General features: G+C 44.5%; 2 protein-coding genes across 4 annotated transcripts; one reads left to right on the top strand and one right to left on the bottom strand.

The window, feature by feature from the left end:
* Positions 1-34,448: 34,448 nt before the first annotated feature.
* Positions 34,449-99,328, top strand: HPCAL1 (hippocalcin like 1). Its single transcript, XM_063424963.1, has 5 exons — positions 34,449-34,741; positions 50,484-50,530; positions 93,567-93,969; positions 95,146-95,251; positions 98,123-99,328. The coding sequence occupies exons 3-5, from the start codon at positions 93,592-93,594 to the stop codon at positions 98,218-98,220; spliced, it is 582 nt and encodes a 193-aa protein (XP_063281033.1). The 5' UTR covers positions 34,449-34,741; positions 50,484-50,530; positions 93,567-93,591; the 3' UTR covers positions 98,221-99,328.
* A 19,968-nt stretch (positions 99,329-119,296) lies between these two features.
* ODC1 (ornithine decarboxylase 1) lies at positions 119,297-129,611 on the bottom strand. 3 transcript variants are annotated; one of them, XM_063424950.1, is made up of 11 exons: positions 129,594-129,611; positions 126,341-126,486; positions 126,004-126,177; positions 125,676-125,848; positions 125,252-125,386; positions 125,014-125,095; positions 124,592-124,675; positions 123,149-123,311; positions 122,956-123,068; positions 122,468-122,682; positions 119,297-119,773 (listed from the first exon to the last, which is right to left on the bottom strand). In XM_063424950.1, exons 2-11 carry the CDS (start codon positions 126,440-126,442, stop codon positions 119,632-119,634), a joined length of 1,383 nt encoding a protein of 460 aa, XP_063281020.1. In that variant the 5' UTR covers positions 126,443-126,486; positions 129,594-129,611; the 3' UTR covers positions 119,297-119,631. The 3 variants fall into 3 exon arrangements, with proteins under 3 accessions (XP_063281020.1, XP_063281002.1, XP_063281011.1); XM_063424932.1 differs by lacking the exon at positions 129,594-129,611 and adding an exon at positions 129,353-129,570 and having other exon boundaries at positions 126,341-126,489; XM_063424941.1 differs by lacking the exon at positions 129,594-129,611 and adding an exon at positions 129,353-129,570.
* Between the last annotated feature and the right edge of the window lie 13,706 nt (positions 129,612-143,317).

The raw sequence follows: 143,317 nt of genomic DNA, 5'->3' as shown, positions 1-143,317 counted from the left end.
CTCTGGCAGTATGGTGCTCTGGATGTTCTCATTTGGCTGGCACAGGAGGAGTTCACAGTACAGTCAAGCTTCAAATCTTTTAGCTTGGCAAGCTGGTAATCTTTTCTCTTAATGTAGAATGGATCCTTCATTTCAAACACACTAAATTACTGACAGGCAGAATATCCAGTGGTCCTGGAGCAGCTTTTGTGCCTCTGTTCAGTTACGCTCTAGTTGTTCCGTCAGCTGAGAACCTGCCACAGGGGAAAACACCACTTACGCCCTGTCCTTATTCCTTTGTAGCATCTCCAGGTGAACAACATAATTTAAAAAAACCCCTCACTATGACCTTCTATCTTCTTTATGACATAGCTCACTCACCTGAAAACAAGGTTTTATGTGTTGGTAAAATCAGAAACCTTTGTGTGAAGTCAAATTCATCTGTACAGCAGTTTGTAATGACATTTATTTCATTTGGGATTAAATTCTGCAATTTCCAAAGCAGTAACTGTGAATACCGCTGAACCTTATACAGCAGAACTTCAATTCTAAGCCCATTACAGACTATGATAAACTTTCAAAATCAGCTAGAGCTAGGTTTATAATATGGGAACATGAGCAACATACAGATTTTCATCCAGATGTTACCAGTTTTAACCATTTGGTCATATAACTATAGCAAAAGAAAGGGTGTGTGTATGGAAGTTTGCTTGTAAATGTTGATACTGATATAGAAAAGAGAATTCAAAAATTTGAATAAAAATCTTGAGGAAAAGCAGGGGTTAAAAACAGAGGGGAAATTCTGTCCAGCAGTATGTGACAATCAGACTGATCTTTCATCCGTCAGGATTTCCAGAATCAAATACTATTTATATTTCTACCTACTGGATGATAAGAAGGAACAAGCAATTTTGTGTGCACAGGTACTGATAAAGCCCAGTTTCCAGTGTACTTGTCTGCTGGTTTCCTGCTGGTCCAGTGGATGTCTTATCCCTAGGGAACAGAGGGACCTCATAAAAAGGCTCATGTAGCTGTCATTGAGTTGTGGGCTTGGACTACAGCTTTTCCATTTGTCAAGGCACTTACAGCATGTTTTCTCTCTCCACTACTTGCTCAGCCCCTGTGCTTCAGATACTTGAATAACTAGAATATCTCTGCATTTTTTCTCTTCTTCTGTCAGCTTCTGGCTGGGATGAGCCAAAGGGTTCAGAAGTCATTAGAAGGAGACAAGAAGAAAGTGTGGAAGCATTAAGCCTTGTTCCCATAGAAACCTGTTTAAAAAGCATTTTTATCATCAGATGGCAGGCAGGGAGAGTCAGCTCGCTGTTACTGAGAGCTCGGCCACGGGCAGGGGAATGAATGTGCAGGTGCTCTCTGATTTGCATCTTCGTGTGCTCAATTCCTTGTGCTGTCAGCAAGGCAAAACTAGGCACCAGAAACAATCCCCCTGGTTGCCTTCTTCTGGCTGCTGACCTTGGGTGAGCTGGGGATGGTATTTTCAAAAAGGAAGGTGTGTTTTCAGCACAGCCTCACAGAGAGCCAGGAGTGGCCAGAGAGACCAGGCAACTACTGAGATAAGCATGCTTCCAACTGGATTCAGAGAAGAGAGACAGACTTTTTCTTAGGGTCCAGAGGGACTGCACGGGATGTGCTGCAAACTAAGAGCCTTGCCAAGGAGACCAAAGTTTATCCCAGAGGCTGGGATAGAATCATAGAAACAAAGAATGGCTTGGATTGGAAGATCACCCATTTACAACTCCCCTACCATGGGCAAGGATATCTTTCACTATACAAGGTTGCTATAAGCCCCATCCAACCTGGTCTTGAACTTGTCCAGGAATGGAACATCCACAACTTTTCTGGGCAACCTGTTCCAGTGCCTCATCACCCTCACAGCAAAGAATTTCTTCCCAACATCCAACCTAAACCTACTCTCTTTAAGCCTGAAGCCATTCCCTCTTGCCCTATCACTGCATGCCCTTGTAAAAAGACTTCTCCAATTCTCTTGTAGGCCCCCTTTGGGCTCTGGAAGGCTCCAAAAAGGTCACATCAGGAACTTCTCTTCAGGCTGAACAATCACAGTTCTTTCAGCCTTTCTTTATAGGAGAGGTACTCCATTCCTGTAATTATCTGCCCTGCAAGGTCATGGATGGCAAGGAAAATACTGGCTAACATCTTACCTGAAATTTGATTTTTGCTACATACAATCTTATTTTGCATGTGAAGCAAAGTCCCATTGACACTCTCACTGGTTTTGAGATCCACCTTATAGTTAGTACTGTTTTGTGGTGAACCAGTGCTTTGCCACTGCAGGGTTCACTCCACAAGCTACTTAGCTGTAGCATAAAGATGCACAGCAGCAGAGCATGGCTGCTTTGAGCTGGGAGAGGGAATGGTTTCACTGTGCCTTGGTGAAAAGGACTCTCTTCCTGGTGTACACCTTCTGCATGGGTGCCCTGTGGTCATTGTGCTCTGTCAATAGGAATCTGGTGACTTTTCTCACTGTTTATTGAGGCACACCAAGTGGAAGTTGGCCAGAATGAAAGAGTTTCAGAGTTTCTAAAAATTCAGGCCAAACTTGCATATTTTGTCATTGTGTCTTTTTTATAAATTATATTCCAGTGTCCAAGTTTTTATGTTGTACCAGGCAGTATGCAGTGACATTATGGAGAAACTTTTTCCCTCTAGGTCCTTCCACGTTATTTCTCCATGCTAAGCACAACATGCCCTAGAGTGTCTCAACTTGTTCTGCACACTAAGGGTGTCCTTTGCACTCCTGACCACTGCATGTGCTGAGTCACTGAGCAGGGCAAAAAGGATTATCTATCAAAGATACAGGTTGTCAGCTCAATGGACAAGATTCTACTTAGGTTTGCATGAAGGGTGTTTTCTGAAAAAACAGTGTAGGGTCTACCCTGAACCATTTAATAATGAAGAAAGAAAGTGAAACAAAGCCCAGACAAAATCTCCCAGAGGAACACCACATTTTGGGCTTTCTCCATTGCTTTTGCTGAATATCCATTTTCATGTATTACTAAAACCTTCTGGGACCACATCCTGCTCAGTATAGCTCCTCATTTTGCCATCTTCAGCAGGATTTCAGCTCTTAAATGTACTGCACTTAATATAAGTTGGCATTCTTGTACAAATCTGAGCTGACATTCCTGTATATGAGTGGTTACTGTGGTCATCTGGGCTCCTTTTGAAAACACTGTTCTTAAAGAAGAGAGCAGCTGCAGTCTTGGAAATATGGAAAAGAGACATGGAAGAATAATTAAAATTAAAACTGGAAATCATAACAAACCCAGTTCATGGCTTGAGATGACTCCTGTTTCAATTTTGACAGTGTGTTTCTGTTATATATGTTCCTTTCTCTTTCCTCACTGGGATGATGTTACAGTCTGGTGCTGATCCAAGCTGGCAGGGTTGAAATGTCAGGCATTTCTGTCCTCCTTACTTGCAATACTGCATCAAAGAAGATGAAAAGTCTTATATATATATATATATATATATATATATATATATATGTAGCTGTGGCTGAGGGGTGAGCAGTTAACATTCTGGTAAAGGCCTGAAAATGCTGAGCCAATTAATGATAATTCAGGATATCTAGGTTTTGATTCAGTTACTGCAGGCTGACAACAAATTTTGCAGAAAAGAAATAAATTTTCTTCCTCAACTATTTGAAGCTGTTGGGGAATTTGAAATTATTTTTAAAACAACTTCTTTAAGCATTGATAATTTTTTCCTCCATGTCAGTTGAATCTGATAGTGCAGATTTATGTCAGACAAACTCTTGCTTCTTTACATTAAAGTTCTTGTAATATGTTCTGTTGGTCTCTTTGAAATCCTGAGGTTTTTTGTAACTTGCCTAAACATGAGAAACTGATGAAGACAACCAATTTAAATTTGCTTAGAGAGGAACTAGGTCAAAAGTTTTCACCTAAAATATGCTGCTGCTTTTTAAAATAATTTTCCCTTCATTAAATTCTCTGAAACATTGAAATGGAAATCTTCAGGCTTCCAGAATGACATTTTAAAGGCACAAAGCTTTCTTAATGTCAACAGTTGTTTGTGGGTGTAGCTTGCAGGTTTTGGATAACTAGTTCACTCTCTTCAGAAGAAAATGTCTTCAGTTTCCTCATGTAATGAAATGTGAGGCAAACACTGGAGAGGAAAGTCTTGCTCAAGGAGATGAAGTGAGTCACTTGTGGTTGTGCTATCGGTCGGTTGCAGAGCTGGCATGGGCGCTTGACTCTGGAGGGTCTCACCAATGCAGCTCATTCAGCTCCCAGCTTGAACTGGTGGATTTTAACGATAACTTCCAGCTGGAAAAAAGTGTTTGGCTGTGTCCTGTTGTGCTTCTGGGGATGGTGGCTGCTTGGTAGGGCTGAGGGCAGTGTTGCTATAATACAAATTTTGGGGGTGTCATCCTTTGGAGGTTTACAATTGTTTTCCTATTAAGGGGTGTGCTGTATGATCCATGACTGAATGTAGCCACAGAGACCCATCTTACCAGCATTTCTACCCACCACATCTTTAGTCTTTGCTCAGAAATGGGAGCTATTTTAAAAGCAGCCTATGAATACAGATTCAATGATCTTGTTGTAATTACTGCACCAGACAAGATGGCTCATTTCAGGAAGGGTAAAGTAGTTACAAATGCAGCATTTCATAAAAGAGACTTTAATTAAGTTGAGAGGCAAAATATAACAGTTTTCTTAATGTAGACATGCTGTATCAAAGATCCTCCAACTCACAGGAAGATTAAACTGGTTAAGGTTTCTACATCAGCATAACTCTTGAATTCAACACTTGCCAAAATAAATAGAATCATAAAACAGGCAGGTTCTTATATAGCAAACTATGGAATGTTTACAGGTTTTATTTTTTTATTTTTACTTTGGATGAAAAAAGTTTTGTTCACAGCAAATGATTTACTAGTGCATGCATTGGTGTAATGAGAGGTAGACAATCCCTGAATGACAATTACCCAGGTTCTGCCCCACTTCTTCTCAATAGAGCTAAATCCTGGCCAAATGTTTTCATATAAAATGTGTTATTCATATGTGCACTGCCCCCACTGAAGCACTGCCAGTCATGGTAGCAACTTCCATGGCTTTTCCCATGTCCCGTGGGAGTTAGTGTCCTTCAGTGGTGGATGAAGGACATCCACTCCTGTGATGTTCCACACTAAAAATCTCACTGAACTTCCCAACTTCCCAGCTGTTGTGCCTCCCTAGAGGTGTCTTTACATCCTACCCCAGCTTGTACATGTTGAGTTCTTTCCTCTGTCTCTCTGTTTTTATTTATTTCCATCCTTGAGAAGTGACAGGGTTTCTCTTTGGGACTTGGGATACAGAAATAATCTCAATGGAAGCAAATACATTTTTTTTCTGAATTCTTATTCTCCACATAAGCAACAGATTCCTGGTGTTATTTAGAAAGCCAGGCTGTGTTGGCTTGATCCCTAGAACTGCCTTTGGAATAAATGGTCAACGTGGGCCAGGTCCTGGGTGTCCCTTCTTCCCTTCTCTTCCTTTTTGACACTGTTAAAGCCCTTGGACTTAGCTGCTCTAGCAGCAGATGGAAACATCAGGGACTAACACTGGAAGTGTTCTATCCCAGGAAGAAAAGGGTGAACTTTTCTGACCAAATAAGCACCAAGTGCTTCTTGTGCTGTGGACTTGTTCTGCCAAGTCCTTAAAACCTTGGACTTAAATCAGAGACATAGTTCCTATCTTTGACACAGACTTTTTTTCTAAGTGAGATAGGTCTGTGTCACTAAAGATAACTTTATAAGCCTGACTCCACTTGCAATGATAATTTCTGGTTAACTTTAGTGTGGCTTAAGCATTTGGATCTAAATTTTCTCTGTTTATGAGATGTGGATCCTTTGCTTCCTATTCGCCAAAGCTGGTGAGTGTATTATTCTGCGCATGTGGAATAATTTGTATAATAGGACACTGTTACATTAATACTATTCATTATTATGAAATTTTGGCACGGAATAGTACATGAGGGTTGTGAATTACTATTTCCTTCAGGAACTTCATTAGCCTTTTCAAGGGGGGAGCAAACCAAGACTGTGGTGCTATAGGCTTCACTGTCATTTAATGATAATTTTAATTATAATGGCTCTTTTGGATGTAAGATATCTTGTGAATCAAAATATCATTTGTAGTCCTTCAATATTTCAGAGCTACCCTGCTACTGCTGGCCATCATTACTGGGAAGAAGCAGGCCTTTTGGAATTGAAATGATACACAGAGAGCATCTTTTATTGGGATGATTCCACTTTTGTTTGCAATATATCAAATACGCTGTCAGTGGGAGTCCAATTCTGCAAGATGAAGAACAGTGAAATCCACTGTCTCCACTGCACCCCACACTGATTTTCAGACAGGTTTGAAGATGGGTTCCCAAACACCCGTTCTCAGCCATGGCTGCTGATGGGGTTGATCATGGCTGCTGATGGGGTTGATCATGGCTGCTTGAAATTCTTTCAAAGGTGGGAATGTTTCACTGGCAACAGGGAAGATGCTGAAGGCTCATGGACAAGGGTCTTGTTGCTACAGAACCACTGTTTTCAAAAATATCCCCAGAAAAGCTTTTTCACTACCTGTAATATTTTAGTTGCTTTTTTGCTCATCAGGTTTGTAGATAATGATCGGGTTTTTAACAATAATGTAAATAGCATCTGCTTTCACTACGGTATGTGCACAGTACTCCTGGCAGATAAGTGAGTGACCTTTGTCTGGTTAAAGGTTTGGTTTGATGGATTCTGCCATCTACATTTAACTGAGAAATTATAGGGGGCATTATCTTGGACTGGAGCCAGGAAGCAGTTTCCCTGGGCTGGGGTTATCTGTCTGCATGTTTGAGTCAGCTCTCCCCGCATGGTCCCACAGATAGGGACTCTAGGGCCGTCTAGTTTCATTCAAAGGCTTCTCTAAATGACTTTTTGCTGGGCTATCCTTCCTCAATCTGGCTGCTTTGCAGCTTTCAGAGGTATCATTCAGCTGTTTGATTTCTATTCTGGGATGGGTATGCCATGAACATCCCTTTCCTGCTCTCCTTGCGGTGCCACACACACCAGCTCGCTCACATCCCAGCTGTGCCAGGGCCCCCTTTCCCAAACTGCCAGGAAAGCAAGGTCATGGCAAAGAAGGGGGAGGAAATGTTTTTCTTCCCATCTGTCAACCCTCACATTATTAACATCTGAACTGTATCCAGTGGTGAACAGTCTAGTTCATCTGAATTGGTTTCAGGCAAGTGCTTCTTGTTTTTCAGACCAAAGTGCAGAGATCAATGCTCAGTTGTGTGTTTCCCTGACAGCAAAACACTAATTTTGTGGGGAGGGAAACGCTTGGGAAGATTTAAATCAGGAACCTTTTGGCTCTTGAAACCTGCTGGATAATCAGTGGTTTTGTTCCTGGCAGATGTTCTTAGCACAAGTCTTTAAGAAAGTACGATGTGAAGTTGGGCTGTCACTGAGAGCCTGGGTGGTGCAGGGTGGTGCAATGCACTGGCAGAGAATGGGCTGCAGGAGAGGTGGCTCTGCCTCTCTACACAAAATGTTTGAGAACTGATGAACCGTGAAGGGCTAAATATGAACCTGGTGATATTGTTAACCCTGTGAGCGAGATGTAGTACCTGGAAAAATTGAGAGACTGGGGCACTCCTTTTTGTCCCTCACCCTCTCTCTTTGCCATCTTTAGCTGGCCTCTGTTCATCATGCCCTCCTGTCACATCCAGCAAACAGCTCAGGCTTTGGCAGGCTTCCCAGCCCTCCTCCACAGTCCAGCCACTGCAGCTGGAGACAGCAAGGGATGCTGCTGGCCACACGGTCCCAAAAGCCTGGATGAAGACACTTTCATCAATCAAGACTAGGTCATAACATTCTTTAAAAATAATGAGACCTAGATATGAAAGATCTTGTGTCTCCAGTTGCACTTATACCTCTACAAATCCTGAAGCAGCAAAGTGTCCCCATGCTTGCTGTGGTAAGGTGTAGAAACAGCTCACTAATTTGAAGGTGTAAACTCATGGTAATATTGCTGGGTTATGTTCCTATGGCTAAAATTTCTTCTTATGCACTGTTGTCCATATGGTTGATATTAATATCTGGGTAGGTGAAAGGCAGTACTGGGTTTCTGTTGTTTTAAATTCCTTGTAAGCTGCTGTCAGTTTGGAAATTGAAATACCATATGTGGGTAGATTTCCAGTCAGGCTGTAGAGGTCCCATTTGGATGCTGAGTATCAGGGCTATTTTCTGATCCATGGAGATACTAAAATGTGCTTTGTGCGAGGGAGGCAGACAGTGGTCAAGGATACTTGAATCTTTTATGACTTATTTGATAACTAAATCTTTTTTTCCTGTTGCAGCAATATTAAGTTTTCTGATTACTTTCTGAAACCATTCAGAAATTGCAAATGCTTAAGCACCTTTACAGACTTTGTCATCTGCAATACCAGAATGAAACATATTAAATAGAAATGAAAAGTAAACATTGCTTGCTTCTGCATTCTCCAGTATTTCCTATTTAACTTCTGAGATGTCACCAGTATCTGCATGATGTTGGTGTCATACTTAAGAGAATAAATTTTCCTGGTAAAACATGATAAATAATAGCACAATCTAGGTTACAGTTTCAGGTAGAAGGAATTGCTCAAGTGCATAAACCTACCTAGGTGATGATCCAGCCCTTCCCAGAAACAGGGTTATTTTTTTTTCAAAGTTATAGAAGAGTGAAGCAAGAGAGTGAGCATGTGGTGACATGTTCACACCTTCTTTCCATCTGCACCTCCCATCTGTTGAGAGACATAAGGTGGTATTTCTCCAGGTTGATACTCTTCAGTGGGGTCCTGTCCTCCTCCAGATTTGTGTAACTCCATTTTTTGCACCCACAAGCTTTTTGTAACCTGTGGCAAGGCACTCTAGAGATGTTGTGTAATCAGGTATTTGCTGCACAAAATTTAGTACAGCTGGAGAGCATGAAATAAAACTTATAAGAGACAGGCTGAGAAATCATCATCCTGCTTGTCTTCTCTGTCCCACCTGAACTCGGAGCTCTCTGTGGTGCCTCTGAGCTATTGTCTCACTGCCCTGAAGATGACTCGTGTCTTGAGCCTTTGTAGCCCTGCCCTGTGTCCCTCCCAGCTCATCAGTGCTGCTGGAGGTGGAGGGCACCTGACCCACACACTGACCTGGAGATGTTCTCTGCATGGCCCCAGCCCCATTAGGATAATTTCTTTTCTTCTCTTTGTTTCTCTCCTTATTTTTATGATCACTACTGCTAACTGCAACTGTGCTGAATTTTTCAAAAGCTATCTCATTTAGTAACCATATGGAAAAAAATAATTTAAAATTTATCTTAGGCAGGTTTAGAATTTTTTCCATGTGTGTCACTATGTATTTTTCCATTTATTCACTACCAGCTTGCTGCCCAAGTACTGCTCTGTGAGGTCCTTCTGAAAGTCTTCAAATTTTTTTTTTCTTTAAAGAGCTCTGTGTCAGCAGCAACATTTTTTGATATCATTATTTAAGCTCTTTACAGCTCATTACGTCTATTATAACTTCAGCATCCTTTTCCTGAGTAGTAATGGATTGTTCAGAAACCACTATCATGGAAGTAAAGCAAGAGCTGTTCTTCTCTTTTCTATTTATCTACAGTGTATTTAACTTGCCATTATAGAAAATTATGTTGCTTTAAAAACAGAAGATATTTATTTAAACCAGATTTTTTAAAGAAACAAATAATGAAACAGAAAATCTGGTTTGAGATATGAAATTATGACAAGTGTATTAGGGCAGAATTTTCTATAATAGCTGAGAATTTAAGTTGATATAAATTAAAGAGACTACTTAAGAATTACATTGCTTATTTTCAAAGCTAGAAAAAGAAAGATTATAAAGCTCAGAAGTCACCACACAAGCATCTAAAACAAGGGCATTTTTTGTCAAAATAAGACAGCTTTACAGCTATTTCATCTCAGCTGGAATTCAGTGGGGTTTTTGTTTCAGCATGTTCATATAGTTGAGCCCAAAGACAAATAAATTGGAAGTTGAAAAACTGTTTTAAAATAGGAAAAAAAAAAACCAGGTGTGATTTTTCTGCATTTTCGTAGAAGTGGGATGTGAGGAGAACAGTTTTAATGGTTTCAGTGTCTTGACAGACCCTGTGGTTATTGGTGGCCAGTTCCATTAATTTACCATAGAAAATGCCTATGTTAATAAATAAGAAACTTTGTCAATAGCAATCATGTCTCACTAAGGATTTAAGGAGTATACAACCAAAATAATAGTTATCTGTTTTTTATTTTTATGTTGCTGTTGTGCTTTGTATCTGTATTTTTAGACAAAAAAAAAATCTAAATTACCTAAGGAAAAAAGTCACATGCAAAGAACAAATCTTCAACTTGTATTTTAAAATAGGAAATTATGAGCTACAATAAAAATTTGGAAGCCAGATGTACAGATCAAGTTTATCCACCAGTCCTTAGATAGTACCTCATGTATCTCAATCTTTTATTAAGTTTTAAAATGTATCCTGGTGAATGCTAGAAAAGAAGAATGATTTTTTAAAAAGTAACTTATACAAGATATGAATAAAATTAATTTGTTTCAATCTGCAGTTGTCATAACCTACTGAAGCTGATGAAAATTGCAAGTGGTCAGAGTCCACCCTTTAGGACAGAGCTGCCACTATAGGTGTCCTAATCTCATAATCTTGCTTCTGTGAGCAAGATACCACCAGAGCCAGAGTCACACAAAATATTGGTTTATGGCAATAGGTTAAAATAAAGGCAAATGGCTGGGTACTTGGGTATATTCTGGCTAAATCTTGATGCAATTTAGCAGCTATTCCAGCCAAATTTTGTCATTGATACCAGAGGTCTCCTGATTCGGAACAAACCAGGTATTCTCTTCTTGGTGATGCCTCTGACACCCTGAACATGGGGAAGTTTTGATTTTTAGGGACCTTGGCGGTGACATGCAAATGGCCATCAAATGCTGCAGCTTCTGCCAGGTGAGGTCTGGCACTAAGAGCTTCCCTAACTTCCATAGGCTCCTCCTGGACTCTTCCAGCACTGACCTGATTCTGAGCCAGCACAAATCCACATAATCCCACTGACTGCAAAGGAGGCCCACTGACCACAGCCATGGACTGAGCCCTGTTCATGCACGTGTGTGTTTTACCTCTGACATAAAAGAAACATGATAATTGTTCATGTTGGTAACTGTTGGCTTTGGTAATGGCTGCCCTTTGTCATCTGCCCTCTCTGAGGTCTGAATTAGCTTTCTTGCTTCTTCTCTGATGAGCTAAACAGGGTGGCCTTCCTGGAGGAGGATTCAATTAACATGCAAATATCAGATTGTACGGAGAATAGACGGCACCTCTGTCTCAACCTTTGAGCGCTTAATTCATAAAGCATTGTAAGCAAAATAATTGCTTCTTTTCTGAGTCTGTAATTGTCAAGTACGCTATATTTGGTGTTCAGGAAGAAATTATCACTGTGCTATCAGATAAAAATCTGGAACTAATAGGAAACACAAAATTTCATGTTGGGGAAATACAAAACAAGGTTGTGTAATTTCTGCACATAATTGTGATAATGTAAAGCCTAATTCTGCAAGACCATGAAATTCATCCACTGAACAGAAGTCCTGATCAGACAGGTAATTCTAGGAGTGGGTTCCTATTAAAATAACAAATGTGAGTAACATTCCTAACTAGATTTAAGTTGGGATAACAAGGCACTGTGGTAAGCATTCAGATAAGACGTTAGATTTGATCATAAGATACATATGTAGATAATAAAAATTTCAGGGAGTCAGCAGACTTGTTTTTGTCACATATAGCTTTTTAAAGCAAAATATAAGAGACTGCTGGATTAGGGCGATAGTATCTCAGCTGCTGATTTGAGGCAGAACTTGAGAGCAGATGTTCTCACCCAAATCAGTGATGTAGTACAATCAGGTAGATTTGTTTTGACTGTGATATTTTTGTGGATGGACCAGATCAGGGAGATGGAGCTTCTCTTAAAAAGCAGATTAAACATCTAAAAACAAACAAAACCCCCCCACCTTTTAATCAAAGAAAATACGACTAGAACTACAGTGTGAAGGAAGGATGTTAAATGCTGAAATCTCATGCACTAAATTTGTCAAAGCAAAATACCTGTAATGGTGTTACCAGCTCCAAAACAAGCCCTGTGTTGGTAGCATTGCTCCCTGAGTTAATGCAGTGCTCCTGCAATAGCTCAGGCAGCAGAACACTGACAAAGCTGGGGTTTTTTTAAATATGAAATGAGGAGGAGAAAAAAATATCTCTTAATCAAAACAGGAACAAGTAATGGCATGGGATAAAATGAGAGGTAAGGACTAGACTTCTGCACAGGTTCTGCCAGTCTCGGTGGCTTGGAGCAGCTCAGAAAGGACCATGCCCTTCCCTGGGGGTAAGCCCCACCAGGCAGCAGGAAGGGATAACTGCAAATCCATGAGGATGTGTGAGTGAATGTGGGACAGGGGAAATCAGCTGTGGTGGGAGCACTGCTGGAAACCTGTCCCGTGCCCAGCTCTCTCAGCCCTGGCAGCTGGTGGCAGGGAGGGGACAGCTGCAAGCAAAGGTTGGGCACACTGCACATGGCTTGGCCCTTGGGGAGGACAGGGTGAAGTGCTTTGCAAGGGTGAATAAAGGCCTCAGGTGTCTGTGTCCACACCAAAGGAGACAATCTGCCACAGCAGCTGGGAGCCAGTCACTAAGGCAACTTGGTGCCCAGCACTGAGCTCACCTGTCTCAGTGCAGAAACATGCTCTGTCTTTCCAGACAGCATGATGCCCTGATGTGGCATAGTTGCATTCCTTTTGACAGGAGGCAGAAGCACCTCTTTAATTCTGCTTTTATTGTGTCTTGATACAGTTCATGGAAGTGAGCATGATCTTGCCTTGGACTAGGTGAGGGACTAAGCAAGCTCTGCCCCAAATGCTGCCAATTGAGAGGTAAGATTATCCCTTGGAGAGACATTTTCATTGCTATTAGATAAATCTAGTTAGGTTTCCTTGTGCTTGCATTTTATGAGTATGTTTGGAAGAAGAAAAGACCTGCTCCTTTTTCAGGATCCTCTTGCTGCCTGGGCACTGTGTGTCTCTGCCTGCCCTTCCCCCACGTGTCGGTACCTGCTGGGAGCAGCCTCAGCCTTTGCCAGCTGAAACTGCAGCTTCCCACACTGCAGGACCCAAGTCAGGGCATCTGGGTGCTGCCAGAGGGTCAACAGCACCATATGGGTGGAGGTGCATGCACAACATAAAATATGAGAAAAAGAGATGTTAATATGGGACTACCATGGGTCTACCATTGCACTCCTGAATTTCAGAAACCAACACCTTCTGTATACACACGCCCCTCTGTGACTGGGATTATTGACAGGACTGACAGTGCTCTCATAGTATTGGAGTGACATTGCAGTAATCCTCATCTCTTTCATTACCAGCTCCAGAAATAAAGGATATCTTTTGTTGGCATCTGCATTATTTGTAAGACCTTCTCACTATTCATCACAATAATTTTGTTTCTTTCCTTCCTCTTCTCTCCTTCTGTGTACAAATGCAGCATATTAGCTGGGTTCCATGATTTTCTTTCTCTTATTGTTTCTCAGAATTGTATTTCTCTTCCACATAAGACTGACTATGCAGTTTGATATTGCTTCCTTTCTGAGAGTATTAGATTTCTCAACAGATGAAATATGGACACTATTAGATGGCATTGACTTTTTTAAAGCTGTAAGTAGTGGCTGATAAAATCAGTAACACAGATCATTTTAAGTGACCTTTCATCCTAATAATTCTTTGGCTTTGTCTGATACGGAAATTAATTTTACATAATGTGAGAAGATATATGTATGGAGTCTTGAAAGAGCATATTTTCTTCTGAGTTACTGAAACTTGCAGCTGTATTTTCTCTTTGAGGTTTGTGTCATTCTTTGTGGTAAATGTCTGAAGATGCTCTCTGGCTCTCTGTGTTAAAATTTTGTGCAGTGGAAGATGTGGCTAATGTGCTGTATGGGTATTGCAGTCACGCTGTGCAGGTTTTATAACTCCGTGAGGGTCTGCAGGAGGCCATCTGTGGCTGACCCTGCTTGGCTCTGTGGAGGTGGGTGCTCACAAGGGTTTTAAGTCACAGACAGGAACACCTCCACTCGCCACAGTGATGTCAGTAAGGATGGAGAAGTGAAGGTGGAGTGACAAAGGGGCTCTGCAGTGCTGGAGTCCTCTCCAAGGCTGTGACAGCAGCTGGAGAAAGGGTGTGTGGCTGAGAATGAGGGTGCTGGGATGAAGCTGCCTGCCCAGGGCCTGTGTTGTGCAAAGAGGGTCAGAGCAAACTCAGGTACATGCATTTGGGGATGGTCCAGCAACCTGTGATCTGCAAAGAGAAAGGTTTGCATAAAGAGCTGAAACAAGGTCCAGTAGATCCCTAACCCAGAGGTATTGGGTTTTCTTCATTTAGCACAGACAGGTGGGTAGAGTGGATTTGCAAATCCAGAAAAGCCTCCTCTGGAAAGGAGCTGCAGGTACTCACTAAGTGGAAGACAGAGCACTCATTCTTGTTCACAGACCATTGTCTCTGTTTGCACATGTGAAAGAGGACTGGGTTGGGAAAAGCATCCTGCGGCATTGGGATTGGGGTGGGAATGGAGCCAGAGAGTGCAGCTGCTGCTGGAGAGACGCTAATGGCACCTGCCTTACACGAACTGTGGAGATGGAAAGAGTGAGCTGGGGGAAAGCTGTGCTGGTGACAGAGCAGTGATATTGTTGATTCATACTGTTGTAACATTTAGAGGGCAACTTTTGGGTGTCTGCTCTGTTGAATGCTGGGTAAATGTGTAATTGCGATTAACAAACGAGAACAAATGTCAGCTTTGCTTTGAGGCGAGAACCCCCTTCTAAATGGGGGTAAACTGAAACCATGAAAGGCCCAAATTACTTGAAAATGTCGTGTTCTGCCGTGTGGTGCAGGGTAATATAGAGAAACATTTTTTGTGGGTAATTGAGCATGGGATCCTGGAGCTCTAACACATGACCGTGGAAGGACTTCCATCGGCTTCCAACTCAATCTTGTATTTATTGTCTTTCAGAACTGTAATTGGGCATTTAGGAGGGGCTAAAGATGGCTGCTGACACCAAAATTTGACTTTTTTATAGTACTTGAGATAAAATTTGTTTTCTAATATTTTATTTTGCCAAATATGAAGATTATTACTAGTAACTTGTATTTCATTACCTTTTCTCTGTGCTTCCAGACTCTTGGAAGAGAAGAACATTGTAATTTTCACAGCTGTGTGAATTTAGAGTTACTAAACAATTTGCATTCTCAACTCCTGTTTTGAGCTGATTCTGCCTTGTCAAATAAAATTGAATCCAGATGAATTACATATTATACTACCTACCCCAGAGGTCGGTGGCTTTGCAAGCTTCAGCAAATTTGATCCATCAAATTTGGAAAGAGTCTGCCACAAACCAGTTTAATTTCCTTAAGTCAGAATTCTTGGAGCTCTTTAGCCGGAACTGCAGTGCCTCATTTTGGAGCAGGAAATGAAGCTCAGTAGGAGGGTTTGATTTGCAACTGGATCAGTTTTCATTTTTCCCTCTTCTCAAATCTGGCCAAGACATAAACCTCTGAAAAAAAATATCACTATTTCACTTGCACTTTAGATATATGGTGCTGTGGGTAAGCTCTCAGATGACTTCATCTCCGGACTTAAGGCTCCGGCCCAGCACAGTCCCAGGAACTCTTCCTCTGTAATTGGGAACTGGAGCCAAGGATGAAGGAATGCCACACTTGCAATTCAAGCATATGGATGCATAAGGCAAAGCTGTGAAGAGCAGGTGGGGACAGACTAGTGAGTGGAGAACAGATGTAGAGATAGACAGGGTAATCTGGATGGTAGGACTAGGAGCAGGGCAAAAAAGCACAGTAGAGAGCTGGGATGTGAAGCAACAGAAGATGGTGGGGAGGCAGGTGGGTTTGTAATCAGTGGAATATATGATCTTCTAAGATCAAATTCAGGATGGGTGAGTTTCTTCAGCATCTTCCCCAACAAATGGACTGAAAATAACATCAAGTAAAATGTGAATGTCCTTCTACATAGAAGGCAAGGATTTGCAGTCAGCTCCATGGGCTGAGTTTGAAGGGATTCACAGATTGAAGCAGTCCAGTAGGGTAAGGACTACTTTGGGGTGGAGCACTGAGATGACTGAGGTGCCTCACTCACACAAGAGAGGATGGCCCAGTGCATCAGAGGGAAGCAGAAAGCGCTGAGGCATTCCAGTACAAGGTCTCCTCAGTCACTGAGTGGGACAAGTCACCACAGAGGAACACTGCTGCCACATTAAGCAGACTCATCTCTAGTGATAGCATTTGAACAATACCATCAAAATGCTGGCAGACATGTTTCAGAACACTCTAATATCTTGTATAATATCAGCTAAGGAATGAATTGTTTTTCCAAGCTTCATCAAGAGAACTGGGACAGATTGGCAGAGCACATCATACTGCAGGATGTGTGACACTTCGAAGGAGAGAAGTACAGGAGACAGGATATACTGAATGTAATACCTTTTGTATTAACCCTGATAGCAGAAAATAGAGCTCTGCATGTTTCTGTGCTAAACCTGAAGTGATCAATTCACTATATATGGTGAACTCTAGCACTTATTTCCATCTGGGTTAAGGGTCTGCTTTTCTCCTCAAGGAAAGGACTGTGAAGGGTTGACAACATTTGAGCAGAGTTGATGCAGAGACATAATTAAAGGACAAGGCAGGCATTAAAATTAGTGGGTAGCCACAGGGCACTGATCACAGGAAAGTGACAGTCTTGCAGCTGGAGCACAGACTGAGTGTGATACCTTGGCCAGGAGAAGAAGTGAAAAGCTGGCAAAGAAGTGAGAGGTGCAGCTGACTCAGGAAGGAAGGAGAATGGGGTGTGTGTATGTGTGGGGTGCTTTGTGCTTCCATTCAGTGCCAGGGAGATGTGAGCAGTGAACGACTGATGCAGGCTTGGTTTGAAGAAGTAGCCTTGAATCTCTGCAAAGTATTTTCTGGAGGTAACATTTGCAAGAGCAATACGTTTCCAATACAAGATCAGTGCTCCTGAATCCAATTGATGAGGCTTTTGTGGAAGATGATTCACCTTGCAGAGGGATCAGGTGCACCCCTGTTGGGGAACGAGGTCCAGGAGACCACTGGGCAGTGTCAGCAGGCCCCAGAGCAGCAGCTGAGGAGCTGTTTGCTCTCAGACCTCTCTTGAGTGCAGTTAGGACATTTGTACAGGCAAGGAACCTCCCCTGTGCTGCCAATTACATCCTGAGTTTGGCCACCTTGATGGGATGCAATGTGAACCATCCCATGGTCACGGAATGGTTGTTTGTAGACTGTTAAAAAAAAAGAATTTGGAAGAGCAAACTCAGTTAATTGAACTTACTCATTTGGAAATTTTTCCTGAAGGCTTGTTTGAGATCTGCATGCATTTAGCATATGCATGTCTTGTGAGTGCCAGAAGAAACTGAATATGCAGGTCATGAAACAGACCTTTGGATGGCCTCTCAGGGAAATGAAGGGATGTTTCAAGCAAGACTGAAAAGTTCCCCTCCAGGGCAGTGCTTTTCTGGCAGAGATGGCCTTAACTGTCCTTTTTGATCACCATATCAATACAAAGAAGTGTGTTGAGGTCTTACTTTTAAAACCGGGAAGGTTTCAAACCCCTCAAATACTGGATTTAGCAGCAGAATATAATTTTAAAATTTAATGTTAACAATGTATTAATGTAAATTTCATATTGAGTACTGCCCCACTGCACTTGGACTGAGATTAAAACAAAGCAGTTCCTTCGCCCTGCCCCCTTCAGTCTCAGTCCTCAGGCTGGGACCAAGCTCAGGATTTCCTTCCTGCAGAGTGAAGGGGGAAGCTGGCACGAACCAGAGTCCTAACATGGACCTGGACAATGTCTTGGTCCCCCTACATCCAACACAGCCTTACAGATATTGTGCATAGCACTATGGGCTTTTTCTTGCCTTGCAAAGAACCCTGGATTTAGAGAAACCAGCCTCGAGACACATTTTCAGTGAAGAAATAATGTGCTTAACATCCCCAGAGGACTTAGGATTCATCCTTAAGTAACACTTTCCTGAAGACAGTTTCCACAGGACAGACTTTTCTTTGAGTACTAATGATCTACCTTGGAAATATGATTCTACAGCTTTACTCATGTTCTTCCTATAAGTAAAAGAACATAAGTTATGAGCTTCAGAGTGTGAAGCAGATAGGTAACACTTGAGAGGGTTTGCAAACTGGTTTTCCTGGTGGCTGCATCATATTCCTATAAATGCTGGTTTCAGTGCTGATACCATCAACATAGGCCTAATGAAGCAACACTGTGTTGAGAGAAGGGAAAAAAGCTTCAGTTTGGAGATGAAATTTACTTTTCTTTCTTCTTCTAGACTCATTATTTTTGTATTAGTCATTTAATTCTGTGGTCACTTTTCAAGATCTCCTGCAGGGGATTTTGCATCCTCCTCTTTCCTGGGCAGAAATTTATGCAGGAATTTTACAGCTGTGTTCAAGTGCTGAAAAAATATGAAATTTAAAAATGAAAAATCTGTCTTTTTAAGAGGGGAGAGCCAGACATCTTTGCACAGAGTTGCAGAAAATGATGGATGAAGTTTGGAAGGCTGTTATGAACATGAGTGGTGCTGCTGCCTGATCTATTTGTTACTTACCTAATTTGTGGCTTAGCTTTAAATGAAGCTAAATGCCAGACCAGTCAATCTAACTCAGAAACGGTACAAAATCTGGGATTCTGGCTGCAAAACTTGTGTTGCTCAAGGCATCCTGCATTAATAGTCTAAGGTAGCCCATCTTGCTTTTCCTACAACACAAAGTCAGCCATTTGGGTGATGTATATGCTACTGTCTACTGTAAGTGTTGGTGATACTTTCCGTGTAGAAAATGCCATCGGTGTGACAGATATTCACTGCCAACACATCAAAATGGAAAGCCTGCTGCAATTCAAATAGAAATATCCTGGGAGGTTCTCAGCTATGTTGAATTAAGGCAGGAAGAATAGATCAAATGGTTTTTTCTAAGCTCAGTTAACTCCATGAGAACAGGACACAGCTGTGAGTCCCTTCAAGGCAGTACACTTGTCTGCCAAGATAGAAGGCAATTATTTTTCAAAAATCTGTCTTTTTAAATTCAAGCAGATCGATTGTCTCGTCCATCCTTTGCCTATGCAAGCACCCTGAAAGGCTCTTTTAGCACCACCTACAACCAAGCACCCCTCTTTTCAGGAGAGAACACCATGGAGGTGATGGAAGCCCTGGCAGCCCTGCATATTCCTTTGCAATGGTGGATGTAAAGGTATGTTCATTTTGCTCACATTTTTAGGGAAGTCTCTGTGCTGGTTTTAAACATCATTTTGGCTTTAGATATCTGACCTCTGCACAAAGAAATAGAACATTTATAAAAAATTTATTGTCTAGCTAATCGGCAGAAAAGTGTTGCAAGAAGACAGGGTGGTTTCCTTACGTATTGTCATGGTTGCATCAGTGTAGAGCTTCCAGAGCTGCTCTAAAATTGGCTTAGTTACAAGACAGTCATCTCCTAATAGCCCTCTTTTGCCAAATCACCCAGGCTCTGAAAGTCAAAATGGCTTCTGCCCTTCCTGGTGACCTGCAATCACGGGTAGACATCCAGCAGATCCACTGAAAGCAAAAACTGTTTGGTGCAGCTGTAAGCAAAGGCTACATAAAAGTATGTGCTCATTTTGATCTGAGTAACACACTGGTGATTTTCACTTTTTCTTTTCTTCTTTCAGATAGGGAGAATGCTTTTCAGTATTTGCAAAGTGCATTTTGAGATTGTTCTGACTACAGCCATTACTGCTATGGTGTGTCTTCTCTGGCTGACATTTGGCCCTAAAACCCCAACAAGTGCTATAAGAAAGTGAGAGGAGTTGGCATAAATTGCTCTCTCCCATGCTGCAGTGGCACAGCAATGGAAGAAAGGATATTCATTTTTCTTTTCTTTAAATTTTATTTTAAAGGCCATATTGATATATGTATCTATTCTGTTAGCATGAAACACAGCAAGGAAATGAAATGTTTGTCCTTATTTACAAGCTTCCAGACAGAATCCAGCAGAAGAAGTGAGCCAAGGAGAGGTGAGGGGTGGGATGTGGTGTGGAACAGATTCAGCAGCAAGCTCTGGGCCAGCTGCTCAGTGGCACTGGGTACAACTGAGGCAGCCTGGAGACACACCCGAACCGTTTGCAGTCTAAATACAGCAGAAAAGTATGTTCTAGGTATGAAAAGTAGGGGAAATTCTGCTGGCACTGAGGAAGTTTCTGGTTTAACTCAGTTAGCATCATAGAACAGTCCTCTGGAGTCTTAGTCCCACCTCTGATCACAGTATGACCAACTTAAAAGTTAGGTGACGTTGTCTACACCCTCAGTCCACTGAACTTTGAACTCTAGGATGGAGAAAACATTTCCTCCCTGGGTAACATGTCCTGTGCTGGACTATTCACTCTCGTGATGAAAATATCTTGCTTGATTCCCCTGCTGCATGTCTGACCACTGTCCCTTGACCTTTTGAGGTGCTTATCTGTCAAGAGGTGAATCACCTTTTGAGATGCTTTGTCCTTCCCTGTAACCCACCGTGCTATTAAGCAGCAGCAGGCTGCTTCCCTCCAAAATAGCAAATGAAGAAACTAGATCTGAGCCAATATATTCATAATAGCTTCTGGGAGACTGAAAGGCCATGTGAATCTCAATTTGTGAATAATTTCTGCTGCAAAAGCAGAACAAATTCACAAAGGTGAACAGCTAGGCATTGGCACTTCCAGAACAGGAATTTGAGGTGGTTTTCTTTAATCTTGCCTTTGAAGAGACTTAGACAAGGAATGACAGAAGTAAGAAGGGTTAAACAATCTGGAAGCTGAACAGAAACACTGGTCTTATTTTGACCAATAAAAATGGAGAAAAATGCTATGAACATTACTTTCTCAGCTCCAGAGAGCAGAGCAAGGCCTGCTGATGACTTCATGGGGGTTTTGCTCCAAAAGTGGTGAGGTGTCATTGGGTTTACATGAGAGGGCTTCCACTTTCTTCTGGCATCTCTACTGCGGTGTTGGACAGTGGAACTACATTTAAAACCATGAAAATGTGGAAAACTGCAGCTGTGAATCCTGTGATAAATCACAGAAAAATAGGGCTAGAAAAGTCAAAGGCCTCATTTAATTTTTTCTCCAGCCTCAAGGCAGGTTGTACCACTTTATCATTTCTAACCACCCCCTGTCAGACCTGTATGTAGGATGATGGAAATTTCAATCTCCCTAACTGCTATCCTTACCTGCAGGATTTTTTTTTCCCCATGCATGCTCTGAATTTTTGCTTGCTTTAATTCAAGCTCATTTCTCCTGCTTATGGTAGACATCCATTTATGACAGCATTTCACTTGGAGGATTTTGTTTCTCTTCAGGCTTCACATAATTAGGCTAAACCCTTATTCAGTCAGCCTCTGCTCCCGGGGTATTTTCCCCCCTGCCTGGCAGCTGGGCTTTCTGCAAGCCCCATTCCTCAAGACACAGCACATCACTCTGTCCTGTGTGGAAGGGTAATTTCCCATTGTATGGGCTCTTCTCCTACTATATCCACACTAGAACATCTATGTTCTGCACAACAACATGACATTGTTAAATCATGTTCAGTCTGCAATCCACAACCACCCTCTCATCTCTTTTTTTGGCAGCTGAACCCAGGCTGTGTTTGCACAGCTGATTGTTCCTGCCTACCTCACACGCGTCTCTACTGAACCACATCCTTTTCCCAGGCCTTTTCCCCATCTTTCCATCATCTTGAATTGTCATTCTGCCCTTTTCCTGCCCACAGCTCCCACCTGCTTTGCTCTATCCATAAGCTAACAGGCCTACTCTCCATTTCTCCATTATCTGAACCCTCAGCAAATGCTCTTCTCTTTAATTGACCCTAATGATTTTGGACACAAGGGAAAAATATGTGATGCTTTACCTGCCACCCACTTTAGAGCTCTAAAAAGCTGAGTTTCAGAGAAATGAATTTTGTTCCTTTTGGAGCGGGAACCCCAAAGCAGGGCTGGATAATCCTTGACTGATACAGCAATTCTTGCTTCCTCTCTCCATTTTCTTCATGTCATGTCAAATAACTCCTGCACTTGCAAATGAAGGGAGGATATCTGCTTATAACACATGCCCCTCTTGTGCACATTGAATGGCAATGGCATGTAGGAGAGCCTTTTGCTTTGGAAGAGCTGATGCTCTTAGGAAATGAAGTGTCCAGAAAATCACAGCTCACCACTATGAAAAGAGCCCTTGTTTGATAGTGTGCGATGGCAGTGCCCAGTAACTTCATACTGGTAATGAATAACGCTGTAACAGGGAGCTTGTGGAAACAGGAGCTGACACAGGACAGCCCCTCTGCCAATTCACATATGTCTTCAGTCAGGAGGTGTGACTGGAAGTGCCTGGTCCTGTGCCAAACAGGACACTGGACATTGAAACAGCGCCTCTGAAGCAGTGATAATCTCCTTGTTGGTCTGTGAGTAGCCTGCCACTTCTGGCTTGAATAAAACTGATTTCTCAGGTGAGCTGCTACTGCTACTAAGAAAAAGCTATAAACTCCTGCCTCTCTGTGGATATGTTCTTTTAACCAGAAAAAAACAAGTACAGGCAGAGTTGGTCTGGGGGATCCTGTGCAGAGCCTTCTGGAGCCCTCTGGGATGCTGAGGGCTCTGGGGTTGCCTGATGTCTGCCAGAAATCAGTCACCAACACTGGCTCCCCCAGCTCTCAATTAAAGCATGCCCAGTACACAGCCTGACTGCATGTGTTAAAAATCCCACATCTCCCTGCCTGAGAGGGGTGAGTTAAAGGGGCAGTCCCAAAGATTCAGCATCCAACTGGGCACAGTAATGACCGGCTTTAAACTTAGCAAAATGAAAGAAAACTCCTGTGTTTGCTTGCTGTTCACTCAGGGCTCAGGGTTAATGTTTTCAAACTTGCCATGAAAAATATGGACTAGAAATATAACTGGTTAGGAAATTGAAGGTCTGTGTCTGCAAGCAACACATGAATTCCAGCATCTGTGGCTTTGAAAAAAGCCTTCATGTGATATGGTCTGCAAAGAAACTGGGATTTTATGAACCAGTGGTCACACAGCAGAGAAGGCAATGGAAGCAATGTAGAAGGGAAACAGGTTAAACTACCATATAACAAAATATTTCAGAAAATATCACTCCCTATTTACACCTGGGGTATGAATGCTAACCTGAAACAATTGTACTCCTTTCTTTTATGTCTTCCCTACTAAGAGGTGTTATTTTAGATTTCTACTCACTTCATCAAGTTATCTGTAGGGGCTGCTTTCTCTCCCTGGGCTGAATCCACCCCAGGAGGAGCTGTCTATAAGGCTATACAATTCTGCCAACTCTGAATTTGATCCACTATACTCAGTTGTCCTACTAATGCATCTGTCTTGGGTCCAAGTGCTCTCCTGGTTTGAACTATAATTATCCTAAAACTAGATTTTTCTAAATTTCATTCCCTTGCAGCTTTTTATAGTCCTGTGAATTAATTATTCAGAGCTGTAGAAGTTCTCAGCAGTGCTTTTCCATAGCTTTTATGGATGCATTTCACTCATGTAGAGCAGAGCACGCACTAGAACTTCAGATGGGGACAAGGGAAAGACTTTGTGCAAATGTTAAACACGCTGAGTTCAGCATGTCCTTCTCTGACACCATCTTCTTGAATCTTTCAAGGCATAGAGAATCTCTGAGGCTAAAAGTGTCTGTATTCCCTCCCTGGCTTCTTTAGGCTTTAAAGTCTCCCTTTTCCTGTTACAGGTTGATGCTACCTGTAGCACCGTGGGGCAGGTGGGGCTGCTGTGAGCATGAGGACCAGTGTGGCTGCAGAGCTGAGCACTGCCAAAAACACCTCCACATTTTGTCTGGGATGGGGGTGAGGTGCAGCTGGGGTGCAGTGGAGACTGGCAGACACAGGCTTCTGGCCTGGAACCAGAAGCTGGGAAGAAGTCAGCAATTTCACTTTACTGCTGAGAGTGGGTGGATGTGTGTTTGGGGATGGCTGGGCTCCTGGGGTCGTGTGAGAGTGGTCTCTGGGATGCAGGCTGGGGAAGATGTGTCCAAATAAAGCATAAAGCTTTGTTTGAATTTCAATTGAGCAGGAAGTTAGTAAGGATATTTGAAGGTCATAGAAGCATCAAATCACAGACCTATGGGGCTGCTGCTGGCACAGTTCTTCTGGCTTGCTCAGCTCGGCCTGAGCAGTCCCCAAAGTAGGTGTGTGGGAAGATGTGCCCATATTGAGGTGTTACTCCTGGCCTCACCATGCTCACTCTATCTTCCCAGGGAGTTACAGCCCCCTTTTCACTGGCCCCTTTCCCCTGGAAAGGCCACTCAGACACTGGGGATTTCCATCACACAGAGCAGTGCAGGGAAAGGTCTGCGCTGCAGCTGCCAGGCTCTGAGCAGGACCCTGGTTTCCCTGCATTAGGCTCTGCAGAGGCAATACAGCAGCACCAGCAAATGAGATTGAGCCTCTTCTGCCTCCCACATCCTCCTCTGGGTAAATGCAGAGTGTGTACTTTAATTAGTGATGATACATGAGGGAGACAGGAGATGAAGCAACATTCAAATTAAGTATCTGCAGAGCTGGTAAGAAGGTAAATATGAGCTCCCAGACTTGAGGGATTTTTTAGTCCCTTCTTTTGCCAGAACAGCTGGAGTTTTAATTCAAAAAACAAACAAGCTGATGTCAAAAGTTTTTTTCCCCACCAAAACGCACCTCTGAGTTCCACCTTCACAGGTGTCTGAGCTTTTTGGCACTGCAAAGCCCAGGGTGGGTTAGTGGGGCCCCCGCTGCAGCTGGGGCCAGGCCATTTCCAGGCACAGCACTCCATCAGAAAAAAGGCTGTCACCTCCATATGCAAACCCACAGGGAGGGCAGTGGACTGACACCTGCACCACACCACCAACCCTCCTGCAGCAGATCACCCTCGACAGAGGCAAACTGCAGCAGGTTTGGAGCCTTTCCTCAGAAGCAGAGGCTTCAGTGACCTGCTAACTAGCCTGACTCCTCTCTCCCATCCCTTTGCTCGGTCACAGGGGGCTGTGAGGACACCTCTGCCCACCTCTCTCCATGTATTTCTGCAGCCATGGTCAGGAATCACTGCTCACAGTTATGTGCTTCATACTGCTGCTCATCCTGGCACATCTGAGAAGCTCCTACTTCACACTGAGCATCCTCCTTCCTGCTGGCATGGATGGGCCTTCAGACTGAAAGTGGGTGGGATGCTGAACACAAATATTACACAGGTACCAGAAGGATAAATGAAGGTTTATTGAAGAATAAATTAACCTTACATTAATTTTTTTTTCATAAGTGCTAAACTTCCTCTGAGTCTTATATGACAGGTTTTTGTTTGCTTTTGTAAGTAATACAGTATTTAATTACTGGACAAAGCATGTTTCATAGCAAAATACATTTTTTAAAGCATTTTGAACTGATAAACACCAAGTATTCACACCCCCTTTGCTATGATTTCACTTTAATAATGATTTTGGTGTTTCAGTATGAGTCAGGCAACAACAGAGGGATTGCTGAAGAAATTTTGCTAAAAATCTCTCTGAAAAAACAGTTATGAGTCAGAGGAAACTCAACTGAATTTTACTGGTTCAGAACTGGCTTGGTTGGATCTGTAATTTCAGAAACCAAATTCCACACCTGGAGTTGTCTGCAACTGAGCTATTAATAGGATGTCTGTGTTTTTATTTCTATGCCACCATTGGGAGATAGGGTCTGCCCTGAGGAAGGGGTGGCTGCCAGTGGCCACCAATGCAAGGCACAGAGAACCTCACTGAAACAGGAGATTTCCTGCAGTGGTGACTCCAAAGAAGCAGCCTTTTTTCCAATGGAAAAATGCATTGTCAGGGTGAAAGAAAAACATAATTAGCAGAGGCCAGAAAAGGAAGACACTAGAAGACCCCAAAAGCTCAAGAGTCCCTACTTCTACTTTCTGCCCCTGCCAGTGTAATTTGTTTATCTATATTTTTGTTACCAAAAATGAAATTTTATGTGCCATTAAAGGCTGGTTGTTTCTAACAGGATCCCAAAGAAAAGCAGCAGTTGTGTCATTCTTGGGAGTTCATATGTGGAAGGGCAGAAACCTACTCTTTGCCTAGTTGAAGCTAAACTGTACATTAATTAAGCAGTGCTGAAACTCTTAACAGGAAAGGTGACCCAGTCCAGCATTTTTAGGAATACATCTGGTTTGGGAATTTATCAGGTGCTCTTTATTATTTCTCAGTCTCTGTCAGCATAAAGGCATGCCTCTAAAATCTCTGTCAGAATAAATTTTGCTCAGATACCACCAGCATGGAGTAAATAACTGGATTTCTCTTACTTGCCTGGATATAATTTGATATGAAACAGGTCACCTGGTATCATGATAATATAAAAAAATCTGGTGGTATTTGCATGGCAATCAGAGCTCAGAGGAGCTGCTGTGGCTCCAATAAGCTGTGCCTTTGAATGTTGTCAGGAGGATCAGCTGAGCACAGCTGTACCTTGCCAGAACACCAATGGGATGCTGATAATAACACGGTGTCACACATTGTCCAGGATCCTGCTAGTGTGCTCTTTTATTGGATTATTGTCTGTTTGGAGAGAGGAAAATATCCTCTGCTTGAAGCAGATTGCCTCATGGTTTGTGTTGAGCTAAGAGGTGATGAAACATCCATGGAAACCGTGAGCCTTTTTAGTCGCAAAGTTGCCGCGTCTCTCTCTGTTGGTTTTATAAAAGAAGTGCGTGTTTTGGGAGTGGCACAGGTAGTGCAGGATGCTTGGCAAGGCTAGAAAGCAGCCTGCCCTGGGGAGAAGTCCTGCCATTCCAGCAGGAGTCCTCTCCACTTGGCTGTCATCTGGCACGGGGTGAGCAGCCCCAGCCGGGGATCTGCTCCCTGTGCCTGCCACAGATGGGCACTGCGGCTCTGTGGGATCGAATTTTGGGTGCTCTGGTTGATGGGGAGCACACATGAGTTTTTCAGGCCAGTGAATGTGGTTGTCTGCATGCTTGGAATTGTGTTTTTCATTACTTGAAGTCAAAGCTTGAGGCAGGAGAACTGGGACATGCAAAAGCATGGAGGATCTGGTGATTATCTAAATGCATAATCAATATCTCCATTTACTTACCCGTGTGCATTTGTCAAATGTCCAACAGTGTGATTACCCTGCTTAAGTGTTTTCTTCAGGCATAAAGCAACCTTTCCAAAATTACTAACTTTTTTCTCTTTGAAAGTGTTGTTAATTAATACTTTTAGTGTCCTCCCCTGGGATTTGCTTTCTCTTAATTACCAACAGGAGCAATACAAGAGTGCTCCACTGCCAGTGCCAAAATTAAACTGACTTTCTCCAAATTGCATTGAATGATCCACATGGCTGTGCCTTCAGGTGCTAAGCAGGAAACTTCAATCCCACGGGAAGTGCTGCTTTATGAGGCACTCTGTTTTCACAGAACCACAGATAGATTTGGGTTGGAAGGGACCTATAAAAGTCATCTAGTCAAACCCTCTGAAATAAGCAGAGACATCTTCAGCTAGATCAGGTTGCTCAGAACCCAAATCAACCTGCCTCCCCAAGAGTTTACAGGGATAGGGCATCAACCACCTTTCTGGTGGATGTGCCAGTGTCTCACCATCCTTACTGTAAAACATTTTTCCTTCTATCTAGTCTGAACTTGACCTCTTTTAATTTGAAACCATTACCCCAAGTCCTACTGTAACACTCTCTGCTAAAAAGTCTGTCCCCATCTTTCAGTAAGCCCACCTTAAGCATGGAAATTAATTTCAGTAATAAGTATTTCAGGGTGGTTTCATGCAGATGGGAGCAGCATGAGGACATGGTGTCCCAGCAGTAAGGTTTGAGCCCTGGGTGAGAAGTGCAAACACGGTGCAGTCCCTTAACCCCAGGGTGCTGGGGAAGCAGCATCCTGATGCCAATGTGCAGAGTGCCCTGGCTTTTGCTGGGCTCTGGAAGGCATCCCAGAGCATGCAGGTTGGAAGAGCACTAGAGTATCATCTTGTTGGCTCCAGCATCCCAGGAAGTGCTGTCAGATTTCTTTATCTTTCCCTTTTGGTCAGCCATATGAAAAAAAGAAGTGATCTCAGCAAGACTGAAAGTTGCTGCGGGGAAATACCAGGCTTAGAATAGTATTTTTCATTGCCCTGATTGAACAAAAATACTTGGCATTACAAAAGCTTTGCAGGGCAAAATTAATTTTCATTTAGACACATCAGTATTTTTTTTGTACTTATTTTCTGACTTTTGCATTCTCCTGTGGTGTTTCAGAATAGAAACAAGTAACAGTATTGATACTTTCTGCCCCACTGAAACACTTGAGTCTTACTCTATTTCCACCTTTCTCAGCATAAATTTGCCATGTTGAACAACAAAACCAGTGTTGACTCTTATTCTCACAGAGTTTTTCAATGGCTACTTCTCTCTGTGGGAACTCATCCATTTCAAGGGCTCTCTGTTATTTTCCGCTCAGGCAGATTAGACATGTCATTTTGTGTTCAGAAATTGCTGCTGCTGCCAGCATGAGGAAATAGCCTGGGTGGGAATGCCAAGCCCAGGTGGGAATGCCACGGGATCATGGGCAGACACCCAAGGCCCTGCTGCTCTGCCCTGATGAATATCCATGTGCAGCCCCTGTGGGACAACAGGGTTGTTGGCAGATGCAACTGGAAATAATTGTGAGCAGGCTATGGAACAGGCTAGGAAATTCCAATTTTTTGCTAATAGATACAGCTAAAGTGCCCTGGCCCCAATTTTTTTTCGATGATGAATCCCAGCAAATATTGTGGCAAGCCCAGAGTGAAAAACTCTAGCAAAGCACCATAGTGAGAAATGAGGCTTTTAAATTTTCCTTATTTAGCAAAGTCTTTCTCTTTTTGCATAAGAAACTTTAATATTAAAATCTTGTCTAAGACACCTAACTTTAGTGTCTGACATAGCAACTGCAGCCTGGGAGGCAGAATCAGGTCCTTTTTAGGTTTCCATGTAATAAATGGGTAGACAACAGTAAATTAAATGAAAACGTGTCAGTTTAATTCATAAATTCTTCACCTCTGTCAAGCCTAATTTTTTTTTAATATCTCCACCCTCAGTCTTTCTATTATAGGAGACAAAAACCACGCAGCCAATTTTCCTTTATGTTGCTTTAATTGTTGCTCTTTTTGACTTTGAAAAGGATACCAAGTGTTCTCATATATGTAAATGTGCCTGATGGCTTTGGCTGTTCAAATACTAAGGCCCCCCGTGGGCACTGGGGTGTCCCTGGGGCAACCTTAATATAAATGTAGGTAGAAAGTGTATTTTTGTATTTGTCCAGCTGTGCAGACTCACATCTGCTGTTCTCAGGCTTGCTGCCAATCATTGCAGCTCTTACCATTTATTTTTCCTTGCAGGAGAAGAAAGCACCCAAGACAAATCTGCTAAGAGAAAGAAGAGCAATCATGCAAAGGTGGACTATTGACACTATTTTTGTTACTTTCTTTTTGCATCTGTCTGATGTTACTGGCATAGTGGTAGGCATAGCAAGTAGGATGGAGACAAAAAAGTATGCAAAAATTACATTAAATATTGTGTTGTAGCTACATTCTCTGAGCACTCATTTTCCCTTGCTCTGTGTTATGTTATTCAAACAAGACAAAGAACCTACAGAAGTAACTAGCAGATTCCCTTCTCCTGCCTCTCCCCATCTTACAAGGTCATCTGAAATAGGCCAGGGAAGTCCACTAGAAAATACTGCAGGGAAAAATCTTGCATTGGCAGGAAAATGCATTGTAAAAGTCTACCAGCTCTTCTTCACTTGCAGTTTCTGTGATCCACATGACCAGCAAAACCCCTTGGTGTATTTGTTTTGGTAGTACAATAAATACTAGGCCTGCCTGTTCAGGTGGTGCTGCTTGTCCATACAGAAGGGAAGAACCAGGGATGCAGCTGGCATTTCCCAAGTTATGTTTGCCTGGTTAGTCTGACTTGGAAATGCAAAGGAGCACAAAGAGGGGTAAAACCTCTCAAACAACGGAGGGGCAAAGATTCAAGCCCCAGCATCCAGTAGGAAAAATAGGAGGCCTTATAAATGACCATCCAGAGGTTTATCACTGGAATTCAAAATTTATCAAAGAAAATAGTTCTGAAAAACAATTTTCCCTCTAATTTACCCAAGCTCCTTCCAATCAGCTTGGTTTTATCACAGGTAAATAACAGTGGCTCATGTCTCCATTACTGTTTTCATTTGAATTTCTTAAAGTGATCCCTCATAGAAGGATTTCCAAAAACAAGTTTACAAGAGGATTAAAAAAAAAAAATACATTGTCTTCTGAAATGTTGCTTTCCTCTTTATCAAACATCCATTGTGAGGAAGCTCAGTGGTGGAGGGGGTCTCAGGGCTGCTTCTCCAGCCTCTCCTGCAAGGTCGTTCTGCAAATGGCCCAGCCAGGCAGGAGCTCCTTCCCAGGCAAAACTGCTGCCAGAATTTTCTCCTGGGGAAGTGCCATGTGCCTCCAGGAGCACAGTGTGGGGATGACCATGTCCCCACTCAGAGCCAGAGGACATGCTTTTGCTGTCACTGTTTGCAGAGGAGGCAGGTCCTGGCTCTTCTGGGAGAGGCAGATCAGAGCCAGCCTGACCCACAGCAATCTTCTTTGCCAGACGCCTGGCTGCCCCTGGAGCAATTTGTCACCTTCAAGGACACCACCAGCGCTATCCATCCCAAAAACCATGATAGATATCAGAAGAGCAATGGGGAAAGAGGACTTCAGTCCTTAATCCTTGCCAGCATTCTCTTCCTTTGCTTTTTGGTGCTGGGCTGGCCAGGTCAAGTCAACAAACTGCTCAAAAAAGGTAAATACCACTTTAATCTCTTCCTCCAGTTAATCATGGCAAACCACAGGAAGGCAGATAGTAATTCAAGATTAGCAATAGCCTTATGAAGCTCACATTATTACCGAAGAAATTTAAAAAGCCATGCACCTCAAATACCTTAGTTTCCATCTAATCCCTTGATGATTAAACCCCAGACAGCAAAAAACCTTCACACATTATCTTCAAATTCAGCATAATTGGAACCATGCAAATGAATCTAATTTAATCCTTTGTTTCTCACTCCTGACTGTGGAAACAGAATGAAAAGCAGAAAGAAAAATCAAACAAAGGTGAGATGCCAGAGGAGTTGTGGATTTAAGTTTGCGAAGGTCCATGCTGGGTCATCATGGGGTTATTACAGATAGATTTAACAAACATACACCATCAAAAGAAGAACTTCAAATAAGCCAAATATACTCAGTGGGACCAATTTTGCAAATGCCTTCACGGGATCAGAGAATCATTTATGTTGGAGAAGACCTCTAAGATTACCAAGTCCAACCATAAACCTCACAGTGCCAAGTCCCTAAATCATCTCCCTAAGTGCTACACCTACCCATTTTTAAAATACCCCTAGGAATGGTGACTATACCACTCCACCCAGGGCAGCCCATTCCAATGCTTAATAATGCTTTCTATGAAGAATTTTTTCCTAACATCCACTCTAAACCCTCCCTAGCACAGCTTGAGGCAGTTCCCTCTTACCCTACCATTTATTATCCTGAAGAGATCGATGTCCACCTAGCTACAACCTCCTTTCTGGTAGTTGCAGGAAGTGATAAAGTCCTCCAAGAGCCTCCTTTTTTCCATGCTAAACACCCCAGCTCTCTCAGCTACTCCATACAAGACGTGTTTTCTAGATCCTTCACCAGCTCCCTTGCTCTTCTGGGAGGGGAGAAGCAGCCCTCACGAGGTCATTGCAGAAATGGACCTGCAGCCTCTTCTCATCTCATATTGTTGTGAACAGTGGTCAGCTTTCTACAGCCATTTTTCTTCATTTCCTCAGGGATTTCTGTAACTCAGGAATTGATCATTAGCAAGCATTAGGACTCTAAATCGTCTGACGCCTTGGTGGTATTTCTCTGGCTGGCTGTCTATCTGGATTGAACCATCTTGCACGCTGGAAAGCTGCAGTTCTTGAAGACAGGAGTTGGGCATAAATGATAGCAACACCTCATTTGGATCTTGTTGTCTGTTCCACAATAGTTGTTGAATACAGAATTATTTTCAGTGTTTATGCAATTTCTTGTGGGATAATACAGAGAACATTAGAGGGCTCAAAGAGAGCAGCAGCTGCAGGCACTTCTCAAGTAAGTACCCACTGCCCATGGAATGTCCCTGAGCCTCCCAACACAGGCAGTTCCTGACAGACACGTGCAGAGCTGTGCTGAGCCGGGTGCAGAGCAGCACAAAGAGACCCATCTGAGGATCTTCCCAAACAGAACACAGTACCCACAGCTGCCAATCCCCTGCTGAACCTGGACAGCCTGGAGAAGAGCCACTGCGGCCTCAGAAACAGCTGCAGGTCTCATCTCAAAACGCATCCGCAGGTCACGGGGCAGTGCCACACAGAGGGAAACCTGCTGAGGGAAACCTGCTGCTGTTGGGGCTACATTAACAAGGAAAGCGGGGTTGAGCACCATAAACTGTTTTGGCTCACCCTGAGGGCTGTAAATCTTGGAGGAGGCCCCAAGTAGCTGCTTGTTCTGTTGCCACCTATTCCTGGGCGGAGTGGTGTCGTCACCTGTGCCACCACCCTGGCTGGCAGAGCAGCCAGAGAGGCTGGGCAGGAGCCACAGCCCATCCTTGAGCCCAGCCGCGCTTCCATGGGCAATGCTGGCACGGGGAAAGGTGTGTGTGCTGGGGAATCCATCAAAACCTCACCCATCTCCTGCGAGGAGAATCCAGCTTCAAACAGGTGAAGCTGACAGATAGAGTTTTCCATTATATGTTCCTGGTTGAGTTACTTCTAGTTTAAACCGTTCTTTAGTTTCAAAGTTTGTTCTTTTCCTTGGCCTCACATTTTCACTATTTTCTTTTTAAACTGGCAGAATGGTTCAACTATTTTTGAAGGGCCTTGGAAAAAGTGGTTATTGTTAAGTAACATTTTAATCTCTGTAACATTTTCTTCTCTTTGCATCAGTGTATCCAGTTTCAAGGTATTACAGCTTTAGAGTACACCAAAAGGTTCGGTTTCTTTGTGTATTTTTTTTTATTTGCTTGGTTGTTTTTTTTCTTTTCCCTGTCCCTATGAAAATGTTGGACTTAATGCAAAGATAAGCTTTGAAAAACTGCTTTGGTGGTGGTGAAATTTTTATGTGTGCTTCTACCCCTGTTTTGTCGCTTAGATCTTTTAGTATCTTTTTTCCTAGTGTGGCCTTGATTTCAGCTCTATTCAGTTCTTATCTCAAGACAGCACTGAATGTGCTCATGGAGTCTCCTAAAAGGGGAGGCAGAGTGAAAGCTACCGATAAGGCACAGTGACAACTACATTAAATTCTCCATATATTTTTGACTTAAAAATGTGCTGGGCAGGAGCTGGGAGGGGGTGGGTGGGTGGAGAAGAATATCCTAACAGGAAGATTCACTTCTTTGTGCTACATGCCGTATTTCTGAGCAATGCTTCCAATCACCTCCCTCAGGAAGGAAATTAGCATCAATCCCTAAATTCCCTCCATTTTGTGATGGGGTCCGCGAAGAGGCTCTGCAAGTTCGTGTTTTGCACGGAACAGTGAGCGAAGGGTGGGCTCCTGTCTCCAGCGAGGGGAACGGCACCCGTGCAGCCTCAGCCGACGGCACCAAGTTCACCTGTGCCGCTCTCCGCCCTGCTGGCGGCCCCTGCGGACACGGGAGCGGGGCAGGGTGGGGCAGGGGGCTTGTCCCACTGCCCGGTTCAGAGGGAAGCGAGGGGTCCGTGTGCGGGGGGCGGCTGCGCTCGCTTCCAGCGGCCGCTCCGAGCGGCCGCTGCTGCCGCCGCCCTCCCGCCGTCCCCGCGCACCCAGGACCGGACACCTTCAGCCGCGCTGTGGAATGAGTGCAGGGCGAGCTGGGGGGCGGCGGGAGAGGTCCCTGCCCGGCGTTCCCTCTTTGTTTTGGGGTAAAAATAAAAATAAAAATTAAAAAAAAAAAAAAAAAAAAGGAAAACCCCTCCAACATCAAAAATCGGAACTTTCCCCGCCCAGCTGCCCGTGGCCGCTCCCGCGGTGCCGGTGGGGCCGGCAGCGAGCGCCAGCCGGGCGGGCGCGGCTCCCCGCGAGCGCGCAGCCCCGCGGAGCCCCCTCTGGGCGCTGGCCCCCGGCCCCGCACTTCCTGCCCGCGGCGGCCCCGGCGGGGCCGGGCAGGGCGATACCAAGTGTCCGGCGCGGCGGGAGCGGCGGCGCGGGCGGCCCCCGCGCGGGGCTCGGCGCTGCGCACGCCGCGGGGCGGCCGCGGAGCGGCGGTACGGTGCGCTCCGCCCCCCGGCGCGCCCGCTGCCCCGCCGGGGAAGTTGCGCTCTGTCCCTCGCTCTCCCTGGTCCCTCGGCGACCGCTCCTTCCTCCCCCTCCCTCCCTCCAATGCGCCTCCCGCTCATTTCCTCTTTTCCTCCCCGCTCGCCGCCGCTCCGCAGGCGCGCGGCTCGCCCGGGCGCCGCCGCGGAGTTGTAGCTCCCAGGAAGCCGCCGCGCCCCCGCGCAGCCGCCGCCGCCGCTGCCAGGCCGCCCCGGGACCCCGCTCCGCCGGCCGGGTAAGAACCTGGGGCCGCTCCGCCGCCGCCCGCGGAGCGGCGCGGAAACTTCGGCAGGGCTGCGGGAGGTCTGCGAGCTCTCTGCTGCCGCGGGTACTGCCGGAGAGCGAAGCTGGAGGGAGAGGGGAGATTTCTGGCTTTTGGCGTCGGTATTTTCGGGGATAGAGGGCTCGAAACGTCCTGTGGGGATCGCGGGCGCGGGGCGCTCCGCGCATCTCTTACACGCCCGTGGGGCGCGGAGCGGGGCGGCTGCTCCCTTCGCCGCCAGGAGATGCGGAGCGGATCCGGGCGCCCTCTTCGCGTCCGGGGGATGCGAGCGGATCCCCCCTTACCGCCGCGGGGCTGCGGTGCCAGCGCTCGCCTCGCCCCGAGCAGAGGGAATTGCCAGCGCTTACCCTGCCCTCAAAAAACCCCGAGCCGTGTGGATGTGTGTCATTGTATGTCTGTAGCTGTACGGATGTCTGTACGTCTGTGTGTGCATATCCCCGTGCAGCCCGCGTGTGTGTTCGGCTGTGTATGAGCCTCCCCGGTGGTGAGGGGCGTTTCGCAGCTCTGCTTTATGGTGGTTAATGGTTTACCCGGAGAAGTTCCCGACGCATGAATGTTGCAGGGCCCTTTGAGTCAACTCCTGCAGATCCGGACTTCCTATTGCCAACCTTCCCAAACGACCTTTAAAAAATGCTGGCGTTTGCCTCTGGTGAGTTGGCTTTTGTGTCTGTCTCCTCGCCGGGGAGATGTCGGGGGCTGTGCTGGAGGCTGATGGCTGCAGCCAAGGTCACCCCAGTTTCCTGAAAGGCGGGCAAGGGGGGACACCCTAGTCCTGTGAGGTTGTGGCAGCAAAGGCATCTGCCAGCCGCGGTTTGCATCAGGCTGCCAGGGGACCTGCTGGAGCACATGGCTCCAGCACACACTAGCTGCCGAAGTAGGGAGAATTACAAGAAATAAGGAATAAAACAAGGCAAATGTGTTTACAAGTAAGTTTCTATATAAATAAGTTCCTGCTAGGTTTGGGAAAAGGTCATCTTATGCATCGTTGGAATTTAAGATTTGCTGAGAAAAACAGCTGGGTGCTCGGTAGGTCTGTCTCTCCTGCTCATAGCCGGCTGATTTATACCTATGTGACAAAATCCTGGGCTTTTTCACAGGAATACCTGTAGGCAAGCACTGTAGCTGAGCATTGCCCTATAATCCCATTCACAAGTAAAATCTGGTAGGAAGATCAAATTTTCTCTGTGGGAGGAAGAAAGGAGGAAACAATCACTCCCTCCCCAAAATATTTCCCGTTTTTCCTAATGGGAGCCATTTGTCGTAATTTCAGGTTCAAAAGCTCTTCTTGCCTGAGATGAAATTTGACCAGAGACTGGGGGGCTGTTTCAGCAGTCTCTGATATCCACTGATATCACGCTGTCTTGCATGGGGTCCACCAGCACTGCTGGGTACTTTGGCCGGAGAGCAGAGGCAGGAGGAGCCTCACGGCTTGTTCCAGGGCTGGGTATCAACCTCGCTTCTGACCCCACAGCTCTTCTCAGATGCTTGGATTGGGAACCCCTTTGATTCAGGTGAATGGAGCTGAGTGTGTCTGACTTCATGTAGTGTGGTGGGGCTTGGGGAAGAAGGCAGATCATCTCACATTTCTGTTTGGTGAGGAGATGCTGGCCTCGTCCTCACATCTGTTCTCTGCATTTCTTTGTTTCTTGCCTTTCTCTGTGTAGAGGTGGAAGTGTAGGAAACTGTGAGGGGAAAAAATGGGTGCCACTATAGAGTGGCTGTTGCAACACTGTCAGGAGCTCTGCTGAGGAGTCAGCTCTGCTGGCAAAGAAAGTGCTTTTGTTGGCATAGCTTCGTCTGTTCAGGGAATTGCTACAGTGCTGGAGTGGGGTTTGCTCTTGCAGCTGGCTGCCTGCACCGGCAGGAACTTGTGTAGACAAACCTTTCTAGCTCTCAGATGAGGCTGCCACTCTGTGGGTGCAGGCGATGCTTTGCTCGCTGCGTGTCGCAGCTGGCACTGTGGTGCCCCCGTTCTACCACCCGAGCTCGTGGGCATGGAACCAACATGGGCCAGTTGTTGAGAGCTGGGGATAGAGATTAATTTGTAGCCTAAACAACATTAAACTTGGATTATGACTCGGAAAAAAAAAAAAAAAAAAAAAAAAGGTGAAAAAGAAAAAAAAAGAGAAAGCATGTTATCTGGGTTTAGAAATCTTTCAATTAAAAATACGCATGCAACGTGATTTTTTTTTTTTTACAAGCAAGACAACATTCTTTTGAGTGTTGATTACTTTGACATGGGGGAGACAAGAATGCTGGTAGACCAAGGGGGCAGTGTGAATTAAAATTCTATATCACTGGGTTTCTTACTTCCTTTTAGTGGTTTGAAACTATAAGCAATGATGTTGCACTGTTTGCATGTGCAAGATGCACTTATACTCATGGGAAGAGGATCTCACATATTTCCAGAGAACTGCTGGAATTTCCTTCAAGCATGTCTTTTAGGTCAGATTCAGGAAAAAATGCAATGTGTTTTCCAGTTAATGGAAGAAATACAGACTTTTTTTTTTAATGTGTTTTCCATCATGTCCCTAGGATGCTCTCTGTAATGTCTATATGTGGGATCAGATTCTTGGTTCTTTATCTGTATTAGAAAATTGTGTCCAACGTATGCATCTGCATTGAGCTTAACTTGGACAGAAGTTAAATTTCTTTTGGCAAGAGGTTTATCTTACATTGTGTTAACTGTGTTACTGTATCATGTGGGATGCTACCCATGGATAATGAAAGGATTTGCTTTTGCAAAATTGTTGAAGCTTAATGGACAGAACTTGGTTCTGATCAGTGGCTAAAATTTCCATTGTTCCAATAATCCTCTACCAGCCAGACAGGATCGCAACTGCAAGCAGTTGTCTCTACTTTGTCAGTCTTTTGCTGTATAAAAGGTTCCACTAGTTGGTTTTGTTTTGCTAACCTGCTAATTAACCCATTGATTTCTACATTTCTTGACTTACCCAGATAAATATCCTCTGCCTGTTGTCATGCTCTGCTAGCAAAGCAATTGTGAATCCTTGAACAGGGGGGGCAAATACTCCATGAGGAGCTCCTTACTTTACGTCTCAGACTCTTTCAGAGGATAGGAGAGAATTTTCAGCTGAATCTCCTGGAAATGTGACCTTTCTGGAAGTCCAAGGTTGCTTAATGACTGGGAGACCCACAGGGCTGACTACAGAATGAATTATGAGTTCTCCTGTTCTAATTATGTTGGAATTAGAAAGCAGGAGCTGGGGGTGGAGGAGTGGGGGGGAGGGCAGATCAGTCTTGTAATCTAAGAAATATTGCAGTTCTTCTGGATTGCACTGCATGAAAGATGACGTTATTATTATTATTGTTAGGAAACACTGCTTATCATTTGCACAGTGGGTTTGTAGATACCTGTGAGTAACCAGTGTGAAAGAAATGGCAATGATACTTGGGTTGTTTCAGTGTTTCCTGTCATGTAGGTGCGTATCTTTTTAAAATCAAAGAAAGCAGCAAGTAGTTTATGGAATTCTCCCTGGTGATCAGCGTTAGTTGAGATACTTGGAAACCCATGCCAAGCAGCATTCTGTTCAAAACATGCCAGCTACAACCTGGCCAGGCTTTTTCTTCCCTTGCATGCAATGTATTTCCCAGTGATTGAGCTGCCTGTCTGAAGCAGCACAATCTACTTGAAAAACAGCAAGAAAACTAAGGCATAGCTGTAGTTGCATACACTTCACGCATCAGCCTTTGAGACCTTCTGCCAGTTTTTTTGGTGACTCCTTCAAATATGTTTTAATCTTTTTTTCTTTTTCTGCCCTCTGTTTTTAAAGGAAATCAGGCTGCCCGATGGGGAAGAGTGCAGCTGCATAATTGCACGTTTAACCGCTGGCAGAAAAAAGAAGGATGCTTGCTAGTATTTCAGTTGCTGTAATCTCAGTGTGTTCAGAGAGGAGTTTAAGCTGATGGTATCCCTTTAAATATCCACTTGGGTTAGGAAACACTGGATTGGTGACAGAGACACTTGGAGACTTCAAGGGTGGAAGGCATGGCTTGCACCTACAGAGATACTTGCCGGAAAACAGGCGTACTGAGATCCTGAAATGTTTGCCAAGAGCAACAGCTAAACTTGGGCAGCTGGTTTAGCAATTAAATAATGTTTTGTTTTGGACAATGGGTTTATTGCAATGAATTAGCCGGTGGACTAGTCAGAGTGGCAAAAGGGTTTGTTTTTGATTCCCCAACCATGCAGCTTACCAGCATCGGGCACGTACTTCCCAGCAGTGGAAGTGCAGGAAGCATTTCACATGAATTGTCTGGGAGTGGGAGCATGTACACTTGTGTGTCCCTTGTGTGTAAACCCCAGATTCTTGCAATCTCTTGAAAATAAAAACGTGATGGATGGTATATCTTAGGCATGGAATAAGGAAATACATGGTGCCTTGTGCTTAGAAGTTGGCATGTGGCTCATGCAAAGTCATTTTAGAATAGTTGGGGGCGGCCGTGGGAGGAGGGAGGAAAAGAAATGCCTTGAGGGGGCTGGGAGCCAGCGTGTGGGCGTGCTGCAAGCCATCCTGCCAGCCTTCCACGCTTCTCATTCACCTCTGCTCCGCACAGCCCGGCCTGGCTGGGCAGAAAGGAGCTTTTCCTTGCTCGGAGGTAGCAGGAATTTTTTTCAGGTTTCTTTTTTTCTTTCGAAAGGGCATTATGCGCAGGATGCTCTGTTCTTGGCAGCTCGCCCACTGTGTGAGGGGAGAAAGCTTGCTGGTGTGGTCACAATGCAGATAGCCAGTGTCAAAGCCAGTTAGCATTTGCAGGGCATCCTTTCCTTTTTCTCTTAAATAAAGCTCTTTTTTTTTTTTTTTTTTTTTTTTTTTTTTTTTTTTTTTTAAATTTTATTTAGCAGGCAATTTTATTTCTCCAAACACAATCACTTTCTTAAAACTTATCTGGGGAGAAGCAGACTTCTTTCTAGAGAAATTTGGGGCTGCTGGATGAAAGCTGCTTGTGTGTGAGAGGAGAGTGGGAGTTACATGGGAAGATGTTGTGGATGCACAACCATTAGCACCAACTTTGGTTATGAAATGTGTGTTCAAAATATAAAAGCAACCATACTTCGCAGTGCTTAGGAAAGGGCCTAGAAGCAACATCTGTTCAATATGTTAGAAGACACTTGAAAACCCTGTATCTCCCTTGCCGGGGCTGAAGGGAAGGCAGCAGTGGGAAACCTAGGTTTGGGAGCAGGGAGCTGCCTGGCCAGTGGGTATCACAGGCAGCTGCCTTTCATCATCCTCTGCAGAGTGATCAAAGCACTGTCCTGGAACAAGCTGGGGGTTCTGCTTTTCCTTCTAACTTCCAACTCAAGATTCTTTTTCAACAGTCAATACCCCTGTGTTTAGTGTCATCTCTCTGATCTCCCCTCCATAGTGTCCACCCTCCTAAAGCTCTTGTACTGAGAGATCTGGAGTCACTGTACCGGGTGGGGGAAAGAAAGTGGGCTCAGCACATGGGGCCCTCCGTGGTTAGTCACCACCCTTTTTGCTGGGCTGAGTTTTATTGCTCTTGAGCTCACGCATGTCAGTTTTGCTTCAGAGGGGTTCTGGGAGGCTTTCCAGGAAATGGGTGCTCCTGTGTGTAAGAGTTTATTAAAGGAGGCACTGATGCCAAATAGAAAGTGGGCTGGAAACACAGATATTTGACAGTTGTGGAATCACATGCGTTTCTGAAAGTCAGAACCATTTCAGTGGGAATGAGCACGTGCTTGTGTCCAGCCTCTCTAGTGGTTTTGTGCAATGAACGCTGGATGGCTGCATCCAGGTGGAGGATGGCAGACCAAGATCACCCCTGATGTAAGAAGCCAGATTTCTCCAAATCCCATGGCAAATGATTTCCCTTGTCTTAGGCTTGATGTGAAGCAAACTGGCTGAAATCAGTTGTGAGAGATCTTTTCATTTCAGGTGGTTCCCCTGCTCATCAGCAGGAGATGGTTCACTGGGTGCTGCACCCTCAGTGGCGGCTGAAGCCTCTTCTCTGGATGTCAAGAGTTTGGTCACTGCATGTGCCTGTTCCCCCAGGGAACACATTGTGAGCCTGAGGTGCTGTGCCCCTCCATGCTGGGCTCATCCCAGGAGCAGCAGCTCTGCCAGGACCAGTCAGGGTTTCTTCTAGGGTTATCAGAAGATGCATCAAAAGATATATTTTTTTAATGGAAATTAAATTTCATTCCAGCTGAGGGTAATTGAAACAGTGGTAATGGTCTGAAAGTAAATGAGATTCAGCTCTGTAGACTGCAGCCACCACTTTCTGTTCTGATTGTGTCACGCTTCTTAAAATGGCATTTACTCCTAAATCTGGCCCTAAAGGTCTGTTACAAAGAGCTGTGTTTGTTTCAGGAGATATGAAAAGATCACACTTTAATTTTAATTAATTCTCTAGCCCTCGTCTCCCATCTCCTTCAGCATTCCCTGAACCTGCAGGCTGAATTTCCCAGCCAGGTTTGTCCCTACAGGAAGCCTCCTGACCCCAGTGGGATTTTCAAGAGAGCACAGAGTCCATCTCATCCTGTTCAGATGGAACAGCCCTCCAAAGCAGCTTGCAGTTTCAGGCTGAATAATCTGTCACTCCAGCAATGCTTCTCTACCAGTCACAAAGAAGAGAGGAACCTCTACAGGGGAAAATTCCATTGCTGACACCTGCCGAGGTACCACTGGACTGTCCAGAGCGGAGGATGGATGCCATTGCTGAGCCTGTCACAGGGGAGATCTCCCTGTCTCTCTTCTGACAAAATGTCTTGCTGTACATGGGGTTTGCCAGATCTGATCTGCTCACTCACACTGTGATTCCCCTTCTCTCAGATCTCCTGGTGTTTGACTCTGTCTTTCATGTCCCCTGTCGGGGGCTGTTGGCAGGCTGTTCATATGGTGTGTGCTGGGGCTTCCCAGAAGTTCTGTCCCTAAAGTGAGGCAAGCTGTTCTGAACTTACAGCACCAGAAACAGCTGAATTTACTGAGTGCTTGCTTATATGAGTGTAATTCAGAAGGCAGAGTTTGGAAATGAAGTTGTACTTGCTGTCCATTTCCAGAGCTCTGGTTTGTTGCAGGACACATTTAAAGATGATCTTCCTCAGCATTTGGCTGAGCCATCACCTTCAGTCCCATTTGTGTTGGGACATTTTGGACTGGCTGTGCCAAGCTTTGTTTTCAGACGATTGATGCCCACTGCTGGTGCTGGGGTCTTACACATACCACTAATGGCTTTGATGGCTTTGTATGCTTGGTGAGGAGACATGTTTCTAACAAAAATGCTCTGCACTGCTTGCTCAGTTCCAGGAAAGCATTGCAAAAACATTTTGGTGGAAGTTCTGATATTCTTAAGCTGTATGCATACAAAAGTCCAGGCTTACTATTGAATATTAATGGCTCCTCAGGGACTTGTGAGAAGTGTGCCTTGAGGTGGAGCAGCCTTAGACGAAAGACGAGCTGTGAGTGGCATGTGAATACCACGAGGGGTTTAAGGCTGCGCCTGCTGCTTGCACGCGAGCTCACTCCCTGTGTCTTACCTGGTGTTCAAACGCAGGAGGGCTCGAGGAGAATGTGCAGGTGCTGGGGCAGAGCAGTGCTGCAGGCTGAGCTGCTCAAGGCCAGCCACCACTGCCATCTCTCTCTGTGACCGTGACATCCCTGTGCCAGGTTCTCCAGCTGCAGCCTGTGGCTGGCGTGCTGTGGGGCTTGCAGGGCGCCAGTTTGTCACTGCTTGTCTCCTCTTCTCCCCCATCTCACCCTGTTGCCCACATCAAGCCATGGAGATGCCAGGCTCCTGCTCATTGTATCAGCCTCCATTTAAACCCATTTCTTAGCTGGTAGTCAGAAGTGAGGGAAAGCAGAGGGAAAAATCCCTGACTGGAGTAGCAATGGTGACAGGTCACAAGGACATCAAGGTGGTCACTGTCAGACTTCTCCAGAAGCTTGGCTTCTCACCGTCATGGCTCCTACCAAGTAAAGAGACAAGGGGACTTCCAGCATTGTCACCCAGGTGTCCCAGGAGGGTGGCTCCTGAGGAGGAGTTTATCCAGCTGTGTTCCCGACAGCCCTGCTGCTGGCTGAGCCCACCTGCACGTGCCCTGGTTGTGCCGGGACAGACTGTGCCAAGGTGAGCTGTGGGCTTCAGGAGGGCTGCCTGTGAGGAAGTGGCAGCCTGTCCTGGCAGAGCAGGGAAGACTCCTCAGCTTAGAAAAATCCTTGTCACCTGATGTTAATATTTTACAGCCTCTGAAACTTTTTTTTTTAAGTGCAGTTTTGCACTTAACGTTGCTTTTCCAGCTCTCGGGAGGTTAACAAGGCACTGGTGTATCTGGTTTTTGCTTTGCTTCCAAGGTGGTTTTCCCCTTATAAAGATGAGAGTGTGTAGATTTTTTTAAATGAATAAATGATCTGCCCAGGAGCACTAGTTTGTGGAAAACTTAATTTAAATGCAGCTGCATTTTCTGTAGCTGGAGTGTGGTTTTATGCAGCATAAAAGAGCCTCAGTATGCAGAGAGGATTAAGGTTATGTGAGGCACCTTGGCTCTGCCATAACAGCTTATATCACTATAATTTGGGTTTTGAATTAATTCAGGCTTCATTCAGTTCTTGGAAAGTTTTTGAACTATTTCAACTACTGATCTCTTATGCCCGTTCATCTAGTATCTTAGCTAATGTAAATTACAATCTCCTGTAATAAAAGGCGGTTGACACTAGGTGCTGTGTAGCTGCTTAGCAAATCTTATTTTAGCAGATACCTCCCTTCCTGTGACCTTCCTCATTCATTTTATCACTCCCAAATCTTTATTGTGTAACTTGAATGTAATGTTTAGTTTAGTGCATCCTGTGAAGGAGGGAAATGCAACTGAAAAGGAGGCTAAAAAGGGGAAGAGAGAAACTTCCTGGCCAATGAATGTGTAATTGCACAATTTAGTTAATTGTATTGGAAAAAAGTTTAAGAGGAAATAGAGTAAATAACTGGCACTGTTCTGTCCCCAGCTGCCTGTACCCTGTTTGGCTGCAGGCTGACTGCTGGTGTGCATGTCAGACCAGGCAGTATGTAGCATTGGTCAATAGTCTTCTTGGGAAAAACACCCCAACATCTAAACAACTCTGTAATTCAGAAAGGGAAGTCAGGGGGGATGAGAGCCAAAACTGACATCTAATGCAGAAATGCAATCTGGAAATTTGGGCCGGGCGAATTGCTTCTGCCTCCACCAAGATGAATCTGTGGCTGAGTAGTCCGTGATGTATTTCATGAAAAGCCTGGTTGGCATGCAGGTTTCTCCTTTGTGCACGCTTCTTCTGGCTTATGTTGATTTCCCTGCTGTTTCCCTGGCAGGGATCACTGCTTGTTATGATAACATCAGTCAGAGATAAGATTCTTGTACGGAAAACTTCAGACTGTCAATGGTTTAACTGTCTCTTTGCAGCTGTGTTCAATAAGTAAACTTTTGGGAATTTTCAGAATGGGGTTTTTGGAGGTGTGGAACCACAGTTAGTCCCTGCAGACCTAAGCTGCTAATGTAGGTCCTACCTTTTCAGAGTCTGCTCCAAGTGTTTCTGTGCTATAAGGAAAGCTCCAGCACAGCAGATATGTAATGAACATAGGGCAGCATGGAGCATTTTCTAAAATCCCACAGGATAAATCTAAGGCAATAGATGTGTTCAATTGGTAGGATTTCTGTGGCTTCTGTGAGCCCAACTCTGATGTCTCACAGCTAAGGCATGGTGTTCTTGCTTGGGCAGGAGCCTAAGTCACAGCCTTCCAGACAAAGATGTTGGTCTCTTACTCACTTGGAGAGTTTAATTTAAGCTCCCAGGTGAATATCTTGTTGTGCTCTCAAGGACTTATTGACTGATTGCCAAGGGAAACTGAGGGAAACCAGGGCAGAGATTATAGCACCAACCCTGCAACACCCAGCAGATCCACTCTCTTTTGTTTTAAATGTAATTTTTTTGAGGGTGGTGGTGGTGGGTTTTTTTGTTTTTTTTTTTTTTCAGGATTTAAATTGTTTTGTTGTTTGTTTGGTTTTTTAATAGTACAATATGAAGTAATGGTTTTAAACTGAAGGGAGGTTGCTTTAGATTAGATGTAAGGAACAAATTTTTTACCACGGGAGCAGTGAATCATGGACACAGGTTGCTCAGAGAGGTGATGGATGCCCCATCCCTGGGAACATTCAAGGTGAGGTTGGAAGGCGTTCTGAGCAACCTGATCTAGTTGAAGATGTCCCTGCTTGTTGCAGGGGTGCTGGACTGTATCACCTTTAAAGGTGCCTTCCAACCCAAACTATTCTATGATTTTACATCCACAATTCTTTGTTCTTTCTTCTCTGCTGACAGGTGGACCTGGCTTTGCATTTCACTTCACTATTACAGGTTAAATTCAATGTCAGGGTGGCTTTGTGAACAGATGTTAAGTACCAGTGATACAGCAACAGGTTTCAGGTCTCAAAAATTTATGTTGGAAGGTTGTCTAAGTAAACTGCAGAAGGGAAACCCTGGAGGCAGAGAGCTGGCAGGAGTTGGACACCTACTAAAAATGCAGGCTGCTTTACAGCATGTGAAATCAAAGCAGCCTGGTAGCCTGTTGAAGTTGTTCAGTCAACAGGTGTAGAAGGTGTTCTAAATAAGCAGTACATGGCCTCTGAGAAAGGGTTTGAACTCCTCCCTGTTGCTGTTTCCTGATCCTGTCAGTGCTTGGTGTTTCTTCCATGCATGCTCTGGCATTGTTGCTACTCTCACGGTTACTGGGGGTGCTGCAAGCATTGCTTAGGTGAAATGGTAATGGGGGATGTGTCACTAGAGGAATCTGAGGCAGAAAAAGGAGGGCAGCAGTTTATGCTGTGAACACAGCATCAATCTCTCTCAGCAGCACCAGCCTCTCAGGTGGTGCACAGTCTGGGGTGTTTCTGCATGCAGCTACAGCAGGGTATGGAGAAGAACACTTGAATTAACTTTTACTTTAGCCAGTGTCTAATTTCCTCATTGTAGCACCCTGGAGGTCAGGAAGGGCTGAAAAAGGTCTGAAAATCTGCCCAGGAGCCTGTGCTGGGCTGCAATGGCATCTGGGCTCTCTTGAGTCAGGTTGGTAGTGCTCTTCTCTTTGGTAGTGACTGTCCTTTGATGGCCAGAGTGAACTGACCAACAGGTCTGCTGGAATGTGGGGGCCTAGAGGCTCTGTTTCTGCCAGGGAGTTAATTTCCTGGCATCGTGGATTGAATCATGTTGTGGTGGGCTCCAGGCATGGTGGCTTATGGGCCTGGTGTGAAAGATGGGGAGGAAAAGGGGGTGAGACAGAGTGGGAAGAGACTGTGCATTAGAGGAAGGGGTGAGTGGACACACTCCAGAGCAGCTGGGCAGCCAGCACAAGTGCTGGCATGGCTGCATGTGCTGTCTGGATGCATCCACAGGCATGTGCAGAAGTGAACAGCCAAAGCTGAGGTGTGGTGGTGGGTGATGAGTGAGCTGGCTGGGGGAGACTGGAGGAAAGTTGGAGTGGAATAGAACAATTCAGCTGTAAAGATCCTACAATGATCACTGAGCCCAACTGCAAGGCAAGTGACAGGACAATTAGTTCTTGGCTGTCCATGGCGTATTGCTACCCACACATGAAGGAGACAGCAAAATTGTGTGTCCTACAAGCCTTCATCAGTTTGCATTTGCAAGAAAAAGATAAAAAAACTCCACCCCATATTTATAAAATAGCAGAGTCTGCTTGAAAAAGAAATTGCAAATAAGGGAGCGCAGAGACTTAATGTAGTCCTGGGAGTGTCTCCCCTCCTGCACGCAGCGTTTGCAGACATGTCACGCCATCCACAAACGTGGTAGTGTTAATAACAGTATTGATTTGTCTTAATGCAATAATGAAAGCTGAACCTTGGAGGTGTGGGAGGGCCTCATGGGTAATTGGCATCAAGATTGATGAAGGGTAGTACCAGCCAAAGGGGAGCAAATGGAGGCCAGAACAGGCCATGGTAAAATAGTGGCCAATACAGGAAGAAAAGTGCCCTCAGCACTTGAGGCTGCTCCATTGAGTAGAAAGAAATCTGCTCAAAATGTAATGCCTATGACTCAAAGTAAAGGAATGGGGTTAAAATCACTTTGAAAAACAAGACAAAAGTAGAGGTGTCTGCAGTGTCTTTGGTGCAAGCCAAGGCCTGTCTGAGGATTCTGCAGGATGTGGCAGAGCTGCAGTGCCTGTGGGGCCGGCAGGGGTAGGTGGTATCTGACCCCTCAGAAAGAGTTTTACCCACCAGATCAAAATGTGTTCTGAAAAATAATTTGTCACCTTGGTTTCTCTGGTCTCTCAATTAAGCTCTTTCTGTAAGGAGGATCTTTACACATGATTATCTGGAGCAGTCTTCTTCTTAAGCTTTTTGCTAGCAGCTCTGAAAATAGTAGACTGATGCACTCACCTCTTCCTGCCCAGCCTCCAAAAGTTTCTGACATCTCTTCCTTTAATTCTGCTTTGTAATTGGATTTCTGCCATGAGTTTCTTCTGCTAATTCATTTATAGCATACTTTTAATTGTCAGTGCATTTGAATACTGCATGGTCTGTAAACAGAAATTAATGTGTGCTCTCCAGTTACCCTGTACTCCTGCAGGTTGGAACAAACCTATATATGATTTCAGACATCCCTGAAAGTCTTTTGGGATGCCAAAATCCAGCATTTGGGCTGTGAAATTCCATTTACTTTGAGCGTATACATATGGCCAAATGATATTGCATTATTGGGCTTGTTAGATGGGGAAAGTATGACAATTTTGTAGTAGCAACACAGAAAAGAAATTAAAAGAGTTTGTGGGTTGTGTTTCCTATTTTGTCATTGACCAAGTTCAGTCCTTATCTTGTTTTTCCATTGGGGTTCGTTTGTTTTGCAGCTTGGAGAAATAACATCCATCACTCTTTAAGATAAGGATACAAAGTTTTATCATAAAAAGATGTTGAATTTAAAATGATTTGCGTAAATGTTTTTGTTGGTGCCGTGTTGCAACGTTTATGAGTGCCTGCCCAGGGATCCCAAGAGTAACAGAAAATTTTATGGTAACAGAAAATTTATTGGAATTTACTTCCTGGGACCAGAAGACTGATGTAATTAAGACTTGCACAGATTGGGGAAGCTACCAGGAGAAAATAAGAACACAATAATTTAGGGGGAAAACACTTAAGGAGTTTTCTCTTTGTCTTTACTTTTCCTTCCAGGCTGTTTGGGCCTTAGGGAAGTTTGTTTGAAACTGCTCCCCAGATAATGGGAAGATGCATGTGGGAAGGTTGGTTTTCAGTGCAAGCCATTCAACCAGCATCACTCACCTGTAATCAGGGGAGAGGGCACCTTCAGGGGATGACTTGTGACCCCATGTCAGGGCAGGATACTCTGACCTCACTTTTGGGACACTTGTTTTGTTCTTGTGATTTGTAGAAAGAGCTGCACTTCAGTTGCTTGCTTGACTTTTCAATTTCTTCTTGGTGTTTACTTGTGAAAACCTGTGGAGAGTTTGTGAGGTTACCATAACAATCTAAAAGCAAAATATATACTGCTAAATTTTTTAAAAGGAAGAGATGGAATTGCAGTGCAGTCAGTCTGACTTTTAGTATAGTGTTTTTCTGGAAGTTGATAAAGTATTTTCCACCTAGTCATCTTCTGGATACTTATGAGTAACAGTCAGCATGGGTTAGTTTGGAGCAAATAATGTCAGACATCCTAATTACTCTCTGGAGCAGACCAGCAGCTCCTGTAGATAGAAAAAGAGTAGATGATATGATTTACTCCAATCCCAGTTAAGTTTTTTGTAATGTTTTGATATTCATAGAAAAAAGCTAAGGAAAATAAATTTTGGTGAAACTTATGGATAGTGCAAGGTAGGTGTGCTGACCATGACCATGACTTAGCTGCTGTGTGTGATCAAGCTTGGAAGTAGTGTTGGGTGAGGATTTCCAAAAGTGGACCCTATGGCATGGGCTGTTGTTATTGATGCATTTGATAGAATGCTGGTTCAAACCCAACAAGTAACACCAAACTAGGGGATGTTACAAGTGCTTGGGGGGAGGAAGTTATTTGATTTTCAAGTAGCTTTAGACAGAACTAGAAGATGACCTTGCAGGGTCCATCATTCTCACCAAAAGGCTTTAGTGTGGCCTTGCATTTATCTCTGGTGAATGGGTTGGCTGTACAGAATACTCAGGGGGGGTTGGAGGGCCTGCAGTGAAAAGTGTTGTGGAGCCATGGTCATACGTTGCTTTTCCAGCATTGTCCTGCCCCACCAGCAGCAGATGTGTGCTTCCATAACCAGGGGATGGACTTTGTGTCCAGTGTTGGGATCTCCTGGTGCTTTGGCATTGGAGTACTAAAGCCTGCATGGGGCCCTGCACCTGGTGGAAAATGTGAAAACAATGAAAGAGACTGGAGAGGATCTGAATAAGAGGACTCAAGAAGAAAGATGGGAAGGAACAAGGGTGCTTGGTCTGGACAGAAGGTACAGGATTGGCATGAGGCATTTACAGTGTCAGCAAACAGCAGCAGCTTGCTCTAAGGGGAGAAGTATGAAACCCTGTGTCTGTAGGGGCTAGGGCCAGTGGAAATTAATATGAGTAGTATAATGAAAACAGGAACTCCTGCCTGTAGGGGTGGTGGAGTATCGAAGGAGATGGTTGGGAGGCTTTGTCTGGGATGTCTGTGGCTGGGGTTTGGCATTGGGCAGACCACTTGTGTGTTAGGTGTGGGTTGGAGGCACCTGGGAGCTAAACACAGTGGGATTTTGTTTGCAGAAGTTATAGGGTTACTGGGTCAGACAGGGATCTGGTAGAAAAGAAACTGGTGTATTGGGTTGGAGAAGATGAATTCTTCCCAGCTGAGCTTGGTCTTGGTGGTGGAGGAAAATCATGGTCAGCTCTGTGAGAAAGGGAATCAAAGCAAGTCACTTGCTTTCGATTTTCTAATCCACAGATTTTGAGAGATTAGGAATCACGGGAGAAGGTGAACCTTGCTCCTGGTGTTCTTATCTGTGGCTCCTGAAGGCTGATAAACCCTCAGCATTCAGAGCTGACAGATGCTGATGGGATGCAAATTAATATATTCTTTTTCCTTGAGAAACATGCTCAGTGAAAAAAAGTGATTTCTAACCTGTCAGAGCAATGCTTAGTAACTACAGTAAACTTGGAACTGGCTCTCTCATATATTTTGTTTATTTTGTTCCAGTTTTTACTGGTGTAGTAATATTTTGGTGTAGTAATATTCTTTGATATGAGCCAAGCAAACCTTCTGAATCTGAATTTGATTTTACTGGAGTAGCAATATTTTGGTGTAGTAATATTCTTTGATATGAGTCAAGCAAACCTTCTGAATCTGAATTTGATACTTGCTGATTTTGAAAGATGACTTTTAACAAAAAAACAAAGTAAGAAGTGTGATTTCAACAGATTATTCAACATCAGAAGAATTTGCTGTTTGAATTCAAGACAAATCTGTGTGCATTTTTCAACATGGAATTGTTTCATATTTCAGGACAAATAATAAAATACAAATTCACAACAAAGCTGTTTCCCATTATAGGGTAAGAACTGAAGCAGGATGTTTGCATGTTTAGACTCTTTCTGGGTTTTTTTGAACTGGGAATGGTAGCTTTGACTGGAGAGGCCAGGAGTGTGAAGATTGTCACTTAGAGAAAAACTGTAATGTAAAGCATGTTTGGTTTGTGTCTTTTCTTCCAGATAATCGAGCCCTGTGGACTTTCTCTGAAGAGATTCCAAAATAGGTGGTGAGTACTTTGCAGAGTCTGCTTCTTTCAAGACACTCTTTAATTTAGTAATAGTAAAACTAAATGATAAATAGAAAATACAAGCTTTGTTTTTTGTTCTGCATTGATTGCAGAAGTTTGCATTTGCTGAGTTAATGGTGTGCTTTAATTTTAAAGCTGGCAGGGCTAATCTTTGAGCAGGGGTTTGTTATCAAAATGTTAAGCTTCGCACTTAATAATAACCTTTGCACTAAAATAATTTCCTAAGATTGGAGAAATGAATTGTTACATTTAAAAAATTCTTGACTTTAGGGAAAATCTGTACAAATTTCATTGTATTTTTTACTAAAAGCCTACACATCCCATTGGGGCGGTGTTTTCTGTGTCAGAAAGCAACGTTAGGATTTTTTTCCCTTCTGTTCTGTCCAAGGTCTTAATCTAAAGGAATGCAACTTCCAGAGAGTTAAATGAGCTGCATAACCTATGCTAATCTCTGCCACATGTGACTGATTTTGTTCTGCCTGCACCCAAGGCTTCCATGTATTTAATTTTTATGCACTTCATTAGCTTCTTATTTGTGAGTAAGTGAAACATTAAATCAGTCAAGAGCTGCAAGGAGGATGAGGTGGCTAAGAACTGCCAATGAGGTGCTGTTGCAGGTGCAAAGCCACCTCTTATGCTGATGTCAATCAGTGCAATCCCTTTTCCTCTGCTGGTGCTGGTCCCTCCAATGATGCCAGCTGAGACTCTGCTCTGTAACACCCTTTGATGTTTGTTTTTGTTGTTTCTAGAGAAATACATACTCTGCTTCCTTTTTCAATTCTAGATTTCTTTCCCTTGAGATTAACCAAATTATATAATTACCCATTAATTCCTCAGGAAGTTCATTCTTTCGTTGCATTTCCCTAGTGCACAGGATACAAGCTATTAGAGCTCTTGTCTGTTCAGACTGGCTAATGAACTATGGCAGAATGCCCCAAACCTCTAATGGACTCCTCTGTCTTCCAAACCTGTGTATTTCCCAAAGATCAGATGTGTTGATACATATGGTCCCAGGTTGATTTGAAGTGTCTGTCCAGGTGAAATGTAGCCATCTGCACTGGTAATTTCTCAGGGCAGGGGAGGATGATGGAGTTTGGTGTGTCTGTCAACCTAAATATGTGTTCATTGTGCTAGAAAATGGTTAGTTTGTATTTGTAATGGGCTTACTTAACACCCCTTAAATGCATATATTATCAGCTACATCTTTCATCAATGAAAACATCCCTTACTTAGTGAGCTGTCTTATCCTTATTTTCTGTACTGAGGCTTATGCTCCTAAAACTTGAGTTTTACAAGCCCAAATCACGAATCCCATGTGCCTTTCAGCAAAATACTGTTGTGAGCCATAGCTTATAAACCCCTCCTCTTCCATGGCCCTGCAGCTAGGATGGGATCTGTGTTATAAACCTGCATGGTTTGTGTTGCTAATCTCTGTATTGGGACCTGATATTCAGTGGATCTTTTTTGAGAGGTTGAAAAATGAAACAAAACTGTGCTTCTGAGGACAGAGAGGAGTGTGAGATGGATGACAGTAGTACCATGTGTGTAAAATCCAGGTGATTTTAAACTGTCTCTTCAAATTGTACTTAAAATTGGATTTTCTTATTTTCTTGTTTCAGGTAACACCTGAACACAGGGTATGAGTAAAAAACCACTTATTGATACTCCAGGCTGTTTGTTAATTTGTCTGTCTCCTGGTTAGTCTCTTTGGGTAGTGCTTTGAAAAGCTCCTATGGTCTTTCAGCAGAGCTTAGGCTCCTGATGCACTTTTGCTAACGTAGATTAGAGTTGCTGGGTGTTCACACATCACATTTTTGATTGCTTTAATGGTCTGTATTCCTCATCTTTTCAAGTTCACGTGTGTCCATGATTTCAGTTTGGTAATTTATGTGATCCATGCCTGAAGAAGGTACATTTCCAGAGTGTTACATCTCCTGGATGAAGCCTTACAGTGGTCTGGCTGCATCAGTTCATGTTTAAGATGTACTAAGAGACAGACTTGAAGACAGACCAGTGCTGAGCCTGATGGGCATATTCCCAAATGTAATGTGTGGCCAGGGGCACATGGACGGCTTCAGAACGAAGTATGAAACTAAAATGTGTATGAACATGCCTGAATACAGCTTGAACTTTACCCCAGCTAAGCATATCTGGAAGTGAGGGTGCTGCCCATGGAAGGGGGGAGCTGGCATTTGGGTGCTCTCCTGCTGGGATACCACGGGTCTGATGCAGCAAGCTGCTTACCTGTGTTTCTGCCTGTAAGCACATAAGCAGCTCTGGGCAGGGAGGACCCGGGAGCCAGGCACACGATGGGAGATGCACCCGTCAAGGCCACCCTGTGCAGGACACCTGAATGGACAGCTGGGTCAGGGGCTCATGACTTGGCATGTTTTGGGGTGCTGCTGGAGTGGCTGTGCTGGGAGGCTGGAGCTGAGATGTGGTCAGGAGGGCTGTCTCTGTCCCGAGTGCAATGCAGGGGGGCCATGGTGGTGGCATTGCTGTAACCTCCTTGCTGTTCTGGAGAGCACATAAGTGGCTGTGACCCAAGGCCAGGGAGGGCAGAGGATGGGACATGAGATGGTGTGAACATCATTTCAGAAACTGCCTGTTGCTTGTATGGACATGGGGCTCCTAGTCTGGAACAGGCCTCCTCACTTCTGTGGTCCAGATCTGGTGTGTTTGATGCAACATGAAAGTGAAATTTTTTGCACCCAGACTGACAGATCTGTCCTACCAAACTGGCTTTGAGAAACATTTTGTTTTTAAACTGAAAGCTGAGTTGAAACCTCTGCAGCCTTTGTGTTTGTGGGAAGGGGGGTCCCCTTGAACAAGAGGTTGCAAGAACTGGTGGGCTGAGCTGCTGAACTTATCTCAGAATCACCTGTGGCAAGACATGGAAATCAGGGAATGTTCTTGCCATTGGTGTTGGGAAGTTCATTGGAAACATGTTATATGTTCTGTGCATCTCCCCATGACCTGGCTCTGTCCATCACTAGAGCATCCACTCTCACCAGGATCTCCTAATTCTTGAGTCCTGGTGCCTTTCAGCTTGGCTCTGCCTCTACTGCCCTTGTCAGCATTTCCCTGCCTTCTCTATAGCCCTCCTGTGTCCCCATATTCAGGGTCCCGTGGGATCACCCTTCCTGTGAACATTCAGGCTTTGTGGAAAGAAAAAACCCAACAGCAGTGCCAGGCTGAGCACCAGGGCAGAGAAAGAGAAGGGAGCAGGCAAGATAAGTGGCAATTTGAGTCTGTTTTCTCCTTCCCCTGGGCATCATCTGCTCTACAGCCTTGAAAATCTGCTTTGTTTCAGAACTAGAACTCAAGTCCTCTTGGGGAAAGGGAGACCTTTCTGTTAACTTTTCCTGTTACCTTTCCCTGCTGTCTGGAGGAAGCTGTGAGAGCCACACGTCTGCCATATATAAAATTATACCGTGGTTACAGGGAGGGGAGATAGAAGTGCAATTAACTGGAAAACGTGTCTTAGAAAAGAAAAAAGGGGGAGCACAGCAGCAAATGAAGTACCTTTTGTGGGCAGCTTATGTAACAAAGTAATTGAAAATAATTCATTATGGTTTAACTTGTCTTTAATCAAAGCTTCCAATTTTTTCCTTAACCACCTTTAAAAATTGCTATTTGAGTCTTTCGCTTTTACATTCTTATTATAAATAGGTTTTACTGATGTCTCCTCTGTTGAGACTTCTCTATGTTTTACTGCACATTTGCTTTCCATATACACTGTTTGCTCATTCAAGGATGTTAAGAAAAAAAACCCAGAATGACTGTGCAACACTGCTGTTCAGCTGTGTTTGTTTTTATGAATGAATCTTCTGTGAGTGCTCACAGGCTTTGGGATTGCTCACTTCTCAAAGACTTGTAAAATTCAAACTTTTTCCTTAATTCTTTACTATGATGGGGAAAAACTAAAGCTGGCTTTGCTTTTTGAAAAGTAAACTCTTAGCCAAGATTTCCAAGCTGGAAGATAATGGGGCTGTAAAATGGCCCTGTTTTCCCCATTGTGCACTGTGCTCCCCCAAACAGCACCTGCCTTCTCCATTTAGTAGAGATGTTGGTATATAGCATGAAAAAGGAGTGGCTCCTAAGGCAAGTATCTCGTGTTGATTCACTGCTATACAACTGTTCATCCCCTAAGAGTGTGGGATTACAAAGCATTATCATGCTCAGATTGACTCAGGTAGTACTATTTTTATTTAAGCTGTATTAAGGTATCGTTGTGAATCTTTGGTCTTGCAGCATGCGTGTAATACGATTTACTATTTTTATAAAAAATCAACATGTCTGTACAAATCCTGTCCATGGCAAGAGCTGCAAAGATTAGTCATGAACTCAACACTTTTTTTTCTCTCTCCTCTACAGTGAGTTGTTACATTTTTAATTTTCCTGTGACCTCCATCGTGTTGGCTCAGAATAAAATGAGACGGTGCCTTGGCTTATGGTGTCAGGGACTTGGTACTTGCTGGGAGAAGCTTTAGTGTAAGTGAGGGGCTTTGGTGTAAGAGAGAGCAAGGTCTGGAGATGCTCAGAGGGGTTACCTGGGCAGTCACCAAGGGAGTGCAAGTGGGTTTCACCCACCTGGAGCCTTGAGGACCCTTCTAATTCAAGCAAATGAGACCTGCCATGACCAGCAGTCCTGTCCATCCACCTTGCTGCCTTTTATATCAGACCCCACAAGTCTTAATTTTAAAAAATGGTAATTTGAGGTGGATCCTTACCTTGCTCAGCTCCTTCTCATTACCTTGCAGCAGCTTAGTACCCTGGTAATGCAAAGACAAACATACATCCTAGGGTTGAGGTTGGCTAAGAGATGCAGTCAGAAATATCAACAGACAGCATGTCTGTCCAGCTGCATGCCTGCAGGTTGGATAGACTGCCAACCGCTGTGTTTCCAGAGGAGAAGGAAAAAAATGATGGCCTTTCTTGAAAAGGGAATGCAATGAGATTAGGTGTGATTTTCCTCAACTGGGACAAATATGAAGATGATCAAAATAAGTTCCCTTGCAACAGGTCTGAGTGGAGTTACCACAAAAGTCAGCATGATTTGCAAAGATGATGGGTGCAAATACTGCTTCACCACATTGCTTTGATGATCCAGAATTGCATAGCAGAGTTACAGTAGCCCGAGCAATACTTCCCTTTAGCTGCTTGGATGCAGCTCCCTTTCTGGGGAACTCAGTAGAATGGACATTGCCATTCCTAGACTTCCCACCTCCAGGATTCACTGGGACGGGGGACTGCTCCAGGGCAGGGAATGCACCACTGAGGGGGAATTTCTAGAAGTCTTTCTGGCCTTCATCAGTATTTGGGAGGAGAGGTGATGGAGAGAGAGGCTGAATGTGGGCACCCTCCTGGGCTCTGAATCCCGGGACAGCCTGGCTGGTGAGCAGCATAATTGCTGTGACTGGCTCATGGCACCCAAAGGCAGCAGGAGGCAGCCGTGGTTCTCCTGAGTGTGGTCTGCACCTGTGTGAGTATGAACATAAAGAGAGACAGAAGGACCATTTCCATACCATCAAGCCTTCATTTGAAATGAAGGAGACATTTAATATGGGGGTTTTTGCAGCCTTCTCTTTAATTACCAGGAATGCAAAATAAGATTCAGTAACTGCTTGACTACTACCTTAAGTAGGGAAACCCTGGTGGTAGTGGCTGGATGCTGCACAGTTGGGTGTGGGCAGCACAGCATGTCCAGTGAACGGGGGAGGAGATGCTGTGGGTGTGCTGGTGCAGGTCCACAGCCAGGTTCTGGCACAGTCCTGTTCCCTGCTGACCACGAGCTGTTGCAGTAGGTATGGAAATCAGCTGGTGAAGTCTGGTCTCTGTTATATCATTTAGGGTAGAGGGACATAAAGTACCAATTTTGCCATAACAAAATATATGGATAATTTTGACATAGTATGCATATTGCTTTGTTAATACTTTGGTTTGGAAGTCTTTGTTTGGGACTTTTTCAGGAGGGGAAAGTTCCCCCAACACCACCAAGTGTTGCATGTACATTTGCTGTCATGTGGAGTTGGTAGGGTGCAAACCTTTTTGTGTGGACAAAGAGAGTCTCAGCTAAGCCAAGCAGTTTTGTTTCCTTCTCCTATGCATTTGGTATTTATAAATATCACCCTTGGGCTACCATAAAATCTGGTCTCTTAGCAGTTATGATGTCAGTTGTTCCTTTCCAGAGAACTGACATGAAATCCCAGGAAAAGCAGACATGGCTATCGGTCCCTTGTCTAGATTTTGTTTTTGTCTGGAAAGAAGCATTGGAATTTGCAGCTGGATGATCACTCTGGGTCTTTTCCTAATTAAACTACTTTGCTCTATTCAAGTGAAGGTGGGATTGGAGAGCTGGAAGAAGACTGGGCTGTAGATCCCAGCTATAGATGTGTTTCTGCTTTCGTGCAGGAGTGGTGGGAGAGATTTTCTTTGCTAGGTGCTTCCTGGCTGGCTATCTTGTGCCCTAAAGGCCCAGAATTCATTGTCTCAATATTGAATTCATCAGTAAATTGAGTATAGTAAATCTGTTACAGTAAAAATGAAGTGGATTAAACTACAGAATTTTTCATGCCATAAAAAAAAGTTGTATTTGAACTTCATTGAATTTCAAAGGGAATACAATTTGTCATTTTATTCAATGAAATGCCATAGGCAAAATAATTTAGGAAAAAGGTAACTTTTTGTAATTTGTGGAGGAAATTTCATTGTAGGTATTTACCATCAAGAAACTATTTTGTGGCACATCAGCATTAAGATGTATATCCTTATGGGTGTGTATCATGTCTCATTGCTTGTTATTTACCATTACTGCCTATTTGTCAGAATAGCTAATTATCTAGTTCTGATAATTTATACTGGAATCACTAAGGCAGGTTGGTTTTAAGTCTTTTTTTTTCCTAGGTAAAAATACCTTCTTTCTGAATAATAATGAAATATTTTAACACTGCAATAAGGAGAACAATAGAGAGATATGTTAATACAAGTGCCTGAAAATATAAATTTGAGAACGTAAGATCTGTGCTCACTAGTTTCAGAATATGCCAGGAATACCTTCCCTGACTTTTCAAGTGTTTTCTAACTGTTTTGGATCTGAAGAAAATAGCTTTTTTTTGTTGTTTTGATGGGTTATTTGTTTTAAGTTTGACCAAGTAGAGTTCATAGACTTGGCTCCTCACAGAGTCACAGAGTGAGGTAAGAGGATTGAATGGTCCCTGTTTTCCACTATAAAAATAGGGGGAGGTGAATTTACCTGCAAAGTGGCAGCTGAGTGGAGGACTGATAGAAGATAGCAGATGCAAAAGGAATTTCACAGCAGGCAGGTACTAAATAATGTATTTTGTGTGGTACCTGAGAAATGACTTCAGAGTGTCCTCCTGCATCAGTGTGCTTTAAAGATCATACCCTTGGAGTCAAGCAAAAAGGGTTTGATTTTGCAGATTATCTGGTTCTTCGATTGTTTCCAGATGTTTAACAACTTTGTGGTAGAGTTCCCCTCCAGCTATGTTTTCTCTGCACCCTGGATAAAGTGTGACTTGGTAGGAGAGTGGGCCTTATCATGCTTTCCACCCTTCTGAATCCTTCCCATGATGATAAAGAATATCTAAACAAAGGAAAGTGTTTTATTTTATTTCTCATTGCAACTCAAGCATCCCTCTCCCAAGCTCTGCAAGGTGTCCCAGCTGGGGATGATGATGTCTCTGCCTGGCAGCCAGGCATCCTGGGGGGATTAAGCAGCGCCCACCTCCACCACAGCACCCGCACAGAACACAGGATTTGTTACGCCTAAACACGAGTCAAGACTTGTAAGAAGTGGTTTAATAATGGGAATATCAGCAGACCCCTGAGTATAATGCTGCTGCTGTATGCTTTCATAAATCTAAGGTTTAGGGATGACAGTTATGATGCATGGCATTGGGAGTATGTGAAACAGCAGTCATTAAACAAAAATGGGCTTTTAAACTAATGACAGCTGCCTAAATGGCTTTGCAATGAAACAGATTCCCTGAGGCTACCATTCTTCAAATAATACAGGTCCTATTGACTTTAAAAAAAGCAGGAAAATATTTTGTTTTGGTGCTGTAGTACTGCTTTTACATTCATCCCAAAGGTCAAGCTGTGAAGCGTTCACTAGGCTTTAAACTGGAGGTGTTAGGAAATAATGAATGGCAATATTTCCAGTAATTCATTCACTGTTACTCCCCTGAATTAAACCACATGCAATACCAGGGATTCACACCTGTTCCAAGATGGGTTTATAAGTGTGTATGGGGACACTTTTCTCCATCTAAATTCAGCTAGGTGTTTAACCCAGTAGGTAGTTCTGCACAACATATCTGTTATACAGAATTTTATCCAAATGTCTTTATCAAAACCTCTTCCAACTCACGCTGGTTTAAAATTACACACAATAAAGCAATATTTTGCTTTGTCTCCTTTGAGAACATTATTTCCAGCCGAAAGCCAAAGATTTAAAGATGCATGTTTTGCCTTTTCCTTCATGCCAGATGTCCTGATGGACAATGGCTACTTGTATCTAAAATGCATTGGCCAGTTTCCTTGAAGACACATTTTATGCAGGTTGGTGGTTGTAGATGACTAACCTATTCTCAGTCAACCACTTGCACATTTTTTTTAACTTTTACTTTTTGCCTGCCCAAGTTTGGTTTCTGCCTGAAAGTGCTTGTTTGGCTTCTGTCTTCCTGTCCCCCTCATTCCTCACCTTTATCAGAGCTCATGGGATTTTTGTTCCTCCTTGTATTGTCAGGAACAGAGGAGAGTACAGAATAACCCTGACTGTGAAAGGATGTCAGACAGGAGAATTTACACCATATCTCTTCATACCATACACAACTTGGAGCCCACTTCTTGCTCTATAAACCCAGCTTCAGCCTGTGGCTGGCCTTGCTTGTTGAATAACTCCAGATAATTCCAATTTTTTTATAAAGCAAGCAGTTCCACTACAAATGCATGTGAAATCTGTTGAGAGCAGTTGTATTTCACTATCTCCCTGTCATGAGATGGCAGTTTAAAGATGAATGTTGAAGTGCTCTCTGATGTTTCTTGGAGCCCTTCAAGATTGAGCAGAGGTTATGAAGGATGGGATGGAGGGTGGGCCAGAGGTCTCCTGACAGGTCAGGGATGTTGAGTGCAGCTTTCAGAACCTGACAAATTCTCTTGCAGATGTCACCAGAAATCCTGGCTCTCTGTAGGTTTTGGTGCTCCTGGGAGACCTGGATAATACACTGTTCTTTCCAGCACTTTTCTTGTTTGCCTCCGCAGTCTGTCCTAACTATGAACATGCTTTCTGTGGGCAATCCTCCATGGAAGAGGATGGCTGTCTAGTTGTGGTGACTTCAGCAATAGTCTCCTCTTCCTAGGGAGTCATATGCTCTTCTTCCTAGGGAGTATGCTTGAGTCAAGAGAGAAGAGTGGAAGAAGAGTTATATCAACTCAAACATGAACATTTGAACAGATGGCTGACCTCTGTAACACCAAGAACTGTTTAATTTTAGAAATTAGCAGGCTGTTTCAAGTTTGTCATGCTCCTTACAACCATCTGAGCATGGATACACAATGATTTATTAGCTTACTGCAAAGCTTTGTTGTTTAATTTCTACGCTGTTTGAAACACTGAGCTTTAGGTTGAATACACAAGATCCTGGATCATTACTGGGATTGGTCCCCTTTGTGACAATTCCTTTAAACCACTGAAGGCTGAGGGAGAAGAGATGCTCCCAGTCATGGTGAAAGGAGCTCAGCTCCTCTGTTTTTCTCACTTCCCCAGCATGCTCAGGCCTAGCACAAGACAGGGGCCATGGAACAGTTAATTGTGGGCAGGGAGGAGACAGATGATCATCCTGCCCCAAATCACTTAAACGCCTTAGGAGTCTACCCTTGCCTGTCTGAACGAGCCAATTAATCTTTCAGTGAGCTGCACGAGTGAGCACTGAGTTATATATGGTACAAAGAGGGAGATGACACAAAATGATCAAATTCCCCTGTCCTACCTCTACCACAGCAAAACCTGTGCATCCTTTGCTTGCTTCATAGTAGAAGAACAACACTGTTTGAAGAAAATTGTTTCTGCCTACGGAGTGTTCTCATCCTTTGGAGGCTTTTAGGTCAGGGTTGCATATCTTTTGAAAACAGGTGGTATATGCCAACTGGGTGGTGGCTGGGTGCCAGAATTCTTGCAGAAATTATTTGAATGAAAAGGTATTGGACTAGATCACTGGTTCTCAATGCTTTTTGTGAGTTCACAGTGAATTCCCAAGAACTGTGCTTCGGGCACTTGTGTGGCAATTTGAAAGAGCAGTATCTGCATGGTGACCACACATAAAGACTTTGGTACTGTACTGTAGACCTGCTAGGGTCAGTGATGCCAAGGGTCCCATCTGGGATGCAGTGAGTCAACATTGGAGGAATAACTGTGAAGGACTTGAAAATGTCTTTATAAGGAATGTACCATGTCAGTCTACCAAAAAGAAGTGAAAGAAAAAAGAATCTGTATCAGTGCATCATGTATTTTTTTTTTAAAGACCTCTGGCTTATCACTGTGGTTGGCTCTTCGTAATTACTACTAAAGCTTCTGAAGGCTGTGCAGTTGGAGATGGAATGTGGCTGGCCCAGAGTCAGGGCACAGCAGCTTTTATCGGGGCCACTTGGAGACAGACCATCTGCAAAATGTATTTATTTTTTTCCTTGGTTGTCTTCCCTAAATAAAAATGTGATACTGTGAGAATGTCCATTCCATCCTATTCCTACACTTAACCAAAGTTGTACTTTGCAAATGTCTGTTTACTTAATTCCTGTCCTGTCATTGCTGCTTGTCCGTGAATCCCAAATCTCTTTGCGTGCAAGCTCAGCTGAAGCTCAGTTCAGAGTACTTTTTAAAGTGCAGTTGCTTTCTGCTCATTTGGGGTTTTTTAAGCTCCCTTCCTTTGGCGATGGAGGAACTGCAGGTACTTCACATCTGTTGGAGGCAAACCCTGTTCCTGCAGAGCCAAGGGCTGTCAGAGGAGGTGTGACAGTTGCATGGTCAGTGTTCCTTGCCCACCCTCACCTTGCTCACAGGTGCTGGAGCTCCAGCATATTCCTGTAACACAGGAGTTTAACAGGCATTAGCTTTGCAGGAGTGAGTGTCTTCTGCCTGCAGAAGAACAGGTGAAGGTCCTGCTGGCTTAGGTCTATACCAACAAAGGAGGCTTCATCATTATCTTCAACAAAATTGTCTTGTCAGGAGAAGGCTTAGAAGTAGCTCTTTTTCTTTTTTTCTTTTTTTTTCTTTTTTCTTTTTTCTTTTTTCTTTTTTCTTTTTTCTTTTTTCTTTTTTCTTTTTTCTTTTTTCTTTTTTCTTTTTTCTTTTTTCTTTTTTCTTTTTTCTTTTTTCTTTTTTCTTTTTTCTTTTTTCTTTTTTCTTTTTTCTTTCTCCCTCTCCTCTCTCTCTCTTCTCTCTCTTCTCTCTCTTCTCTCTCTTCTCTCTCTCCTCTCTCTCCTCTCTCTCCTCTCTCTCCTCTCTCTCCTCTCTCTCCTCTCTCTCCTCTCTCTCCTCTCTCTCCTCTCTCTCCTCTCTCTCCTCTCTCTCCTCTCTCTCCTCTCTCTCCTCTCTCTCCTCTCTCTCCTCTCTCTCCTCTCTCTCCTCTCTCTCCTCTCTCTTTTTTCTTTTTCTTTCCTGGCCTTGGTGCCCTCTCTGAAGTGAACTTAGCTGCTTAGGACACTGGGTTTTGTTTTGGAAATAAAATAGTCCTTCATCATAGAGCTCTATTCAATATTGTGGTGTTCAAATCAGTGGGGGAAAAGGGATAGTCCCTCTGTGACACTGATTTTACAGCTTTTTTAATTTAAACTGATAAACTTAAAGCTTTCCCTGAAAAAAGTGAACTTTAGCAAATCATAACATGTTTTCCCCATAGTTACAGTGGTGTAATCCAGCTTTGGTCATCCTTGCCTAGCAGTGGGTGTTTCTGGAGGAAGGTAGAGAATAGGGACTGTAGTTAGAAAGGCAAATGCAATTACAAGAGCAAACAGTTGTTTTTATTCTATAAAATTGGTACTCATTGCTCTCAGGTTCACCTTCCTTGCCTTAAGGTTTTCTCATTAGAAGCAGTTTCTGTAAATACGATCTCTTCCTTTCCCCTTGGAGAGATCTCAAAGAGCTGGGCTGTAATTAGTGTCTGGGTAATCAATAAACTCTAATCTACATGATAGGGTTTTTTTCCTTTAAGTTGGTTCTTTCTGTACTGGAGAAAACATGTCTAAGGCAAATGTAGAATGAAGAAGGGTTAGATTCAACTTGACTCACTGTTACTATATGTGCTTACAGTTTTGCAATATGAATGTCTTCCAAAACAATTATAGTTATTGCAAGGTTGACAACTAAATGATTAATCTGCTACCAGACAGCCAGTGCAGTAGTGTCTTTGAAACAATTTTTGAGTCTCTTCCCTGCTGTTCTTTCCCTGCAAGTCTGATTTAAAGATAAGACCATAAAATAAATTGTGATGTGTGGCCTGCCTCTTTTTCAGTCTCCTCTTTTGCTTCAGCATTGTGCTTCTGTCTTGCATTGAAAAGTGTGTAACGAAAGGATCTGAAGTCTGCCCCGAGCCAGAACATCCAGTCTTGTATTTCATTTGAGGCATATGCTAAAATTATCTTGGGGTTGGCTGGATTTATTTGTGCACTTAAGTGCAAGTGCATGCTTAATCCAGGTGAGTTATGATACTTGTAAGATTTTGTTGATGGGAGGTCACAAGTGTTTTGCTTTATATTAGTGATGTAGGTTCAGAGCATGTGAAAATATTCATTGGTCGTCTCATTGTCTGGAGCAGTCCTTCCAATGGGAATATCTGCTTATATTCTGGTTTTCTTCTCAGAAGGTCTCTGCTTTTGGCTACATACTGTAGAGGGAGAACTTTTCATGCTTAGTTAAGGAGCTGAACCTGGAGCTGAATTTAGGGAGGTGACTAAACACTGTAAAATCCAAAAGTTTGTGAGAAAAAAGGCAAGACCACAGAAAAGATTCCAGTTTGGTTATGCATGTATTCTACAAACTTGTACATTTTTAACATTTTTACAGCTACAAGTCTTAACACTGTGCAGTATGCTGCACCCAGACAACTGACTCAGAGGAACCCCCTGACATCTGATGCTGTGGACCTGCCTGTGTGCTAGTTCTGGTTTCAGTTGTCTTGCTGTTTAAAGAGATGTTCTCAAATGTGACCTGAGGTTAGAGGTTAAGGTGTTCCTCATGGCTCTGAACAGCAATGATACATTTGGTTGTATGCCCCGTTGAGACAGCTTGGAGCCAATGAGCAGCCAAGGAGCTGGGCATAAGTCATGGAGTTACTCACAGTTTCTTAACCTTTTCCTTAAGTTGTTTTGGTTAATAATACAATGTAATAATAATTCTGGACAATAATAGGTTTGCTTCTCTGGCTTGTGTGCTGCCAGTCCTGTTGTTGAAGAGGTCTTGCATTTAGCTCTCAGTAAATATCAGGCACAAAGCCAGTTGCTGTGCGCATGGTTGACCACAACTTGATGAAGCTATAGCACATTTTGTCTGCACTTGGAAATATTTTCTTGTCCCTTAAAGGCAACTCTGTGCTCTGACAGTGATACTTTCATTGGAGAATGAGAAAACTTTGACCCTGGCTCCTACTGCCCACTTTTACAATTCCAGCTTTCTCAGGTACATCAATCACCTTTCTTTAATTCCATACAGTGGAAGAAACAGCCCTGAAGTGTTTATAATTTGTGTAGTTTGCATTTGCTCAGTATGCTGAAGTTTGGGAGTAAGCTCCAGGAAGATGTCTGTTCTATGTTAAGGGTATTCAGAGCAAAGCTTGGTTTTGATCTTAATGCCTTTGCTATCAAATTTTAGTAGGTAAAGGTAAGACAGACTACTCCAACCCAGCAACAGATTATTATTGTTTTGGTGGAGCAGCTTTGGTGCCTCTTCAGAGATGCCTCATATGACCAGTGCTTATAAATGAGCAGTCTTCCTTCCTCTCATCTCAACCTCCAAATGTGGGATACCTGTGCTGAAGTCAGAAAAGGGATGCAAGGGGAGCATCAAGACCACCCTTGACTCTGGGTGCTGTGGGGTGAGGCTACAAGTGGCAATTGATCCCATTTAACCTTATTTTTAGGATATTTTTCTACACACTCATCATCACATATCATCACACTGTCATCATCCTCTTGTTCAGGTTTTTCTATGAGCTGGTTGTGGTCAGCATGTTTCAAAATAGCAGATTTCATGAGGCTGTGTTGATTGCAAAGCCCAGTCTCGTGTTGTTGCAGGGAGCAGGGAGTAGACTCCAGCCCAAACAAATTGCTCCCCTCTTGGATGCTTGCCCTGGGGATAGGCTGTTCACTTCCAACCTGACTAGAAACACTTTCAGTTTCAACTTGATCATGGGCTGTTTAATAGTTTAAAGGGTTTTTTTTGTCAGCGCTGTGAGTTTATTTTTTTCCATCTGCTGTTCCCCTTCCTGATGTAGTAACAGCAAAAGCTCCTCTCCCTTCTTGTGCTTTTGTTTTAAGATACGTCAGCCAAGTGCTGCTAGTTTCCACTTTCTGTGCTTTTTTAAAAAATTTTGTATCATTGAAGAACATTTTGATCTTTGTTCTTTATTTTTATTTGCATGACCTTATTCAACTTGACTTTGGCAATTTCTCTTTCCCTCTTTGTTTCCTGACCTCTGACACTGCTGTCTTTGATGAGCAGCCCTTCTTTCCCATTCACATACACTTGCTTAGCCCTAAAATCCCTTTTTGGTGATTTTTTTTCTCCATTTACATAGAGACTCATTCCCTAAATATCTCCCCTACTTTCTTTGGGGCTGCTCAGTACCAACTTTTTTTCCATCTTTGCCATACAGATATTCTAAGCTTCTTACAAGTGTGTCCTTGAGCACTTCTGTTCAGTTGACTTCCATGCTGAGTTCCTTAGATTCCTCAAAGCTTATGGGAAATTGAAAAGATGAATTTTTGTGTTCCCCTAAATCACTTCCATTATTACAATCGCCTCCAGGGTTGCTTTCATTGAGGACTTTCAGCTACTTACAGTGTCTAAATTAGAACTATCCTTTTCTAGTTCAGCAGCTGGAGGATTACAGTTGTTGTGTTCTGCTTCCAGGAATATCTGTGGTCAGCTCTTTACGTTAATAGTGGGTTCTTCAGTTGAGTATTTTGGGAAGTTGCATTCCCACAGCAAGATAAGCCCTGTTGGCACTTCTCTCTTGCTGTGAACCTGGCAATCTGCACTGCACTGCCATGCAGACTCTGTAGGGTGTAGAATAACCTGTGATGTGATGTGGCCCCTCCTTCTTCCAAGCAGTGTTGACCCCATACTACTGCAGTCCTTTGAACTTTCTTATTTTGCTATCTGAGTTTCCTTTTGCAGTGCCCTTTCTCTTGGTATCAGTATGTTAATCCGTGCTCTTGTTTCTTACCCATCATCTGTGAATTCTGACAAATTATGTAACATCCTATCTGATGCTGCTATTAATGTTCATATGTTCTTTGCTCTCCTATGTTTGGATATTATGTACTTTTTGGTCTACATTTACCAATCCCCCCCATCTGTTTATTAAAACCAGATGTGGGAATTAGCTGATTTTCCTGATTATCCTGTCTCTAGAGGTGTTTTTTTTTCTGTAGTTTAAAACTCCTGGCTGTGCCTGCAGTGATCACAGAAGGACATATCTCACACACAGAGAAAATGTCCTTTTTTTCCATTAATGCCTTCTGCTGGTGGAACACCCTAAAACTTCCCTTCCAGTGTCAGCTCTTAAACCATATGGATGACATTAACTTGTAATAGCTTTTCCTTCCTTTTGTAGCATCAAAAGGTCCTCAGGGATGAGGTTCACAGTCTAAAGCTGGTCTCCCCAGACTCTCTCTACAGCCTAGAGGGAGGCAGACACGACCAGGGTGCATCTAAAATAGGCTCCTGCTCCAAATTGCCTTCCTGGTCTACCAGCAGAAAGACTATCCTCTTCTGGGCTAAATTTAGTTCTGAGCCTGGTTCATCCTGTGGCTGAGTTCTCCATCTGCACACTGAGACCAAGGGCCTGTCTCTTACTGGAAGGCCAGAGATAAACCTGGGGGAAAAAGAAGCCAGAATACTTTTAGTAGGAAGAATCAAGTGGAGTGGTGGAAATAAACAGAGAGCTGAGGACAGTACAGTGGAGCAGCCAGGGGACACAGAATGGAAAAGGAGATGGGGAAGCGGATTATGGTGGAGAAGAGTCAGGCCTCCAACATGTGAGCAATGGCCTTGCAAACGGAAGCAGCTGAAAGACTTTCCTGGTGCAAAGACATCTTGCATCATCTCTCCAAGCAGGAAAAATGAGTCCAGATTGCTGTGTCTAAAGAATTATTGTTTTATTTCCCATTAAGAGGGTAGACACAAAATCAGATTTCCACTCTGAGTTGTCTTATATTTTTAGCCTGTTATTGGATTGCAAATGCACACTGGATGTTTACATTTCTGGAAGCAGACTCTGGTGCTGTTGTCTTAACCAGGATCCAAGTTAATTTGCTGGGCTTCCAGATGGGAGCCATTTGTTTCTCTATTACACATTTGCAGGAATGCTTGATTTAATCTAGATTTTCTAGCTCAGTAATTTGCCTATTTTAGCATTCAAGCATTTTCCCTACCTCCCTCTCTCTGCCTTTTTTTTTCCCCTTATCATTGAGCTTAATTATCCACTGTGCAGAATGAAGAAAATGGGTTTTGCAAAAGAAGCCACCTGTCCATCATCCATCCAGTGCAGAAGCTCTTGGGGAGCTAATTGTCCTTCCATCTACAAAAGGTTTCCTAAGAGGTGCTAAAGTGCCAGATATAGCTGGTAGAGCCTCTTAGCCCTATTTCACTTGGTTTGTTGAGGCTCATTACATTTTGCTATCTTCTTTGTTTTAAGTTATTTAATGATCACCTTTCTCTGGTCTAGTCCTTGTGCTGAATATAGATGTTCCTACACTATTGGCTCTTTCTCTGTTGTGGGTAGATAAGGATATTTGCAGGAGGAGATTCATAATTCTCCTTAGCAACATTTAGCCTCCAATACATTGAGTGGCTTGTGATTGTATTATAGCCATTTCTTTAATGAAATTTTGAACTACATGTATCTCCTGCAATCACTTCTGCCTAGGGTATTTAGATAGCCATGCAAGCACTCTATGTATCAGTGCTGTGGCTTACAGAGCAGAAGGAGCAGAAGAGGTGTAGGCAGGTAATGTTAGCTCATGAGCCAGCTCTTTTCTCATTGCTGTATTTTCCATAACAGCTAAGACTGTGGTAGGAAAAAATGATGCACCATGTTCCAGCTACTTTAATTTCAGAATGAGTGTATTGAACCAGCTTGAGGTCAACTTTATTATTTCTTCTTCCTATGTTGCAAATTCCCAGTCCTCCAAATAGCCAAATGTCATTCCAGAAAAGCACAGAAGTGCTACACAGAGAGTTTTCATCCCTAAGCCTTGGAGACACAGCATGCCCAGGGCGACAGGCACAACTGAGAGCTCCTCTTGAGCAGGCTGGGTCAGCAGTGTGCAGTACTTAGCATGTGGATGGACGTGTACAATTGCCCTGCGTGGTTTCTGTGTTGCTTGTGGTGGTGGAGCAGCTGAAGGAAGCTGGGGCTGGCAGGGAATATGCAGTAGGTAACTGTCCTACATCATTCCTTGCTGAGGTAAGTGGTCTGTGAGGCAGTGATGATGGGAATGACGTGAGGTACCAGAAAATACCTTTTATTCTTCATCTGTACAACATAGTCTTGGTGCCTCCTGGTCTGGGACTCAAGGCCCCAGGATGCTGGGGTGATGTTTTCAGCCAGGTGGTGGCCAGCCCTTGCAACTACGGTGCAAAGTGGGGTAGCTGGCTATGCAGTCAGGCCCTTGGTACTTGTACCTTTTGGGCATGAAAGGGTCAACAGGAGCTTTCTCCACAGCATACAGGACAGCAGACTGGTTTTGGAGTGCTCTATCAGGTGATGGAAGAAATGAGGCAGGGCAGGTGAAGCCACACTGTGGCTGTACCCAGGAGGGCAGGCACAGCTCAGTAGTGTGGCTCATCCTCAGGACTGGGGCCAGGGGATGAGCCTTGTAGGTGCTCGAAGGGTCAGGGCAAAACTTGGACATGATTCCCAGCACCACTGGCAGGCTGTTAAAGGCAAAGGTGATATACTGGAAATATTACAGTAAAAGATTATTTGATTAACAGTTCTCAGGTCAGCCTGTCAGGTTAACAGACAGTAACTCAAACAGGGTGGGATTTCTTTAGAAGGAATAAAGTAGTATAAGAGATGTTTAAATTCTTGTCTTACATATTGGAAGACAATAATGAGCCATTAGTGGGAGAACTGGTTCAATTTACTTATGGGAACTGAAATGACATGACATATTTGAATAGGAAAATAATATTTTACATTATTTGATATAAAAATTCTATTATATATTTTATTAGAACATTGTTTCTTATCTTTCTCTACCACTGCAAAAAGGACGAATATAAAGAAGAAAAAAATTGCATTTCTAGTAAGTTCTGATGTGTAGCTGGGAGATAAGCTTGTTGTACCGAAAAAATTCCATCCTGGAAGTTTTCTCCCTATTATGCTGTGCATGCAAACTCATTGCAACCCTCTAGGAGTTTCTCAGTCTTTTCCTGACTTAGTGTGATGAGGACACTGAAAACACGGGATTATCCCCTATGCTCCCCCCAGTCACAGCAGTATGCATGTGTTGTGAAAATGGCTCAGCAAGGCTGCCCTGCAGCAGCCCGAGCTGGTTCAGGCTACCTAGGAAATCCTATTAAGTCAGAAGTGTCAGTACAGTATGCAGAACTTTGGTGCAGAGGGGACTATTTATAGCTTCAGTAAGAGCATTGTGTGCACAGGGCTTTTCTTTCACACCTCACCAGGGACCTTGACAGATTCACCATCCCTTTTACCTGCTCGAGCAGCTCGGGTGCCAGACCTCTGAGAGCACCGGTGTTTTAGCTGGAAATCCTCATAATTTCTAAGAGCAGCTGAGGGCCATTGTGGAGGAGGAGGCCGTGATTTTCCGCCTGCATCTCCCCCTCCCTGACTCACTGGGTTCAGCTGTTTGGCTCCTGCAGCGCCCTGCTGTCACCATGAGCCTTGCTGTGGGGAGAGGAGGGCTGCCATATGTATGGCAGTGATGTCATTACATTTCTCAAGCTCTTCTCAGTGATGAGTGAGCTTCGTGGGGTAAAGTGTGTAGCATCAGGGGGTTGGAGGGACAGAATGTGGCAGAGCTGCAGGGTTGGTAGCAAGGCAAGGTGCTTGGCCTTCATAGGAAAGATGATTTTTGCACCCCACTGGCAATGGCAGTTCATGTTTTTTTGGGTCTGCCTGGGGAGATAGAAAGGACTCACCTACAAGAAGTTTCCAGGCTGGGATAATCCAGTGGTGGAGCAAGAACCTGTTTTGTGACTGTGTGTTCACACTCCAATTTTAAGCTTTGGCATTTGGCAAGCACACGAATGGTATGTCAAGGAATTACCATGAATTAGTTTCAAAATAACATAGCGTTCTGTAGAAGACAAAGAGCAAAGAGGAGCATGTTCCTTCCAGCAGCTGGCTTGGGTTGGGGTCCCCCCACTGCTGCCAGCCCCCTGACATCCTGCCACAAAGTGCAATCCAGTGTGTTAACAAAGTGTGTGAGCTTTCTGCAGGCTTACTGTATTGCATCAAGTGAGTTGATTAGAGAGACTCTTGATTTTACTGGGTTTTTATGTTCTTATTGGGAACCATTTGTCAGTCTGCACAGAAATCTGATTAGCTGAGAATGGCTGGCTCTCTGGTATATGTTGACCTATAAAGTGAAGGATGCAGCAATAAACACAGCTGGGCTGCTGGAGGAATCTGTAGGATTCCTTAGAGGCTGAGAAGGAGAGTTCCTGACACGTGAATGCTTTTCCTTTGGGAACTTGACGATGTTTAGCCTGGGGGTTCTGTGCCAGCATTCCTTCAGGGGGCTGGCAGCATGTTTCAGGCCTCTGGTGCTGCTTTGTGGGGTGTCTTGTGTTCCCTGTGGGGGACAAGAGGGAGCCCTGTGGGGATACAAGAGGGAGCTGCCTTGTTATGGGTGGTCTTGTGTGGGAGGGGAGCAGGAGGCTGATATTACTGCAATTTCAAATCTACCCCGTTGGCAAAGAGGCGAGGCAGAGCCTCAGGGAGTGGGAAAGGGAATATGCTGCTTCTGCAGAGCAAGGAAATTGTAGCTGACTGTGGTGTTTCTGTGATGTTTCTTAATAATAAGCACACTGCTCCTTGCACAGTGTGGTAGTTAATTAAGTAGGTTTAAATTCAAGTCTCCTTCAGGAAATGAGGCACAGTATAAGGCTTTCCCTTCACCCAGCAAATACACCTCTCCATTGCTTCGCAGAAAATAACCTGCAGTTCTTAAGCAAGGGGATAATTAAACTTGGCACCAGGCACCTTGGTGCCTTTTCAGAGGGTGCTGGTTGGGCACTGTAAATAATTGGATAAAGTATGGACAAGGTGGCTAATGACACCTGCAACAACCAACAATGAGCTGTTTTGAAAACCCAGTTTGGCTGGTTGGGATGGGCCAAAGGGCTGAGCAAGAGTGAAGCAAGGGATGGTTATTAGCTAACATAATCTGCTGTCCTAAGGCCAACAGCTTACCACGTGTTTGTTAGCTGGGACTGAGAGAAGATGTTCCACTTCAACTCTGCTTCAACAAAAATGGTTGCCAGCTTTTCCAACAGATTTTTGAATTAAGGTGTCTGCAGGGCTGCACTGAATTTATTTTCTGTCCTAGTGTAGAGGAACACAGTGGTTGAAATGAACCAACCATCTCAGCTTCCACCTTTTTGTATTCATAAACATCTTATTATTTTTGAGGCTGTGGAGCAAAGCTTATGTCTTCAAGTCTTGTAATGCTTGGAGCTGTCCAGTCCATCCTTGAGCTGCTGTGCAAACTCACCAAATTCTTCTTATTTTGGAGGTAAAAGTCAGTAGGGAGATGTTAAAATTGAGGCAGATGCTTTCTCACGATTTCAAGTGCCTTGTTTTATCTCTCAAGTTTGCTTTCATCAAAACCGATGGCTTACACTTACTGTCCAAGCAGTATGGTATTCAGCAAGTAGTGAGGACATTTTTCTGCTTGGGATGAGGCATTGCCAGCAATCTCAGGGTGGTGCGGAGCTGGCGTGGCGTTTGTAAATGATCACTCATAAAGCCAGTGCTGTGATTAATTAGTGTTTTCAGAACTCTGAAAAAAGCATTTCTGTATTAGTGTTCATGTCTAAGTGGCACTCTGCTGGTGTGGAGTTTCTCTTTGAACAGAAGTTAAAAACAGGTAATTTTGTCATTAGAGCCTGAATGTAGCCACATCAGATTGTGGGCACAAACTGGGTCTTGTGTTAATGTATTTGCTCCTTGAAAGTTTTTGTCACTGATTCAGAAGTCTTGCTGCTCAGAGTGTAGATATGTGTATACTGACCTAGCACCCTCCTTCCTTTTACAGAAGGTGAAGTTTCAATAAATGTTTTGGAAAAACCAGGATCTTTCAACTTTTTATCTTAACTTTGAGGGAAGTTAAGTTCTGTACCAGAAGTTCCCATGGTGAATTGGTGGTCTCCTCCTAGCTCCAAAATTCAGCAAAACTATCTGCTGCTGGGAAACCCTTTAACTCTTTCCACCTACCTGCACCTCTGAAACTAAAGTTTGAGGGGTCACTTGAGGTCTTGTAATTTGTTAATCTGAAACACTCAAAGATGTTACAAGTAATTATGTCTGAGGAGCTGCATAAGAGGAGCAAGAGCCAGCTTCTGGTTAGTAGGGATTCAAAGCTGTGGTTGAACTCATGGGAAGGGACTCATAATCCCACACTAGCTTTTCTTTCTCTGAAGAGTCTGCAGCAAAGCTTTGGAAGCATGTGCTGCAAATTCTGCCAGCACTCCTGGATGTCCTGGAGGGTTTTTGGGAAGGAGGGAAAGGGGGAGACAAGCTGAGAGCAGAGTCACCCTCACTGAACTCTCTCTTCAGGCTTTGCCTGCTTTGTGGAGAGAGTTAATTCAGTGTTTAAGAGACTCTTATTTTGCCAGTGTAGGAACAGGGACACTGAGGGGCATAATGGAAATCTGTGGGGTGATGTCTGCTCTACGTCACTGCCCAGGAATTTTTGAGCGTTGGAAGGATGCAAAATGTAAAACCCGTCACTGGGTGGAGTGAGCGCGAACATGTGGTTTATGCATGTGGTTTGGCTTTTTATGTAAGGGAGGAAAAAAAAAGTTAAAAATAAACTGCTGGCTCGCCTCCACTTCCTGGTTCACACAGGGCTGTGAAGGAGCAGCCAAAGGGATGGGGTGGCCAGTCCAGCCTGGAGACCCTTCTGCCTGAGCACAGGGTGTCTGGTGAGGTGAGGGGGTGAGTACAGGGCAGCCAGCACTCTCTTGGGCAGCCAGTGAGGAGTGGGGCTGGTGACGTGGGGCTGTTCCTCTCTGGGTGCCAGGGGGTGACACTGCAGGCAGTTGGTGTCTGTCCCACTTGGGATGGTTGTGCAAAGTTCCTCTACACCCATATAAATATTTGTTGTGGGGTGAATGTTTAGGTCCTCCATCAATCCCAAGTGTATGTTTTGGCAGTGAGGGAAGGGGTTGGCTCTAAACCTTAAATCCCAGAGAGCAGCTTAGAGGTCTGGAATGGCTTAGAGGTCTAGGTGAAATGGGTGAGCAAGAAGAGAAACGGTGAAGCCACCAAAAACATGTAATGTAATGGCAGCCCCTTGTGCCGACACAGCAGTGTGGCAGTAGGGTGGTGTAAGGTAAAACAGGCCCTGAGAGCCACTGGCACTGTGTGACACCAGCTGTGCCAGCTGCAGAGGGCTTTGCTCTCCAGCCAGGGGAGAGCAATGGGTGCTGGGGTGGTTTGCTGAGCCTGTTCTGGGAGAGCTGCAGGGAAGGGAGAAAGGCATCTCCTGGCTGAAGGAATGGTGCAGCTGTGTTTGTCAAGAGTTGCCCGAGGAGTTTATTTTTACATGAAGGATTCTACTTTTTTTAAATTTGTTTGTTCTGAAAGAAAACCTAATGACACTGTGTAGGCAATGCACAGGTGATTCAAATGTTCACAAGATGTTTATGAATAAGTTGACAAAAGCAATTAGAAGTTGCATTGTGTTCTCTGCTCTTTACAAGCAGGATTGAAATTCCCGAAGGTTATTGTCAGTAAGGTGGTGTGGAGCCTGGTTCTGGCCCAAGCTGCCAGCAGGGATGTTTATGTTATCAATTTGAGCTAAATTTATTTTACTCCACCTTGTTTGAACCTCCATGAACCTGCCTCACTTGTCTTAAATCCAGAAGCTAATGATTTGGAAAGATTTGTCTGAAAATCCTCCTATATTTTATCAGTGATTTCATGTCATCAGTCCTACCAACGTCTCTCTATTTACATTGCATATTTATACTTCACAGCTTGGTGGTTCTCAGAGGTTTAGAAAACTGGAAAAATTTGTATCAAGCAGTGAAGCAACCTGATGGGATAATCAGTGGCTTTGGTCCTTTGTGATCTCAGTTTTCTGGCCTATATTAATGTGTTTTTCCCACAGGTTGGAGGGTATGGGGCTGACAGGTTTAGCTGTGGGCTGGTGGAGTGGCACCAGGAAGGTGTGGGCTTGCTGAGCAGTGGGTTGCACATCTGGGGTGGCTAATGAGAAAAGCATTTTAAAAGCATTAGAGGATAATGGATATTACATCTGTATGTAAAAGGTACTTTAAACAGTGTCTGGAGGGGTTGCAGGTTGCTCATCTAGCTGGCAAAGCATCTGAATGTCAGAGCTGCATGGAGAAGCATCTTGGCCTACTTGGGACTTTTCTGAAAAAGAATAAAATTGATGGATGTAACTTTGTGGAAAGAGAAAGGTGGCTGGTGTGGTGCAATTGGGCAATCGGGGTTTCTTCCCACCTATTTTTTTCCCTAAAGCAAGACCCAGCCCTGGTGGCTCTGCCTCTGCTGCATGGCCCCGTGGGGATGCTCTGGGCTGTGGCCACTGAACACCAAAGCACCCAGGGAAGAGATGCTCCAAGGGAAGAGGTGCTCCAAGGGAAGAGGTGCTCCTGCATTGACTGGAGCGGGGGCACAAGGGCCAGGTTTGTTTGGCCAGGGCTGCCATCACCTTGTCCTTGTTGATGTTGCACCCCAAGGATGGCTTGTGGGTTTTTATGAGCTGCAGGTTGTCCATCTGCTTGGTTTGCCTCTGGGGGAAGAATTGATTCTAGCACAGAGATGCTCTTGGTGTATCTGAAAGGGCTCACCTTGAATTTTGTGACTAATTGAATTTGGTGTCTGAACGCAGCACTGCAGTCATGCATGATGGGAGGGGACAAAACTAATTTTTCTGTTTAGCTTCTTTGAACACTTCTTTTGATCCAGCTAGTTTGGCCAGTTTAGTAGTTGGATGTTTGGCTGGGTTTTTGTTATTTTGAGGTGTGTATGTGTTTGTGGGTTTTTTTGTTCTTAAGAAAAAAATAATCATCTTTATTCCTCTTTAATGTAATTAGATGGCAGAGCAAATGAATGGGTCTGGGTAAAGCTGTGAAAATGTATTTTTAACTTCATGCTGTTGTATGAAGGGTTTCCCTTCTTCTGCCTTTATGATGCTGGCTGCCCTTTTAGTTTTTAGCTTCTGTTCCTGTAAGAATGTGGAAGGAAATGAGCTGGCTCAGCAGAAACTGAAACCCAAACTAATCTCACGCTGTAGTAAATGCTCAATAGTCTCATTGTCTGTGGGCACTTCGGCAGCGAATCCTGAGGTGGGGGGGGGGAGCAAAACCAGTGTTAGAACCTGAAATACATGTCAGAGAAAGCACCAAACCCTTTTGTTGTTTCCCGCAGCATCCCGCAGGCTCTGCTCCTGTGGCCCGTGAGCAAAGCCCAGCAGCAGAGCCCTGTGTGTGTGTCGGGGTGCCGGCTGGGTCCTGTGCCAGGTGCTGGAGCTGGCTGCTGTCACCTGCCCCGGCAGCGGGGCGGCCGCTGCTGCCAAAGCTCCTTATGAGCTTTCCGAGGCTGGCGGCCACGCGTCCCGCAGAGCCCTGCCGTCCTTTCACCCCGCGCTTCCCCGCTTACATAACGGGCTTAGGTGGGACACTGCCTCCCTGCCGTGCCCTCCTGCATCACTCAGCCTCTTTGCTCCAATAAAGAGCTTTCCAGCCAAGTCACTCCTTAGGTGAGGCTGCAAGGGTTTCCAGGCAGAGGCACCGAGTTTACATTCTTGCTCATTTTGTTTTGCAGATCTGTTTCATAGCTAAATTCACTGGGATTATTTACTGAAAGTATACGGAGAATAACATTTCTCATTAAAAAAAAAATCCTGGTAACTTGTGAACCCATGGTGCTTTCTCTGGTCAGAAACTGAAAGTGAAATGGATTTTTTAAATTGCTTTATCAGACTGAAAGGAGTGTAGAGATTAGTAGAGCATACACAGAAGGAAGTGTGCATCTCTCAAGTGTTTTAATGGTCTAAGTGGCTAATTTGTTTAGTACGAGTTGTCATTGAACCTTCAGTTTGGCACTTAGGGTTTTCGTTTGTTAAATACAAATAAATAAAGCATGGAAATGAAGTCTAACTATTGTGGTCCAGTGCGGCTGTGCATGTCTGTCGAGCAGGTTTGCAAGGGGATATAACTCCTCTCCCATGAGGAAAGGCTGAGAGGGTTGGAGTTGTTCAGCCTGGAGAAGGCTCCAAGGAGACCTCATTGCAGTCTTTTAATATGAAGGGCTTATAAAAAAGATGGAGGAAGGTGAGGTATTTTCAGGGGCCTGTTAGTGACAGGACAAGGAGCAATGGTTTTAAACTGAAAGAGGGTAAATTTAGATTGGACAAATTTAGAAGGAACAAATTTACTATGAGGATAGAGAACCTGGGACAGGTTGCTCAGAGTTGTGGATGCCCCATGTCTTGAAGTGCACAAAGCCAGGTTGGATGGAGCTTTGAGCAACCTGGTCTGGTGTAAGGTGTCCCTGACCATGGCAGGGGATTGAACTGGATGATCTTTAAAGGTCTCTTCTGACTCAAACCATTCTGTGATTATGTGATTATTTCAGTCTGATCTGGTGCCAAAATTTGCATTTGTTTACTGGCAAGGGCTAATATTTATACTGTACTTTAACAACTGTTAGCACTACTGCTTGATGAAGGTAAGCAAAATTCCTCTGTCTGAGTGGAAAAAATGTTCTTCAAGTTTAAGACATGAGACCTCTAATATTTTCAGTCACGGTAAGTTTAATTATGTTTAATGGACTGGGTGGCAGCAGTAGAAAAAGGACCATAACCTTTGGAAGAGAGGAAGCCTATACTTTTGTTTTGTTTTGTTTTGTTTTGTTTTGCTTGCTAAGCATTGCCATTTATCAGGCAGCTCCTCTATCTCTAGTCCATCTTTTAGACCTGCTAAGGAGTGACTTGAAAGAACTCTCCACCTCATCAGTGCGGGGTGATGTTTGCTGCTGCAAAATGTGTTTCTGCAGCCAGCTGCCTGGCAAGGATGGGAAGTCCCATCAACTGCCTTTCAGCTTGAATTACTCACTTTTTGGCACAGTAGCAGACTCTTTGGCCCAGTACATGGTGCCTGGCACAGCAGAAGCAAGGTCTTAGCTGCCACTTCTCTGCAGCAGGAGCCCTTCAGCATCTTGCCACTGGCAGGTGTTCCCCCTTGCAGAGCTGGAGCAGTGGGCTATGCCACGGGTTAACTTTCACTTGTACTAGCCTAAGATGTGCTCTTAGTGAAAAAGTGGGAGCTCCCACTGCTTGTATGGATGCTTGAAGCCAGGCTACTCAAATCAAATATAGCATGGTCTGGAGTGGGTGCATGCCACAGATTTCTCCTGGAAAGCTGCAGGCTTGGAAATGCAGGCAGTAACAGCAGCATCAAGAAATTGGATGTGTTTTAGTGGGGTTATTTGTGGGCAGAGAGCTGTTTTTGAGGAGCTCTGTGAGCTTTGCCTGAGGTGCTCCCAGCAGCCCCTGTGAGTTCGTGGTGCAGCCTCGAGAAATGTGCTGCTGCAGCTTCCTGCCTGCTGAAAAGAGCAGTGCTGGTGGACAAGCAGTCACTTGCCATAGGAAAAGTCAATATGGGAGGGTTTATGCACACAGAGATTTTATTCAGTGGCATGCTGAGACATTTGTCGTGACTCACATGTCAGCAGTGATGGGCCATTGGAGTGAGTGCCCAACTGAGCAGAGCTGTGCCTGGCCAAAGAAGCCTGCATGCCCCAATGTACATCCAAATGCCATTATGGCATAGCCCAAAGTTCTGGCAAACCTGGGGTATTTTTGCACAGTTTGTCCCCATCCATTGACTTGCACAGTGATCCAGTCCAGAGGGTCTTTCTGGTTTGCAGAGGGTCATGTTGTGTTGCTCTGGTGTGAATGCTGCTTGGAGCTAGGGTAACAGTTGTGCTAGATCCCTGTGGGCCCAGCCATGGGTTAGAGCAGTAAAGACACGCTTCTTTTGATGTAAAATTTCTTTTAAAAGGGGAAAAAAGTGCTTTTCTAGCAACAAATCTCTCATTGACTACAAGAACCATGGATCTGTAGGCTGAGTATTTGCTGAACTGCTTCTGCTGCCCCTACAGCAGATCTAGAGGTTCCTCACAGTCCAAGGGGCTACAGCCTGCCTGTAGCATTCAGGGGTATTTTCAATCACATTTTTCACTGCTTACTAAGAAGGGATATTTTTTTTACTATATTTTCAGAGCAAACTGCTCGATGGCCTTTCTGTTTGTTTCAGCTGTTCCTCTGATGTGTCAGAACGGAATCTCACCCTTTATGAGGGGAAAAAACTACCACCTTTATTTTGAATAAAATGGAAATATATGTGTGTAGTACACAGATCCTGCTGAATAGCAAATAGAGAGTGATTGTGGTCTCCCCTAGTTGAGGTACATTTGGTTGGTTGGTTGGTTGGCTTTGTACAATCCTACTGTTTTGTTTTTAAAACAAATTGGCTATTATTCCCTGTTCATGCACTGGATGAGTGATGAAAGTGGTCCTCCTCATTCACCTTACACTGAAAGCTAGAGAAGAAACTGGAAAAATCCTTGTATGGCTTGCACTACTAGGTTTTACATGTGGAAATGTTCCAGTAATGTACTGGATCGCTTACTTCTTGGCATTATTTTTCCTCTGGGCTTTACATCTCATCCATTAGACCTTCTCAGCAGATGGGTTTTGAAGCTCCAGATTCAGGGGTGCACAGGTCACGCATCTGGTGCCCTGACACTGCCATTTACCATCAGGTTGGAAAAAGATCAGGATGTCATTCTGAGAGAGCAGGGTGCCCCTGAGGATGGCAGGAACAGAAAAGGCATGAAACGTGGGGGTAGTCTGTCCCTGACCAGGGGAGAAGCTGCTCACTAGAAGTGTGGAGGAGAGCCCAGGCAGAGCTGAACACAGATTGACCCAAGGCACTAAGGTCAAAAGGCAAATCCGCTTCTTGGACGAGTTCCCAGTGCAGATAAGGAAACTTGGTGTTGAGATGGTGCGTGCGGTGCCAGGGTCAGGAGGCTGTCACTGCACTGAGTGCAGGGGAGGATTTCCACCACACGGGCAAAGGACACTCTGTGTCTGAGAGGAGGCAAGAAGAACCTGATCAGTTAAACCAGGAAAGCCAAGGCTGATGTGGGAGTGATGGCTCTCAATCCCTCTGCATAGCAGAGGGGAAGTTCCAGAGAAGGTCGTGTTGGGACCAGAGCAGATGTGGTTACCAGCACTGAATACATTTGAGCTCAAGTTAGAAGATGATTTTTTTAGCCAGTAGAGGAATGAGGCCTTGACTGGGGTGGTGGGAGCAAAGTCTGGCTGGCTTCTGGGATAAAGCTCAGGAAGAAAGTCAGTGACTGACACTACATCTGCCATATCAGGGCCTGAACAGTTTTACTGAGAGGAGCAGCTTGTCTTCAAGAGTATTGAAAATAATGAGTATTGACTGTATTAATGTACAAGTATATTAAGATACATCCACTCTGACATAGCTCTGTACAGAAATCATTAGGACAAAGCTGAGTAACAAAACCTAATAGGACATTAAGACAGCTTGGAAACAACAAGAAATAGGGAAATAACATAATAGCCGTGTTGAATTTGCAGGAACAGTGGCATTCAGCATCTTTGCCTCAGTGCATGCCAGAGGTGGATATGCCTTTCCACATCTGGCACTTGAGCAGGTCTGCCCCTCTCACTCTTGGCTGCAAATTTAGTGTTGGCATGGGCTGCTTCTTACTGCACTCTGCCTTATTTCAGTCCAACAGAGTCGCCTCCCCAGCTGAGTGCTCACCAGATTGCCGTGGGGTGTGAGTTAGTTGAGAAAATCCTGGAATTTTATAAGAACAGTACATTTATTTAGAGCAGTTTGCTGTCCAGTGAAGCCAGAGCCTAGCAGATAATTCCTACGAGAAGCAGTTTTGACTCTTTCACTCCTTTGTAAAGCAGGACAGGAGTCGAGAACTTTCTCTCCCAAATTTGGACCAAGTGCAGTTTCAATGGCTGTCTCAGCAGGTCAGTATCACAGATGTCTGTTGCAAACTGCTGAGTAATTGTTTTGTGCAAAGCCATTCATGAGATAATTTTTTCCTCCAGGAATGTGAAATTTGCTGATTCGATCCCGTTGCAGAGCAAAGCCATTTCTTACTGTAGCAGAAATGTGTGCACAACTCAGTGCTTTCTGACCTGTCTATAGCTTTATTTTTGTTGTGAGAATATAATTTGGAGTATTTTTTTTCCACATTGTTTCATAATCTGTCTAACCTGGTAATTTTCCAAACTTGTGGTTTCCTTCCTTCTCTTTCTTATTTTCTGTTATTAAGTCTTCCAGACCACTGAAAATATCTGAGATGTAAAGTTTAGCAATTTTGGCACAGCACAAGTCTTCTTTCGGGTTGTAAGCAGTGGGTGCTCTTGCAGACTAAGGACAGATTAAAAAACAACAAACAGGGGTCTTGCTGTGAGCTGATGCTCAGGGTAGAGAACAGGGAAGATGGGGGTTGTTGCAACTGAATATGTACACTAAAATGGATGGATAAGATAACTGATGTGGTACTGTACAGAGGGAAGATCTGGATGGTTTGCAAGTATTACTGTTTTACACAAGTTTGCAGTGTTACTGTGTTTAGGGTCTGATTCTGTTGCATCCAAGCAAAGTAAATATCCCATTGGTATTTCTTAGGAGAGGGATGGGTTTTTGTCAATGCCAGTCATTTTGTCATCAGAATTGTTGCCCAACCCTGGCTCCCATGTTCATATCTGCGTGGGACCGTGTGAGAGGAAGGAGGGAGGCAAGGGGGGAAGGTCCCATGTGACTGCAAAGATAGGGAGTGTGGAAAGGAGCTGAGGGAGATGGAGCAGATTGAACGTCTCTGTCCATCAGAATAAATGTGCTGCTGCAGCTTCATAGGCCATACAAGAAAGGGCTAAAAGGTAAATGGGTCTGAGCAAGGACATATGTGGAAATGACATTACAAAGTGTAAATGTACACTTTGATTTACCTTTTTCATCAAAAGATGTGCTTGATGGGCAAGTCTGGCTCTGCAACTTTGGTGGCAGAGCGGAGAGTCCTGTCTTGAGGATTTACAGGCTTTTTGTCTCGTTGATGCCAGTCACAATGGGACTGTGGGCAGCCCAGCCCTCCCCCACTTCCCACCAGCATGCTGCAAACTGCAGCAGAGCAGCAGAATTCCTTAGGAGAGCCCCACCAGCCTTCAGCCGGGTCCCAGTCAGACAGGACTTTCTTCCAGTAGCAACTCTTTTGGTCTTCAGCAGAGCTCAGGAGAAGGTTTATTTAAAGCCCTGGTCCTTTCTGTGGAGGAAGTAGGAAGCACTTCCTCCCTGTAGATCTCTATCCAAAGCTTTTGTCCACTTTCTTACAGTCCCACCCTGCTTGGAGTCTCTCCAAAACCCAGCACGCCAGGGCTGTGTGCTATTGTTCAGCAGGGTCATCCTTTAGCTGTGGCTCCTCTCCTTTTCTAAAACACAGAGTCTGGGCACCAAAATGCTGAAGAGCTCTGTTCTGGGCTAGGGGATGTGTAAATGCCCATCTGTCTACCCTGCCCCACCATCCTCCTGCAGCTGGAAAAGTCAATTGCAGAGGAAATACGAGGGTCGACCTTCCTTTGGGAGGCTATTTGATTCTTGCCACTGAGTTCTAGTTGCAAAACTTAAAGGAGGTCTCAAAATAGGTCTGACAAGCCATGATCTCTGCAATAGAGGATCAAGAAGCTAAAAAAAATAGTGTGAACCACAAGAATGCAAGGGCCTAAAATGCTTTTAAGATCCTACTGCTTACTCTCTTCAGAGCAGGGACAAGAAAATGTGGGATTCTTTCTGTTATGCTGCATTTATCTCAGAGCAGTCCAGCAGCAGGATCGTGCCTGTGTTTGCAGGGGGGTAAGAAGAGTCTGAATGACAGGCTCAGTCAGGAGAGAGTGTCAGTGGGAGGATTTACCTGATTCTTCCGTGGTCCTGGCTTGCTTCAGCTGAGCAAATAAAACTTCATCTTCTTCTGGCAGGAACCTCTCCCCCAGTGCCAGTGTGACTCCAAACATCTATATCAGTTGTGGAACTGACTCCTCTGACCCTGAGGGTGGTGCATTTGCTGGCCTTCCCTTTTCAACATATGTAGTGCCAACAGAGAGCAGTTAGCAGGCTTGAAGGCAAAGGGAAGTGGCCTTGCTGTCGTGTGCTGAAAGATGATGTGTGCACACCCCAGGAGAAGGCATCACTTCAGAAACTTTGGATTCCTGCACCATCCTCCACCATCCTTTTAACCACTGCTGCAGCCTTTAAACACTTTTTTCCTGTTCCTTTCAAGAGGAAAAAATAAATGATAAATTATTGTGTTGATCTTACGCAAATGTTGCATTTGCGGAAAGATCTTGTTGACATGGTTTCTCACACAGGATACCTTGTCCTCCTGCAGAAAAGTTGCTGAAAGCTTCCAGGGAAATAGATAATGTTATTTGTGAGGAAGGGAAAAACAATAACAACAACAACTACAACAGCAACAACAACAAAGCCAGCCTGATGTGGATCTAGTGTGGATCTTGGTTTGCAAATGATGCAGAATTTGGTTTAGTAGGATTTTTTTAGTCCTGTTAGAAGTGGAGCAGACTAGTAATTGATACCCCATGTAGCTTATGGTCTTTTCAGAGGCCAGAGTGATAAATTAATAGGTTACAAAATGGCTGAGGTCAGTATCCTGACCACCTGGTGTGGCCATACCCAGGAAAGCTTATCTGTCCGTGGCCTGATATGGTAACAAAAGCACCTTACGGATTAGGCACTCTTTTTGCGTTTGCTAAAATGAAGTTCATGAAGATTCTTCCACCTGAGAGAGCAATTTTAAGGGGGGTATCAGGAGCAGATTTTCTCCCCATCCTTTTCTCATGTGAACATGAAAGTCCATCTTCAGCATCACTGTTGAGAGGAGGCACGTTTCCTGTTTTCGCAGTCGAGACCTTCACCGCTGTGGCACCAAGGCGGTGGGACAGGATGTGCCCCATATGTGGTCTCAGGTGGAGGTCAGCTCTTCTCATCCCACGCTTGTTGGGATGCTTCCTGCTTCAAAACCATCACATCTCCTTCCTGTTGCTATACCCAGTTAGGGAAGAAAATACACCCATTTGGCCACTACTGCCATCAATTAGATATAAATATAAAATTCAGCATGACTTGATTTTCCATTTGATTCTTACCCAGCCTAATAACAGTGGCTCAGCTCCAGGCAGCCCTCACCCACAGCGCTCAGAAAAGCACATTTGGTGTGGGTATTGCTGGGGATGGAGCCCTGTGGTGGAGGTTAATGAGAAAAGTGATGTCTTGAGTGCAGATTGTGTGATTCGCTTCCAAGATGATCTGTATTGAAGTTTTGAATGCTTCACAGAAATGCCAGAAGAAAGGATTTTCATAGGGCTGTTCTTGGTGCCCCTAAAATTACTGCTGTCTCTTCCTTCTCCTCTGATATGAAGCACTCCCTTTCTTGGAGACAGACAGTCATATTGTTCTTCTGCATAATTTATAGTGAACGCACTTAAGAGCAAATCAAACTCTTGAGTGCTCAGGATTAATGGAAGTTGCAACTGCTAATTGTGTGGGCTGAGACTGGAGGTGTCCTGCAATGCTGCTGTACCAGCCTCCTCTTGTCTTGATCTTGACTGCTGGGAGAGTCCAGTCACTGCTGTCCCTGACAGCTCAGTGAAGGGCTGGTGCCCATTTTTGTAGGGATTTTAGAGGAACTAGTCACAAAATCATATGGTTTGCTGGTTTCTGGAGATAACTTTCCCATTTTTAGTGATGGAAGCTGAAGTGAGAGGTGAGAGAAGCTATGACTGTATCCCTGAGCATCATGCATGGCCAGAGAAATGATCTGTCATATCACTGCTGGTCAAGAGGTCCCACTGTGTTCAGGATCCACCTCACAGGAACATCAGTGCTCTGCTCATCCCCGTGATCATTTGCTCTGGGGTTCACACCCTCAAGGCACTGCCTTGGGCAAAAGCCCACGAGTGCCCTTGCAGGTGGTGCCTGTGGGGAGCCACCAGCCTGGGTGTGCCTGGCACGGGCAGTCCTTGCCCCCAGGGAGGACAGCAGGACATTGCAGGACAGCTGGGTGTCCACATCCCAGCATGAATGTGGCCATAATCCAACACAAGGTGCTTGCCATTGTGTTCTCAAGGCACGAGGGCTGCCTTGATAATAACCTGAACAGAAACCTTGCATCATGTTCCTGGTGTGACACTTTGGTCCAGGGTGTGTCCTGAATCCATGGCTTTCCTGCACAGGATAGCAGTTGCTTAACTTTGGCCTCTTGGTTCTAAAAATGAATTTTAAAAAAAACCCTCTGAGATTGGTACAGTCACATGTATCAACTTGAGTAATATCCTTAGCTATTCCAGAGCTTGGGCTGGTTCCTACCAGCAGATTTGGTTTTCTGCTTCTTGAATTGCTGCATCCAGCAGAACCAGGTTCCTTCCCTATGAGTGGGATGCTGTTCTCTTGTAGTTATTTCACTCTCTGTTTTTAATTCGCATCTCTGTAAGGAAAAAAAACCAGGGAAGTTAAACTCTAGGTTTGCAATTAGATTTGAAATTTGCTATTAGATTTCAGTGTTTTTTTTCCCATTCAACAAACAGGAAAATAAAGGTGTGAAACAGTTTGATTACTGCTATTAGTGTTTACCACTGAAAGGGAAATAGAACACTGTTTTGAGAAAAATTTTGGTTTAGTGGAGTGTATTTTTACAAGGAGTTTAACTGGTGGCTTTTGTGCTATTTTGAAGTGATGACTAATTAAAAAAAACGGTACTTTAGAAATCTAGATGAATAAAATAAATGGGTGCATATATATTAGATTTAAAATTTTGGAGCAGAAACAACCTGTGTATTAGTAGTAGAAATTGTTGGCAATAGGTGTTTATTTGGAGGTTGAACATCTTGGTGACAAAGAATCTTTCTCCTCTGGTTGAATTTTTTTTCCCCAGTATATCTTACTACTTTTAGTAAATGTTGAATTTTTGTTAGAGGTAGCTAGTTGGCATATCTCCAAAGCTACATTTTGGAGCATCTTTTTGATGCCTTAAGTTTTAGCTTTCATATTTTCCAGATTCTGTACTGCATTGGTGTATAACTCTGAACTTCATATAAAGTATTAGCAAGTTCTCCCCACAGTTTGGACAAAACAATCCTTTTCCAGCCCGAGAACCAAGGACACCATTGCAGCTTCAGGCCCCAAAAGTGCAAACAACAGCGAATTGAGGAGAGCAGACTGGGAGGATGGGACTTCATAACCTGAAGCTGTAATTGGACAATTGACCCCAATATGGAAATGAACCACAACTTATAAAAGTGTGAAAACTCATGACCTGTGGTCCATCTTGGGTGTAGCCATGGCCAGGCTCTTGCACTGTTCAAGGTGTATCCTTTGAAGGCCTTTTAATAAACACCTACTCTATTCCTTTAACACTGTCTAGCCTCTGTTCTAGGTAGCCTCTTAAGGCATCATTTTCACTAAGGATACACCTGCTAAAAATGCTTTTTTAGTTAAACAAAAAGGTTTCTTTCCACTCTTTGAAAGCAACCCCAACTCTCTTGCCTGTATCTCTGCACAGTACCTGCAGCTGGGGAAGGATCTCAGATCTTTTCCTTGTTTTTTTATTTAGGCATCATTAGCAGTGAGGATGGTCTTGCAGACCATGCCTGAGGGTTGGATTTCATCTGTCATTGTTTAGCTGGTGTCATTATCCCCAAACTCTCCATCTTCTCCACAGCAGTGGCTCTAATGCTGCAGAATTTGCTCAGGTGCCATTGACTGGCTCTTGTTACTGCTAGAGTTTGACTAATTCTTCTGATATTTAATCTGGATTCCTTTCTCCCAGGGCTGTGATTATTCTGTAGAGAATTTTTCTGTGATTTACCTTCATCAATTAAATAAATGCATCATAGGAAACTTCTAAAATCGAATGACAAAACAGCCCAACTGTGCTACTTCTGTGATTTTAATTATATTAACAACACAGTGCCGTGTGCTAATTTTTGTCACTTTTTCTTCTCTTTGTTTAAAAATGTCCTTTCTGATTTCCCACTTCCCATCAGGAACCATCCCCTATCCTGCAGGCCAGCACTCAATGAGTTTTATTAAAAATTATGTATTACAATACTATATTCAGTGAACATGACGTGGGTTTTTCCTCGTGCAACCCAACCGTCTCAGAAAAAGACTGTGTGCACTAAGACATTGTGCAGACATGTTTTCCTTGATCTGCAATATTGTGTAAACAAACTAATTTTTTTAAGCCTTGCCAACTTTACACAACGTCTGAAAAAATAGGACTGGCTGCTTCTCCCTTGGTTTTGTTTAAAAAAAAAGGACAAAGGGAGGAGATGAGGAAAATCCACTCATGATTTTCTTTTCCTGTCTGCAATTACAAGCTGCATTACTGCCCAAACTGCTCCCACCCAAATTAACTCAATATCCTAATTTACTTGAAATATTTCTGTGCTTTTCTTTCTTTGGGAATATTTGCCCTTTACAGTAATAAGCTCTCCTCCTTGCTCTGGAGAACATCATGGAGAGCTCCCCTAAAGAACTGCCACATTTCTAGTCCCAACTCATTTATTACCCATTAGCAACACTTCATGAATGTTTGGGGGTAGTTTGTGTTTCTTTTGCTTCTTTTCAGTAGTTTGTAACCATACCATGCATGGCAAACTCTCCTCTGCTGGGAGGGGTCAGTGTTGGTGGGCACAGTGGGTGCAATGGGTGCAACAGGTGTCAGCATCCCCTGGCTCCTCGCTGTGACTCCAGCACTTGGAAAGATCCTGCCACTGTGATCTGCAAAAGCCTCTTCGTCACACACTTGTGATCTGAATGGAAAATGGTTCTCAGGTTAATTTACTGATGCTCAGTATCAGTGACTAACTGATTTTTCCCTGGAAATCAGGAAAATAATCCTGAATAAAGTGACTTGAGTAGATGAGAGCAACCCAGACACCTGTAAGCGAATTTATTCTGTTTTAGCCTTTGCAGCTGACTCCATGAAATGAACGTGCCAGCCTGGAAATATTTGTCTCACATAGCCTCTTGCAGGGTTGGAATATTTGTAATTATATCCTTCTTTGGCAAGAATGGAAGGGGGGTGGGTGTGGGGGTAATTGGTTATTTATAATAGATTTTCATCCCAGAAATGGAATCAGGTTTTCAAGACCACACAGTTCCTGGGTATGTGTTTATGGATAAACTTACACAGTGAGGTGGCTCGAGGTCTCTTTACCAATTCACTTCACCTTTTGAAGGACATTCAATGAACATATGTGAATTGTTAGAGTTTTCTGAAACTGAAATGTGGGTGGTACATGGAGTGGTCCTTCCCCTTCACCTGCTGTTTTTAATAAACTCCTGCAAAGGATTGAATTTGAAAGTAAGTTGCAAATAAGCAATGTTTCTTATACAAATAAAAACAGAATTAGTCACTGAAAGTGAAAAATTTTAAAAGACCATTTATTTATTTAGAGTGGCCTTTTCTTCACTTTGTCAGGTTTTGTTTTTTTCTGTTTCCCCGAAGGCAGCAGCAGAAGCAGTTTCAGCCCCTCTTGACATGAGCCTTTTGCATCTCAAACCCTGCAGGGTTTGAATTTTTTGTGGCATTATTGATTAAGGTTTTTCATTTGTCTCAGTGTTTCTATTATTAGATTTTTCAAGAGGTGAAGTTACTCCTTTTTGCAATTCAGACCTTATCAAAAGGTGTTACTTTTGGCCCCGTGTCTGCAGCCTGGGAAAATGACACAGGTGCTGCAGTGGCTGCTATGTGGGTGTCGGCTTTTGCCGCAGGGCAGGAAAGAAGTTCACATGAGTTTACCAGGCAGGACCAGATATCTATAGCAACGTATTTGTATATCCTGTGCCTTGTCTGTGGCAACGCTGGTTGCTTAGGATACTGACATTAAAACATGTAACAAAATCTGCTCTTCACTCTGGAGTTCATTATCTGTCCCAGCCCGTGGAACTGCGTGTTTCCCTCCCATCAGCTCAGCTCAGCACCACTGACCAGCCCTCGGCAAAGCACAGTCCAGAGGATGTTCTTATAATCCTGTTTTGCAGCCTGTTGCTGCGTGAGCATTTTTCACCTAAACATTTGTCACTAGCTGAGGTGTCTGGGAACCCATCTCCCTCTTGTATCTTGGCCCACGGGAGCTGGAGGCTTCCTGGACGCATCTGTGTGTTGGCTGAGTTGGTGTGAGCTGGTGCTACTGGTGCATGAAAGGTGTTCCCGAGGGTGTGTTCCTGAACTGTGCCAGCACACGTCTTTAGTGCCTGAGGCTCGTGTTTGGACTACCTGTGGGGAGTTTCTTCGGGGGGTTTGGTTTGTTTGGTTTGGGGCTTTGTTTGCTTTTTGGTTTGTGTGTGGTGTGTGTGGTGTTGGTTTTTGTTGTTATTGTTGTTGTTTTGTGGTGGGTTTTTGGTGTGTTTTGTTGTTGTTGTTTTTTTAATACAAGGATCAAACTTTAAAAAACAGACCCTCAGTGACAGATCTGATGCTTCAGGTGTTTTAATAAAAAAAGGATCTTCCACGCCTGTTGAAATGATTCTTGCATTTCAGACCAACCCAGAGCAGTGTTTGCTGCCTGGCTTATGCTCTTCTTTTCCTTGGGCTCCTGCAGTCCTGAAGGCTCTGTGCTACAGCTTCATGACTGTAACAGATTTGATACACTTATTCTGCTTATAAGTGAGCACTGCAGGAGAATTGGTGCTGCACTTCTCCCCCGCAAAGCAGATAGCTCAGATAATATGAAGAGTATCTGTTCTGTTTCTCTGTGCGCAGTCTTTCTCAGCTGGAGAGTACCTCTGTCCTATAGACAGGAATTTCATCAATTTTCCTCTTTTTATTAGCACTAAATTAGTATCCAAGGGGGTTTGCAGAAGGAAATACACCTCTGAGGAGTTATTCCTCCTTTTGCAGCCGTAACTGATTCGGTGAGAGGATCCCACCATGAGCTGCTCATTTCAAGGTGGTTTTGCTTTCACGAGCTTTGCAGTAAGAAGCTGCCTTGGTCTCAATTTCTGGGTGACACGGTCAAAGCATGCTTCCACCAGCTCTGCCTGTGGCTGACAGAGAGTTCTTGTCAAAGTGGGATGCGCTGAGCTTTGTTACAAGTATATCAAATACTTCAGTGCGTGGATGCTGACAGCCAGTCCATCTGTTGGTAAAAACACAGAACTGCTACTTTAGCTGTTTCAGACTTTGCTGCAGTTACTCACCCCAGTGCTGCATAACCCAGTCTTGTGGTTTAACCCCAGCCCCCAGTGGGACCAGCAGGAGAACTGGGGAGAAAAAAGGTAAATCTGTGGGTTGAGATAAGAACAGTTTAATAACTGAAATAAAACAAAATGTTATTATAATAATGATGATAACAATTATCATAAAAAGAGAGAGGTAACATCCAAGAGAAACAAGGGATGTAATTGCTCATCACCTGCTGACCTGTGCCCAGTGCATCCCTGAGCAATGACCAGCCCCCTGACCCAACAATCCTCCCTAATTTATATTCTGAGCACGTTAGTATGGAATATCCCTTTGTTCAGTTCAGGTCACCTGTCCTGGCTGTGCTCCCTCCAAATTTCTTGTGCACCTCCTCGCTAGTAGAGCATGGGAAACTGAAAAGTCTTTGACTTGGTGTGAGCACAGCTCAGTAACAACTGAAACTTCAATATGTTATCAACTTTATTCTCATTTTCTAATCCAAAACATAGCCCTGTGCCAGCTAGTAGGAAGAAAATGAACACTACCCCAGCTGAAACCAGGACACCAGTGTGTGTCTTAGCCTCAATAAAAGACCTTTTTGCTTATTTCTAGGCTTTTGCTGTGAGATTATTGCTGACTTTTTTGTAAGCCTAGAAGGAGAGAGATTACATTCAGGTGGGAGTTCTCTGGCAGCTTGGTTTTGAGCCTGGCTAGAATTAATTTGAATTGGAACAGGCAGCAGCACCACATAATTTTAACAAAAAATTTGGTGTGAAACTGGAACGAAAGTGCATCTCCATTTCCCCCGTTTAAGCCTTAGGTGGCCCAGCAGCTCCTTCATGAGCAGCGACTGACTTGCTAAGCCCTCAGCTCTGCATTTAGACTACCAAGCTGTTCCTTGTCTGATCACCTCAAGGGCATTCCTGTGATTGTTTTTCTTACTGCTATGATAGTGCCAGATGCTCTGAGGGCTTTTGCTCATCGAGGTAAGCAGAGGCAGACCTTGCTGCAGTGTATGTGGCATTGCTTCCCTGGATTTCACCCTGGTGTGATGGGAAATGAGGGAGAAGCAGGCTGTGTTGGAATTAGGTCTCTGCTAACTGCCCAGGGCAATGTTGGGTGCAGGGATGGCTCTTCTGCCTTGCCTTCCACACCCACTACAACAAGTGATTTAGCTGGTAAAACTCATTAAAAAAAAGGCAACAAAACACAGCCCTAACGACAGGACTGACCAGAGCATCCCAGCCCTGCTCCCTGTGATTTCCATTAGCAGCCATCCTCTGAGTGGTCTTGTGGCTAAATCAGCTGCTGAGCCTCTGAAAGCGATTTGATGAAAGCATTTTATGGCAATCGAATGAAATGTCAGTTGGATGCCAGCAGCAGGGGTTGCTGTCATGATTAATGAGATATTTAGGCATTTCATTTTGAAGGAGCTACCTGCAACACAATTTACATCAAAGCTGGTTTTTTTTAGATGGGCTTTAATAAATTAATGTTAATGTTGGTTATTTAATTATTCACATCTAATTGGTTACAACTGCAAGATTGCACTTGGGCTGAACACGTTAAGAAGCCTTTCAGAAAGCTCATATGCAAAAAAAGGTTGTGTTCAGAGCATTGCACATCTTCTGATATAAAATGATGTGGAAGAGGAGGGAGGGTTGAAAAGGCCTGTAATGTTTTGGATGCAAAGACTGCTTGACCATAAAGCTTTTGAAGCTGATATTTAATGAGCATCTCTTCAAATAACAGGATGTATCTACCACTAGTACAAGTAGTGAAATCTAGTAAGTGGAATTATTACCTTACCTCTCTGTTGTCTAGGGGTCTCTGTTTTTAAAGGAACAGGAATACTAAAGATATTATAGGAAGAGGAAGAAATTATATTAAACATTTTCAAACCTCTTTTATCTACCAGTTGAAAGTTTTGCAGTCCTTAACCCTGTGAGTCCATAAAGCTGAGGTAATTTCTGCTTAAAGCTCAGCCTCTGCATTAAGTGGGCTCTGCTGTTCCTCCTGCCCCTCTCCCAGGGAATTCTGAGGCAGTGGCTGATGAGGCAGGGGCTGCTTTTTCACCCAGCACTAGTTCTTACAAAGCACCTGGGAATCATGAAGTGAAGGGGCTCACTGAAGGCTGGAAACTGCATGCACCTCCTCACCCAAGGACAGGAACATAAGGTTACAATTTCTGCTCTTAAAAAAAAAAAAAAAAAAAAGGGGCCACAGCTGATCCATTATTTGCTCCAAGCTGCTCTTTTCTGCAATTTGACTTCAACAGGCTAGAATATTGTGTTCTCTGCCCTCGGCACTGCAAGGATGACTATCTGGAGCAGAGAAGATTCAGAGATGGAAAGGCCGTGGCAGTAGCTGAGTTAGTGGTTTAACTGGAGGGCAGCCTGGTGCTCTCCTAGGGTGATGGGACCAGGAGCTGCAGCATTCCTGCATGTTGGGAGCAAGCAGAGGTATGTCAGGTATGTCGAGAAAACTCTGCAATATAATGGGCAGAAATAAAGCTTTGGAGTTGAAATATTGGCAGCTTTTTTGGAAAACAGAAGTGCTAATGGTAACACAGTTGTCTGTTAAGCCCAGTGCATGGAACTAACAAGCAGCTGGCTTGGTTTTGTCTCTGAGCATTAAGCCACAGAGCAGGATGTGGATTTTTTACATTACTGAGGCAGTGCACAGACTAAATGGAATACAAATAAAACAAGCTTACACTCTGCTTATTTATTCAACTTATTTTTTGCTGACCTTTAGCATTTTACATTTTTTGGGGATTCTTACGCATGCTTGGAATTTTTACTCTCTGGGAAGTGCTTAGCTCCTGTTTTTCCTGGTCTCTGCATGCTTTGCAGCTCAGCTCTTGCAGTTTCCAGGTAGTCTGCAGTGCTGGCCTATTACTAAACCTGTCTTCTGCATTGGCTCTGAGCAAACCCAACAGGCACAACAGTCTGTGCAGGGAGATATCATTTATGCAAACCAGTCACAGGGGTTTGGATGTGACTGTGTGCACACTTGTGAATAAACCTCTTGAATTTGGGGAAGGACATGCAGCTCAGTCTCTTGGCAGCACAATTTGATATTGCTAGTTAGCCATGAAAGACTGCAAGGGATAAAAGCCAGAAATTATCAAGGTTTTGGGGTTTTTTCTGTTGTTATCTAAATGCAGATTGACCGTCTTTAATTTTGCTGAAGGAGCTCTCCTATTGCTGGGCAGTCTCCACACACACCTTGTGTGGCACAATGGGGGCATTGTAAAGAGAGAGGATAGACCCCGCCCTCTCCTGATACCCTGATGAAATCCTGAATTTAAATGCACTTTGGCCCTTGTAAGGGAATATTGAACCTACTGAATAAGCTTCTCTAAAAGTATAAATCCCAGTAACCTGAAAAGAGTTGCTTTGCCAAACATTTGGCTTTAAAAAGCCTTATTCTGGGGCTGGAAAGGACGAAATCTCTTGTGCTGCTGCTGGTGCTGCTGTTACAGTGATCCATCTACGCATACTGCCTCCACGGCTGAGAAAAAGAGGGAGAAGTCCTTTGGAGTGCTGCTGTTGAGCATGGGCTGTGTTGAGCTTACCCTTGCTGCAGCCTCGTGTGACCCTTGGGTGCCACAAGGAGCACCAAGCAAGCCCACCACACCCAGGCAAGCCCCTACTGCTGTGGGGCAAGGGATGCAGGGAGGGAGGAGAAGCTGTGTAAGCCAAAGGGTTTCAAAGAGCATCTGGACAATGCAAACGTGACTGGCACAGAGCCACCTGCCCTTCCTGCTTCTTGTTCAGCTGCATTTACTTTCACTTTTGAATAGATGAATTTTTCTTTTCATCACTGCTGCTGTCCCTGCCCGCTCCCTCTCCATCATCGCAGCAGATCAGCCTGTGTAGGAATCCAGAGCTCGGCATCGCAAGAAGTGGGATTGCAGCAGAGAGCTAAAACGCTGAGCTTCATTATTTCCCATATAATAAGGATTAATAGTAAGAATTAATATTTCCCAAATACTTCCTCCTGAACTACCTTCCCTTCCACAGCATATTACTCACTGGGAGAGCCTAGAGGAGAGGCAAGGAAGCCAAATTAAATAAGTTCTTTTCCTGGTGATTTATAGCATCCTTTTTCTCCTCTTTCCCCCTTGCCCCAGGAGGATCCTCTGTTTCTCACAGGGTTCTACCTCCTCCCAACCCCTCTCTGCCTTGTGTGGCTGGAGCTCAGGCAGATTTTCTCTTATTTTGCAGCTGCTGAACCCGGACCCAGAAGAGGATGGGGAAGCAGAACAGCAAGCTGCGCCCCGAGGTGCTCCAGGACCTGCGTGAGAACACCGAGTTCACAGACCATGAGCTGCAGGAGTGGTACAAGGGCTTCCTAAAAGATTGCCCCACGGGCCATTTGACTGTAGAAGAGTTTAAAAAAATATATGCAAATTTTTTTCCCTACGGCGACGCGTCGAAGTTTGCGGAGCACGTCTTCCGCACCTTCGACACCAACGGCGACGGGACGATCGACTTCAGGGAATTCATCATCGCCCTGAGCGTCACCTCCCGGGGCAAGCTGGAGCAGAAGCTGAAGTGGGCATTCAGCATGTATGACCTGGATGGCAACGGGTACATCAGCCGTGGGGAAATGCTAGAAATAGTGCAGGTGAGGCATTACCTCTACTGGACATCTCATTTGAGTTGCTGTAACCTCCTCACCATGGGGCAGCTGGAGCTGGAGATGAGGGATGTGCTGAGCTGGATATGAGGGATGTGCTGAGCTGGGTCACTCCTGCCCAGGGGAGATTCCTGAGCCCATCGTCCCCAAAGGGACCCATGATGGGACCTACAAGAGGCAGATGAGGAAAGGGCCAGAGATATGAACAAGGCACTTGTGCAGCTGGCCTGCAGCCAAAATTCTGCAGCTCTCCCTGGGGGTTTCTTAGTGTTATGTTCATGGGATCAAAAAACCCTAAATGCAAGTTCTGTTGACCTGATTAACCTCAGAACTAATGCTTTGAATCTTCAAATCTGAGTCAATGTGAACTCTGGATGAAAGGCTGGAGCATGCCTTTGTCTCCCAAAGGCAGAGGACATGCAGACCACAGGCTGTAGGGGGGGCAGACAGCACAGTTCCCTGTGCTCCTACCCCACATGATGGCAGGGGTTTGGCCTCACCAGTGGCTGCTTGTCACACACTGTGCAGCTGAGATCCTGTGCAGTGCAAGGGAGTCATGCCTCAGCCAGTGCCCTGACACAATTGTCCCATGCCTGAGGTGGGATAATTTAGGTGGAAGGCTAGGCCTGCAGACACTCTAAAGTGGTCTTATCATTATTCATGTTCTTGTAAGTCTGAAGATGCATTTCCTTACCCATCCACAAAGAAAACAACCCCTATTGCTGTACATTCATACTCACATACATGTACTCATTCATACTCATAATCCACGCAGCACCCCACATGCATACCTGTAACTGGGTGGAGGGTAAGAGCCAGAAAAAGAGGAGAGATGGGTTAGCCCAGCTGCAGAAGAGAGGGTTGCACACCATTGTCTCCTGTATTTTAGCTCAGTCCTGCTCATACATTAATCTAGACTGACTTTCACTTAAACTGATCCAACACGTCTTTTGAAACACGAATGAATACAGGAAAGAAAAATAAAAAAGCTGCAGTCAGAAATTCCCATTCATTTCGGTTTATAAAATCCTCCAGTTGCCTGCCAGAGTCAGCTGCCTTTTTTTGTTGTTACAGCCTTTAATTCTTTTTCTCTGTCCCCTGCTTTATCATTTGGGTTGTGTTTTTCTTATATCTCTTTTTTTAAACTTTTTTTTTAATATTCAGGCAATTTACAAAATGGTTTCATCAGTAATGAAAATGCCAGAGGATGAATCCACTCCTGAGAAGCGAACAGACAAGATCTTCAGACAGATGGACACAAACAATGACGGTAGGATTCTCACTGGTACCCCTTCCTAAGCTCTAGAAATAGAGGTTTGCTAGCCCAGCCATGGTAGATGTCAGAATTTGGGGAGAGGGAAGAGAGGGTTGGGATGTCCCCACTGGTGCCTCTGGTCTCTGCCTGGCCTCGTTGAGCGTCTCTGGTCCATGATAAACAGGGTGAATAAGCGAGCAGAGAACAGAGGGTGAATTCCCCTGCTGGGGAGCAGTCCTTTGCTGGCATTTCATGAATTCCCTTCTTCAAAGGCTCCTCTGAAATTCCTGTGTCCATTGTCTCTGGGTTATTTTCTCTGGACAAAGCACAAACTTGGCACAAGGTTTTGGCATGTATACATACATGGTCACACACTTCTGTTGCAGTATGAGCATCAGGGGGCTGTAACAGCTCTTTGATAAATTATCTGACAGTGTACCAGTCATAACCCCTCCACCTGTGCTGGCTCATTTCCTTAGGTTTGAAAAATACTGGCAAGAAATGATCAGTTTCCTATTCTCATCAGCCTGATGACATGTTTCCTCTAATCCCAGCTGAGGTGGAGCTTTTCCCTCGGAATTACCCTGTCAGAGCCCGAGGTGACAACTGCCCACATCAAAGTCAGGAGCTGTGTCCTAGTGATGTGCTCAGTGGGAGCAAGCATATGATTCTAGTACTGAGATATGGAGACCTGAAAAAATACCGTCTTACGTACAGAAAGGGTTTTATTTAAGAGAATTTTTTGGCTGCATTTTGCTATCTGCTGCTGCAGTCCCCAGGGCAAATTCCTGGCCTTGCTGAAGTTCTCAAATGTTTTACCTTTGACTTCATCAAAACTAGCACTTCATCCTCTGGTTTCACATGTGTAGGGCCCTAAGATAACATGACTAAAATATTTTTGATCTGCAGAAAGTATCAGTGCATGCAGATGTGTAACAGAGTAGTGGTCCCAAAATCTGCTATATGCATGCATGCTCTATCTGTTGCACTTTGTTGCTGAAATAAAATCATCCTATCCCCAGAAAAATATCAGCCCTGCAAGCCATGCAGTGCCAAGGGATGACATCTGCATGTGCGTGACTGGTGGCTGAAGATGTTTCTTCCCCATCTGACTGTTGGGCATTGCAAATGGATTTTGATCTGAGCTTTGCTTTTAAGTAATACAAGGCAAGAGACAAACTAATAAACATCCTGATAATTAGGAGACCTCTGCTTTTGCTAAAAACACTTGATTTTGGAACTTACGCTTAAAAGCCAGAAATTAGTGTGCCACAGGTTTTTGAGCTTCTATAATTTCTACAAGAGGAAGGCTTGCTCATTCATGAAATCATAGAACTATGTCCCTAAGTGCCACATCTACACACTTTTTAAATGCCCTGGGCTGTCTGTTCCAATGCTTGAGAACCCTTTTGTGGAATAAATTTTTCCCAATATCCAATCTAAACCTTCCTTGATGCAACTTGAGGCCGTTTCCTCTTGCCCTATTGCTTGTTACTCAGGAGAGGAGTTCCTCCCCGTTCAGCCTGTTTTGGGTGCTGGCCACCAGGGTCATTCCTCTTCCATCCCCACAACGGGCTTGTGGCATACTGGGGCTGGTGCAAACTGGCACAGGGAGCTGATGCCTCTCTCTCTTTGGGTGCATGTGGCCAAAAGCGACAGCAGGCACCTCCCAAGGGCAAGATGTTTGTGTGTGGGTCCTGTCTTGAGCATAGCAGTTTGAGGTGGGTAAGGATAGCCCTGGGGTGTTGTGTGAGGGTAGGGTAGGTGAATGCATGAGCTAAATGGGAGATCACTAGACATGATGCCTGGGATGCAGCAAATGCTTGTTTTCTCATTTTCATAGAGAAAATGGTTTCATTTTTTCATTAATATTGCCACATCCTATTTCTGCCATGGTTCTGAGTGCTGGAGCAGGGGAGTATGGTGCTAGCTACCTGCCAGGGGGCTGGGTCACCCCATAATGAGGTCTGAAAGACCAGATGGAATATTTGCTCCTCACTGTACCATGCTGTGCCATGCCATTCCACAGGACTGCTGGAGCCAGGGGACACTGGGGTGGTTGCTTCTTTAGAGACCAATTTTCAGACCCTTAGACTGTTACAGGGTCCATCCAAGTCAGTTCCTCTGGCCTAAACTAAAGATGTATAAACCAGAAGTGCTCAGGAGCAACACATAGCAGTAGGTGTGCCCCAGGGCTGGCTTTGCTTGCAAAAACAAGAAAAACAAAATCCATTCTGTTCCTGTACACCCAGCAGGGCACACCAAGTGACTTGTAGAGTCATGGAATCATGGAATAATTTGGGTTGGAAGGGGCCTTTGAAGGTCATCTAGCTCAACACCCCTGCAGTGAACAGGGACATCTTGAACTAGACCAGATTGCTCAAGCCCTGGGCCAACCATGTAGGTGCCAGAGAAGCCATGACTGCTCAACCCTATGTATCACAAGAAACAAGAGGACAAAGTGGGGATATTTGGAATATTTAGGTTTAAAGTGCTGTAGTAATACAAGCATCATTTCAAAGCATACACGTGTTTGGGTACCATACCTTGTGTTCATGTGTAATGTTATTTGTACAGTCTGGTTCTGAGCAAAAGGCTGCCAAATGGTATTAGAACAGTTGTTTTTAGATTTGGGACTGTCTTTAAAAAAAAAAAAATAGCAATTATTATGCTGGATTGTTTTGCAGAAGAAAAATGCATTTGGGCTTAAAGGCTTGAGTAGGATTTAGCTGCTGTGCATTGCACTAAATTCCCCTCGATGCCTTTGCGATAGATTAAATAGATGTTATGGTGCCTCGGTGAGGAGGGATTCTTTGCTGCAGCAATGGTGGCAGGAACAACTGACTTTTAAAATATGATTTTCATTTTGGTTTTCCTCCCTGTCAGGCAAGCTGTCGCTGGAAGAGTTCATCAAAGGTGCCAAGAGCGATCCCTCCATCGTGCGGTTGTTACAGTGCGACCCCAGCAGCGCGAGCCAATTCTGATAAAGCGGACAGTGTGCTCAGAGAATCTCGGCTTGTGTCCTTCAAGCTTTGCTCGCAAACGGATGCCTTCTCACCACCCCTCCACACTTCGCGGATAAGAGCCCGTTGCCAGATCGTGTGTGTGTGTGCGTGTCCGAGCGAACCAGCCCTCGCTCCCCCCACTAACACCAGTGCAGTTCTCCTGCGGCAGCTCCGTTCCTGCTTCCCCGTAACGTTACCACTCACTCTGCACATTTTAAACATTAATTGAAAGGTATGTTTACATGCAGCTACGAGAGAGGCCAGGGGCTGGTGAGATACCACTTCACTTAGTCCGTGAGAAAGGTGATGTTCCCGTAGTTCCCGAGAAGATGCTAGGTAGGACTTTTACCCAAAGTAGCAGATGGTAGGTAATTTATTTTGCTTCAGAAATTACTATGTTGAAAAAAAAAAAATCAAGTGGACTGAATGGAGTAGAAAGTTATTAAAAAAAAAAAAAGAAAAAGAAAAAAGGAAAAAAAAAAAGCAGCTTTCCTGGGCATGGTTCCAATTTTCTTTTTGAGGAAAATTGCTTGCACTTATCTAATGGTCTTTACTTTCTTTTAATATATATATAAATTATATATATATGGTGAAGTAAAATTTTAAATATTTAGGTCATCTATTTAAGGCATAAAATAGAATTCAAGCTTTGTTTCTTCTAGTCGTCTGTGATTTATTCAAATCTTGGAGATTGTTTTTTTGTGATATTTATGCATTAGCAAATTGCTGTTCTGAAAGAAATGCATGACTAGCAGTTTGTGGATATTTCACTCTGTTTAATTCCTGAATGCAAATATTTGTTCATTTTTACTGTCAGTCATTCCAGCATTACTGTATTAACAAAAGACCTGAAAGGAGTTCATCCTCATTTTGTATTTCTCAGTGGAGTCCTACTTTCTGGTGGTTGCTGCGTTAAATGGCTTTTGAGTGCCCCGAGGTGACGTGACTGGCACTGCTGTTCTCGACTTGGCTACACCTCCTCCCTTTTGCTGTCGATATGTTAATAGTCTTGTGCATTCCAGTGTTATTTAATATCTGCCTAATGCCAAGAAATATTAATTGAAATAAAAGACTACTTTTCTTGTCACTGCCTGCTTTGGTTTAAGCAATGCACCAAGTTCCTAGCATAAGGTATTTGGGGAAGGGCAAGGATGGCTCGCTGCACATCTCCCATTTTTGTCCAAGACACGTTGCCTTTTAAGTACATAAGGATTTTGGGAGCTGGCTGTTGTGGCTGGGTTAACACAGTGGTGTTGGAGCCTGTGGGATCCAGCTCCATCCCAGCTGAATGGAGGGTAAAGATTGTAGGAAGGAATTTCTGCTGGATGCAGAGCAGCTCAAGGCAATGAAGGAAAAGCTGCCGCGTCTGCTGCATGATCACAGCTTTACAAAATAAAACTCCTGTCAGGTACCAGGTACCTGCTGCTGGACTAACATTTGACATTGGTAGAAGGGGAAACAGTTTTCCCCAAATTCATCAGGTCTGCAAGTAGCTACATAAGCCTGCCCACTCTGCAAAATAAAGCATCACAAAATTATTTGGCCTGAAGTTAATGCTGAGCATGTAATGAAGGGATTTTTGCTGTGTAGAATGTTCTAGTAGTGGTCACGTGATAATACTTTAATATTAAAAGAAAGAGAAATGTTTGCAATATCCGAGTGAAAGTGCATTTAATCAGGCTTGGTCTACAATACAAACTTGTGTCAGTGCTGCCAAGCAAAAGTTCATTTTTTTTCCCCCTAGAAATTCAAATTTGAACAATTAAACCAAAGTCCTTTCAACCACAACACGCTGCTGATGAGGCAACCCTGAAAGCGATGTTAATCAGAAGCCTGCCTGCTTTCCCAGGGCGAGCCCAGCAAAAAAGCCCAGCTATTTAAAAAAATATAATTCCATGGTTGCTGATAGCCTGTCTCCAGCCTGCTTGTGTTCATGCTGTCAGTCTGTCTGCCAGAAGATGCTGGGGTGTTAGATATGCTGCAGATGTTCTTACACTAATGACTCCTCTTGCATAGGCTGGGTCCAAAAGCAGCTGTTAAGATGTGAATTGGCCACCATGGGCTTTATAATTTCTGTATCATTCTGAGAGTGTGAAAAAAGTCTTTGATCTTGTCCTGGAATGGTACCTCTGTGGTGGACCACAACATTTGAATCTTGTTTGTGCATTATTAAAATGAGTCAGGCATATCTTCAGTCAAGCATTGCATGGTATCTTGGGTATCAAAGATGTAGAAACTGTTTTGCTGTAGCATACATAAATGCAGCACTTCTGTCATCATTCACTGGCTCCTCTAAGTGGAAATATTACTGCCTTTTCCTGGCATCTCACTTCTTCTGGTTTAGTTTGGTGTCTGCAGTGAATAGCAAGTTTAGGTAGTTTAACAAAGCTCAAACTCTTCTCATTTGGGGAAACAAAAATCTCCTTACAGAAGCTTGTTTTGACCTTGTTTTTGCAGAAAGAAAATGAAAGAATCTCAATTTTATAGGTTAGAAAGTTCCCATTTCTTTCATGTTACAGTTTTTTCTCTGAAGTGGGCCAAGGTATCCATGATGGAGTTTGCTGCCTGCCACGGTCTGACAAGCGCCCGCAGAGCCCTGTGCAGACACGGGAATTGTGTCCTGCTTCATTGGACCCAATTTCTTCTATCTTTCCCTTTGCCTCTTTAAACTTTCCAATCCCAGATCTGGGGGTTTTTCAGTTATCCCTTGCTATTTCCATAGCTTTTAAGGAGTTTCTTCTTTTCAGGGCAAGATGATTTCATTTCAGACTGGGACTGGCACAAATTATGTAAGATGCCTTTTGGGAAGAAGTAAAGGAAGACACCCAGGAAAGGTGGTTGTGCATGGCATCCCAGGGAAAAAGAGAGATGCTCTGAAGCCCATCCAGGCTGAGCTTTTCAAAGGTGGCTTCTGATATGGGAAACCTTTTAATTAAAAGGCCAGCTAAGTACTGGAAAGGGGTTTATCTGCTGCTGCCAAGCAGCTCTCTTAAAATCAGACCTGCTTCAGAGGCTGAGGCTGTGCATCCACAGTCACTGGGTGACTTTGATCATCTTGGCTGTGCTTGAGGAGCTCCTCGGGGGATGTTTCTGCTCTCCTGACTGGTAACGAGGACTCAGAGGGGAGAACAATTTCCAGGCTCCTTCTTCAGGATGATCATTTGCATGTTGATACAGGCAAAGTTCAAAACCAATGGAGAAATAAATGAAAAGATAAGAGAGCTTTACTGCTTCCTGGGCTCCCAGGAATGTCTTTCATAGAGGGACTATTGTGTAGAGGGGTTAATCATTTGGAAAATTAAGTCCAGGTGATTAATAGAAAACTTCAACTTGTTAAGTGGTTTAAGTGTTTTTGTGAATTATATTTTTAGTCAAAAATGGAGTCAAACTTAGCAAAAGTGGATTAGCACAAAAAAATCTCACCACTGTGTCCATTTTTACCTCACTTTAATAACCTATATGATTATTTTCTCACCATGGAGATCTCTAACACTCTGAAAGCTCTGGCTAATTACGACATAAATTCAGGCTTTTCTGTATGAATTCCAGGTCTTGTTAAGCTAATTCAGAATTATGTCATTGCCTTTCAGATAAAGTCTGTCTGGTTGCAGCCTAACTCCAGCGTGGTTGATAGAGGCGCTCTTAGGTTCAGTTTTAGGTGTCTCCCTTGCCAAGTTTGAATTGGCCCTTTGTTTTTAAATCAGGCTCTTTGCAATGTATTTTTAGCATTAGCCTCTGAGTAATAAACTCCTGTGAAGAACAACATGAACATTTCTTCGAGCACGGGGCAGATGGTCTCCATGGATAGTCCTCGATCCATTATGCAGGGCTCTATTCATATTTAAAGGTTAGGTACAGCCATTGACTTTAATGGTCCAGTGGGCAGACTGGCATTTTGAGCTCCCTGTGCTGCACCATGGCAGACACTGTGCTGATGAACCTGATAATTGCTGTTATCTCTTTTAGGAGCAGAGATGCTTTATTGAAAAGGAAAAGGGTGGGAGAGGAAAGCAGAGCATCTCTGTGTAGGAGCTTTGGAGACGTGCCTGCATTGCTGAGAGCAGTGTGCCTGCAGGCAGACCTTACCTGTTGCCCACGTGTATCCTGTGTGGTGGTTTGGATGCAGACACACTTCTGAACACTCTCATGTTCACTGTGGCTAAAGGGCAGCCAGTGCATCACCAGAGGGTCAGGTTAATCCCAGGCTTTCAGCCATGTCACACGAGTCAGAAACCACTGCCAGAAGGAGGCAAGGAATTGTCATGGCATCTGCCTGGTGTCTTCGGGGACAGATGGGCAAGGTCACGACCACCAGTTGGGTGGGTTATTTTAAGAGCTAGCTGGCTCTTCCTGGTGAAGGAACAATTTATCACAAACAAAATCTGTATTGATCGGGCTGTCACTGGAGAGAATTGTCTTTCATGAAGGTGAGAAGCAGGATCCCCTCCTTGCTCCTCTCCACTCACATTCCCACACCTTGGTGTTTGATGTTGCTGGGGCTGAGTGGGTCATGCTCAGCTCCCTCACACCCTCCCTGCCTATGGACTGTATCTTTGAATAGACCTTTAGTGTCTTTTCTGCCCTGTACCTGGCACTGGGAGCTGCACCACTAAACCTCTTGGCACTGCCAGCTCACAACTGTGCTCCCAGGACACTCACCTCAGCATTTTTTTCACCTTTCCAAAACAATGCAACTATTTTGCCTAGTGCTTTGGCAGCTTCCTTTGCCTTAACTTTTTTTTTCCTTTGCATAAACTGTTGCATGCAGCAGTATGGGAACTTGGAGCAGAATGCAAGTCACACTCTAAAATCTAAGTTGGTCACAGATATATTACAGCAAATATGACAAGTTACATGCTGGGTGAAATTTGCCTCTGCAGTGTCACCCAGGCCATGCTGCAGGAAATGAGGTGTAAGCAAGGGAGCCTGTTTTTCCCTGGCACTTAGCTGTGTCTTCTCTTTCCCAGCACTGGGGATGGGGTTGCACTGCAGCAGAGAACAGGAGCAGGGACAAGTCCTGCCCAAGAGTCCCATCGTGTCAAAGTCACACACAACATGAACTTCCATTGCTTTTCCCAGGTCAGGACATGGACACCTTTCCAGTCACTCTTCGCATTTTGCCTTTTAGTTTCCGAGTAACTACTATCCTTAAAGCCTAATGTGGGTATATATACATGGAGACAGGACTAAATTCAGATTTTCTTCAGCAATGTGGAGAAAAGTAGCCTGAGAGGAGACCTTATTACTTTCTACAACTATCTGAAAGAAGGTTGTAGCCAGGTGCGGATGACTAACAAGTAACAAGATGAGAGGAGATGGCCTCAAGTTGCACCAGGGGAGGCTTAGGAATATTGGGAAAATTTTCTTCACTGAAAAGGTAATCAAGCATTGGAACAGGCTACCCAGGGAAGTGATTGAGTCATCAACCCTGGAGGTATTAAAGTTGTGGCTGTGGTTTACTGGTGGACCTTATGACCTTACAAGCCTTTTCTAACCTAAATGATTGCATAGTTCTGTGACTGTGCTGTGGCTGTGCGTGGTTCTGCTTCAGTCATTTCCTCGCTAACAAGAGCAGCTATGTATTTCTTCTATGTATTAAAGCAGCTCTAATCCATCCTTGACTTGTTTGCACGAGAGGAAGATGCAAAGTGCTGTGTCCCACTGGTGTCTCCATGGTGGGTACATGCAAGAAGAAACACCTTATTCCTCCTGTGTGGGGTTTGAGTTGTAACCAGTACTGTGCTGAGCCTGCACCAGCAGTGGTGAACTCCAAAGGAAGTGTCTGGCAGGCAGCCTCTCCCTTTCATCTCTGTAGGACCCTTGTTCCTGCTTCTAAGAACTGTTCTACAGCATCTTTGAACTTCCCTACTGCATCTTCACCATGGCAGTGGCTGCAGGGACAGCCCATCCCACAATTTCTGCACGTAGCCATGAGCTCTCTGCTGATCTCTGGAGCAGGGCTGGGGTGTTCCTCGCCCAGGTCTTAAACTAAATATGAATAATGGGCAATAAGAGAAATCAAATTTGTTTGAAGAAACACTGAGATGCCCAGGCTCAGAGGAGAGTGCCAGCTAACTCACGAGGAGATTGGCTCATCCCCTCTTATGGAGAAACAGAACTGGGTTAGGGAGAAACAGAGCTGGTACAGATAATCCTCTGCCTGAAGCTGGAATGTGTCTTCCATTTGGGTTACTGAGGAGCAAGATGTCTTTGTGAATGGTTTTGAAGTGTTTTGGGAGCAGCCAGGGGAAATGCCATGTGCTGAGCATCACCGCATGGAGCTGGGAGCGTCATCCTCCAGGGGACACTGAGCCCTCATTTGCTGCAGCTCGTAAGAGCAGCAGGCTGCCCATCTCCAGCTCCCTCTGGATTGCTGTGTGGGAGTTTCCGTCTCCCTGCTCTGGTGCAAATGTTCAGGTGCAAAGGGGGGGTGGGAGAAGAGACCCCTCATCCCACCAGACCCAGCTGGTGTGAACAAACACCCCACTCCTGGGGCTGCAGCAATGACTGAACACATGTGTTTTTCCTCTTTATTCTTTACTTTAATATTTTCCTGGACCCTTTTCAGGGCAAATTCCACTGCTGAACAGATGCCATGGGCACAGTGCTGGCAGCTGGTTCCTCAGGGAAAAGGTGAGTGCACCGACTGTGCCTTAATATGCCATTAATGATCAGGAACAAAACACAAACATTACAGACACTTTCCTTGGAGAAAATAAACTCAGCTAATTTAGAGGTTAGTGTTGCACAGTCATAGTTATTCTTTTGCTGCTTTCCTTATGAATTAATAATACCTGTGAGGCTCACAACAAGCAGGTTTGATGCCTACTAGAGGACACAGGCAGTGCCATTGTGTGTGTGTGGTGACACCAAGGAGCAGGGCAGCCTGCATACTGTGGACAGTGCTGGTGCTCAAGATGGGTTTCAGGTGCCGGGGTTTACCCCACACTGCACCATCCTCCACCCACCAGCATCACGTGCAGTGATGCCTGAGGGAGCTGCTGCTGCCAGACACCCTGACCACTCTGGAGAAATGTGATCTTTGGGGAAACTGGCTTTCATAACCTTGCTATGTCCCACCTGGGTAACCCTGGGGGCTGAAGTTAATCATCTGTAAAAGAAGAACTTCACCTTTCAACAGGAGTGGCTTAAGTCAGCTTTAAAAGCAGCTGTTGAACCCTTCTGAATTATTTGGCAGGGAATTCCACATCCACTTCTCATTGAGCTGCTAGTGCTTCAGGCATGTCACCACCAGTCCCCTGTGGGACCTGCTGACAGCTGCAGCATGTAGCAGAGTTCCTCAAGCAGCCCTCGGTGGGACTCCAGCTGTCCCATGAGGATCCCAATGTCTTTTGGCATCATGGGCCAAGGCATCATGGGCTGCATTGATGAATCCTTTAGGACTGCTCCCTTGATGAAACTCACCAACTCCAAGTCTGCTCAGACCATTAATAACTGCAGCTAGAAACTGTGTGGAAAAAAACCAAAACAAAACAAAAGCAAGAAAAAAAGTCTTTTCCCTTTTTTCCTTTGAGTGTGATGCTTTCCTGGGGTGCCTGTGAGGGAGGTGCTAGCCACCCCAGCTGCACCTTCACGTGGCCCCTCCTGTGCTCACCACATGGTATCCAGATGATGCTCTCTGTACAGTAGGGGCCAAGGCCACCTCAGTTGCTATGGCAACACAAAAAAGAAGCTGGGGGTGTATGTGTGTGGTGTTTGTTTGTTTGTTTGTTTTGTTGTTGTTTGGGGGTTTTTCTGTCAAAGTAAAGCAACTTGCTTGAAATCCTACTTTCTACTTTGGGTGACTTTGCAGCCCCCCCATGTTCACCTTCTTTGCACAATTCACAACATCCACACTGGGCAGGATGCTTGAAAGCAATAAAACATCCCTGCCCAGCAGCAGGAGTGCAACCATGCATGGGATGGTCTGGCGACCAAGGCAGTGGAAGGAACCAAAGTCTTCTCTTTCTCTTCTCCATTCTAGCAATTGTCTGGAACAGTGACTCTCAAGGCAGTTGTGCTTTCCACTCCCCTGCATTTTTTGGTGGAATTTGGCATCATCTAGAATACAAGGAAAGGGGCAAAGAGGACTGTGAAGGACAGTTATGATGAATTTCCGTATTCCGGTAGCTGAGTCTCAAAACAAAGCTCATAGCACCAAGCCTGACAGTTCAACAAGTGTTTGGACAATGCTGTCAAGCACATGGTGTGAGTCTTGGGAATGGTCCTGTGCAAGGCCGGGAGCTGGACTCAAGGATCCTTGTGGGTCCCTTCCAACTCAGGATATTTTGTGATTCTTCCATCAGCCAGCAAGGTTTGTGCTGTTTCTTGCATTTACACCGTGATTTTTCTAATTTTACCTCCTTCTGTGCCAGCTGCCTTTGTTAGGCTTCTTCCACCCAGCTACAAGTTTCAGTGCTCTTATGTGGCACATGTTTTTAAACTTCCTTTTCATGCTTGAGCCAGCACCAATTGACTGTAACTCCCCCAGCAGCCCATGCTTGCTTTCTTGCTTGCTTTGGGTGTCCCACAAATCCTAGCAAGCCTCCTTGCAGCTGAATCTGCAGACGGGCAGCAGGCACCGGTGGCAAGGGCACCTTCTTGAAAATGTCCGTCAGCTGATGCCACCAGCAGTGCACGAAGCTGATGGCACTGACAGTTCCTGGTTCCTCACTGTGCTGCTTTATACTCACAAACATTTTCCTAGGGATAAAGCTAAATGTCTTGCCTCCTGGGTTGTCTTGTTCCTCCCTAGAATGAGCAATTCCATTCTCTGTCCTGAAGTCTGAGTCAAAATTTTACCTCCATCAGCAGCACATCTCTGTCTTAAAGGTTTTATCTGAAGCTAGACTGCTGAAGGTGGATTCCTTCCTTCCTCAGTAATGTGATTTAAATCACCCTTCAATCACTAGTCATTTCTTCACCTTGTGGCAATAAGGACAAATTAGCCACTTAAATAAGAGAAACATGCTTCTAGGAAATTGGTTCACTTTGAAGTGGGTTTTTGAGAAGTGGCTGCCAAGCTTGGATCAGTTGGTTTCTCTGCTGTGGGTGTATGAAGGAAAGGGACACAAGCAGGAAAAATGGCACAGTTCCCATGTTGTGCATGACAGTGATACAGAAGGAAAGAGTTTCTGAGTGCTGTAGGGGTGTGCTACTGGAGCACTGTAGTCATCCTTGCCTGCATCCTCTCTTCACCTGCACCAGGAGCTCATGGACACAGTGCATAGATTTTTCTGGATGGCCCAGCACCCTCTGAAAGTCAGAGATTTCAGTGCTTAATGAAGACCTGAAAGGTGAGGGAGTGTGTCCCAGTGATGGTCTGTAGCCACCCATATAATTGAATAGCAATGAGATTTACCGTCCATCTTGCCTCCAGGTCAGGCCTTTTCCTTAAAAATAGGGAGAAATTATTTTTAATATGAAAAAGAGTGATGTTGGGACATGATAAGACACAGCTGCAGGTGTTGGCATGGTGGGCTTGCCTGTGGAAACAAAGCTCGAAGTTCACTTGCTCTGCCCATGGGATTGAGAGGATTATTGGTACTCCAGAGATTGGACCACAGCCTTACCAGGCTGGCTGACCATCTTGGGTGACTAATTAGGGATTTGCAATGACTTGGCATGCCCTGTTGTGTCCTGGAAGAGAGGATGGTGTCGCACAGTGAGTACCTGGGTAAGCTGGGGTTTCATAACAGGTGAGAAGAGCTGAAGTGAATGTATTTGACCCAGCCAGGTGTTTACCTTTATCCATGTATTTTAAAGGAGCAAGCTATTTTTTTTTCATCCCAGAATAGTGACATTTTATTTCTTATGCCACCAGCATGGCAGTGAGAAGCCAAGCTATTTAATTTCTTTTCCTTAACCAAAGTTGCAACCACTGCTATGGGTGACAGCAACCTAGGCTGAGGAGCTGCTGCCACCTGAAATGCCACAAGGAAGGCTTTCCAGCAGCCTGCTAAAATGAACAGAAAGAAATTGCTTGGATCAGGTGGTAGCCACCTGAGTGCACCCAAAGAACAGAAGGATGAGAGTGTAACCTCTTTCTTAAATCAGCCTCCAGCAAACACAATACCGAATTATTACCTGGGGTTTTTTTAATCACTCCAGGGCATGGTCTAAGGAACTCCAAAATCAGTAAGCCTCATGCCTGGACCAGAAAAAATCAGTAGCAACTAGCAAATAGCAAAGTAGAGGCATTGCAGATGCTAGTATAAATATGATGTATAAAGAAGAGATAAAATGAGCTCCTACAAATGGAAATTATACCTGATAAATCTGTGATCTCTGTAGGAATGAAGAGGTAACACATTCTTAAATGGACTGAAAAGGGAAGGATGAATGGATGGATGGACAGATAAATATAATATACTGGTGATACAGCATTGTTTAAGATCATTAGACATTAGGCAAAATATTACAGAAGTTTTTCTCCATATCGATTTTGAGGCAGCAAAATTATTACCCATTAACTAAATCTTATTTATCTAATATTAAATGAAAGAAAGACAGGAGTCTAAAAAACAATAGTTCTAACCATTCATATACTTAGAGGTCAAAATTTAAATGGTATTGGGATCACTTTGGGTAGAGGTCTGAAAATATCAGCTAGGTACTCACAAGAAAAAGAGGCTTTTGTAGAGCCTTACAGTTTAGGATGTTACTGACCTGGGTAAAATGGTTCCCTGGGCATCACACTCATCATGTGGGGTTACACTGGCCTCTCAGACCCACCACCCTGCTCTGGCACAGCACGTCCCCCCTGTGCAGCCTGTGTGCCCATGTTTCTGTGCCCTTAGCTCTTTGCTTGACAATTTAAACTTTAAACTCTCTACATGCCAGCTAGTACCTGGCTAAATCACATACAGTGTCAGCTAAGAAGAGCAGTGGCAAGAGGCTTCCCAGCTGCCTAATGCAGGCAGGGAACATTTTGATCAGCCCCTCTTGACCCTGCAGCTAATGCAGGCCAGCAAATCTGCCTTGGTAATTTGTGTACCAGGCTTGTACCTTTGGCCTGAGGCTGGAGAGGATGTTAAACATCTGCTGCTGGACTCCTGAGGGTGACGTCAATACTCTTTTGTCCTAAGTCTGGTACCGGCTCAGCTGCACCCATTTCTCCCAAAGATAAATTGTACTTTATTGTGTGGTATTGCCAGGACAGAAAAAAACCTCATTAGGTACCAGCAATTCAGCACTTTACAGTCATAGTAATAAATAATGACCAGGTGTCTTGGGTTGCAATATGTAACCAAAAACGAGTATTCTATTTTCCGTCTGTCGAAACTGTTGGGGAGGTGTTTTCTTCTTCATCTCTTGTATAACCCATTCCTCATAATTGCAGGGGCGAGGGGGTGGGTGCCTTCTGTGAATGGGCCAGCTGTTAAAACCAGGTGGGGCAATGTTCTGTATTTCTTCCACAACCCATCCTCCCTCCATGATAAATAACCCTCCTTATTCCCCTCAAGGGTCTAAGCTAGCTCAGTCCTTCTCAGGCCTAGGAGGATTATATCAAGAGAGACAGGAAAAGGATTCAAAAGAGGCTCTCACCCTTTTTCTGCTGCAGAGATCTTTATTCCAGGTTGGTGTCCCAGGAGAGAGAGAGATCTCAGGGGGACAGGGCCTTTTCTCAGGATTTCTGAGGGAGGGGCAAGCTGGCACACAGCCAATGGGGTCAGAAAGGGGAAGGAAGGGTCAGACTACATGACAGGGGTTCCAGGGGTCCCTGAGGGAGAAGAAACCATTTCCCCAGGGGAATGTAACATCTCCAGGGGTATATCTGCTGTTAACGGGCCATTAAGGCTCACCACATGACTGATAAAATTAAATAATCCCACTGCGAGATGCTCCACCCAATGCATTCCTACCTAGATAAAAACTGAGTCAGAAACACCAGGGCAGCCTGTTTTTCCACTGGATCTCCCAGAGGAAGACCAGACTCATCTTGCCACCACTGGACCCTTCCACCGGATCATCTCTACTCCAACAGAACCACATCTGTTACTCCAGCAGGATTTATCTGGACTGCTTCCAACACCCTGACCAACAGGGTGTCAGGTCGTATTCCTGGCTGTAAGGGTTTCTAGGATTTTTCCTTGTTTGTTTGTTTGTTTGGGGTTTTCTTGTACTACATTTGTATTTTTAATACTCCTAGTAAAGAATTGTTATTTCTATTCCCATATCTTTTCCTAAAAGCCACTAATTGTAAAATTATAATAATTTGGAGGGAGGGTATTTACATTCTCCATTGCAAGGGAAGCTTCCCTGGCAGACGCCTGTCTTTCCAAACCAAGACCCCAGGGTAGCTTTTGCTTTTTTTTTTTTTTTTTTTTTTTTTTTTTTTTTTTTTTTTTTTTTTTTTTTTCCCTTTTCAGTTTTTCTTTCCTTTCTTCATTTCTGCTGGTGCACAGGCTCTCAGGAAGAATAGAGAATATCAGAGGATGGTTGCAGAGTGTCCCTGTGCATTACTGGGGACAGTGTCAATAAGCCAGGGCAGCAGAGATGTGCTTTGGTATCCTCAGCCCAGGCAGGGTGGTTTTCTGCAGGACACAACAGCAGTGGGAGAAACTCAGGGCCTCTCCCAGGGTGTGTCTTGGGGTGCATCCAAGGGCACACCCAGATTAAGCTGTCCAGCCCTGCACCTCCCACATGCAATAGGCACTGTAAGACCTCTGTCTCCAGCCTTCCCTGAGCCATGGGATGCGTGTCTGGTCAGGAGTGCGGGGAGCTGGGCACAGCTGGACTCATCTCCTGCACAGGTTTTTAGGGAACCCTGACTTTACCAGCCTGCCCTTATCTCTCATCGGCTGCAGACACTTCAGGGAGTCTCTGTTGTGTCCCACAGCCCCCTGGATTTGGTGGCATTGGGCAGAAGAATGCTGAGATCTGCTGGCAACCCACCTGGAGGGATGGGGCAGGGTGTACTGGGCCTCTGCTCTGACCTCTTCCCTCCCCACCATCCTTCCTCGAGCTCAAAAGCCAAAGATTTAAGGGGTTATGTTTTCCCTGCAAGCCCTGTTTCCCTCTCAGCTTGCCTTAGTGCCAGTCAATTTATTTGCCGGTACAAAACAGAGTTCCTCTCTTCTCCCAAAGCTGCAGTGACCGGGCAGCAACCACAGCCTCGGGAGGTCCCAGGCTGAAGGCCCCGCGCTGTGAGGAGCGGGGGCAGCGGCCGCACTCGCAGGTTTGGGATGGATAGCGCGGGCTGCTGCTGCCATCTAGCCATGGTGCCGCTCAGCCCTCGCCACGCCACCTCCTTCGGCTGTGCTCTGCCCACGTTACTGCGTTTCTGCAGCTCTCCTCTTCTGAGCCAAGAGAAGGTCTCTTTGAGGTCTCTTGTTTAGCCCACGCTTTCCAAGAGGGAAGCCGCAGCTGCTGCGGGGCCGTGCCGGTGGCTCTCCCCGCTCCCACAGGCTCCGTGCACCGCATCCTTCCTCCCTGGGGCTCACCTCGGGGGAGACAGCCCCACACACACCGTGCCCTGTGCTGGCACTGAGGCCATCGGAGCCAGCTGCTCCCCCGCTCCCCGTCCTAAGGACACCATCAGTGTCCCAAACCTGAGGTTGGGAATGGTTCTCGGCTTTTGAAGCCATTTGCTCCCTCCCATGTGTAGCTGTCCCAGGAGGAGAAGCAAACAGCGATCAGCACATTCAGCTGGGGACACAGGGAAACTGTGTTAGGAAGGTGAGAGACCATCCTGTAAGGGTCAGGGCTCCTGGGTGGGGAATCTTCTTCACACTGTGGAGCAGGAACACTGTTTGTTCCAACAGTGACACTGTGTCTTTAGTTTAGTATCCATTACCATTCTTCCCTGGTGTTTTTTTTGGTTTTGGTTTTTTGTGGGTTTTTTTTTTTTTTTTTTTTTTTTTTTTTTTTTTTTTTTTTTTGTGTGTGTGTGTGTGTGTGTGTGTGTGGTTTTTTTTTTAAGCAGGAGTGCATTGCCCCCTTCAGGCTCTTCAGGCTGCTGCCCAATTTAGACCCATTTTAGCACTGGAGCACAAGCCCTCACCAAGCAGAGCCCCATCGAGAGGCAGGCAGCCAAGGAGCCAGGAGTGTTGGCAAAACCCCACTGTTGAATTGAGGGAGCTGTGCTGCAGGGCTCATCCCCATGGCACTGCCAGACTCACCCAGGAGCAGGGTGATGACAAGCACTCCAGGACTGGAAGGGACTTCAGGAGGTCTCTAGCCCAGGCTCCTGCTCCAAGCAGGATCAATTGTAAGATCAGTTCTGGGCTGCTCAAGACCTTGCTTTGTCAGGTCGCAAAAGCCTCCAGAGATGGAGCCTGGCCAACCCCACTAGTCCTGGTTGTCCCTGTGAATCCTTGCCTGACTCCCAGGTTTCATCTTGTGTCCACTGGCACTTGACATCAGCAATCCTGCAAAGCTGCTCTGCAGAAGGTGGCATAAATCAGTTCCATGCATTTATTCAGAAATAACCCCCCCAAAACCTAAATTAACCCCAGCAAAAGAGAAGAATAAAAAACATCACAGAAATAGCTGCTGAAAGAACCAAGCCTCAGACTGGGCTCCAAGCAGGAAACTGGAAGCTGACAGGACATTTGAGGCAACAGCCTTAATAAATAATTAAACAAGCCCCAGCTCTTTTTGAAGATTTCTGTGTATTAAACCCCTCATATCCTCTGTTTCCCATGTCTGAATTAATAGGATGGGAGCTTTGGGTGGGTTGTCTTTTGTTTGGTTGTTTTGTTTTGTTTTTTTTTTTGAGCTGTGCAATAGCTGACTTAGTACTTTGTACGTACTTCGTCCTTGTACTTTCTTATTTGTTCACTCTAATAACATCTCACTCATGCGGTGGTCTAACATCGGGAGTGTGGGATTCATTTGAAAGCTTTCCATTTCGCTCCTTTCCTCCTCCTTCCCCCTTTCCTCCTCCTTCCCTGGCTCTCACCGACTGTTTCTTGGATGCATTTTTTTTTTGAGCTGAGCTCCACCTTGTGGGCTTTTGTGTGGCTAATTAATCACCACATCCTTATCTCTGGGAGGATCTCCCTTGGCTCCGGTCACAGGAACACCTCCCTGCTTTGCTTGCAGCCAGGTATAGTGATACAATCAATCACAGAGAGAATGGCTTGGGTTGGAAGGGACCCTTAAAGACAACTGTTTTCCATACCCTGCCACCTTTGCACTAGACCAGGCTGCCCAAATAACCCACTGGGAAATGAAACTCAGATGGCAGAAGGTGAGTCCCATAGTACCTGACTCATGAGGAGTTTGGGAGCCATTCTGGTGGGATGCAGGAAAAATCTCCCTCCCCTGAATCAGCAGTCTCTGGCACGTTGGATTTTCTTTTGCTTTTCACTTCTGTCAGATGCTTTAATTGTTTAATGCATGCTTTGACTCCAGAAAAGTGGAACAACCATTGCTGAGAAATATTTATTGAGCTGTTACACTCAAATGCTGTTGCTACTGATGAGCTACAGTTGACAGCAAGTAAATGGAGTTCTTAAGCAGGATTTTTATTTTAATTTAACAATGCAATAGATTATTTTCTTCTTACCCTCACAGTAAGGGCAACAGCACTTCCGTTCTTTCTGAAAACTGCATCCATGTTATCCTGCTTCAAGCATTGCAATCCTGTGCTTTGCAAGATTGACAGTATCTTTTTTCCAGCTAGTGAGCTTAGTAGCCAAATATAAAAGGTGATGCTTAAGCCAACTGAATGGCCAAATCTTGTTCTCACATGGTAGGGAACTGCTGTCTCAGGGTACGTTAAATAATACCGGTAAAGTATTTAGGGAATTCTTTGTACTGAGCTGCTACTCTTGCCCTTTCTCAGCGTCTTGCTGGGAAACTCAGTGCTTGCTGAGTTCTCAGGGTGCTCTGAGCCTCTTCATCCCTAGCAATGGTAAGGTGTTGGTAGCAACCCCACTGGGAGCACTGGTCTCTGCATCACTGTTCTGAAAGTATCTCTGCCTTTCCCTCCCTGAATTGCTGCACAGCCTTGCTGTCTCCTGGCTGCTCTCTGGACTGGAAAATGGCAGTTGGCTCTGTACCACAAAAGCAGGGTGAACCAATTAGTCCTCTGCTAAGCACTTCAAGAGCATGAACTGAAGAGACTATAACTGGAAGGCACTTCTTTTTTGTGGGAATATTGTGGGTAAGAATGGGACCAGCTCCCTAAAATGAGTGAGAAAAAGAAGGGTTGGATTCAGCATGCTAATGCTTTTGTCTTCAGGCAAAGACATAGAGGAAAATTGTTGCTGCAGTGTAGGCAGCAAGAAGCACATGCAAATAAAGGTCTAAGGTGTACTGGACTGCAGCAATACTTGCAAGACTACATGGACACACAAGACTGCACTGTGCTCCCTTGAAGGAGCTCCCTTCATTTGCCAGTGATTTCCCTGTAATGCTTATGGATTCTCCGTGCTGAAGTGGAGGGGACTCAAGGGGCCAACGTTGTTTGTGCCCAAAGTGCTCACCTGCACCCTCAGACTCACTGTGCAAAAGGCAGCATCATCTTGGTGGCTGTGCCCCTCTGCGTGCTCAACATCAGCTTTCCAAAAGTGGCACCACCGTGGTTGAGTTGCTCTAAACACCTCCTGTACTGAGAACTATGAAACAATTGAAGAGCAAGAGCAAAGCTTGCCAAAACCTAAGTCCCAGCCCCAATATATGCTCCCTTCTCTCAATGTATTTTCAGGGTGGTCAAATACAGTGCTTTAATGAGTTTAAGACAAATCTGAATTGCAGGCATTTGTGACATGGGTACTGAAACCAGACCATGGCCATGGAGATACCAGTTGTATTCAAACTGTGAAGAAAATCAGGTGATGGAATCAAATCCAGGGACACTCTGCAAAGCAAGTCTTTCACTACTTTTGGTACTGATTGACGCTTCTTTCAAGAGAAAATGAAAAATAATTATTGCAATGATTGATTATATTTTTCCTTTTGTCAATTTAAGAATATTCACCTAAGGTCCTCTTACAAAAAGTGTGGGTAATTATTTTTTTACTTTTTTTTTGGTGGAAGAGGGTTAGTTTTGATCTGGAAATCCTACTGCAAATTGATGCTGTGTTTACCAATAAACCCCATGTTTAAAGGATGGTAGTTTCTGGGGGTGAGGTCTGTGGCAGAAAAGCTCCCACAGCTCCAGCTTTGTTCCTGCTCCTGCAGGTGGAGTCAAGGGGCTCCTGCTCACTGCTGCTCCCCACTCTAGGTTTCTCTGCTGGTGAAACTGAGGTGGCAGAATTGACTGCCATTGCAAATAGAGGACTGACACTTTGTCTGCAAGGCCTGTGTGTTAGCCTAGATGACAGCAGCTTAAAAAGTAAAACATGAGTTAAATGGTCATGCAGTAAGATGAAGGGTATCTGTCCCACCATACGCTGCCATAAGCAACCTCCCCTTATCCCTTACTTCCTCTCACTGTGTCAGTGTCCAAGGGTGACTTTATGATGCTTGTTCTCTCTGTGCTGTGCATTGAGTTCTGTGCCTTTGAGACTGGCTCTGAGAGAGAAGTGGGGAAAGAAGTGTGGGGTTTGTTTTGAAAACAGCTCTCACTCCTGCGCATTCCTTCTCGGTATGTGTGTGCGCCGGAGGCACGGACAGCAGCGGGACAGAGATTTCTTTTTTATTTTTAGTTAGTTTAGCTAGCTGAGGCAGAAAAACTTCCTGGACTGTTTTTTTCTCTTGGGACTGTTTAAACCTGTCCTGGACTGAAAAACCCAGAGACACCCAGATCTCACACCTGCAGCACACCAGGGCCCAGGATGGCATTTCCAGTGCTGCTGATAAGACACTGAGAGAGAGCCAAGCTACACCCACAGCAAGGACTTCCTCAATTTGCCATCTCACTTCAGAATGAAAGGCTTTATTGTTCCGTATTATTAATTCTTTGTGCTTGTGGGCACTTTGTTAAATAAATAGTTTCTCCACTCTTCTCTGACGAATTTCTTTCCCGAACCAGTTGGGTGGAGGGGGCATTTGGGTTTGCTTTTCCAGAGGGACCCAATTCAGGGGTTTCCTCCCAAACTTGCCCTAAACCAGGACAGTTAATATTCCCCAATCTCTCCTAAAAACACTTCCACCATTGATTTTCCATCCTCTGCATGTAATTCCAGAGGAAAAGCGTTTCTCAGCTTTTTTTGGTATATGAAACTACCTTTGCACTAAAGAATGTCAGCTGAACTCCAGCACAGGACACATATGGCTACATGGGACTAAACATAAAGTCTCAGCTAAGACCTCAAGTTAGATCTCAAGTGTCTTCACTATTCAGAAAAGAGAAATAGAGTGCTGAGAAGCCAACTCTGGTAGATGTCTTGGTATTTTCCTCAGATATTACTTTCTTTTTACATGTGTGATCCCAAGAGAATCAACATCACCATCACTGGTGCCAGTGAGTACCAGGGACATTTGGAGCAGGGACACCACAGCCCCTGCTAATGTGCCAGCAAAGCCCACAGTGAGACAGAAGAGCAGCATACAGAGGCAAGGCTGGCACGGAGCAAGCTGAAAGTCACAGGCTATTCTTGGCTCCAACTTTAATATTTGTTGAGCTAATTACATCAGACAGATGCAGCTGATCTCAATTTTTCTGGCATGCAGCTCCTCCCTTCCTCCTGCATCAGATAAGCTTGCCCCAGGGAGAAATAATTAAGATGTGCAGTTAGAACAACTGGATTTGACCAATAATCACAGCAAAACAGAGCAAAGGTTTTAATGTCCCAAAAGGCCATCAAAGGGAGGTCAAACTAAACCATATGAGCTCACTCCTTAATTTGTTAAATCTTTGCTGTCGTACATGGTCCTCACTCCAGATACCAGTAATAAACAAATTTCCCCACTGTGGCCTGTAGGGAATACCCACAGTCATCCCACGACCAAATGCTGTCACAAACGGGCAGCTAAGATTCTGTGGAAGCCAGGAGCCAGGCAGCTGTGAGATGAAGCATCCCAAAGCCCAGAACATCAGTTCTGCATAACCTGAGAAAGTCTTGCTTAAAACACACCAGCACTACTGTAAACACTTACTACTCCCAGAAAGTTCTAAAAGTCCCTTGGCAAAATCCATTGGGGTTTTCTTACAGAAGATGCTTCAGATTAGCCATTTTTAAACACTTGACACACTTGTTAGACATGGATTAGAGAGCATCAGACAAGTCTATGACATACCTGCCATAGGAGAGAAAGGTAAAAAACCACAGTCAGCTACATCTCTTTTGGGGAGCATCAAACTGATCAAAATGCTGGTTAGCAGGTTTCCACAGTCCTGTGCAGAGTAAAAACACACTGCAACAGTCCTGGCCTCCAGCAGAGATGTAAATTTTGGATTCTTGACACAAAACCCAGTCAAATAGCTAAAACAACCAATCAAGTTAAATGCAGATGAAGAGATTAACTGGCATCCTGCCAAATTCCTCTCAGTGAAGCACACTAATTAGTGTCCTCAAGTGATTGCCTTCAAACTACCTGCTGGAGATGGTCTCCACTGGCTGTGAGTAGAGGAAGGCAGATTGTGCTACTTGCCCAGCAGGACACTAGGTGGTAGAGCAGGTATCATGTGAGGTCTCACTACAGCTGAACTCCCTTCTGACTCAAAACAGCCCCAGCCTTTAAACAGGCTTAACTTTGAAAAAGTAGCTACATCTCCTTTAGACAACTGCAGCTTCTGCATATCTGTTCAACCGTACTTAGCTCTCACAGAGCAAAATTTAGATATGAAATTCTTACAGTATTAACATTTGGTTACCATTTACTACCTGTTTACATGTAAGAATCATTGTTTCCAGTTGAATTTGGAGAAGCTAAAGGAAACCCTGGTTTGGATGCAGTGAGTTCCTGTGAGATTAAGGCTATGGCTCCACTATGTGTATGTACTGAAGTTTGTCACAGGCATAAGAATAAAGGAAGGGCTATTTTGATCTCAAGCTTGAAGGTAGGAATAAAGCAAATTTTAAAAGTCACTTGGGATGCTTCAAGAGACTCAGCAATGAGGTACCATCACTTGTTTGCCCTACTAGTTCAGCTAATGGAGAGTTTCTGCTGGAAGAACAGAAGGGAGGTTAAACATTGCCTTTTAGAGCTTGTAAAAACCAGCTTTACTTCTCATCTTGCTAGAGCCACTGTGTATCAGCAATGCCAACCTTTGAACAACCCTCCCAATTTCAAAACTTACTCCAAGTTAGCTTAAGCTTTACCTATTTACTTGATATGTTAAGATCTTTCTCTTTATAGATCAGGCATTTGCTGTGGTACGCCTGCAGTCCAAGACTTTCTGGCAAACAGACCAAATCCAGCTCTAGGACTAATTAGTTTGTCCAACATTTTCTAATTTTAGTGCAAAAAGTGGCAGCAAACTAGCATAGGTTAAACATAAGTCAGAATACTTTGCTTCAATAAGCAGACTATTTTACCAACACCTCTGTATTAGTATTTACTCCTTAGTGTTGTTTATCACATTTAATCCAAACTCAGGAGGATAGCACATCTTTTCATAACATTAAATAAGAGCTTCTAATTGTATCACACACACAAAAGATGTTCTTTTATACTTCTGTACTGAAGCCCTAGGCAACACAGGTCAGAGAACCTGTCAGCCACAGAGTTTCAGCTTCCTGGGTTTTCCTGTAACATATTTTAGTTCTTGCACACATCACAAGCAGAGTGCCAGTCATGGAGCCTGCACTGCATTCTCTCATTAATGACTAGATATCTATATAAACAGCCAGCAGCACTGGCCGTGGTCCTTGCTGACTAACTTGCAGAAAATTGCACTGCACTGAGCTTGCAATATGCAACTTCTTACATACATGTTCAGTAGTGAAAAACAAATGTGAATTCACAAGAATTCACACAGTATTCATAATTCATAATGTCAACATAATTTGTTGACAGTCAACCTTCCTCTACTCACATATGAAAATACTTCCCTACCCACTGAGGGTTTCCTTCACTTCAGTTGGGAGGGCAAGGGCAGGGGAGATCCATTTATTAGTAAGTTCTGGGCTTGCAGCATCTCGTCTGCCCTCATATGCCTATTAAGAGCCATCCACGACACATTAATTTTCTACAGATTCATGAAACACAGGACCAGTTATTTCAATATACTTTATTTTAAAACAGGTAGGTCACAAAGCACTAAGCTTAGCCCGTTCTGCCATACACAAGCTACAAATACTTGTTTGACAGTTGAGGGTCAGTCTTTAGTAGCATACATGAAAAGTGAATAAAAATCCATATAAAACAATATTCAAATAGTTTCCATAGGAACACAGATAATTGTGACCCATCTCCTAGTCATTTTTCTTGCATTTTTTGCCAAACCTAAATGTTAAAAAAACACTTAAAAATTCTACCGAGAATTAAGTTAACAGTCCCCCAAATGCCCTAAATTCAATGACTAACCTTGCACTTAGTACTAAATATTACCTATACATTAATACTAGCTGAAGCACAAGTTGCTGGATATTCAATTCCACTTTCCCAGGCACAAGAGACTGGCAGACTAGCAACATCCTGCTCCTCCACCTCAGCTAGGAATCCTTGCTCCTTGATTTGCTGCATTAATTGCCTAGAAAAAAAAAATAAAGAGTGAGTCAAAAACTGTTTCACTGCAATCTACCTAAAAATGTAAGGTACATTTATTTTAAATGCCAGTGAGTATGAAATGAACTCTTGCATCACCTGCAATCCAGACATTATCATCATATGGGGAAAAAATAAAATAAAAGCAGAATCCATGCAGGTCACTAGTGGCTGGCTAGGCTTTAGGGTAAGTGCCAATACCAAGCTGATTTTACCATTTCTTTCTAGGATTTAGATTGACAAAGATGCACCTGTATACACCTGTAGCTACATCTGTATATCTCATGCAATACAGATTTACTGACTTAGTGCTCAGTAGTTCCAATTTCATATGTGAAAATCCCTGACAACTTGACTGTCACTTTTTCCACACCCCCACATTACTGGGTAACCAGAATCAAGAAGTATGGATAACAGACTAGGAAAATAAAGGAGCTGACCAGACTAATAAGAGCCATGAAACTCCTACCATACTCAGACAAGAGTTTTACTGAAACAAAACTTCAGAAGAACTTCAGCTGAGTTTTTGGACCTAGTTCATAGATTCATAGAATGGTTTTGAGTTGGAAGGGGATGTTGAAGTTTTAGTTCTAACCCCCCCAACATGGGTAGGGACACCTTCAACTAGACCAAGTTGTCCAGAGACACATCCAGTCTGGCCTTGAACACTTCTAGGGATGGGACAGATCTTTCAATGGGAAGCCATTACCCCTTATCCTGTCACTATGTGCTTTTACAAACAATCTTGCCCTATCTTTCCTGCAAGTCCCCCTCAGGTGTGGGAAGGATGCAATAAGGTCACCCCAAGGCCTTCTCCAGGCTGAACAAATTCAGTTCTCTCAGTCCTTCCTCATAGCAGAGGTGCTCCATCCCTCTGATCAACTTCATGGCCTTGTTCAGACTTGCTCCAACAGGTCCCTGTCTTTCCCTGTGCTGGGGACCCCAGAGCTGATGCAGCCCTGCAGGTGGGCTCTCACCAGAGCAGAGCAGAGGGGCAGAATCCCCTCCCTCACCTCTGCCCATGCTGCTTTGGATGCAGCCCAAGACAAGTTTGGGTTTCTGGGCTGCAAGGGCACATGGCTGGGTCATGTCCAGCCTCTCACTCCCCCTGCACTCCCAAATCCTTCTCAGGCCAGGCTGCTCTGGATCTGTTCATCCTCCAGCCTGCATTTATACCAGGGGTTGCCCTCACCCAAGTGCAACACCAGCTTGTTAAACCTCAGGAGATTCCCACAGTCCCACTCCTCAAGCCTGTCCAGGTCCCTCAGGTGTGGGGTGGCATCCCATCCCTCAGATGTGTCAACAGCAACATTCAGCTTGGTGTCATTTTATAGTTCTAATTATCTTAGGTATGCAAGGCAAACAGTTGTGCCACTGTGTGGCTCCTCACATATTATTAGTTTTTACTTAGACACATGTAATCATCTTGTCCTTTATCTTTCACAGTTTCTAGCCACAAATTTAGTTGTACACCTTTACAAAACGTGGGTGACATTCCAGAAGACTTTGCCTGTCTTAGAAAGATCTGCACCATAATCTCATTGATGCATGCCTCTCAGTTAAGGGCCAGCCTTCACCACAGAATTCTTTTGCCAAAACAGAAAACACAACAGGTCTGCAAGAGGGCTGTGCTGTGGCCTTGGATGACTTACGTTTGCATAATTAAGCTCAGCATGCCTCAAACCAAGTATTAAATTTTAACAGCAATCTAGTGATACAGTGAAAAACCTAATTATTCTCCCAGAGCCATATTTAGTTTAATTAGACACAATTTTGGAATGTTAAGGTAAGTCTAAAAGTATCATGTGTTTTGAAAAATGCTTCAGTCAACCAGAGGTTTCACAGGTAAAGAAAGGTATAAGCCCTGCTTATACCAGCAGGGTTAGTAGAAAAAGAGGAAGCTTTCTCTTACTTTATATGTCAGGAATTCCCCTGAACTTTGAGATTTTCAATAAATTCAATCACAACCCAATAACAGAGCTAATTATGCTTTAGGGTAACACTTCTGCCCAAAAGCCCTCTGCCAGCTGAGCTGGTTAAGGGCTTCCTCTTACAGGAAACCACCCTTTTATAGAAGGTGCTATCTGTGTTGCACTGCAGAGCACCCATGTTACTTTAAAAAGGTAGTCCTGCTTTCTTTGCTTACCTGTTTAATAACTTCCCATGGAGATCTAGCACTCTGCACTGAGCACTTAGCCAGAGCTCAACCTAAACCAAGGAATAGTTCTCAAACAAACATAGAGATCATACTGTGAAGCAACACGGTTGAATGTCCCTGCATCCTGCAATCAGGAATTAGTAAGCTACTAATTTAGAAGACAATGTATTGTAACTGTTATTAACTGGTCTCTGATTGCTAGTCACAGAAGCTAAATGTAAAGAATTCATAATGTATGTTGTGCAATAGTGAAAACACTAGCTGGAATCCAGATTAATGAAGACCCCTAACATTACCTCTTTAAAAACATCTCTCCTGTAGATGTGTACAACAGAGAAAAGTAATTAGTAGCATCAGCATTTTTCTAACCACACAGCAAAAACCATCAGAGGCACTGCCTTCTTCCACACCAGAGCTGTGGGACCAAAACTACCCCGCTTATTAAGGGGTAGCCAACTGATATGAGCTATTTATTGCAGTGATCTCAGAAGTACGGATGGATCAAGATATTTAGTTACTAACCATGCTGGTCTTGACATCACATAGTGTATTGTTGGCCTCTGGAATCCATTGAAAGTAGAAGCTGCTGCAACAGTATAGGCACCCATGTTTTCAAACAGGATCCAGTCACCAACTTGCAGCTCTGGCATGTTGAACCGCTCCACAATCCGATCTAAGCCGTCACAGGTTGGTCCCCAAATGCTGCAGGAGTAGCAGCTGTCATCTGGCTTAGGCCGCTAAAGGAGAGAGGGGAGGTTCATTATTTGACTACAAAACAGAGCTTCCAGAAGTAATGTCACAGTGTAACATTCCACCTCTGAAGAAAACAAAGAGATTCTTGCAGGTTCTTCACCTCTGGCTTTCAGTTCATTCCACTGCATGCTCCATAAGTTAAATGCCAAAGTCTGGCAACATGAAGGGAGCAGTGAACTGAGAAGTGACTGCTGTGACAAGGATTCTCCTACGTGTGTGATATGTGACCAGTATGTGACACCTCTGAACAGGCATACCTTTTGCAGGACTGGCTTAACGTGTGCATGATCATACAGGATGCAGTTGAATGATCCATAGACCCCATCATTCACATAGTACATAAGAGTTTTGTCATTTGCATCATCCTCATCTGGAAGAATGTGAGACACCAGTGAGAAAAAGCCTTGGAAAGAAACACACAGATCTAAGACTAGGTCTCAATTTACATACCATCAGAACCTGTTTGCTCCTTTGACACAATTTTCTTTGCAATGATGTTGACTGCCAGGGTGAATGCTGAGGCAACATAGTATCTTCCTGGCTCTGCAATAATATTTATTCCAGAATCTGAAGGAAAGTATTTATCCAGTGCTGGGTTGATTACACTTGTGATCTAGGGAAAAATCAGATGCCAGTATTAAAATTTCAGCAGCTACTCAGGTGCTACTTTTGAAGTCTGAGATGAAGCAAGACCCTCAAATTCAAAACTATATACTAGTGAAACATGTAACATTTATTAACATCTATTATAAGTTCTATTGACTGCTTTTGCTTTTTTTTCCTCATTCAAAATCTTGCTTGCAATAAATTTATACAAAGTAACAAAAGCAGACATCACTTGCAGCTTAAACTTTAAGTAACAAAACAGGTCATGCTTGAGGCTGAAGGAAATCACCCCTCCTAGGGTCATTAAACCATCACTAATGCCCTGCAAGCCCTCACACTTCAAATTGAATTTGTAGTCCACTTGTAGTGCTTCTACTTATGCTCTATTCCACAGCCTACTAAATCCTGAAGATGTCATCTCATGGGATCATAAGCATACAAAGGGCTTTACTATCAGACTTGCAGTTCAGTTGCCTTCATGAACAGTTATTTCCAGGTTCTGAAGTTATCATGAAGCTGTCTCGAACTGCAGCATGACTGTATCATGCCATGGAGCCCAATTACATAATTTGCTTTTTCTGCCTCACGTATGCCCATACTGCACTATGAGAAGCCAGACCTCATTAGGAGGTACCAGAAGTGCTACAATGTTAGCTCACACTATTATAAAGGAACTCTTTATGTAACTTACTGTATCCTCATGTCAATATGTAACATTTAACACCTCCCTGGGCTAGAGGGCAAGGTGCTCTGACAACACTGCTTGAAATGGAAGTCCTGTCAATATTCAGTCCCCTTGTCTCTTCTGAAAGCAGAGCTATTACTGAGGTAAAGCAGACTGGAAAACACTCAGCGACTTAAAGTTATCCAAAAACTAGTACTATATCAAATTGGACACTGACCTCGTATGCTGCAACCCCTAAGGACAGTATGGGTTCAGCACTACCCTTTTACCCTATTTGGGAGCAGTGCCAATCTATTCAGTCTGAAGTACAGCACCAACTGGAAGAAGTCTATGTCAGTAAGAATCAAGCCTATAGTTAAAGCTGGCTTTACTTCTTTGAGAGTTCTGCATGTTTGTGCAGCCATTTAGTTATGTATCTAATGAGCTCATCTTATTTTTAGTTTTCAGATAACTTCCTCTTTTCCTCTTAATTGCATTTCCGATCAAGCAGACACATTTTTGCAAATGTGTCTGCATATAAACAGAAAACTCAAGATTTTATTTAATCCAGATCAACACTCAAGCAGACTCCACAACGTGAGAACCTCTTAGCAAAGCTATACCTCTTCAAATTTAAGCTTGACATCTTCAGAGCCAGGGAAGCCACCACCAATGTCAAGCAGATACATATTGAAGCCAAGTTCAGCCTAAAATGAGATTAACAGCAACACTGTCAAGAAAACTTTACCATTTATATCAGTTCATAATTTATCATATTAGCTTAAAAAACAATGTAAAGTCATTTCATTAACACTTGAAACAGAGCTAACATGTTCATGTAACAGTCATTTGAGTTTGAGCTGCCAATTTTAATGCATCATGTAGATGAGTTTTGCCAAGCTGGTCAAAGCTCAGGACTTAAAGAATCCCAACAACACGAAGTCAGTGACTTAGCTAGCTTTCAACCCCACAACAGTTGTACACCTCATTCAGTTTTGCCACAACAGTTGAACAATAGTTCCAGAGAAAGTAGAACCAGACTTACTCCCATGTCAAACACACAGCGGGCATCAGAAATGGCTTGAACAAAGGTCTCTGGGTCTGTACATCCACTTCCAACATGGAAACTACAAAAATATACAAAATATCAGTTACTATTTGCCAAATTAGCCAAGAAGTTTTGTATAAACTCATGTCATCACATGCAGAGGCATCTCTATAGTCAGTAGACCATTTAAAGAAAATTTACTTAATACAACTGTGTTTTGATACTGTCAGCTCACCTCACTCCAACAATGGCAAGGTCCAGTTCTTTTGCACGCTCCAGAAGAAGCCTGCTAGTCTTAAGTGTAGCTCCAAATTTAACACTCAGACGACAGACTGCTTTGGAGTCATCAGTGGTAATGCGCAAGACTAACCTAGAAACGGGAAAAAAAATGAGGAGTTGAGTTTCAGTACAACAGACATCATCATCAGGCAGGTATGATCTCTAAATAAATCTGAGTTTAAAGATAAAAGCCGCTCTGTGTATCTCTTACTGAAATGCCAGTAAACTACAAAATTAGATTTCACTCGTTAAAAGCACGTTTATTATTTCACAGTTTTGTAGACTACCTTAAACTAATGAAGAACAAGCTTCAGATAAAACAGATATTTCTTTATCTTGGGAACCCAAGGAAGAATCACAGAACAATTAGCATTACTCACTTGGCTTTTGGATGGGCCCTTGCAACTTTCATTAGCTCTACTTCACTATCAAATGTCATCATCTGCACACCACTGCTGGCAGCATGTTTGATTTGAGATACTTGTTTGCAGGGATTTGCATATATTATTCGCTCAGGAGGCACACCAATGCTCTGTACCAGCTGTATTTCCGTCTGAAGAAAGAACAGATTACACTTGAAGATATTTCTAGATGGATGATTAATGTAATCAGAACAAAAGCAACACTATTTGGTTATGCCTAATTTTATACAAACATGTCTTGTAAGGCTGAACAGATACTAACGTCAAAAGATAGCCAGGATCTCACCTTACTGGCACAGTCAAATCCTGCCCCAAGAACAGCAAGTGTCTTCACAACAGCTTTGCTGTCGTTACATTTCACGGCATAGAAGGGGGTCACCCGAGGAAGGGCCTTATGCCACCGCACGTGCTTCTTCACAATGTCCCCAAGGTCAGCAACATAGAAGGCATCTTTATCATCCTAGAGCAAACACACATCTTAGCGTTATAAACAGCAGATAACAGGATTAGCCTAGAGGTCAGCATTTGAGGGGGCTGTGTTAGGGATCACTTGCAAGGACAACTTGTTCTATTAGTTTATAAGTTTGTAGCATGAAATGCAGTGGTTTTCCCATTATACTTACAGAAGATGACACTTCATTTATTTTTTGGTCAAGGATATCCTTGGCAGTAAAGCCCTCATCAAGGAAGGTCAACTCAAATTCTTCTTTGCTGAAGTTACTCATGGCTTCCAAGATTTCAGGTTTATGTGAAAGGACTTGGGTATGAACTGCTGAAAAAAGACCCCATTAATTACTAAATTTGAATTCATATAGTTTACATTCAACACTTCACTTAGATTCATATTGTCATTATATGACCACTAATCTGTGCTCATATCATTTACTATTATACAGCTCCCACAGTGATCACTAATAGCTGCATAAATTAAGACACTTGCATAATGACAGATGTAATCAGAACCAAGGAGGCAGGCCAAAATAATCCTGCTAGCTGGAAGGCAAGTTCTCTGTTCAACAACTCTATGATGTTCTGAATTTACTCAAGGGAAAAAACCAATCAAGTAAATACTGTCAGATATTATTAGTCTGGCTCTCTGTAAGTTTCTGCTGTCTCTTCCTTCACCTCCACATCAGAGCTATTAATACTGTGGCTAGTGTCCATTTACCACTTTTTTTTTAAACAACTCATAAACACTATTTTAGCTCATCAGTTTCAGAATAAAGGATTTACCAACAGAGTCCAAGACTGTTACTGACTGCTGAGTAGTAACAACTCTCATCAGCTCCAAGCCAGGTAAATACTGGATTCTCAGTACAGTTCAGACTATGTATAAAGCAGACATGAGAACAGGGCTTTCCTTGAAGTTGCCCTGTTGGTAGTTGGAGCTTCCCTGTTCTACTCATGACTTCCAAGCTACATGAAAACCTCAGCTGCCATGAGTGGCAGATACACACTTTGAGACTGGTTCGTAACTCTGACCTGCAGACAAAGTCTTAGCAGTGATCCCAATTAGCACTCTAGAACAGGATTTTACAGCAGTCCACTACAAATCTTCATTGCTAACAGAAATCTACCTGCCAAGCAGAAAGTCCCTGGAGTACTGGAACTGAAGAGCAAAAGCACATTCCTCTGCCACCCATGACCAATAAGTCCATGGGCCACCCTTTTACTGGGCAGTTCAAATACAAAACAACAGCATTCTCCATCAAGCTGTTAAGCAGAGTGTGTGCTACCTTTCAAACACCTCAGCACTGCCAGTCACTCATAGGGAAGATGTGGTTCCATGTAATGGGGTCCAGACCTCTTCCATCTCTGAGCAATTTTTACACTCAAACTAGTCACCCAGACTAGGATTGAAAACTATGCAAACTCTGAATTATTCACTAATTTTAAGTTATGTTACTGTTTCCTCTGTTTTCAAAGAGTCTGTCTATAAACCAATTGAAAAAGGAAGTTTTATAGCTGTTACAGATTAACAAGGTTCTAAAACCAGCAAAATCATTCATTCCATATATGTCTATAACAAAATTTGTTTAATTTTACTGAGTAACTTTGAAACATCAGCAATTATACTTGATTTCAACCTTCAGAAACATGGCAACAAGAATGACTTCACATCTTTTGATAATTTCTCACTTATCAGAGACAAATCAAAACTGAGATTCAAACTAGATTAAGCTTTGATTCTAATAGACTCAACAATCCATTGAATCTTATTCTCCTTCTGCTCTCATTCACGTGCAATGCTAATTCCACCACAAGCTGGATTAAAGTCTTTTAAAAGCCTCTTTGAAAGGACCGTAAGACACAACAAATGAAACACTTCTCAGGAAGATGCTTGTTACTAAGGAGAAGTTGCATCTCATCACAGACTTGCAGCTTTGCAGAAAGTAGTTCAGGGACTTCAGCTGTGGTTAAGAGAAGTGAACACCATCAGGAAGAATTTAACCTCCCCTCTGCAGAGCACTACTGCATGAACAGCATTTTTCCTTTCAAGATGTAAAAGGGAAATTACTTTTACTGGCCACAGTCGATTTTGTAAAAAGTTCCTGCAAGCTTTCCATCTCCACGTCGCTGCGCAATTTTAACTACAGTGTAATTACACAGAGTACAGACAGAACGCGATCATGTAGGTGCGAACTGCAGCCTCTCAAAGTATGTTTCTATTTGGACTGTGTGCAAAGTGTCTGCAGTTCCCCAGAAGAAAGGCAATTTACGCTCATTTAGAATTTGTTCTCCAGAACATTCCCCTATTCAGCAGCTGTATTTAGACACGGCTGAGTCATGCCTGCAGGCTCCGTACTCTAACAGCCAAGCTGCGTCTAGAAAAGGTGCCCGAGGCGCCCCTGACTGCCGAGCCTGCGGAGCGCTGCGGGCACGGACGGAGCTGCCCTGGCTCACCGACGCCCCTCTCCCTGCAAAGCCACAGGGCCCGCAGCAGAGCCTGGCACGGCCGGGCTGGCTCCGCTCGGAGCGGGGCACTGCACGCCCAGCCTGGCACTGCGGCTTCCCGAGGAGGCGCCTGTCAGCCCCGGGGTGCACCCTCACTACAGCTCACATCACCCTGCGGCTGGGCTCCCCCACGACAGCCCCGGGCGCTCCGCGGGAGAAGGGCTTCCCTGCTCACCCCCCGGGGAATTCAGGGCCAGGCTGGACGGGGCTCCGAGCAGCCGGGTCTAGTGGAAGTTATCCCTGCCGCAGGCAGAGCTGGAACTAGATGATCTTTAAGGTTCCTTCCAACCCAAACTAATCTGATTCTCTGATTCGCTCCCGGCCCAGGCCAGAGCCCGCCGGGGGTGCAGGGGGGCAGCGCCCCGCGCCGCTCGGCCCAAGGGCGAGCCCGGGCGCCCCAAGCCCTGTTCCTGCCACGCACCTGCCTTTCCCCACCCCGGAAACAGCCCTGCGGCCACGGCGGGGCCGCGCCTTCCCCCGCTGCCGGGAAATGCCGCCAGGCGAGCAGGGGACCGGTCTGCCCCGCTTACAGCCCCCGAAGCCCCTCGCCTCCCCGCCGGGCCGGGGATTCCCCGTGGCCGGCGGCAGCAGCGGCTCCCGGCAGACACGTGGCTCCGCGCCGGCCGCTTCCGCCGCCCGCCCGCCCTCCCCGGCCCGGCCCGGCCCGCCGCCCGCCTCACCTCGCCTCGGGCAGCGGTGGCGGAGCTGCTGTCAAGCCCCCGCGGCAGCCGATCCCCTCGCTCGGAGCCGCCTCCCCCTCCTCCTGCGAGCCGGGCGCGGTGCGCGGAGCCGGGCGGGAGCACCGGACCGGCTGAGGAGGAGCGGGGCCGGCGGGACGAGCGGGGCGCCGCGGCTGACAAAGCTTCGCCACGGCCGCCGCGCTCCTATTTATAGCGCCGCGGCGTCGCCGTGGCAACGCACCAGCTCAAACCAGCCGCGATCGGCTGGGACCGGGGCGCTCCCACCGCCGCTATTGTGACGTGCGCCGAACATGCGCACGGCGCCGGCGCCCCTCGCCCGCCCCGCCCGGCCCGGCCCGGCCCCCGCCCGGCCCCCGCCGTGCGCCGGGCGTGCCGAGCCTCCGGCGGGCTCTGTGCGCCCCGGGGCTCTGCCCGGAACGGGATCCACCTGCACGGTGATGTGCGCGACCCCAGCCCTGCCGGCTGCCAGCAGGTGCATGGCCCGCGCCGTCTCCGCCGCCCGGTCGGTTCCGCCGGGTCGGTACCGCAGCCCTAAAGTGAGAAAGCGGCTGCAGGGGCCGGAGGGCTGCGGCTCCAAGCGATGCTGGAGGAAAGCACTGCTGAGCCACGTGTGTCAGACCCGGCGTGTCGTGGGCGACAGAGCCATCCAGTTTGTGCGGCTCTCGCAGCCCCTGTGCTCTGCGCTGGCTGCTGTCCACAGCGGTGCTGCCTCTGCCTGCATCCCTGACCACCGAGGGTGTTATCCAAAACACTTCCCGTAACACTGACCACAGGTTTTCCACCCACTCTTGTTCTGACACTGGTTGCTGTTTCCACTGTTACTTTGTATTGCTGGCTTCTTTTAAAAATGGGCGGCAATGGAAAGTGAAGAAGGTATCAATTGATCCTTTCAATCCGTTTTTGGGTTTAGCCCTGAACGACTGTGCTTTCTGCCCTTGCCAGGACAGACATTTTCTGCCCCTCTCCCCCTCTCTTTAAAATGTTCGAGCCTCACCCCATGGTAGATGGACTGAGTCTCTGCCGTATGGACTGAGTCCCTGCCCTGTCAATGTTTGTGGGAGGATGGAGCTGCCCTTGCCATGCTGAAAAAGTGATTTTTACACCCTGCTGCCTCTGGAGCATTTGTAAGAGAGGAACTTTTCTGCAGCCCATGCTGCAAGGACAGAGCTCAGGGTGCTTCTGCTCCCCATATCCAGGTCAGTGAAGGCCATTTTAATGGCTTTCTGAAAGTAGGCATCTAGGCAGCCCCTACCCTCCTGCAGAGTGACTGAGCACTGCAAGATGGAGAAAATCCTCCAGCCTACATGGGGAAAAGTGATGGGAAATGCTGGCTGCTGTGGGATGCTCTCGTGGAGATACCCAAAGCAAAAGATTGTGCTCACTGGCCTCAGAGGTTCCATCCTCCCACCTTTCCCAGCTCAGCTGGAAAATCCACTGTATTTCAGGCAGAAGCAGATGAGTGGGATGTCCTTGTCTGGCCCACAGCCCCTGCCTTCTGGAGCTGGATTGGGAGTGGAGGGCACCATGCTGAGGCTGCAAAAGAATCCCTTGAAGGATTGAAATAAAGGAAAACACGAAGATCAAGGAGATAATAAACAAAAGGTGGATTGGGACACAGCCAAAAGAAATGTCAGGGGACAGAGGTCCTGGTTTTGGTTCAAATAATTTAATGAAAGAACAAAATATCCTAATATATTTTAAATATATCTGTACTTAGTGTGTTTATATGTCATTACACATCCAGGCACGAATTACAGAAGATTTTCTAAATAACAGCAAGGAGTGGGGAAAACCATCCCAGTGTGTAGCACCTACATCAGCTGGTCCTCAGGACACTACCTGCCCTTGACAGCGATTCCAGTGCAGCATGGCCACTGCACAAGCATTGTCTTTGTTGAGGTAATTCATAAAAATCCCTGAGGAATTTCATATCATCTCCCCTGCCAGTTAACAGGACAAATAATGGGGCTCACATGCCTCTAGATTTGGCTCTGTGGGCAGCAGATACAATTTAATTTAATTTTTCTTCTGCTGGCTGTGAGCAAACAGGCATCGCAGAATCACAGAATAGTCTGAGTTGGAATTAAGCATTGGAAAAGCAGACAGGGAGGAGAGGGGAGGGAAGGGCTGTGCCACCACCGCAGGAGCCAGCTGTTCTCTGAGCTGGCTCAAAAGCAAGGGCTGTGGTCTGGGTAAGGACAATGGCCATCACCTGGCCCCAGCACTCCAACACAACTCTGGTACCAGCTGTTCCCTCTTCACCTTCTCCCCTCTGGCCGGGGCTGGAGAAGAGCCTGTGCCCTGTGGTGTCCTGGGGCAGGGGGGCAGGGCCCAGTGGGCAGGCACTGCTCTGGTGTGAGACAAAATGGAACTGTGCCAGAGGCTGGGGAGCAAAGGCTGGACTGCTCCAAGGGAAGGAGGTGGCAAAAACAACCACAGGATGCCATTACCCGGGGAACTGATGCATTCCTTAGCTGTTTGCAGATGCTTAATAGCAATGTTTTATCAGCTCCTCAAAAGGATGGGATTACCAAATATTTCATTTTCTTCCCAGTTCTTGTCTCTGGAGGATCCTTGAGAGCTGGTGGTGACAAGGGCTGCCTTTGAGGAGCACAATGTTTGCAGGAGTGCTCCAGTTCAGGACCCCTGGGTCCTTGTGCCAGAGGACAGTCAAGGGCAGCTTTCAGGCATATCAGGTACAAAAAAGGAGGCATGTCCTTTCTTTTCTGTTTCCTGTGCCCTGAGGGTCTGGCCAAGCTGCTCTGAAGGGCATGAGCAGCTGACCAGCTCTACCTGTCACAGGGGCAGAGCAGATCCCGGGTGTGAAGAACTGGGTGATGCTCCTGCAGCTCTTTGCAAGTCACCACCAGTCTCAAACTACCTTGTATGAAGCAGTTGCTTGGGCCAAAAATGTTTTCCAGAAGAGGGCACTGGAAAAGCATATGTTGGTAGGAGGCTGTGGCCGTATCTTCCTGATTTTCCCCTCCTCACTTTCGCTCCACACAGGGACCTTGCTGCTGTGGAGGGATAGGGGATGGGGACGATTGTCTGACTTCCCTATAGCTGTCAGTGTCTCCTACATCTTGCAGTACAGCAGCAGCAGCCTGGTGGGCTCTCACCCTGCTGAATGATGGGTGTCCTGGCTCTTACAGACCCCTAAATTTGGGAGGAGCTGGAGCCAAGCCCCAGGTTCCTTGAGCTTTGGCCAGGTGGGGAGAGCTGCCCAGTAGGAGAGAGATGAAGTGGCCAGCACCACCACAGCAGCTGGAGGAAACCTCAAGGTAATGCCTGGCATTTCTCAACTGCTTTCCTTCCCTCTGAGTCTATCCGCAGTCTTTGTGCTTCTTAAGAAATTAAGCCCTGTGACAGCTCATGGAGGTTGGTAAATAGTACCTCCACTTTACGGATGAAAAGTGACTCAGAGGAAGATTCAGTGACTTACCAAGGATTGCAGAAAATAAATTCCAGATAGGGGTGTGCTGAGATGTGGGCCTGTGTGACGTGGAGGTACTGTGTAGGCTGTGGGATGCAGGATATGTGCATGGGGGAATCTCATGGGGCTACCTCCAGCTCTCTTGGGGCATTAGCTCTTCATTCCCTTTCAGTTCATTGACACAGAGAAAAGAAAAGAAAAGAAAATCTTCAAATTGTCCCTGTCATCCAGCAAGACAATAGAGAAAACAATGTTTCCAAAATACATTTTTGTCATCTTTTATTACACATTTTCTAGGTATTTGAATACAGTTTCATGCAACTCAGTGCTACAAATGTAATGTTGCATCCTTTTGAGTCAGAGCAACAAACTAAAATAACTCCTTGCAGCGGCTAAACTAAAGGAAATAGAGTAACCAAAATTCTTGTGAAGTGACTGGAGAGCTTTGTTTTGCATCTCAACTCCAGAAACGCTATGGATCTGTTTTCTAATTTGCCTTTTTTGGGTCTAGTAGCCCAGTATGGTTAAAAATTAGTTCAAAACCTCACATGCCATGAGGTGAAGCACATAACTCTGACATTACAGCACCAGTTTTGTGTCTGAGCCTTGTCTAATCCTTTACAGTTACAGATCTGAGATAGATCTGTATGAAAAATAAATTTTAAAAGTTGGTGCTCTCATATGCATGGTAAGCATATTTGATACATCAAGGTGTTTGAGTATCATCATCCTCTGTAAGAGCTCAGCACCCACCAGAAGTGAGCCAAATAATGAGATTTGACTCTAGCATTCTTATAGTTAATTCATGGATTTATGTTAATTCATTTAGTTAATTCCTATAGTTAATTCATGGTAGGCAATATACGATGGTATAGCAGAGTTTAAACACTTTGTATTTTAATAGACTCCTTCTCGCTCTCAACAAAGACAATGTCAAACTTCTGTGAGAGTCAGAAAGAAAGAGAGCTCTTGCAAGTTGTTCAACATTAGCTTGAAAAGCAGAGGTCAGCCTTTTCTGTGGGATTTCCATTAACCTGTGGGATTAAAGGAAAGGGAGCCATGGAAGTGACAGACTTTCTGTGTGCCAGGAAGACAGACAGATCCTGTGTGTGCAGCCAGCAGCTGGGGAGGTACCGGTCAGTCCTGTTGGCAGGGCACTGGTGCTCAGCCCGTGCACTGCATCTCTCTCATACAAAGGATGGTCTTCTGCCTATGTGAAGCAGTGCTGGGTCTATGGGACACGGCTGTCACACATAATTCACAGCCAGCTTCTGAGCCCACCCTGGTAAAGACCTTGATTTACTCCAGAAACAACCTGAAAGTTTGAGCAGTTTTGAGTGAGGAGGCACTTGGTGTCTGTATGCCCATCAAGTATCACAATCAAATGATGACCACTGGTGGTGTCAGTGCTGGATCTGACCCCATCTGTCAGGGCTGTATGTCTCTTCTCTGTCACATACTGTAGTGGCCACTCAGAAGGGAGAATGTTGTCTGATGAGAGCAGCTGCAGGACCTGAACATGCCACAATTTGCATAAATTAACATCTTGCAGATTTAAATCCTAAGACATCGCCCATGGATCAGATCTTAAGTTGTTGTGCATACACAGTGAGATAACACTCCTCCAGTTGCTGGAGCAAACTCACAGTTGCTGGTGGGAAATTCACTGCATGATGTGAATAGACAGGGAACAATAGTGGCCCATGGCATGTATTGGTGAGCAGAGCTCAGCCCTTTTGGACTTCATGTGTGCATGTTGCTCATTTGTGACATTTGCTCACAAACATTTGTCTTCTGCATAATGTATGTCCCAGTGCAGAGTTCTGAGTAAAAACTAATGATTTGCAGTAAAAGTAAGGACAGCTGGAAAACTCAGTGTCTTGGTTTTCCCCACAGCCTTCGTCCAACTTTTGCTGTCTTCAGATAAACGAGTGTCAGTAACATGTAAGACATCTTTTTCTCTTAGGGCAGTGGAAAATTTAAGAAGCCCATCCAAAGTCATCATGGCTTCCTGGGGTTTGTAATAATATTAGTCTTCAGTAATCACCTTTGATAGGAGGAATTGATGATGTGAATGGCAGAAGTGAATCTATTGAATAGTCCACCTCAACTGTGATAAGGCTCAGAATATATGGGGAAGAAAAAGAGAAAAGTATAAAATTTAGGAGGTTATAAATTCTGGATATGTTAACCATAACAAGTATTCATTCTCTTCTGTGATAATTCTAGGTATATATCATGTAGCAGACAGCTTTCCAGACTGAGAACTTATGGAGGTGTTCATGTCAGGAGAACGGAATAATACATTTCTATATCATACCTTCCACTCCTGGAAAAGCTTTTGACAGAAGTTTTTTGACACTACACAACAAATGGTACAAGAATTGAAGTGGTAGAGTTCCTTACTTTTAGTTCATATTCAAGGAGTGAATGAGTTGTAATCTTACCTACACACTACCTACTGTGAAAGCCAAGGAACAACACCTTGTATTGAAAGCTTCACATTTTGAATTATGAATGGAGTTCAGTTTGGGATTAGTTTAATCTGGTGAAGAGCAGTTAAAGAGGTGATTATCTCAAGGGTAGCTACAAAGATGGTGCAAAATTCTCAGCATTGTCAGACATTGTGGGGAAGAGCAATGGCCATAAGTTGTGCCACTGGCAGTTCTGGTTGGGTATCTGAGAAACTTCTCCAGGAGAATAGTGCAACCTTGAGACAGAGGTGGGTTGGCCATCCTTGGAGGTTTTCAAGCTTGAGAAAAAGCCATGACTGACCTGATCTGGTGCCTGCTGATCATCCTACTGTGGGTGTGAGGTTGGGCAGGAGACTTCTTTTACAGCTGGTATTTCTTGCTCTGTATTTTACATTCAGATAAGCCCACGGGTGATGTAAACAAACCTCATGACATTTTTCTAACTCGGTCCTTTAACGGTGTAAGTTGAGGTGTCCGTGTGCCAGAGATGTGGCAAGGAAGGAACAGAGGCATGTTGTGATGGAAAATGAGTGACCACTTCTCCCAGGACCCTGCTTCCTGTCTGTTGCACAGCCCCTGTGTTGGACCAGTGCTTCAGACAGGGACATTGACCAGGAGGGTCAAATGCCCTTGCAGGCAGGGGATGTGGTGCTCCAAGCCTGTGCAAAGGGAAAGGAAAAGCAGAGAGCTGTCTTTGGGAGGGGGTCATGGGTCTGCCAAGCTTGTGCAGCTGTGGCCTTGCTCCCTGCAAGGGGTTGTCCTTTGGCAACTTGTGCCTGAAAACCTTTGCTTGCCACATCACACAGGGAGAAGGGCCAAACAGGCACATCTTATGTGTCAGGAATGACATTCAATCCTATATCCATTAGTGGGCTTTTACCTCCCTTGTTCTCTAACAGGTTAAATAAACCTCTGAAAACCTGAGTTTTGGAAGGGTCAGAATTCAGATCCAGATTTTGTCATCTGTTCAGTCCTTTCATTAATAAGATGGAATAACTACTGAGAGTAGTAGTGGGTTTATGGAGTGAAACACAAAGTTATGTGTCTCAATGTGAAGCCTGGAGGCACACAACAATCTTTTCTTTTCTTAAACACATTGAATCCTACAATTGTCCCATGGATGGGACCTGCTTGAAATCAAGGGCAGCTCTATGCATGAAGTGGTAGAGCAGTAGGAAGGACCTTCAGAGGTACATTTTCATCATAATGTTTGAAGATTTACGTGTATAACTACGCAACTCGGGGTGAGACTGTGCCTCTAAGGCAAAATATATGAGCTCATATAAAGAATTTATCATTATAATAACAATTTGCATTTTTATAGAACCTTTAATCTTAGGATCTCGAAGTGCTTAACAAACACAAATTAATTAATCCTCACAACTCTCCTGCAAGGTAGACATGTATTATGGAGAGTCGCTAGCAGCTAGCTTTCCATTATAAGTCTCATATTAACTGCCTCCTAACTTTGCCAAAACTAAACCAATGCACACAAAAATTTCACAAGAATGATCTTGTCCTGGGGTAGGATCTTTTTAGAAATTGTGGAGCAAATAGGATAAGACAGTTTAAGATAAGTAGGTTAAATGAGGAAACCAGAAAGACATCTCTGAATGAACTAATGTATACACTCCATTAGTCCAGAAGGGAGGGAAATGCAGAATTTGGGACAGACACATGCCTCTCCATAACTTGCAGGAATTGAAATTCCAAGGTGATAAATGATTATTCATTATCCACTCTATTATTAGTAGTAGTACGAGTACGAGTACTGGTATTGGTATTGGTATTAGTATTATTTAAACTGGTGAACTAGACAATTTCAGGAGGTGACTTGCTTTTTTTAATGGAAGAATCCTTTACTGGGAGATTCACTCATCCCCAGCTATGAAGAGGAAATCACTGTGAGCCACATATTACCTCCTTTGGAGAGCTGTTCTGTAAAACCTTTCAGAAAAGGCTGGATGAGCAGACCCAGCAATGGTCTGGTGTTATAGATGGAATATTACTTTTAAGGAGAAGATGCCAAAACCAGCTTGAGAGCCAGTGCCTGGCAGCACGCCCACACATGGATGGAGAGCAAGAACAAATTCTTCCTCTGCATGCAAAAAAGTCCCAAACAACCTAACAGAAGGAAGAAAACCATCCTGGGAAAAACCACCTCTGACAACTCAGAGCTGCTCAGACCTGGAGCCCAGGCGTGGAGGAGAGAGCCAAAGTCTTTCCTGTTCCCTTCCTTCCAAAACAGAAGGGTGAGGTGTAGGTGGACAATAGGGTGGAGGCTTGTCCCTTGGCCTCCGATTGGGGTTTGCTCTGGCAGGCTTACACGGATAGCAAATTGCTGCCACTCCCAGGAGGAAGGAGGAGGACAGGGGATTATGACTCAGGTGTTTGTAGGGTGGTACAGCCTCCAGGGATGCTTCCTCAGCTGGGGTGCCCCACGCTTGCTCTGGAGCTCCGCTGAGCACCTCATCCCCGCGGAGGCGATCGGTGCAGCACCGAGCCTGGTACTGCTTCCCAGCAGCACCTTTCCCTCACCTCTGGGCACGCAGGGTGACTCAGACACTCCGTGTCACTCACTCGTACCCACGCCACGCCACAGCCCTCGGCTGGGATCCCGCCTTTGGTTGCAGTGCACAGCTGCCTGGCTCAGCAGGTGCTGCGTTCTGGTGACTCCTCTCAAGTTGCACTTATGAAAAATAAAGCAAAATCTGACAATAACTCAGGAAGATTTTGTAAAATCTCTGATGAGCTGATTGTTGGAGCATTTTTCAAGAGTATGTGGTTGGAATGTACAGCAGGTAGTACCTGTAATGTTGAAAACTTTTGATATAGAGCCATCAGGGAAATCCAGGGGTAATTTTTTTATTAAAAAATGGGATTTTACTCAAAATGGGGAGTGAGACAGACTCTGCTCCTAGTACAGTCCTTTGGATATAGACAAGAGGAAGAATCCTCTTTGCAAAATCCATCAAAGAAGGGAGAAGAGAGGTGGAAAAGAAAGTACTATCTGCCTTTTGCAGGCAGGTGGGTCCCATGGCCCAGGCAGACCTGGAACACTGCAGGGACCATGCAAGCAGCCCTCAGCAAAGCCAAGCAGCAGTGTCTGCTGCCAGAGCAGAGCCCGGGCCCCTGGCCAGGGTCAGCCTGGGGTGCCCCAGATCAGCACTGCCTCCCTTTCACCACTGGAAGATTGCACAGATTAACCAATTAATATTGAAAAGAGCTCCGGAGGTGCAGAGATAAGATTTATTTATGACTAAACACAGTAGATGAATGGAGTTTGTTTTGCAGCAGTTCATAGTCCAATGCCAGGACTTGGCTGTTATCAGGCCACACATTTAGCCAAATTCTGGGCATGTTTTCTTCTATTGTGATCAAATAACCTTGTCCTTGCAAAGGTAGGTAACACTTGGCCTTTGTTTTCATTGCATTTGTAGCTGTGCAACAGGTACAGCACATGGCCTGTTGTTATCAGCCTTATTACAGTGCTGTTATCAAGAGTGAGCAGAACTGCACTTCACTCTGAGACCAAAGTATTTTATATTCTGAATAATGAAGACCTTGACTACTCTGCTCTTACCCATGTCAAATTGTAGCTTGCTCTTCAGACAACCTTTTGGGTTTCAATAGTGTCTTGGTTTGGAAAGACAGGTGTCTGCTAAGGAAGGCATGAGGTTCCCTGAAAATGGAAAAGATGAACCCCTCTGAATTTTAATTTTGAAATTAATGTGCTCTCAGGCAAAGATATGGGAATAGGAATAACAGTTCTTTACTAGGAATATTAAACCAAAAATGCAGTAGTACAAAAACCTCACTGACAGTCAGAATACAACCTGACATCCTGTTGGTCAGGGTGTTTGGTAGCAGTCAATTACAATAGTGGCTCCAGTCCTCCTGGAGTGACAGTGGTTCTGTTGAAGCCATGAAGGGTGTAGTTTTCCTCTGAAAGTCCAGTGGTGGTGTAGATGGGTTGGGTCTTCCTTTGGGAATCCAGTGGAAAACCAGCTGCCTTAGTGTTCTGACTCTCAGATTTTATCCAGGTAGGAATGCTTGGCTCCTCCCATTGGGTGGAGCATCTCACGATGGATGATGTAATTTTATCAGTCATGCAGTGAGACTCAATGGCCCATTAACAGAAGATATCCCCCTGGAGGGAGGATGGGTTGTGGAAGAGATAAAGAACTTTGCCCCACTGCTCCACTTGGTTTTAACAGCTGGCCCATCAACAGAAGATCCCACTCCTTCCCCCCTTGGGAGTTATGAGGGTCATGGAAGATAAAGAACACTGCCCCACCTGGTTTTAACAGATGGTAATAGAACACATTCTTTTGATTACATCTTGCATTGCAGCCTAAGACAAACAGCATAAGAAGATAATATAAATATTCACTCTTAATGACTTTTAAATATCCTTCAACAGTTACTTAATTTTTCATATGCATGTGCTGTTCATACAAAAGGGCATGGAGTGGACAAAAACCAGAATAAAAATGAAACATATGGGTTATTCTCTAGTAGTCCTTCTGGTCAGTATTGCAGTCCCCTGCAAAGCTGCACATATCTGGCCCAGGGCAGTGGCCTTCATTACATGCTGTTGTTAACAAGTGCTGTGAATACAGCCTCAGGCCCAGAGTGGCACAGGAGGAGAAATGCCTGGAGTTTTAACCCATGAGTACTAACAAACTGAAGCAAGAAGTATGAGAAAATTGATCAGTATAAGCAGCTTGTTCTGTACAGGTAAACCACACTGCAGTTATCCAGTTGCTGTTATTTTCTTGAGTCTTTCCATGGGTGACAACAAATTAAACTGATTGCTGTGGTATAGTAAAGCCTTGGATTTACCTTCAATTTTTTCTTTAATATGAGAGCATTTTGAGAGTTTTCTTCCCAATCCAACCTCCTGCTCAAAGTAGGCTAAACCATGGTGTTATTTTGTTAGAGGTTTAGTTTTCCCTGTCCCCAAACCATGCCCTGATCAGAAGGCCAGAGTCAGGCTTTCTCTTGCCTGCTTTCCCTGCTCTCATGTTTGGTTGCACAGTGACTCAGCCTCATTCAGCACCTGGGTGTTCCCAGGTGAGATAGCAATAGCAGAGATCTCTCATGGCCCAGCATCAAATTCCTCCTTCACAACTTCTACTCCACTTGGCTGGTGGGAAGGAGGAGAAGACTGTGCTGTCACTAGCCATATGACTTCTGAGGAGTCTCCAAAATTCACTCATCTTGGCTTCAGATCCCCTGCACAGATGGACTCTTAGCACTATCAAAAAATGAGAGCCCTCCAAACTGAATGTGGACATCAAGACAGCTGTCAGACCAAGCATGGATGTGCCCAGTGAATTTACCTGCTTGTAGGGCTACCCAGTCCAGAAATCAGGCAGACTGGATTGCTGGCTACAAGGCAAATGGGTTTCACAACCCAATCCCAACTTTGGGGGCATCTTATTAGGTTGGATGCCTTTCAGTGTGCATAAATGCACAGCAGCTTCTATGCACAGCACCTCCCTGCAGGTAGGTTGTAAGAATCCTTTGTGCATTTTACATTTGTCTACATAAACAATTGTATTAACACATTGACACTAATGCCAGTATGTGTGTGTGGAATTATATGAATAACTCACTATTTTCTCTATTTTAAGTATCATGTTTCTTAAACATTTCCTGTGTGGAAGTTGCAGTATTTGAAAGATACTTGTGATAGATTTTATCAGGAGAACTACAGTATAATGAAGGTCCAGGAAGGAAAACCATATCAGAAACACACAGGGAAAACCACCAGATCAGCCTGTGTTGTGGGTGAAATCAATGGTAATAATGCTGATACCTTCCACTGTGAAAGAAAAAAGGCAATTAGGGAAACTGTGGTGATGTTAGGATTACTTTTACAATAGAAGACATTAACTCAAGGACATTTCCATTGCCAAATACAGTCACACTTCATGATGATTCATGCAGCTGATTTGTGGTGTCCTTGGTGGAGGCAGAGCAGGCTATCAGCTGGGTGAATTTCTTGTCATGACCCTGGCTGGTGTGCATCTGCAACAGGAGCATGCTGGTTAGCTCTGCTTCCACCTTACTTCCCCCACAGAGCCATTGCCAGAGGAAACACAGCAATGGGGAGATCAGGTTTCTCAGATAAAGTACTACACACCGTTAGGATGTTTAGGAAAGCAGGGCTTCAGAGTACATTGAGTGCATGTTTCTTTCAGTAATTTATCTACTATACCATCAGGCATAAGCAGACAAAATTTTCTCTACCACAAACCCAGCATTAAATCTTTTCTACACAAGGACCTAAAAGTCGAGGTTTAACCCCCAACAGCAGCCAAGCCCCATGCAGCTCCTCACTCAGTCCCCCAAAAGCAGGATCAGGGAGGGAATCAGAAGGTAAAATTGGAAAACTCCTGGGTTGAGATAAAGGCAATTAAGTAGGGAAAGCAAAAGCTATGCATGCAAGTAAAGCAACAAGGAATTAAATCATCACTTCCAGCTCACCCCAGGGAGCTGGGGTTGTTTATCCTGGAGAAAAGGAGACTCAGAAGTGATCTTATCACTCTCTACAATCTCCTGAAAGGTGGTTGTAGTCAAGTGGGCATTGGCATCTTTCTCCAGACAGTAACTGATAGAAGGAGAGGACACAGTCTTAAGCTGTGGCAGGGGAAATATAGGCTGGATATTAGGAAAAAGTTTTTACAGAAAGGTGATAAAGTACTGGAATGGTCTGCCCAGGGAAGTGGTGTAGTCACCATCCCTGGATGTGTGTTAAAAAAGACTGTATGTGGCACTCAGTGCCATGGTTTAGTTGAGGTGTCAGGGCTGGATTGGACTCAATGATCTTGAAGGTCTCTTCCAGCCTAGTAATTCTGTGATTCTGTGTGGGATTCCCAAGGTCAGGCAGGTGTTCAACCATCTCTAGGAGAGCAGGGCCCCATAATACATAACAGTGACTTGGGAAGAAAAACACCATCACTTCAAAGATCTCCTCTTTCATCCTTCTCCCCAGTTTATACACTGAGCATGGTGTCCTATGGTATGGAACATCTCTTTGGTCAGTTTGGGTCACCTGTCCTGGCTGTCTTTCTGACTAACTTCTCATGCACCCCCACTCCCCTTGCCAGTGTGGCAGTATGAAAAGCAGAAAAAGCCTTGCCTCTGTATAAGCCCTTTCAGCAAAACCAAAAACATCTCTATGTTATCAACCCTGTGTTCAGCACAAATCCAAAACATAGTCCCTTATCAGCTCTGTAAGGAAAATTAACTCTACCCCAGCCAAAAGCAGCACATTGTGCTAGCCTGGCAGCCAGGGTAATGCTGGAAGCACACTGTCATCATCATTTCAGAGAGAAAGAGAGGGCACGCAGAGCAAAGGTGGGAATCGGGAGCTCTGTTTCATTCTCTGTTGTTGAATGAGTACCAAGTACAAATGATCAGGCTCTAATCCCCAGAATTTAGATTTCTGGCAGTGAGGTACCACGTGACTCATGGGTAGGAGGGAGTCACAGTGAGGGCTTGTCCCTTACAAAAAGGGATTCAGATCTCCTTGCACATGCATATCTTGCTGTCTTCCTTCACTAATGGCAGAAAGATCCTAGACACCTAAAACTAGAAGGAACAGCTTGGCCTTTGTCTTTTTTTCCCTGCCATAAAGAGAGGATAATGACGATGACCTCTTTAAAGAGCTTCTGACATCCACAGAAAAAAATTAAACTTGTAAGGGATTATTATTATTGTTATATATCTTTGAACAGAGGAGGCAATGATGTTTCTATGACATTTTATAATACACATGAAATGCTGCCATAATAAAGATAATGACATGTATGATGGACAAAGTATGCTTAGTTGTGGTATTTGGCAGTGATCATTTAGGTTATTTCCTTATGTATTTTATGCAGAAGAAAAAGAAGAAAAAACATTAGCAGACACCTCTTGCAAATCCTGCTAAAATCAAAACTCTGCTGGATTGAATGCATAGAGAACTTTTTCAGGCTTTAGAGAAAATATATAAGTTAAGCTATTTTAGAAACAGGTATTTGA

This window comes from Prinia subflava, chromosome 2 (assembly GCF_021018805.1).
Source record: "Prinia subflava isolate CZ2003 ecotype Zambia chromosome 2, Cam_Psub_1.2, whole genome shotgun sequence".
In the NCBI taxonomy this organism is placed as follows: domain Eukaryota; kingdom Metazoa; phylum Chordata; class Aves; order Passeriformes; family Cisticolidae; genus Prinia; species Prinia subflava.
This window is presented reverse-complemented; position numbering and strand designations above follow the sequence as displayed.

Excerpts from the sequence above, each read along its gene's own strand:
- HPCAL1 (XM_063424963.1), top strand. The coding sequence starts at position 93,592 with ATGGGGAAGCAGAACAGCAAGCTGCGCCCCGAGGTGCTCCAGGACCTG. Across the intron at positions 93,970-95,145 it reads AAATGCTAGAAATAGTGCAG|GCAATTTACAAAATGGTTTC; the intron begins GTGAGGCATTAC and ends TTTAATATTCAG. Across the intron at positions 95,252-98,122 it reads GATGGACACAAACAATGACG|GCAAGCTGTCGCTGGAAGAG; the intron begins GTAGGATTCTCA and ends CCTCCCTGTCAG.
- ODC1 (XM_063424950.1), bottom strand. The coding sequence starts at position 126,442 with ATGAGTAACTTCAGCAAAGAAGAATTTGAGTTGACCTTCCTTGATGAG. Across the intron at positions 123,069-123,148 it reads GGAGCAAACAGGTTCTGATG|ATGAGGATGATGCAAATGAC; the intron begins GTATGTAAATTG and ends ACATTCTTCCAG. Across the intron at positions 119,774-122,467 it reads GTGATGTCAAGACCAGCATG|GCAATTAATGCAGCAAATCA; the intron begins GTTAGTAACTAA and ends TTTTTTTTCTAG.